This window comes from Populus trichocarpa, chromosome 9 (genome assembly GCF_000002775.5).
Source record: "Populus trichocarpa isolate Nisqually-1 chromosome 9, P.trichocarpa_v4.1, whole genome shotgun sequence".
Taxonomy (NCBI): Eukaryota; Viridiplantae; Streptophyta; class Magnoliopsida; order Malpighiales; family Salicaceae; genus Populus; species Populus trichocarpa.
The window spans coordinates 7,389,959-7,504,290 of record NC_037293.2 but is presented as its reverse complement, the minus strand read 5'-3'; the positions used below and the strand labels follow the sequence as shown (position 1 = coordinate 7,504,290).

General features: G+C 34.5%; 19 protein-coding genes, 1 long non-coding RNA gene, 1 other non-coding gene and 1 pseudogene across 39 annotated transcripts in view; 10 read left to right on the top strand and 12 right to left on the bottom strand.

Moving 5' to 3' along the window:
• Nucleotides 1–9,569: 9,569 nt before the first annotated feature.
• On the top strand, nucleotides 9,570–13,674 carry LOC7478781 (shewanella-like protein phosphatase 1). The gene is made up of 10 exons (XM_002313184.4): nucleotides 9,570–9,895; nucleotides 10,589–10,689; nucleotides 10,849–10,962; nucleotides 11,256–11,468; nucleotides 11,608–11,743; nucleotides 11,875–12,050; nucleotides 12,387–12,475; nucleotides 12,577–12,646; nucleotides 12,839–12,948; nucleotides 13,243–13,674. Exons 1-9 carry the CDS (start codon nucleotides 9,694–9,696, stop codon nucleotides 12,923–12,925), a joined length of 1,188 nt encoding a protein of 395 aa, XP_002313220.3. The 5' UTR covers nucleotides 9,570–9,693; the 3' UTR covers nucleotides 12,926–12,948; nucleotides 13,243–13,674.
• An 844-nt stretch (nucleotides 13,675–14,518) lies between these two features.
• On the top strand, nucleotides 14,519–17,904 carry LOC7478782 (uncharacterized). Its single transcript, XM_002313185.4, has 10 exons — nucleotides 14,519–14,912; nucleotides 15,131–15,216; nucleotides 15,322–15,388; nucleotides 15,782–15,924; nucleotides 16,560–16,608; nucleotides 16,710–16,847; nucleotides 16,947–17,027; nucleotides 17,106–17,282; nucleotides 17,360–17,446; nucleotides 17,565–17,904. Exons 1-10 carry the CDS (start codon nucleotides 14,622–14,624, stop codon nucleotides 17,625–17,627), a joined length of 1,182 nt encoding a protein of 393 aa, XP_002313221.4. The 5' UTR covers nucleotides 14,519–14,621; the 3' UTR covers nucleotides 17,628–17,904.
• A 1,180-nt stretch (nucleotides 17,905–19,084) lies between these two features.
• Nucleotides 19,085–20,005, bottom strand: LOC7478783 (uncharacterized). The gene is made up of 2 exons (XM_002313928.4): nucleotides 19,882–20,005; nucleotides 19,085–19,779 (listed from the first exon to the last, which is right to left on the bottom strand). Exons 1-2 carry the CDS (start codon nucleotides 19,919–19,921, stop codon nucleotides 19,256–19,258), a joined length of 564 nt encoding a protein of 187 aa, XP_002313964.1. The 5' UTR covers nucleotides 19,922–20,005; the 3' UTR covers nucleotides 19,085–19,255.
• A 34-nt stretch (nucleotides 20,006–20,039) lies between these two features.
• Nucleotides 20,040–20,110, bottom strand: TRNAG-GCC (transfer RNA glycine (anticodon GCC)). Its single transcript has one exon. It is a non-coding gene; the product is annotated as a tRNA-Gly (tRNA).
• Nucleotides 20,111–20,284: 174 nt separating this feature from the next.
• LOC112328696 (probable protein phosphatase 2C 26) lies at nucleotides 20,285–21,160 on the top strand. 4 transcript variants are annotated; one of them, XR_002983829.2, is made up of 3 exons: nucleotides 20,285–20,578; nucleotides 20,690–20,769; nucleotides 20,969–21,160. XR_002983829.2 is itself a non-coding variant. In XM_024609070.2 (3 exons), the coding sequence occupies exons 1-3, from the start codon at nucleotides 20,306–20,308 to the stop codon at nucleotides 20,973–20,975; spliced, it is 231 nt and encodes a 76-aa protein (XP_024464838.1). In that variant the 5' UTR covers nucleotides 20,285–20,305; the 3' UTR covers nucleotides 20,976–21,160. The 4 variants fall into 4 exon arrangements, 1 of the variants encoding a protein (XP_024464838.1); XR_002983827.2 differs by having other exon boundaries at nucleotides 20,285–20,604; XM_024609070.2 differs by having other exon boundaries at nucleotides 20,285–20,449.
• Nucleotides 21,055–24,708, bottom strand: LOC7454833 (uncharacterized). Of its 4 annotated transcripts, XR_002983825.2 has the most exons (4): nucleotides 23,623–24,707; nucleotides 21,995–22,354; nucleotides 21,586–21,789; nucleotides 21,055–21,428 (listed from the first exon to the last, which is right to left on the bottom strand). XR_002983825.2 is itself a non-coding variant. In XM_002313929.4 (2 exons), exons 1-2 carry the CDS (start codon nucleotides 24,394–24,396, stop codon nucleotides 22,139–22,141), a joined length of 990 nt encoding a protein of 329 aa, XP_002313965.4. In that variant the 5' UTR covers nucleotides 24,397–24,707; the 3' UTR covers nucleotides 21,831–22,138. The 4 variants fall into 4 exon arrangements, 2 of the variants coding, with proteins under 2 accessions (XP_002313965.4, XP_024464837.2); XR_002983824.2 differs by having other exon boundaries at nucleotides 21,055–21,789; XM_002313929.4 differs by lacking the exons at nucleotides 21,055–21,428; nucleotides 21,586–21,789 and having other exon boundaries at nucleotides 21,831–22,354.
• A 3,248-nt stretch (nucleotides 24,709–27,956) lies between these two features.
• On the bottom strand, nucleotides 27,957–30,405 carry LOC7454834 (UDP-glycosyltransferase 87A1). The gene is made up of 2 exons (XM_024608225.2): nucleotides 29,580–30,405; nucleotides 27,957–29,143 (listed from the first exon to the last, which is right to left on the bottom strand). Exons 1-2 carry the CDS (start codon nucleotides 30,082–30,084, stop codon nucleotides 28,263–28,265), a joined length of 1,386 nt encoding a protein of 461 aa, XP_024463993.1. The 5' UTR covers nucleotides 30,085–30,405; the 3' UTR covers nucleotides 27,957–28,262.
• Nucleotides 30,406–33,413: 3,008 nt separating this feature from the next.
• LOC18102069 (UDP-glycosyltransferase 87A1) lies at nucleotides 33,414–35,774 on the bottom strand. The gene is made up of 2 exons (XM_024608508.2): nucleotides 35,219–35,774; nucleotides 33,414–34,407 (listed from the first exon to the last, which is right to left on the bottom strand). The coding sequence occupies exons 1-2, from the start codon at nucleotides 35,709–35,711 to the stop codon at nucleotides 33,518–33,520; spliced, it is 1,383 nt and encodes a 460-aa protein (XP_024464276.2). The 5' UTR covers nucleotides 35,712–35,774; the 3' UTR covers nucleotides 33,414–33,517.
• A 388-nt stretch (nucleotides 35,775–36,162) lies between these two features.
• LOC112328677 (UDP-glycosyltransferase 87A2-like) lies at nucleotides 36,163–38,095 on the top strand (annotated as a pseudogene).
• A 520-nt stretch (nucleotides 38,096–38,615) lies between these two features.
• LOC7478784 (UDP-glycosyltransferase 87A2) lies at nucleotides 38,616–40,615 on the top strand. The gene is made up of 2 exons (XM_002313187.4): nucleotides 38,616–39,294; nucleotides 39,488–40,615. Exons 1-2 carry the CDS (start codon nucleotides 38,634–38,636, stop codon nucleotides 40,363–40,365), a joined length of 1,539 nt encoding a protein of 512 aa, XP_002313223.2. The 5' UTR covers nucleotides 38,616–38,633; the 3' UTR covers nucleotides 40,366–40,615.
• Nucleotides 40,616–44,191: 3,576 nt separating this feature from the next.
• On the bottom strand, nucleotides 44,192–45,002 carry LOC18102068 (protein CHLOROPLAST IMPORT APPARATUS 2). The gene is made up of 2 exons (XM_024608771.2): nucleotides 44,622–45,002; nucleotides 44,192–44,332 (listed from the first exon to the last, which is right to left on the bottom strand). The coding sequence occupies exons 1-2, from the start codon at nucleotides 45,000–45,002 to the stop codon at nucleotides 44,192–44,194; spliced, it is 522 nt and encodes a 173-aa protein (XP_024464539.2).
• Nucleotides 45,003–45,750: 748 nt separating this feature from the next.
• Nucleotides 45,751–46,173, top strand: LOC7454836 (egg cell-secreted protein 1.1). Its single transcript, XM_002313188.3, has one exon. It carries the CDS (start codon nucleotides 45,751–45,753, stop codon nucleotides 46,171–46,173), a length of 423 nt encoding a protein of 140 aa, XP_002313224.3.
• A 2,917-nt stretch (nucleotides 46,174–49,090) lies between these two features.
• On the bottom strand, nucleotides 49,091–49,877 carry LOC7478786 (LOB domain-containing protein 12). Its single transcript, XM_002313932.4, has 2 exons — nucleotides 49,613–49,877; nucleotides 49,091–49,480 (listed from the first exon to the last, which is right to left on the bottom strand). Exons 1-2 carry the CDS (start codon nucleotides 49,766–49,768, stop codon nucleotides 49,145–49,147), a joined length of 492 nt encoding a protein of 163 aa, XP_002313968.2. The 5' UTR covers nucleotides 49,769–49,877; the 3' UTR covers nucleotides 49,091–49,144.
• Nucleotides 49,878–52,980: 3,103 nt separating this feature from the next.
• On the bottom strand, nucleotides 52,981–56,331 carry LOC112328639 (uncharacterized). Its single transcript, XR_008060123.1, has 5 exons — nucleotides 56,195–56,331; nucleotides 55,683–56,112; nucleotides 53,819–55,565; nucleotides 53,642–53,711; nucleotides 52,981–53,436 (listed from the first exon to the last, which is right to left on the bottom strand). It is a non-coding gene; the product is annotated as an uncharacterized LOC112328639 (long non-coding RNA).
• A 520-nt stretch (nucleotides 56,332–56,851) lies between these two features.
• LOC7454837 (protein FLX-like 1) lies at nucleotides 56,852–59,387 on the top strand. 2 transcript variants are annotated; one of them, XM_024608458.2, is made up of 4 exons: nucleotides 56,852–57,519; nucleotides 57,633–57,796; nucleotides 57,876–57,958; nucleotides 58,781–59,387. In XM_024608458.2, exons 1-4 carry the CDS (start codon nucleotides 57,338–57,340, stop codon nucleotides 58,862–58,864), a joined length of 513 nt encoding a protein of 170 aa, XP_024464226.1. In that variant the 5' UTR covers nucleotides 56,852–57,337; the 3' UTR covers nucleotides 58,865–59,387. The 2 variants fall into 2 exon arrangements, with proteins under 2 accessions (XP_024464226.1, XP_024464225.1); XM_024608457.2 differs by having other exon boundaries at nucleotides 56,854–57,519; nucleotides 59,185–59,387.
• A 1,646-nt stretch (nucleotides 59,388–61,033) lies between these two features.
• LOC18102067 (transcription initiation factor TFIID subunit 15b) lies at nucleotides 61,034–66,245 on the bottom strand. Of its 6 annotated transcripts, none has more exons than XR_002983757.2 (8): nucleotides 65,748–66,245; nucleotides 65,529–65,637; nucleotides 64,697–65,375; nucleotides 64,041–64,191; nucleotides 63,845–63,923; nucleotides 62,407–62,612; nucleotides 62,230–62,284; nucleotides 61,034–61,560 (listed from the first exon to the last, which is right to left on the bottom strand). XR_002983757.2 is itself a non-coding variant. In XM_006379065.3 (6 exons), the coding sequence occupies exons 1-6, from the start codon at nucleotides 65,950–65,952 to the stop codon at nucleotides 62,504–62,506; spliced, it is 1,332 nt and encodes a 443-aa protein (XP_006379127.1). In that variant the 5' UTR covers nucleotides 65,953–66,244; the 3' UTR covers nucleotides 61,034–62,503. The 6 variants fall into 6 exon arrangements, 1 of the variants encoding a protein (XP_006379127.1); XR_002983758.2 differs by having other exon boundaries at nucleotides 61,034–61,382; XR_008060122.1 differs by having other exon boundaries at nucleotides 62,230–62,612; nucleotides 65,748–66,244.
• Nucleotides 66,246–67,535: 1,290 nt separating this feature from the next.
• On the bottom strand, nucleotides 67,536–70,590 carry LOC7454838 (glucan endo-1,3-beta-glucosidase 9). The gene is made up of 2 exons (XM_002313934.3): nucleotides 70,138–70,590; nucleotides 67,536–69,114 (listed from the first exon to the last, which is right to left on the bottom strand). The coding sequence occupies exons 1-2, from the start codon at nucleotides 70,470–70,472 to the stop codon at nucleotides 68,007–68,009; spliced, it is 1,443 nt and encodes a 480-aa protein (XP_002313970.1). The 5' UTR covers nucleotides 70,473–70,590; the 3' UTR covers nucleotides 67,536–68,006.
• Nucleotides 70,591–75,014: 4,424 nt separating this feature from the next.
• On the top strand, nucleotides 75,015–78,893 carry LOC7454839 (mitochondrial import inner membrane translocase subunit TIM22-4). Of its 2 annotated transcripts, none has more exons than XM_024609101.2 (4): nucleotides 75,015–75,435; nucleotides 75,688–75,878; nucleotides 75,990–76,062; nucleotides 78,423–78,893. In XM_024609101.2, the coding sequence occupies exons 1-4, from the start codon at nucleotides 75,243–75,245 to the stop codon at nucleotides 78,596–78,598; spliced, it is 633 nt and encodes a 210-aa protein (XP_024464869.2). In that variant the 5' UTR covers nucleotides 75,015–75,242; the 3' UTR covers nucleotides 78,599–78,893. The 2 variants fall into 2 exon arrangements, with proteins under 2 accessions (XP_024464869.2, XP_024464870.1); XM_024609102.2 differs by having other exon boundaries at nucleotides 75,024–75,435; nucleotides 78,451–78,893.
• Nucleotides 78,894–79,700: 807 nt separating this feature from the next.
• LOC7478788 (cinnamoyl-CoA reductase 1) lies at nucleotides 79,701–83,059 on the top strand. Of its 2 annotated transcripts, none has more exons than XM_002313191.4 (6): nucleotides 79,701–79,970; nucleotides 80,069–80,241; nucleotides 80,350–80,535; nucleotides 80,649–80,811; nucleotides 81,950–82,136; nucleotides 82,587–83,059. In XM_002313191.4, the coding sequence occupies exons 1-6, from the start codon at nucleotides 79,853–79,855 to the stop codon at nucleotides 82,729–82,731; spliced, it is 972 nt and encodes a 323-aa protein (XP_002313227.1). In that variant the 5' UTR covers nucleotides 79,701–79,852; the 3' UTR covers nucleotides 82,732–83,059. The 2 variants fall into 2 exon arrangements, with proteins under 2 accessions (XP_002313227.1, XP_024464868.1); XM_024609100.2 differs by having other exon boundaries at nucleotides 82,449–83,059.
• A 2,525-nt stretch (nucleotides 83,060–85,584) lies between these two features.
• On the top strand, nucleotides 85,585–88,341 carry LOC7478789 (gamma-interferon-responsive lysosomal thiol protein). The gene is made up of 5 exons (XM_002313192.4): nucleotides 85,585–86,079; nucleotides 86,212–86,277; nucleotides 86,409–86,549; nucleotides 87,639–87,731; nucleotides 87,967–88,341. The coding sequence occupies exons 1-5, from the start codon at nucleotides 85,807–85,809 to the stop codon at nucleotides 88,159–88,161; spliced, it is 768 nt and encodes a 255-aa protein (XP_002313228.1). The 5' UTR covers nucleotides 85,585–85,806; the 3' UTR covers nucleotides 88,162–88,341.
• Nucleotides 88,342–95,922: 7,581 nt separating this feature from the next.
• Nucleotides 95,923–97,282, bottom strand: LOC7474992 (protein LIGHT-DEPENDENT SHORT HYPOCOTYLS 5). Its single transcript, XM_002313935.4, has one exon. The coding sequence runs from the start codon at nucleotides 96,731–96,733 to the stop codon at nucleotides 96,062–96,064; it is 672 nt and encodes a 223-aa protein (XP_002313971.1). The 5' UTR covers nucleotides 96,734–97,282; the 3' UTR covers nucleotides 95,923–96,061.
• A 14,078-nt stretch (nucleotides 97,283–111,360) lies between these two features.
• Nucleotides 111,361–114,332, bottom strand: part of LOC7454840 (uncharacterized) — an 11,080-nt gene continuing 8,108 nt past the window's right edge. For all 5 annotated transcript variants that reach the window (XM_024608737.2, XM_024608740.2, XM_024608741.2 and 2 more), the window contains exons 18-22: nucleotides 114,172–114,211; nucleotides 113,497–113,774; nucleotides 112,525–112,702; nucleotides 112,205–112,422; nucleotides 111,361–111,854 (exon numbers count right to left, since the gene is read on the bottom strand). In XM_024608737.2, the coding sequence (XP_024464505.2) occupies nucleotides 111,558–111,854; nucleotides 112,205–112,422; nucleotides 112,525–112,702; nucleotides 113,497–113,774; nucleotides 114,172–114,211 (1,011 nt within the window). In that variant the 3' untranslated portion in view covers nucleotides 111,361–111,557. The remainder of the gene's footprint in view (nucleotides 111,855–112,204; nucleotides 112,423–112,524; nucleotides 112,703–113,496; nucleotides 113,775–114,171; nucleotides 114,212–114,332) is intronic.

Below are 114,332 nucleotides of genomic sequence, written 5' to 3'. Positions count from 1 at the left end.
CACGATCAAATTAATGTTTTTATGCACGGAAGCATTAAAGAAATTAACAGACTTACAAGTTTTTACTTGATTTTTAAATTTTAAATAATTGAAAAACTTATTAAAAAATATTAAAGATAAAATACTTGATTATAAAAAATTGAAAAATTCAGACACTAGGTTACATGTACAACAAAAACAACTATATATAAAAACATAAACACCATTGAAATAAATGATATGACAAGAACATCTTTATTATCTAGTATATTTCGATGATTAATTTGTCATTAAATCATTTTTAGAAATAAAAAATAATTATTTTTTTTCTTTTTCCCTTTTTAATATATATTTTTTATTTTTAGCTACGTGTTTTTTTTTTACCTCCTCTTACCTTTTTCCCCTTGTTCGTAGAAAAAAATCTAATAGATCTCAGGCTTTTATATGTTCATGATAAAAAAATATATACATGATATAGTCATGATAAAAAAAATACATCGTAGCTGAATAATACTCACGTACGTAATTTGCTATTTCAAGACAACAAAGTCCAACAAAAATTAACTTCCCAGATGAAAGTCTTGGGTTATTACTTAACTTTCAGACCATTCCCCTTCTTCTTTTCACAAATGATTTATTTTCATGTTTTAACTTCGTAAAATGGCTTAAGCACGAGATAGCCTAGGTGTATTTTACAGGAAAAGTCAAAATTAATATAATAATATATGTTATTAAAAAATTTATTTATTTAAATTAAAAATATTAAATAAAAAAAAAATTTAAAATGTTTTGCAGGAGCCCGAGCCCTGCTTGACACCCCCTAGCTCCACCCTGGCCACCCAAAAAACATCGATCCTCTATTTTTAAATCACTCTTTCTTAGCAAAGAGTCACTCTAGTTGGTACACTGGATTAATATCATGAGATCGGATTCATCTAGCATTAAGTGGAAGGGTGCCAGGCCCTTGTTCGAGTATTTTTTTTAACGAAAGACAATTAAAGATTACTTAAAGTATCGTATAAATGGATGATTAAAGTTTCATGTAAAGATTGGATTGAATACCCTTTGAGAGATCAGACAATATTAATTCACGAGCTGACCTAGCTAGCTGAACTTCAAGATGAAAAGTACACTAGGGGGAAACAGGAAAAAACACAAGTGAAAGGGCAGTCCCTTGAAATTCTGTATTCATTGAGGAGCAAAGAATAATACAAGGGTGGAAGAACTGAAAATCTGCCTTGGGCCCTGGTCATTCTATACCCTACTTTCTCTGGCTCTCGAGGGTGCAGCACCCCTCGGCACTTGGTTCAGCTTTTCGACAGGGGGTTTTTCTTGGAGACCCCATCTCTCCTATTTCTTTTCTTCATTCATCAGTACATAGTCTCCACAGACTCAGCTATGCCTGCTACTCTCTCGAAAATCGTGACCCCTTGATGATCTGCATTTCATTAATTTTATTCTGGGAAACCCACATTTAATCGTAAGGACATTAATGCCTTGATAGAATCTGACCAGCCCCTCTCCATCCTCTGCCGAAAAGGTGATAGCAATCTTTGATCCTTTTTGGCCTATTAGGGCATTTTTTAACTAGTTTCTCATGACTTGTCTCTAGCTAACTAGGTTTAGAAATCGTAAAAAATCATGAAAACCTTGTATGTGTTTGTCCTTTTGTTTTTGTTGGCTTGGTAAAATCCTTTCCTTCCTGGCCAATATGGTCGAAACCAAAGGTTAGCAAGTCAACAAAAGGTAAGAAAATTAATAAATGCGTTACAGAACAAATACCGCAAAAACATAACTATATTAAAACTATTGATTAAATATTAAATGACTATTTTTATATATGTACTACTGGCTATTCTTTTTTCTCTTCTTTCACAGGTCATATAAATCAAAGCGTATTGGAATACTGAGTTTAATATCTTTCATGTCACGAAATTAATTTAATTACCGCAACAAAAATCTCTTGCGTGGTGTAGAAGCAAATTATTTCCAAGCAAATGCTATTACGTGATCGATTCTATGACCATTAATTAATATATTGGAAAATATTCAAACCTTCTTGCATGTGGTGGTCAATATAATTAATTAGGGTTTTAGGGTACCATTCCACCACTCTCTTTTTTTTTTTCCTTTCTATTTCCTGTGTGGACAAGCTAAGTGCAACTTAGTCCTTGTAATTTATCAATATTAATTAATTAATTTTTAATAATTGAAACAATTAAGTATTTCATTGATGGATTTGGATTATTTCAATTTATTGGTTTTTCCTTTCTAAATATCTTCTTTTCTAATCAAATTTGCTTTGCTTTTCTTTAGTTTTTTTTTCCAAAAAAAAACATGAAATCAACAAAATGATTAAATTATACAGATCTAAAAATAGAGAAATTAAATATTTAGTTTCTAAAAACTCGAGATCTGATTAATTAGTTTTGTCACTGTGAGCTCGAATCTTTAGCCTTCTTTAGCATTTGATGCGGTGATCAATTTAGTTATTGCTGTAATAATTGATAAATCTTGTTGTTCCCTTCCCCATTAATACTAATACCTAACCATGGATGTATATCAATTTTTGGTAAAAATAAAAATAAAAACCTTCTTCATATGAAGGTCTCTTCCAATTCCAAAAAACAAGTTCATTACAAAAATAACAAAGAAAGAAAAAACTCTAAACGCTACACAATTTCTTGACTAGAATTTCGGTCATATTTAATAATGCATTTTGAACTATATTTCAAAGTAGTTTTTAAAGTATATACAGATTGCAAGGATATTAAAATGATTCTTCGATGTTTTCATGATATTACTGAACACGGTACTCCGATGGCAAATAAACAATCAAAGCCCCTTGACCATGTTTGATTTGGAGTTGTATAGCCTAAACTATTAGCTATGATCCGAGTGTTGGCGTGCAAATAACTCGCAGCTCATAGGGCGAGAGGGAATGACAAAAGTTTGATGATGGACTTGAGCTAGAGTTGAAAGCAATTCTCAAAGTATGTATAGTTCGAAAAAGTAATAAAACGATCATTTTTAATGTTTTCACAATATTACTAAACGCAATGCTTTACTTGTAAATAAACAATCAAAGTCCCTTGACATTGTTTGGTATGGTGTTATATAAGCCAAAACCATTAGCTATGGTCCGAATTTTGGCACCACCAGAAAAACCAGGGTATGCAAATAACTCGTAGCTCATAGGGCGAGAGGGAATGGCAAAAGTTTGACTTAACAATTCGACAACAAATCTAAGAGATAAATCTGGGAAAACTAATCTATAACAATAGGCTGAACGATTCTACTACGTACTAGTTGAGGAGGAGAATGGCCCAAAGCAACTTCTGTAGCCAAATGAGCGAACATGATCAGTTTCTAGCCAGATAAAAAAAGTGTATAGTTTAATATATATATATGTGGATGTGTATAGGTCACGTCAACATACTCGAAAACTCAGGATAGGGCCGCCTCAATGCCACTTGGGTCTCACAGGTTTCTTCTTCAACTATGCCCCCCCTCCCCCTGTTCTTTTCCAGCCTTACCTAGAATAATGGTATAATCCTTGATAAAATCTCCCACCATGAACTTGGCCCTTTCATTTAATTAACTGAATAATATGAACTTTATCGAAGAGTTTCGGGAATCACAATTGATTATATGCCAGGTTTGTTTTGCAAATTTGACAGACATTTACTCATCAATTCTTGTATATAATCTGTATATCAAAGCTAAACAACTCCTAATTAATTAGATTTTATATAGTCGTTTACATTCAGATTGCCAGAACTTACAAGAATTGAGAATTTCTCTCTCACAAATTCTTCTTAAATTTAAAATCAAGATCAAGGGTGCACCCTAGATTGCATAGGATGGTGTAATAAATATATATTTTTTCTAACAGCAATATAGCATACATTTTCATCCTTGAATGACTGGCCTGAAACCCCCACCCTAATGGCAGTTTGGCTGATGTGCCATCCTTGCAGCAGCCTGCAAACTCTGTGCGCTACGTCAGCCCCTACATCCATCTGAAAACTGCATTGACATCAATATCTGGACACTACAAAGTGTGTATTAAACTATTAATTGATTAAAACTATATATTTCTTGCACTTTATTTTTCAAGAAAAGGCATATTGATGCAATTGGATTATGCAAAGCCTTACAATTGACAAAGTAGAACACATTTTTTAGATGAAAAAGCTGTAAAGATCTGAATGGACAAATAAGATCAGCGGCAGTGCCAAGCTTAAAAAAACAAAGCTAAAACTTGTATCCAATCTTGATTCCGTACTGCCTGCCCAAGATAAAATTATAGATTGGTCATGGTGTGATTATATCCTTTTGAAGATATGTAATAGCGAGGAGGAATTAGGTGGGGAGGCAAATCCCAAGAGATAGAATTAAGAAAGGATATAAAATCATTAAATCTAGAGAAAGTGGGTGGGAATTTCACAAAGGTCAAAGTGAATGTGTGTGGGGGCATTGGTCAAATCACGAATCTCCGTATGAAAAATAAAATATACTCTATGAATTAGAGAAGAATAAGACTTCTCTGTTAAGGGGTCCACAACCCGACAATCTCTTCATATTTGCTCTCCCACTTGTCCTAATCTTAGCAATACACCTAACGTCAGAACCGGATCAGGCTTCCCCTGGCCCCTATGACTCCCTTCCTTTTCTTAATTTTTTTTTTAATTGTGGATACCCAAATCAATTTACATGATTAATTTTGAAATCTTGAAATTAACAAATAAGATGATTTTCTACTCGTTTTAAGTTTTACAGCACTAAAATTAATAATCTTACGGAGCAAACTTAGCATCCAGAAACACCGCTCAGGCTTCTATTTTTTAATTTTTTTATTAATATGAATGTTTGTGTTAGTTTATATTTACTTCAAATAATTTTATAGGTCCTGAAATTAATGACCATATAATCTTTTAGTGGTTATTATATTAGCAATTATAGGGTTCGAACCTGACATCATAGAAAAAACAAATTTTTTAATTCTAAATTCTTATAACTAAACCATTTATTTTTTAATTTTAATTTGATGGGTGGTTGACAGCATGCTATATCTTCGCTTCCATAATACTCCATTCTCCTTTTTAATAATCACCTAGTACTCTTACCACCTGTAAACCTTTTTATCAAAATAATTTCGTTGAGGTTTCAGTTAATAAAATAACTCAAAACGAAATTCGCAGAACCCAATTAATCTATCCTTGCAAGAAATTTTCGATTTGAGTAATGAGTATATATTTCTACAAATTGCCAAGAAAGAGAAGAACCCATTCAGTTTTAGATTGAATACGAACACAAATTCCTACAAATTCTTAGAAACCGAAACGAGACCAATTTACCTGGAGATATTAATTGGTTAATTTTCGCTTTAGTTTCTTTTTCTTTGGATTTAACTAAGTTATGTATTCTGTTAACAGTATATACAATTATAAGGTTTTTACTCGTAATGCAAGATATCGGGCTTCCTTACAAGAAAATGAACTTGAAATGTTTTGAGGTATATATAAACCAAAAAGAAGTGAATAGATCCGAGAAAAATTGCTTTGCCACCTTCATCAAAATATCACCTATATTATGTAGCCATGGAACTTTTCCCCAAGGACCTGACATAAGATACCTGACATAATGCATACATCAAATTGAGAACGATAGAACATAGCCAGTTATGGCATCTACGTTCTCTCATGTGTGGAGGTGCAGCATACGTTTATAAGATCGATCCAAAAAGGGAGATCTCTTTAAAGTCACATGCTTCCTCCACCAGAAACTCCATTCCAAGTTCGGCGACAAAGATGAATAGCGATGTACATTTCTTGCCATGTTTGTGTATAGATTTGACGGGGTGGCTAATGTACCCACGATACACTTGTATTATCAGATACGAGTTCCATCTTCCTCTACTTGACTTTCATAGCTTGGACATACAAGGAAAAACTCTCCACTCGGATGGTGCATGATCAATCCGGATACGATAAGAAGGCCTTGGTTGTTATTTTTTTAGCGTTTTTAAATGTTTGATATTTTTTAATTAAAAATATATTAAAATAATATACTGTAATGAAAAAACAAATGCTCACTTAATTAACCAGGGATATCTGCCAAGAACACAGCTAGTCTGATTTCTAATTAGATCAGCATAACCTATCCCTTATTAACGACGAAGTCAAATTATACAAGTATCGAATGCTTGTAAGTCTCTGAGACATGCATGGGACATCCCACAAGTTGGGCTAGGAGCTACAATTATGAAGTGAACAGTGCTTATGATGCAGGTGTTATTTTCAATACTGATATAAAACCAGATATGGCAAGAGAACTGACTCATTCGCTTCTTACTCGATGCAAGTTTGTCATAGCTTAATTATGACTACATAAAAAAATCTTGACAAAGCTGTTTTTTTTCCTTTAATTCTCTTCTTTGTAGTTATAGCCTGTGAGGGAGTATGGTCGATATTGTGTTTTAAGGTATTTTTTATTTATAAATATATTAAAATAATATTTTTTATATTTTTTAAAAATTATTTTTGATATTAAAATATAAAATAAATAAATTTTAAAAAAAATCAAACTTTTTCAAAATTCCATTTTAACCATACTCTCAAACACATCTATTATCTTTTCTTCTCTTTTATTAGCAAACACTTTGCAGCACCTGCCATACAACTTTTTTTAGCCTTGTTTCTCATTGCATCTTTGTTGGCTTATATATTGGAGCGTTTCTAACACAATAATATCTAAAACAGTTTTTTTAAAAATATTTTTTAAAATTTTTTATATTTGTTTTTTATTATAAAAGACAGTCAACAAAAATATTTTTCAGTCAAAAAAAAATTTTATTTGGTTTTCAGGAAAGTGTTTTTTTTTATATTTTGGACGGAAAACACTTTCCAGAAGTTGTGAAAGTTTTTGAAATGTCATGTTATGTGTTGATAATATCAAATTTAGTCCTCGAACTTTTGATTACTATATATTTTGTTTTGATTTTTTTTTTCAATTTCATCCCTTAGAATTTGATTTTATTTGATTTTCATATCAACTTTGGTCCTTATTTTTATTATTGTTATTTGCTTTTATCTTATCATTTTCTTAATTGAAATATTTTATCTATCGGATTTGGTTCTTATTCTTTTCATTATTACTTATTTTATTTGAAATAATTTATGAAATTATATATTTTTTTTAATTTTATGATCTTTCAACTTTTTTATCTATTAGATTTGATCTCTATTATTTTAATTGTTATTTTTTTATTTGAGATAATTTATGAAATTAGATTTTATTTTCAATTTCATTCTCATTCAACTTTAATTTATAAGATCTGTTCCTCATTAATTTAATAAACTTGAAAAAATATTAACAAGTTATTTTCCAGCTTATTTTCTATGACATAGCCAAACACTGAAAATTAATTTTCAACTTATTTTCCATAATATTAATAAATATTAAAAAATAATTTATTTTTTTAGGAATTTATTTTTAAAAAAATTAATTTTAAAAAAAGCTATTTTTCACCTAACAAATATGGTGTTAAAATGGAACTTGTTTTCCAACCACTTCATTTTCCGTATTCAAGATTTTTCATTCTATATCAGTACCGTGAAGATCCATCCCATTGTTAAAGGTTTTGCATATAATACTACTGATTTTATGTTTTCATCAACGTTGTACATAATTTAGATTCAACCATGCATCCTCTCCGCTACCCTTTCTAGCTGGTAAGTTCCGAGCTTTGTGTGTAAATGGTAGTTGTGAATAATGACACGAAGCTATAGATGGTACGTTATCCACATATATTTCCACACACAAGATCATGTGAAAGAGCCAAACATGTTCCGAGAAAACACCGCAGGAGTGCTTTTCTTTTTATCCATTGACATTGGATATTTTTGGTCGTTTCAGCTGGGACATATTTGGCCCAGGGATTGTTCAGTGGATGTGCATGCCCACTTGCCCACCTTTGTTATATTTTCTGGTCAGATCCTGTAACTTCTATTGGAGAGGAAGAAAAAAAATCAAACGAACTCCGATGAAGAGTGGAAAGAGAAGTTCGAAAGCAGGTTTTTGAGACCCTACAATTAGGTATGCTGGATGTTTGATTTGATAGAACCATCATTTCAACGGTATCCTGTCCTAATTCGGGCTTCTCACATTATGCTGTTTGAATCGAATTTCTCATCCCTCTATATTTTTTATTTTATTTTATATTAATATGGTTTTGGTGTTAATTTATATTTTAATTAATTCTACTGGCTCTGAAGTTAATAATCATATAAATCTCTAGTAGCTCTGAGGTTTGTGAGACTCGATATTTTTAAAAATCAAATCTAAAACCTGACCAGTTGAGCTACGCCCCTTAAAATTACTTATTTTTTTATGTTACTAAACGAGAGATTTTTTTTTGCAAAAAGGAAAAAAAAATGAACAAATTAATTCTCCACATTTTCTCTTCTACCAAATAGAGAACACTCACACAATCAAATGGATTAAAAAAAAAAACTTCGGGTTTCTTCTCTTCATTGTTTTTTATAGAATCTGGTTGGGTTTGCACCAATTAGCCATGAGAGAAAACTCGTCTCGACTTTGGGCGATGGGCCATTGGCTCGGTCTGGGCCTGAATTTCTGAATGTGTACTTTAATTTCATATGAGTTTCTGCTAGCTGACATCTAACTCTTTCGTGGATGCATGGGCCTATAATCAGGGGCAAATTAATTAGCAAAGTTGGGCTGGGCTTGATCGAATCTGGTCTAATGACGAAAATTGCCCAGTAACGAACAGAACGCTTAAAGTTGAAAAAATGGCTCCAAGTGCTGTGGTGATTTTCATCCATGTTCACGGGATTGTTAGTTTAGGACCATATTCTGCAACACTGTGCCCATGCCTCATCATCCATTTTGAATATAAAATATTTTTTATTTAAAAATATATTAAAATAATATATATTTTTTATATTTTATTTTTAATATAAATATATCAAAATAATAAAAAAATATAAGAAAATTAATTTTAAATTTAAATAAATTTAAATTTTTTCAAAAACATAATTAAACTACAATATTAAACAAGGATTTATTTTTACACCCAAGATGGACAGGTTGCAGTTTGGACACCTTTCACTGTCTAACAATTTGCATGATATGAATTAATCTCGCTCTCAATCTCAACTGATAATCGTCAAACTTCTGCTTGATTTTATTTTTATTTTTTTAGAGGATAAACTTTGTGTCTTTTCATATTTAACTAAGAAGTTAAAATTGATATGTGGATCCTCACAGTGAATTTCACAGAATTTATTAAATTTATAAATGACCACGAGTAAAAAACAAATTATGCAGATATAAATGGCCACCGAAAGGAGCTGAGAAAAATGAAACGAGAGTTTACGCTAACAAAAATAAAAATGGAAAAACAAAGAAACGATGCCGTTTACAATTGGACATCCCATGCCCAACTGTCTCGAACTCTCGTTTAACGATAACAAAAACAAACCAAGAGATTTTAACAGGCCACCATTCGAAAGAATCTCCATCCACAAAGTCTCTAAAAAGAAAGAAGATATAAAGTAAATACGTGGCTGAGAGGCAAGGAATTTCGCCCTTTACTGAAAATCGAAACCAACAAAAATAAGAAGCCTCTATATTCGTAACTTGCGTTAAACTATAGAAATGAAGAGTGAATAAGAGGGAAAAAAACCAATGGCTTCATCATGTCTGAATTCTTTAATTCTACCACCTTGTTCACTTCCTCGTAGAGTAACAGAGACTTGTGCTTCTTTATCTTCTTCTTATCCCGCGTTAAATCCTACTAGCAGCAGCACAGGAGGAGCCTTGAAGCCTATAGTTATCAATGGAGACCCTCCTACTTTTGTCTCTGCTCCTGGTCGCCGTATTGTAGCTGGTAATTTACTTGTCATCATCTCCCTTTTTGGTTTTGGTGTTTTTGTTTTACTCTGTCTGAGCTTGGTTCTTAGTAGTATCGATACAGTATTGTCATTTTCTGGTATTGGTGAGTTCTTTATATACTTCAGCTTCATGACTTAACGAACTTGAATTGTTGGAAGGCAGTCTTAATGTTGCAATGCAAAATTTGAATCATGTAACAGAAACTAGGTTAGTCCTGATTATTTTTGTTGAACGCACCCAAATTAGTAAGTTTGACTAAATTTTCAGAGAACTGAAACGCATATTTGTATCCATTCTGCATGTTGATATACACTAGTATGAGTGCTGGTAATTTTCATTTATTAACTCAAAGGATAATATACAGATTCTTGATGGTTACTGGAGGATGTATGCTTAACTTAATTGGGGTTTCCCCACTATGGCATTCAAGGTGCCATTTTGCTCGGCTGTGATGTCTTTTGTCATTGAGTCCTATTTTGGAAGGAGATTTGTGAAATGTTTTTGTTAGTTTTGTACAAGTCAAAATTGATTTTTTTTCATTTTTCAAAGCGATAAAAGATATCTTTGTGAAGATTTCATGTGGAGATTGAAGAGAAACAATATAATCTCTATCAATTTATTGTGTTGGCTTTTATGCATGCCATTCATTTACTTTTTCTTCACTGTCTACTTTGACTTGTATTCATAGTTGGAGATGTTCATGGAGATCTTGACCAAGCAAGATGTGCGCTTGAGATCGCTGGCGTACTGAGTTCTGATGGTCAAGATTTATGGACTGGTGGAGAAACCGTATGTCTCTTATTCGTCTAATATGCAGAAAACTTTGAACTACTATTGGTCTACAATTTATGGATTGTAATCTTATATGATATCATTAAGATAACACTATCCTCTTCAAGCTTCTATATTTGTTGTCTAATGTTTTCAAATCCTTATTTGGAAATGTAGGTATTGATTCAGCTTGGAGATGTACTTGATCGAGGTGAAGAAGAGATAGCAATACTGTCCTTACTACGCTCATTGGATATTCAGGCAAAAGCTCAAGGTGGAGCTGTTTTTCAGGTTTGTAGTACTAAAGATGGAAAGAGCTCTGTCATTGAGGCAACATCAACATCATGCTACAGCGACATTTTAAATATTGCACAACAGTATATGAATTAAGGCTTATTGAAGTTCCTTTAGGATTCCTACCTCTTATGTCTCAAGCGTATAATCTTCTGTCATCCTGCAAACTTTTCAGTAATTTGAGTTCAATATATTCATTTTAAAAGATTTCTTGTGAAACTCCAAGATATTATTCTCCTGTAAAAATTTTCTTGATTTATGTTTTAACTATATTATTGTTTTGATAATAGGTCAATGGGAATCATGAGACTATGAATGTGGAGGGAGATTTTAGATATGTTGACTCGGGGGCATTTGATGAATGTTCAGATTTCCTGGCCTACTTGGAAGACCACCAGTACAACTGGGAAAATGCTTTTCTTGGCTGGATTGGAGAGTCTAAAAGGCGGAGAGAAGATCGAAAATTGTCTCAGAATCACTGGGGTCCTTGGAATCTGGTGAAGGTACAAAAATCCTGTCCTTTCAGTTATCAACTGCAGTGAACCTATCTGCTCTCCTTCTGTTCCTCCACAGAAACTCTCTGTCTTTGCCTTTACCTGCATATGGCGCATTTACTGATATCACCTTAAAATATTAGGGCAGAGGCAAAAGGGGGTAATTGCCAGATCAATCTTGTTGAGACCAGGTGGTCCGTTAGCATGTGAATTGGCGCGGCATGCAGTTGTGCTCAAGATCAATGACTGGGTATTCTGTCATGGTGGCCTCCTTCCTCAACATGGTAAGAAATAAAAATAGCAGCATCTCTTCTTGGAAGATTTGGTTGTCATGCTGTTTATGCTTGCTAAGAGATGTGAGATTTTTATCTTTTCTTGTTTGAAATGCCTGATAAGAGTATTGGTACTTCTGCAGTTGCATATGGCGTTGAAAGGATGAACTATGAAGTATCTCACTGGATGAGAGGTTTAAGTGAGGATGATACTAGTCCTAATTTCCCGTTTATAGCCACAAAGGGTTTTGATTCTGTTGTTTGGAACCGCTTATACTCAAGAGACATGCTAGGTTTGGAGGGCTATCAGATTAACCGGGTATGTATCCTTTGATGGTGTGTATTTCTATCTCTTTCTTGTGAGGGAATCAGGCAGTTAAAAATAATATGAAATGAAACGAACTTGTTGCCACTGAAAACTACAACCACTGTTTATCAGAGCATGCATTTGTCTGCCAACTTGATTTGCTTTAGGTTGGATTACTTCGTCTTTGAAGCAAGAAGAAATCATCCTCTTTCAAAATGAGATTTTCTGATGTCGTGTTTTTTTTCCCATTGATTTTTACTCAATTATTGGAGTGAAGCTTGAACTGTGCAATCTTAATACTGTAGTAACTTCTCAGGCTTTTGGAACTAAAAACTGTTTGCTCATCAGATACAATCCGTTCTTGAAGAGACGCTGCAATTGCTTGGAGCTAAGGCAATGGTGGTAGGGCATACTCCTCAAACTACAGGCGTAAATTGGTACTCATCTATACTGTCTTTAGCTAGGTTCCGATTTGCATCATAATATGGCAGCTATTTTTTCCTGGTCGTAGTTCTGAAATTCTGTGTGTTTCTTGCAGTAAATACAACTGTAGCATATGGTGCATCGATGTTGGAATGTCCAGTGGAGTTCTAAATTCAAGACCAGAGGTAATTTGAATTTGGAGTGCCACAATTCTGCTGCATAGAACACGTGAAAACAGAAAAAAGGAAAATTAATTTGCTTCAAAAGATCTTGCACCCAAGTTGAGGAGCCCCTGTAAAGCACTTCTTTGTCATCTAAGCAAACAACGAACCACTTAAAAGGTGATGGATTTTTATTCCTTCACTTCCATTCTTCAGGTGCTTGAAATAGTAGAGAACAAAGCAAGAGTAATAAGGAGCAAAAGGGACAGATTTAGTGAACTTCAGGCTGTTGATTATACATAAAGAGAAGCAAATGAATTGACCAGGTATTGTTCTGAATCAAATTTTCTTGTTTGTTGCTTTATTTCATGCCCCACGTAAAGTAAAATGCTCTGCAAGGACACAGTTCGGCTTTGCAGATTCTGCGTTGGATGGATATAACCATCTGCCGCAATGCTTTTTTGCTTGTAATGTATTTGCTTCTGAAAAGCTGCATTATTTATTATATGCCGTGCAGTGCTGGGCAAGGCCTATACGAAAAAAAACATGAAAATTAGGGTATATCACTTTCAAAATGATGGGGGATTTAAGGGTTCTATTTCTGTTTTATATGTTTGCAGGAATACACCTACCTTGACTTTTTTTGTGGCGGATTCTCTTCCCATTGGTTAAATTGTTTTGTAATTAAAAGAAATAGTTCAACATCAAATCAGCAAAGGAGAAGTGGAAATTCAGACAAAAAGTCCAAAGTAATTACGCGCATAAACGAGAGGATATACGGGGAACCAGCCTTCATATTGTTGTCTACTGAAGTTGGTAAATATTAGTTGTAATAAGATCAGAAGCTGGCTAGTGATGGCCACATAAAAATTGATCTATATCGAGCAAGAATAAGAGCACTAGCAGGCCCTGGAGAACATATCAAGGCAAGACAGACCTGGTCGCCGAGATAATGTCTGGCCTCCCCGTTATTTTCCCTATGGCTCATATTTGTGTCAACAAACGCCATGGTATATGCAATTTATCCACTATATTACTTTTCTTTTTTGGCATTTTGGGTTTGTCGCTGCATTATTCCTCGAGTAAGAAAAACTAAATCAGCTAGTTCTTTATCACCGCATAAATCTAGCAAAATACCGAATGAAGAAAACAAGAGCTTCAAAATTGGAATTCAACTCCTGTTAGCAAAACGAAGCAAAATATTTTGTGTTAAATGATCCATGAACTTGAGGGTACTCAAATTCGATAAGTATCATATCAAGGACTTCAAGTAGGTCATGATATTATTATTTTAGAGGGTAAATTAATTACACGGACCCTCTCAGACTCTCAGTCTCAGTCTCAGAATCGCAAATTACAGATGCTGTTAAGAGGGTTTTTTGTTGGAATTTAGCCAAAATCCTCCTGAGATTTCCTACTCTCGATGAGAAAAGCCTCATTTTAGATGTTCGATAGTTCCGTCAGAATTTTTTTAAAAGTCATTCCTGAGAATTTTATTATTTATTTTATTTTTTGACATGGCCTGGTTCTGATGTTCGAGACCTCTCCAGGTGAAGAGAAGCATTCTCCTTCCTTCTTCCTTGGAACTCTCTCTCAAGTCTCATCGACTCCTCGTTCTCTAGTTTTTCTTAAACGACAATAACAAAGTGAAGTTATGTGCCCTAAAATAAAATGAAGAACACAATATAATGCGAGTGTTTGTTTTTGTGTTGATATTACTATATTTTTTTTAAAAAATATTTTTTTTATTTTAGATAATTTTTTTGTATTTTGAATTGTTTTAATATAAAAATTTCAAAAATAAATTTTAAAAAATAAAATAAAATATTATTTTAATAATTGTTTTTAAAAAAACTAATATCATATTACCAAACAGTATTGGTTGGCTGCTCACTCTGGCTTTGAAGCCATCTCCAACGTCTCTCTTTGTAAACTCCGCTACTAATACCCACACCATTTCACATTATAAAAAACCCAAACAAACAAACACTAAATTCACATGCCAGTATCCTTCACTACCACCACCAACCTCCCTCTTATCCTACGCACACTTCCTTCTTCAACCATGGCTTCTTCTTCTCTCGCTATCCCTTCCGTTTCTCTCAAAACCCTCTCTTTCACTTCCTCTGATGCTTTTAACAAAGGAATTCGAGGATTTGCTCTTAAAAATGGGAACCCATCAATGGTTTTCATGAGCTTGTCAGTTGGATCACAAACTCAAACTGTTGTTGTTGATGATACTTTGTTTCTCGATTATAAGCCTACCTCAGCCTTTTTGTTTCCTGGTCAGGTCAGTCTTTTATTGATTTCTTTTACCTTTCTAATTTTACCTGCATTGGTTAATTCCTAATGTAGGAAATCGTTAGATAAGGCTTGATTGATTTTTGTTTAATTGGGACTGGAATTAAAGATTAAGAGCTAAATTGTTAGTTTGTTGATTAATTAATTAATTGCTACTCCTAAGTCCTAACTAGAGTGGTGTGTTGTTGTTTGTTCTAAGTAATTCAGGGTGCACAAGCTGTTGGGATGGGAAAGGAGGCTCATAGTGTGTCAGCTGCTTCCGAGTTGTACAAAAAAGCCAACGATATATTGGGGTAAGCATTCAAAAAAATTATTCCTTTTTTTTCTCTTTCAGTCAGCTTTAGAAATTCGGCCTGGAATCTATATTCATTGTCTTCGTAAGCATTTGTTGGATGCAGGTATGATCTTCTTGAACTCTGCATCGGTGGTCCAAAAGAGAAGCTGGATTCGACTGTTATAAGCCAGGTACTCCCTCTTTCTGCTATGCAATGTTTACTGCTTTACCTTGGGCTTAATTGTCCTGGCAATAATCAACAGTCATTTATGCCATAAGGAGACAAGCTCACCCGATGCAACATGTATGGTTGTGAAGAGACTCTACTTTGGTGAAAAGATGTCAACATTTTCTTTTAAATTACTAGGTCCCATGTGATAGATTTACTACACCAATCGGCTTGATCGGTTAATCTTATTTTTGAAACTAGGATAAACACTATGTCACGGATCTACACCCTTTTATCTAAATAGCTGCATTAATTTCTGGTGATGTTGATGCTTAGCTGTCATGCACGCGGTGTTATTATCGGTTAAGATTTATAAATGGTGATTAATGGTGAGCATCTGTAACTATCAATGCAGCCTGCTATTTATGTCACAAGTCTAGCTGCAGTTGAGGTGCTCCGAGCTCGTGATGGAGGCCAGCAGATAATTGACTCTGTTGATGTCACATGTGGTCTCAGCTTGGGAGAATATACTGCGCTCGCATTTGCTGGAGCCTTCAGGTGAGCATTTAACTCAAGAAAACAACTGTTGTATTTGCAAACTAAAGCAACTTCATCTAACAATAACTCTAACTGAGTTGAAACAATATTGTGTTGATGTGTTTGCACAAATTGATTTATGAGCTTGCTACCTCCTCCTTCGTATTCATATTTTAATTTATCCTGCATTGAGCCAAGCACTTTTAGATTACAATGCTTATCAATATGATGCTTCTGTTAAAATCCTGTTGTGTCGTACATTTGGATGAGCTCTGCCCAATAGTTGATCTGACTTGCAAATTAGAAGGACCCAGTTATATTCAAACTTAAGTGATGACTACCTCATTTAGGTGAGCTCTGCCCAACATTTAATGTGACATGCAAACTAGATTAATCCAGCAATATTCAAATCTGATCGATGATTGTCACTGCTGGGTGGTTATCTGGTCATTGCTTATGCTGTGTTCTGTGTATCAGATCGGGGCAGATAGAACATCTTCGTATTCATGTTTTAGTTTGTGCACCATTTACTGTTTTCAGAATAAAAGTTTTAATCGCTTACAGATAGTATATGCCTATATGATTCCTGCCTTTTTATATGTCATTGTGTTTATGTATTCACATGTCCTGTTTCTTTGGATTCCATCTTATTATAGCTTCGAAGATGGACTGAAGCTGGTCAAACTAAGGGGTGAAGCCATGCAGGTAATCATAGCTGGCTAAGAGATGGCTATAGTATATGTACCTCGTACTGAGTGTTTCATGACATGTTTTAGTAATAACATTTTCTATGAAACTGCCTACAGGAAGCTGCCGATGCTGCTAAAGGTGCGATGGTCAGTGTTATAGGACTGGACTCTGACAAAGTTCAACAGTTGTGTGATGCAGCCAATCAAGAAGTTGATGAAGCTGATAGAGTTCAGATTGCAAATTACCTATGTCCTGTAAGGTTCCTTTAAATCAGATTCTTTTAGTATCAGTGCCATACTTGGTGTATTTATTAACTTAATGTATGGACTTTGGTATCGAATGCATTTTGGTAGGGTAATTATGCGGTATCTGGAGGTGTGAAGGGAGTAGAAGCAGTAGAAGCCAAAGCAAAGTCATTCAAAGCTCGAATGACGGTAATTTTGTTTCATCATCGTCGTCATCGTCATCATCATCTTTTCACTGTTAATAACCATGATTCCGACTTTTCTCAGGTTCGTTTGGCAGTTGCCGGTGCTTTTCATACAAGTTTCATGGAACCAGCTGTCTCAAGATTGGAAGCTGCATTGGCAGCCACTGAAATCAGACAACCAAGAATACCAGTTATATCCAATGTTGATGCACAACCACATGCAGATCCTGCAACAATTAAGAAGATCTTGGCACGCCAAGTAAACTACTCGTAACTTGCTTCTCCATGATAAAGCAGAGGGAACAATAATTTGATCCTATAAATTCAAACTTGCAGGTGACTTCTCCTGTTCAATGGGAAACAACAGTGAAGACTCTCTTAACCAAAGGGCTGAAGAAGAGTTATGAATTGGGACCTGGAAAGGTACAAATTTATCCCCATCTCATAAATTACAGAACCAGAGTCATGTAGTGGTAACTCATTCTAATCTACACTCTTGAAAATTCCCATCTTACCTAGTTTATTAAAATCATTTTACCAGGTTATTGCTGGCATTTTCAAGAGAATGGACAAGAAAGCTGAAATAGAGAATATCAGTGCATGAGAAGGAAGCTAGAAGCATGCCTCAAGTGGTTCCTGATCAACATAATAGCTGGAGCACAACGTGCACAGGACCTTCATTCCAGTGTATGGTAGTTCAAAATTTCTAGGACCATGATTTGCAACTTCAGTTTTGATTTGAGATTAATTTGTCTCGATGCGCACTAGAAACTATATATTCAGTTTGTCGACTGCGTCAAATAATTATAATGTACGGATTTTCTTTGTACGTGGAGTAGCATTAAAATAACAGTTTAAAGGGAAGAAGGGGTTAAGGCAAAGTGACTAATTATCACCTTATCTCTTTGTGATCTGTATGGAGAGGTTCTATCCAAGCCTGCTTAATAATGTTGCTGGCGTGCCTTGCCACCCTAAATGCAAGAAAATTCTTCTCTCACCCTTTTGTTTTGCGGATGATTTAATGGTTTTTACTAATGGGCTGTGAAATCTGGGGAATTTGCCTGTGAGATATTTAGGTGCCACCCTTATTAGAAAGAAGCTATGATGATTGTAAGCCCCTTATCAGTAAACTTCCTGTCCTAACTCCGCGTTGGGCATCAAAAGGTCTCTTGCTTGAAAATTCAGTTGGTTTCCTCCAAGATACTTAGTATGCAAAACTATTGGTTCCCGTTTTTGTCATCTCATCCAAAGTCATCAGAGGTAGAGCAGAGATGCTATGCATTTCTAAGGGTAAAGAAGGTTTTCGGCTGCAGGGGCAAGTCTCATGGAAAAGTGTTACTCTTCCAAAGCAAGGTGGTGGATTAGGTCGAAAGAAGTGTTGCTCTGTCACTCTTCCTAAGCAGAAGGTGGATTGGCCTCTTTCTAGATCGGATGTATGGTGTGACTTTTTTGTGGTGTTAGCCTGTGATTTTACCGTGAAATCTTTATGTGATCACATCAGGGAGAAGCAAGTGAGAGTTGACTTTCTACCATAAAAGAAAAAGAAAAGGAAAGTAAGAGTAGAGTGGTATTAGGTGGCATGGGGTAGTTTGCACATACCAAGGCATAGCTTCATTGTGCTGTCAGCTATTTTGAATAGGCTCACCATCAAAACAGGCGGGTTAGAACGGGATGGAGCATTAAAAAAAGTCTTGTTTTTCTCTTGCGCTGCTGTCAGAGAGGTATGGAGCAAGGATAAATATTTTACAGGCGTGTTGGAGATAGAGATATTGAGCAGGAGTGTGCAAAGAGGAATCTGCAGAGGAGGTTTTGCAGATATCATCGCAAGGTGGACTTGGTGCTCCTATAATTATGTAATTTGGTGGGAAGGAAATAGGGATCCATGAGGCAAAAAGTTGAACAATCAATGCAATGGGGAAGAATTACCGCAGAATGCTAAAAAGAGCACTGAATTTCTAGAATTGCATGCAAAATGGAATTTCTGAACTAGTTTCAGTTTTGCTTCTTGTTGAAACGGGGAAATCCCATTCCCATTCCCATCCCCATCCCCATTTAGTTCAATTGGATTTAAAAACAGTTGACTGATGGATTCAACTACAAATGTTCATAGATTCTTCACATCACACTCCATTAAAAATTTAAAAGAGCTTTAGATACGAGTAAGAAAGGACGCAAGGAATAGTCTTCATAAAGAAGAAATAAAAAGAAAGCAAAATCCCGAAAGCAAGACATCTAATTTTGAAAGGAAGGTTGATTTCCAGCACCAGGTGGTTGCCTCAATCTCCTAAGCTCATCAATCCACTGCTCTCCACCAACCCCACCCGCCCAGTCAGGAACAAAACTACCCAACGACACACCACGCATTGCCTCCATAACACGTGTCGCATTCTCTGGCGTCAACGGCGCATTCCTTCTACTCTCGTCCTCTCTAAACGCCCTCAAGATCGCCGTCTCAGATTCCTCTCCTACTCTCTCTTCTTCTAATTCCTCTTCATCGCCATCTTCGCTGCTGCTGCTCTTTCCCTCGACATCTTCGTTTAGGTTAAGAGTCGAGATTCCATCCTCTGCTTGACGCGCACAGTGGCCGTTGTCAAGGTGGTGCTGGTGGTAATCAGAAAAGTGGGGATTGTTATGGTGTTCTTCATCTGAGTTTGATTGATCGGAGTGGGAGTCATCGTAATCAACGGCTGAGATTGGCTGGTAGTATTCGGGCGTGTCATCGGGATTCGTTTCGGTATCGCTTTCCGAATTGTTGTCTACAAAACAGATAAAAAGAAAAGAAAAGTAAATTGGAGATTATAAACCAAGAATAAGGAAAGAAAAGGAATGTGAATGTGAATGTGATTGACTGATTTTACCTTGAAGGAGATCGGGTGGCGAAAAGGGAGTGGCGTTCATCGTTGGAGATGGAGATAGAGAAAGAAAATTTTAGAAAAGCAAGGCCAAGATTGATTGATTTATTTAAAAAATAAAAAGAAAAGTGTCAAAAATACAGAAAGTTAAAAATAAAAATGCTTGCACCAGCCGGGAATCGAACCCGGGTCTGTACCGTGGCAGGGTACTATTCTACCACTAGACCACTGGTGCTTGTTGATCTAAGAGTTCAAGATAAACTACATTATTAATGAATACAATCTAACTTTTGGTTGCCTGGAAGAGAGTGCTTTGTTTGTTTTAACTTTTAACTAGAACCACACGCATTTGATTTGAGCTCACTCTGCAAGAAGGGTGGGTTGTGGATAGTTACTTGAGGGAGGGAGGGAGGGTGGGTCGAAGCGGGAAATGGGGATGGTTCCCATAGGAAGGGCTTCGATTTCTCGGTCTCTCCCAATCCATGTTCCAAATATATCACTATCAAATCCGAATTCAATTCCTAAGAAAAACGAGTTGTTGTGCAGCTTCATCCGAAACCAAAACAATTCGGCGGTGAGCTGTTTTTCCCAGTTTCTTCCTTCTCACTAATTTATCGAAAATTGCAAAAAGAAAAACGCAATAGTAATGTAGGCAGTTAAGCCTGAACGGGAGCTCTCAAAATTAGCTCCTTCAAAGAGCCTGGTAAGTGTTACCTGCACCTTAAAAAGGTAAGCCAATTGCTTGTTCATCTTTATGCTTTTGGTTGGATGTTAATAACGTTTATTTGAACTTTGAAATTTGGTCTTTTGATAGGTCGAGAGAGGTGGGGATGATGCATTCCTTGTTCACGACTACAATGGGGGAGTTGTTGCTGTTGCTGACGGTGTCTCTGGGTATGAAACCGTACATAAGTATATTACTATTCCTTTTTATCACGCATTTTTATCACCCTAAAATTCTTGGCATGAAGCTCACTACTAAAACTTCTTATATTACTGATACAAAGACGAGTTTTGTTTCCTCAACACCACCAGTGAGTTTCTTTGTTTGGCTGGTGGAAAACTTGATGATATTACTGTGATTGTTGGTCAGGTTGTGAGCTCACAACATATATTCTTCCCTTGGCTGAGGATCAAACTGGTGAAACTCGTAGAGAACAGGAAAAAACACTCGAATCATAGTCACGAAGTTCTTATTTATTCTTGGCTTCTAGGTTGTCTTGTAAAGTTTGAGGATCTTGTAATGACGCCAAGGAAATTGAAAGTGTCCACATTTGAATATAAATTGACGCTACCATGGAAGCGAAATTACATAAAAGATCACCTCCTCCTCCTGCGCCTACCAAAGCCCCTTTTTTCCTTTTCTCCCATCAAGTAGTTAGAAACTTAGCATTACCCTGTCCTTTCACCAATGATAGCCGTGTCAGGTGAGTATACCATCGGAATGTGCTAAATGGGCAATCGCTTCTGCTGTCATCTACAGGCCCCCCGTAAAGGTTGATTCAACATGAATGCAGTGACAGTACTCCCAGTATGCTGTAGGGGTGCAAAAGCTGCGGTTTACGAATTATAAGGCCGCAGAAGCATGCGTCCATATGTGGAAGGAAAAAAAAAAAAGCAAATCCAAATAGAAAAATGATAGTCTTGGTTAAAAATAAACCATCTCCTAATGATGCCATTGAAATTGACCGAGACGAAGGAAAGTTTTACCCGGATACCATTCTTGTAGATCCAATACTGTCATCTGCTCCTGGCATAACCAGACTCGTGGTATCATTATGTCAACCTATGATATCTTAATATTCGCCAGACGCCATAAAAGAGACCCCCAAAAATAAAACCGAGTAAAAAAAAATAAGCTCCAAAATCATCAATGGAATCACCACGATCAGAAAACTGAGTGGAAATCAATAGCTGCAAAAAGAGAGATAGCAATGGTAACTAACTCTTGAGTATCCAGATAAACGATAAATTTTTTTTTTGTTGAAATAAAAGAATCTTGCATCATTATGAAACTGAAAATTTTAAGGAAAAAATGCAGGGACAACAGGATTATTAAATGAGCAGCTAAGTATTCAGCAGTAAATTCTATATGACCAATCAATTTGACTCGTAATACCAATTAAATAGACAGCAACTGGGCCTGAAAAAATGGTACACGTGCTTGCTTGTGATCTCTCGTGGGAAGCTAGCATCTCATTACTTGTACACATTATTGTGATGCATCAGCAGAATAGCGAATACCCTTTCGCTCCTTGGTTATTCAAGTGACATTGTCACTGTTACTATTATCATTGAGTTCCTGAAAGAAAGATTTTGAGGCCTCGTATGTAGACCAGGAGATTGCTGCGGCTGGTGCATGGAAGAGCATCCTTGGGATCCAACCTCTTATGAGGCCTCTGTAACCATCCTTTTTAACTATTGTTTTAATCACATCTCCAATTGAACCACTTTTAAATCTGTCGCACCCACAAACACCCTGCATATCCAATCAGTGTTCATTGTTATCGTTAAGAGAAATTTAACACCTGTAATAGATTATACACAAATTAACACATCCTATAGTCTTTATGTGACAATGACAGAAAGTGAACCTGAGAACTAATTTATCATGTAGAGTGTTTGATTTTACTTTTAAAAAGTGCTTTAGAATTTTGTTTTTGCTTTAATTTTTTTTTAATGGTTTTGGATCATTTTGATGGCATTATTTTGATGCATTTCCAATCAAAAATCACTTTAAAAAACAATCACGGCCACAATCTCAATCTCAAACATTACCTCACTCCATCTCCCCTCCTATGCAAGGGTTTGCACCACAGGACAGGACACCAATAGGTTACATGATACATCTAGTAGCCTTAGAAGATTCTTACAAGCTATGCCTCTTGAAATACAAAATGGAGTGGACCAATGAAATTGTTCAAGAGCTTCAACACAAATTTATCATCAATACACTTACTAGGCATCACAAAACACACAACAGAAAGACATACAAAAATTGACTAGTGTCCAAGTTAGCTCAGGAGTCGAATTATGTGGTACTTGCATAAGTAGGTGATTACTGCTGGCTAGGCTAGATGGTCAAGTCATTAGTATTTGCGAGGCTCTATGGAAGTCAATTACAGAGAATAGCAGGTGTTTGGATGAAGAATATCCTAATTTATAAATTGGACATGAGCCCAGTGTTTGCTGCTCCATTGATAGATTGATGTCCCCGCACTCTATTGACTTTCCAGCGATGTTCTTTACATCATTAGTGGAAGAGGCATAACAAGTTCCTTAACAAACAAACAGACATGCAGAGGTGTGATATCAGTAACATGAGAATACCAATTTAACATTCGGTATTCAACTCTTGTAAAATTCATTTCGATTGAGACTGATAAGGAATAGTCAGATGTGGAAGATTAAACGAAACCCATAACAGTATAAACAATGAGAGATGACAAATTGCTTCCCTTACAGCCATAATACTTGTAAAGCACCTAATATACGGTTTGCAAACTGCTAAAAAATTACATCGGGCTCGGTCAGAAAATGAACTGTTGTTATGGCGTGCCACAACTTTAGAAGATGTTCGGACTATGGCAGCATAAAAAAACCAATAGGATGATATAGATATTAGATATGAAGCCGGAATAGTGCGATTAAACAGGTAGGCATCCTCTTTCTCTATTTGCCTCATATTTTCTTAAAATTGGCAAAATAGTTCACTGTGAATTAAAAACAGAGCAAGAAGAACAATACCTGACACTGCAACTGAGTTTTAACAACATCGAGTGGTGTGGTAATAGCAGCCGCCAATGCTCCAGCTGCAGCACCAGCAGTAGCATGAAGAACCCAGTTCTCATCATTAGCACTCTCAGGAGAAATCTCCATCAAGCCCTTCTTCGCAGCCTCATATGTTGCAAAATAAACCGCAGTAAATGGAGCATTCATCAAAACAGTCGTCCTATACGAAGCATAAAACGCACCAAACCCCTCTTCTCTCACCACCCTCTTAACACAATCCCGAACACCCTTATAAACACTATCACTCCCCAATTGCAATCTCTGCTTTACCATATCCATTGGTGTAAAAACCGCATCGCTAGCAACCGTTGCACAAACACCAGAAATGGCGTGAGCAATTGAACTATTTGGGTTGTCTCGCGACAAATGTTTCTTGCAGACTTCATAAACTGAAAAATGGACAGCGTGGGCAGGACCAGCGCCAAGAGCCATGGCGGCAATGCCACGGTAAAGGGAAGAAGGGCCTCCGGATTCGAGAAGGGAATTGAGGACGTGGGTTACACTAACAGATTTAATGGGGCAAGACCCGATTGCTTGCATATGGGTCTTGACTGTGTCAACAGGGAACATGGCCATGTGTTCTACAAGACCGGCTATTGAACCGGAAATCATGTATTGCCAAAAATGGAGACCGTCGTAAGAGGTTGCGGAGGAGATTTTCTCCGAATGGAAATCGGGGCGGAAATCGGTGGGGTTTTGGAATTTGGTGGTGGTGGCATCGGTGGCCATGGTGAAGAATATTTTGTCGTTTTGTTGAGAGAATTGGTGGAGTGAAGAATTGAGAGAGTTTGACTATTCTTGTTCTGAGATAGATTTTGGTGTTGGGTGATAAGGGTTACTTACAGCCATACATACAACACTTACACCTGTTGAAGTTTAGCAGAAAGAAAGGGATAAATGGAGAAGGAGAAGGAGAAGGAGAAGGAGAGGAGAAGGTGGTACTTGATGGTTTTGGAAGTTTGACAATTGAACCAGTTAGGGTTTCCAAGATTTTGGGTCTCTCATTTCTTTACAAAAATATGTGTCATGTAAGATTTGACTTGGTTGCGGTAAGCACGAGGGTTTAGGTGTCCGAATGTCAATACAAGCTAGTCCCTAAATTCTTAACTAATTTTAATTTAGACCTCTAAACAATATTGTTTTTGGTTATTTGACACACACATTACAAATTACACGTTCGAGACCACATTGCAAGATTATACCATACAAGCAGAATAAACTAGGACAATTGTTGACCAGAAGGTGCACCATGTTTTTTTTTGGTATAACTAGATATGTTTAATGATGCTTCTATTTGTTATATTTTTCAAGGTTTTCTTATATTATTTAACATTTAACAAAACACTAATAAAGATATTGCTTTTAATGCCCCTCCTAGAAAAAACATTATTAATTCCAACAATGCTTTGTTTTTTTTAAATCTTTGTTTTTTTTTAAAAAAAAAAATTTATTTGATTTTTATGGGTTATTCTAATCTCATGACCCGGGTCATGAGTTTGAAGGTATAACTTGGTTGATTCAATTTTTTTTTCTTTGTTTAATTATCATTTTTTTTCAATCTTATCCTTAAATATTTTATTGTTTGAGAATTATGTTTCATGATATTTTTTGATTTACTTTCTACAAGATTATCATAGTCTCGTGATCCAAGTTATGAGTTTGGTGGGTTAACTCGGGTCATATTTTTTAGTTCATTTTGAGAATTGATTTCTTAAAAAAAAATCATACTTCAATATTGGATTGATTGAGAAATATGCTTCATTATTTGTTTCGGCTTATTTTCTATGAAATTATTGTGGTCTTATGATCTGGGTCATGAATTTGGTAAGTTATCTCAAGTTATTTGTTTACTTTTTTTTAATTGATTTGTTTTTCTCAATTTTATCTTTTAATATTGGATTGATTGGAATTTGACTTTCACAATTTTTTATGATTTTTTATGGGGTTATATCGGTCTCATGACTCAGGTCGTGAGTTTTATATGTTAACCTAGATTAACTCGGGTCCTTTTTTTTATTTCATTATTCGATATTTAGTTGATTGAGAGTTAGGCTTTACAATCCATTTTGATTTGCTTTTTGTTGGGGTTATCATGGTCTTAAGATCAGGGTTGTAAATTTGACAAATTAACCTCGAGTTGATCTAATATGTTGTCATCTTGATATTTTTAAAAATTTATCTTAATTTTTTTAAATTATATTTTGTATTAGTTTTTCTAGGTTGTCTTTGAACTTTCTAAGTCGATTAGATCATATCTAGTCAATCCCAAATATTTTTTTTGTTTGCTGGAAAAAAACATTAGTAATGCTTGAATATTTTTTTTATGTTAAAAAAATTAATCCAACCAATAACATATTGTGGGATATTGATATGGTACTTTTCTATTAAATTTTGTTGTGATCATTGTATTTAAACTATTAAATTAAAAATAAACTAATAAACATACATAATTTTAATATATATTAAAAATGGTGCCTACTTAACTATTAATTTTTTTTCTTTAATCAAATCTAGATCATCAAATTTAAAATGTACATACCATAGTCACTTACGAGAGGCAAGAAAATCATCAACAATAATTACTTTGAAAGCACACATCTAGCCAAAGCATTTAATCATAGTGTTTTTATTTTGCTCTCACCGAGGCTACGGATATAGACAGTTTCTTAGCTAAATTCTTTTACTAGATGCTAAAAATTCATCACATGCATAACAAGGTGATAAAGTCGGATCATCGGTGTGATGGTGCGCGCGGATAGAATGGCAGAGCAAACTCTAAATTGAACGGTTTTGAGATTAATAAAAAAAAAAACTATAATTTTAAAGGTGTATAAATTATTTGGCTATGATATATTAACTAAACTTATATTGCTTTAGGTTTGGTTGATTATCAAACCGAAATATTTTATATATTGCTTTAGGTTTGGTTGATTATCAAACCGAAATATTTTATGTTTGACATGTTCATCAGACTTATTTTATGTTTGTTAGACTCATATTATTTTGAGTTTAACTGATTATCAAATGACAATCAATCTTGGATCTGATATATTCACCAAACCTATATTACTTTGGGTTTGGTTGATTGTCAAACCTAAATGTTTTAGGTTTGTCATATTCACCTTATCTATATTGCTTTAGATATAGCTGGTTATCAAACTCAAGTATTTTGAGTTATGCCAGACTCATATCATTTAAAAAAATTTAGGTGAAAATTATCGTATCCACATATTAATAAGTAAAATAATTTTTTTGAAAAAAGTCTTAATCTCTCCAGCATCACTCTTTTTCTTTTTTAGCTTAACCATCAAAAGTCCAAGGAGAGTTTTGGCGGGCTATCTAGCAATGTTTTAATCAAGCAAATGAGCAATGCATTTTATTTTCTTATTGTTTAGTATTAGTTACTGTGAATTGTGAAAGATGCGATGTACTCCACATTCATTTGAAATATAAAGATGCAATGTGTGTTGGAGCCTTGATGATAATTCAATTTTTATCATGTTCAAAAGGGAACATGAAGAGTCATGTCCTATTGTGATATCACTAGCTTGTGTTTTCTCCTTGTATCAAAAATATTGTAACTTAAGGGATTAATTTGTACTTTAAATCCTTTTCGTGTAATTGGCACCAAAGTTTCAACAACCTTGCATTTGTTTTTTAATTGAAAAATGCATTGAAAGTGCAGGAAATGATTTGGACTATTCTCTCCGTTCTTGTTGTATGAGAACGCCTCTGAAGGCTGCAGAAGCACGCGAGCTCTTGTTTGTATGTTGCACTACCCATTCATCTTCCTAAGATTTCTGGGTTACAAGCATTGGGCTGCAAGCCAATCCATAGTCTAGAAATCTTTCTGAAGCATGGAAGCTCTTTGAGTGATGTTTTTGTCGGTAAATCCAAAGTTTTGGTGTTTGATAGTCAATTTGAGGGCCTTGATAGCTCTACCTTCTTCAATTAGAATCCTTCGAAAGATATGGTTGAAAAGGAGGCCGATTTGTAAAAGAATTGTTCTCTTTTCAACCCTCAAAAGTTACAGCCTTTCCTAAAAATCAACTAGTTATTTTTACAATTGAAAAGTGTTTCATAAAAAAATGGATTTTTTTTTTACTTCAATTTTTTTTTTTTAAATCAACTAGCAGAGCAATGTCACCTTCGGCACAAATTGGCAGCATTTCAGCCTTACATGAGACAAACGCACATATCTGTCCAAAGACCACCGAACTGCCACCACAATTGGCGAGTCCGTGGCCTTTTCAACGTTCTTTCTTTTTGAAACAACATGCTTGTCGGTGTCCATTGCAATAAAAGTACTAAAAATATGACCTCAAAATGATCAGATAAAATTTCTACAGTTAATTCTGGCAAGTTGAAACGATAACCATAGGAGAAGTGGCTGAAAATAGAAATTACCAGGAGAACGGATCTCAAGATCCATTTGGTCCCAAATAATACAGGGATAAGAAGTTGACTTGCATCAACCAGTAAGCGAACAAAATCCATGCTCACACAGGTTTTGATAACTTCATTGCATTACTTGTTTGTGATTTTATTTATTAGATTTGTCGCCAAGATGTCCAAGAACAATGGATATGACTTGGTCATTCTGATATGTCCCGGATGAAGGCATTAATGTCAATCTCAGAAGTTCCACCTTCAGCAATTGCATGTTCACATACTTGTTGAAGCTCTCTTGATCTTCTCCTCATTTCTTTGACTTCAGCTCTTTCTAAATCCATAAATTTCTGCACAAGCCCTGCAATTTCCTCTCTTGCCACCAAAGTTTTGGCTACCACCTCTTTCTTCATTCTCCAACCTATCTTCCAATCCTCCACAATTACCTTACTATGAGTCAGTTGGTCAGCAACTATAGGGAAGGTAAGAAAAGGCACACCAGCAAAAATACCTTCTTTAACAGAATTCCACCCGCAATGTGTCCAAAACCCCCCCACAGAAGAATGGCACAACACTTTCAACTGGTCACACCATGTTTCTACCAACCCCATATCACCACAAACCTGTCTCAACCTAGAAGTTTTATCGCGTGCCACCCACAAGAATCGGACACCACTATCACACAAACCAGCTGCAATCTCATCCATTTGTGCACTTGAAACTGCAACATGGCTTCCCAAAGACACATACAGAACTGAACTTTCAGGTTGGCAATCTAGCCATTGTAGAATGTTGAGTTCATTGTTATTGCTACTTGAAAAAGAATTGTCTCTAAGTTTCAAGTCAGGTATGGCAGGACCAATGGTATAAACGGGAATTGAAATTTTATATTTTAAAGCCTTTATAACTTGAGATTCAAGCTCATAAATTGACGGAAATAAGAGGTACCGTGCTTTAGGAATCCACGAAATAAGGTCCAAGATTCGGTGAAGTGTATATTGGTTGCTTGCAAATATGAAGGATGGGAGATCCAGTAGACGTAATGGAGAAACTCCGGGGATGTAATCCACTATTTCATTACCCTTTTCTGTACCCAAATAGAGAAGTAGGCATACAGCAAGCAAGTTATCAGTATTTTGCATTTCTTCTGGACTTGTAGAATCATTGAACAAAAAAGAATTTATAAACTCTTAGCCATTATGTAATGCTCTGTATCAATTGAAGCTTTTCTATTCATTCACTACATGTATCATTTGTGGCTAATGTAACCGACAGATTTAGACAAAGAGTCCATTATATATACAGCAAATTTGACATGCTAAAGCAGTACATTTATTATCTCTACAATAAAAATAATTCACATGCTAACATAAGATAAATCCATTTACAATTACTAGGCAACGAGGATCTCAGAAATTTTGCTAAGATATTATATGTATTATAATGGCAGTGGAATAATTCTTGCTGAAACTAAATTATAACCCTTCTCTGAAAAGAGGAAAGAAAGCTGGAATTGACCTTACCTGACAAGTCCACGGGGAAGTGTCCATGTTGTGCAAGAAGATCAAGATGATAAAACACAGAAAACACTGTCGAAGACATAGGAAAAAATGAAGCCACCGGAATATTCCTTCGATTCCCGACACCAATCGCCCAAAACAGGAAAGCATCGGTCACTATAAGAGTAGGCCTCAAAGGCTGATGAAAACTATCAAGAAGCTCCTCAAATGGAGTCTCCATCTTAGTGAAGACAGCTTCAATGAACCCAATTGGATCAGCGTTGCGGACCAGCTCTGATGGAATAACGTTGGGTATGGAACCAAATTGGAGGTTACTGGGGCTGCTGTTAGAACTGGAGCTAATGAAGCCAAGCCATTCTTCAGTGACTACAAAGGTTATCAGAGTGTCTGGTTTTTTTGATGCAAGTATGTTGCAGAAGTTCATCAAGGGGTTTACGTGGCCTCGACCTGGATAAGGTATGGCCACTACGTGGCAGCTATAGGTTGGTTTAACGGTAACAGCATCCATGTCTGAAACAAGGCAAGGATCCTTGGCTGTGAATTTTCAAGCTTGTAGAAGAAAGGAGTAGGTTATTTGGGAAGCGTAGATGACGACAATGCCCCCTCTTAAGAGATGGTGGAGTGGACACAGGGATATTTCCAACGTCATTGAGTCTGAGTCATCCGAAGAAAAGTCTCAGTCGCTTTTAGTGGAAAAGGGTAAAATTGATGCCTTTCCATAGAAAACAGAACGATTATAGCCAGCCATCCATCATATGCATCACTGTGTAAAGATTACCCAACATTTTCTTTGAAAGATCAATTTAACTCTCAATGGAACATGAAGAAGAGGACCAAATTAGATTTCAAAAAGAAAAAGAAATACTACATATATTTACTGTCTCAACTCTCTATGGACTCTATTTGTGCGTGGAAATCGAAGTACAGTGTCAATGTCTCAAGTCATGTTTAAACGAGCCAATCTAGTTCAATAGGGTAAGCACAAGCATGCAATAAACTGACATTGCTACGCTCCCTAACAGATTCATTCATGAACTTCTTTCTCATTCTTCGTGTTCTCCCTTTATTACGCATTTGAGTAATCTTGCAAGTTGCAACCAAATTCGTAGTTAGAGTGGACATTTAGTTTTAGACAACAAGGAACAAAGCCAAGAAGTTTAGCCACAAGGAAGCAGCAAGAATATTTTGTTCAACTTAATATGGCTGTGGCATGATATGCCTTTGATGAAGGCTTCAATGTTAGATTCGAAGTTCCTTCTTGTGCAATTGCGTGCTGACATGTCCTGAAGCTCTCTTGCTTTTCTCCTCATCTCTTTCCCTTTATTGCTTTTCAAATCATGAATTCCTGCTATTTCATGTTTTCTAACCAAGCTTTCTGCTCCTGATTTTTCCTGCATCTTGTAACCAATCTTCCTTCCAATCTTAATTTTGAATTGAAGCTATCGGGAATGTAAGAAAACGAACACCTGAATAAATGCCCTCTTGAACAGAATTCCATCCACAAAGTGACAAAAATTCTCCTACAGAAGAATAGCACAACACCCTTAATTGGTCACACCAGGGAGGGCACTTTTAGTCCCAAGTTACCTCAAATTACTTTCAATTCAGAAGTTTCGCTACGTGCCACCCACAAGAACCGAACACCACTTAACGGAAATCAACTGTGAATTCATCCGTTTGAGTACTGGAAACTGAAAGAATGCTCCATAAAGAGAAGTATAAAACGGTTTTACTAGTTTGGCTGTAACAGAGAACGGAAACTTTTTCCTTAAAATGTCAATGGTTCGGGGTTCAAGTTCATAGATTGTACGGAATAATAGATGTTGTGCTTGATGCACCAATGAGAAAGCTCCAATAGCTCTGTCCAGAAAGTATTGGCTCCAGGAGAAGAAGATAGCTTCTTCAGATTCATCATAGACAAAATACTGATATAGTGATTTAGTAGTTTAGATATTAAACATACACAATCCTGGTATTCATCCATGAAAAATATTTGGCAAAGATAATATAACATTTGCTCTCTTCAACTGTTTAAGATACAGTAAACCATTATCTTTTGATTTTCCATAAGTAAAGACAAGAATTAAGTTCCAGACAACACACATTTGATACAGCATTATAAGCATTTTGACCAACCTTTTTCCTAAACCAGATTTACCGTCTCACTGTGATATTATCAGAGTACGTAAAACAACCAAGATGAAAGCATTCTATTGCTCAGAAATGATAAATAAAGCTAAAACGTAAATAAGATGATCTAACTGGAATTGGTCATTCAGCTGTATAGACCAAGAAGCCCCTTTCTATATTCTAACTTGCATGTAACAGCACAATTGAGAAATTTCAAGCAGTTCGTTCTGAATTCTGCATTTGAATCTTCCGTTTATATGTTTTTCCACGTGCTTTGTAGTACATACCCTGCACATTGGTGATTCTGATGTATTTGTGAAAATGATGATAAGTAACAGGCTCAAATAGATTTTGCTTGCTGCATTTTGCTTCGTTAAGATAATTACCCAAGCAAATTTAATTCAAATGACTTGTAAATGAATTTCCAGTTAACATTTATTCCAGAAAACAAATGGCACATGCTTCAAGTATTCATTCATAGTTTTATACCAAGAAAAAAGTATTCATTCACAGTTGAAAGAACCTAAGAATTAACATGACAAATGACCAATGCTGATTTCCCTGATGAAGGATTTGATGTTGGTTTCAGATGATCCATCTTTGGAGATTGCTTGTTGGCAGTGGCGGAGCCAGAATTTTTTTGATGAGGGGGCAAATTACTAATAAATACTATGACTTTTTAATATAATTTTTTTTTAACTTGATTGAGTTACATGATTTAAAGTTTTGAATAACTATTTATTCTCAAGGGATTTACACTTGAAATAATTGTATAGTGACGTGTTAATTTAATCAATGAACCTACTTATTTTTTTTATTATCATTAGTGTCTACATAATAATTAACACAACTACATAATAATAAAGTCAGTTGAGTTACACAATAATTCTAAATCTTTCTTATGATATTCATAGCAAAATATACATCAATTCATCAAAACTCATTTCAATTCATATCTATATGTATATAATAAGTATGTTGATTAAATTATACTTAATCATTTTTAGACATTTAAATTATTTCTAGACACACACAAAAAATTTGTACGAACTCACTAAGTTAAATATGTGAAACAAGTTTTAATATTATCCTATACTTTCAAATAAGAGAAAATACCGAGAGAGAAAAGGTGTAACTTATAGGATTTAAACTCATCCCCTCTCCTAACTCCAAGCATTTCGATAACAATTAATTACAAATAAATTTGTGATATAAAATGACAATTAATATATGTACATTGTAAATTAAGAGACCTCAATTAAATAATTAATCCATAATTATAGAACTAAGAGACCTTAGTTAAATAATTTCAATAATCTACCATGTCAATACAAGAGATGTCAAGAATAGTGGTTTTGCATGAACATTAATTTATTCATTTATAATAAGAAAAAAAACATTTAATTGATTAAATTAGTAAATTCAAACATTTATTTTGAACATATTTGAACACATTCATATTAAAACCCCTAAATTATCATAAACCCTAATATTTTTAATAACTAATTATAAAAAAATAAAACTAAAATTAGATAATGAAATAAATAGAAAAGATAAAAAAAATGTATTTAAAGTATAAAGCAAAAGAAATTACTTAGTTCTCTGAACTTTAAAAGAAATTTGCATAAGAGAGAGGAAGACAATAATTCAAAAGGAAAAATGACTCTCTATTAATTAGTGAAAAAAACAAAAAAAAAAAGGAAAAAGTTTAAGTAAATAAACTGAAAATATATATTATATTATAATATAAGTAAACAGCAACTTTCCACTTTCCGTGTATCAAATCCTCCCCAAATTATTATATTAATATCCTAATATAGAAAATACTTTAAAAAAAAATGAAGGGGCAATTGTCCCCTTTTGCACCCACGTGGCTCCGCCACTGCTTGTTGGCATATCTCCTGAAATCCTTTCACTCTCCTCCTCATCTCTTTTCCTTCATTGCTATCCAAATCCATAAAATCCCGCACAAGTCCTCCAATTTCCTCCCTTCTCACAAGATTTTCAACCCTATACTCTTTCTCCACTCTCCAGCCAACCTTCCAGTCCTCCACGATTAACTTGCTGTTTGGGCGTTGATCTGCAGAAATTAGGTAAGTGAGGAAAGGAACACCTGCAAAAACACCTTCTCGAACAGAATTCCACCCACAATGCGTCCAAAATCCTCCTACAGATGGATGGCACAACACCCTCAGCTGGTCACACCAGGGCACTACTAATCCCTTATCACCGCAAACCTCTTTCAACCTAGAAGTTTCTCCACGAGCCACCCATAAGTATCGAACACCACTATCATGCAAACCGCCAGCAATTTCATCCATTTGGGCACTGGAAAATGAAAGAAAGCTCCCCATGGAAATGTACAGAACGGATTTACTAGGTTGGTCATCTAACCATCTCAAGTAGTCAATGTCACCATGTGCAGTAATCGTATGAGATCCATCTTCAAGTTTCGAGTACGGTATTGAAGGACCAACAGTATAGACAGGAAAGGAGAATCCTGCTTTTATAGCATCAATGGCCTGGGGTTCGAGCTCATAGATGGAAGGGAATAAAAGATATTGTGCTTTAGGCACCCATGAGAATACCTCCACAATCCGACCCAACATGTATGGGTTGCTCCCATTAATGAAGGAAGGGAAATCCACCAGACTTGTTGAAGAAACTCCTGGAATGTAGTCCGCACGTTCATACCCTCTCTCTAAACCTCGCACACAAAGGAAACAAAACATGAAGCAAATCCCATTAAATCTCTGCATCTGGATCCATAACTAATTAGAGCAATGCACAATCTTTCAGCAATGCAAATATGATCGTAGACTCATCTTTCATTCTCTATATTTCTTTTTGCTGGTATTTTTACTTGTTCCAATACTGTGGATTAAAAGAAATGCTAATGCCATTCAATCATATAGTTTGGAAACCTGCCCGGTACAATAGTCAATCAGGTTACTGGGCCATTGGTTCAATCAATGAGTCATGACAAATCAAACCTTATTATCACTTGAGAAAAAAAATTAAATATATAAAATGTTTTGAAAGAACAATAGTATTAAAAACTACAGATATACAAAGACACAGCTAAAAGAGCAACAATATTACAGACTGAAATTGTTAAAACAACATGAGTGATTTTAAATTTCCATGTCTTCAGTAGATTACCAGAGTGTTGACCTCCATGAAGCTTAAGCTTTGAACTAGTTGAATATTTCAAATCATGGCATATCTTTTGAGAGTTCTAATTCCATGAAAATTAGGCGAAGATCTTCGATAGTAGTTCAAACGTAATGTCCTAAACACATTTGATCATAGTTTGACTTATAAAATAGTAATGATGGATGATGCCAAATATTCAATCTGCCTGCTGAAGACCTATATGAAATTCTTTTAGAAAAAGAAAAAAAATAGTGAAATATGAAGATAGATCCATTATAGGACTCTTAGTTCTATCATTTTTCCATGTTCATATTCAGAGAAAACTACACGAGATGGGATTGTGAAGCTGTTCTCACCTAACAAATCCACTAGGAATTGTCCATTTTCCCTGAGAAGATCCAAATAATGAAACATTAAAAACACATTAACAGACATAGGCCAAAATGAGGCCACTGGAATATTCTTCCGATTCCCGACCCTGACAGCCCAGAGCAGATATGTATCAGCTATTATGACAGCCGGCGGCTGCACAAGATGATCCAAAAATCGCTCAAACGGAGCTTCCATGTTTGTCATGAGCGCTTCAAAGAACTCTAGCATGTTGCTAGCGCGAACTAGCTCAGACGGGACAACATTGGGAATAGTGCTGAAGCTTATTTGATCAGGCTTAGGATCAGAACCGATGAAACTTAGCCACTCTTCAGTGACTACAAAAGTAACACGGATGTCATCTTTTCTTCTAACAAGTGACTTGCATAGTTCCATCATGGGATTGATTTGGCCTCGACCTGGATAGGGCATCGCCACCACGTGACACCCGGCGGCTGCTTCCCTGTAAATGTATCCCATCTCTGATGAAAAGGGATGGTCAATTTGGTGGACGCTTGACAGTAGGGTTTGAGCCCATTATATTCACAATTCACAAAGAGGGGCATACGGAACTGTTCTCCATGAAATGAATAAAATAATTAGACTAATAAAAAAAAAACGACCAATTGTTTCGTAGTTGACCATTTTTTTTGTTGATGTTGCTTTCTAAACTAGTTTGATGAATTCTAGGATAGAAAGACAAGCAACTCAGCAGTAGCTCTCCTAGCTTAAAGAATCTTCCTCCTGCCAAGGTTCTATGACCTTTAACTTCTTGCAATTTGTTTTGAAGGTAGTATAGTCTTCTATCGAATGGTTTCGAAACAATGGTGGGTTGATTGTTTTCCCTTTCCTTTCTTCCAATTTGTTTTTGGTCAAGCAATTGAGATCGAGGAGATAAAAATAGAACAAAGGTTGCCATGCATTGAAGTAAATGGTCCATCGTCTCTTGCAGTATGCAGGAGGTTGCCAGGTGGATCGATGCTTTCGGTACAAGAAGTCTAATGTTTAGCTCTATAGATTTGAGAACAGTCCTTTACTTATGCGGTAGGTGTTTAAGTTAATCAAGTTATATAAGTTTAATTTTTAATTTTTATTTATATTTAAAATTTAAATTACATAATTTCAAGTTAGTTTATCTTTGAATTTGAATTTCAATTTAAATTATATTTATTGAATTAATATTTTTAATTATATATATATATATGAACTGTATAATTTCAAAACAATATGTTAAAATCCTCTAAAATTAAAATATATCATTCTAATTGAAAAAACAAAACATTACCTGAAATGGAATTGATAACTTCACAACCTTGTTTGGAGTGTTGAGTTGCAGTATGTAGCTTCTATACACACATGACATGATGCATTGTTTGGCATCGATCCTAACTATGTCAGGACAACTTAGGCTGCCAAGGCTGATTGTAAGAGGAAAAATTCATAAGGAAATAGCAACCGGGGAATACAAATATTATTTAGCTAGAAGTTATAAACAATATATGGAATTATGTGATTTGCGCGCGCGACTGATTCTTGTTATTATGGTTTCTTATGCTGAGCTGAATAACATTGCTGGAGAAAGCAAATAAAGGTCATAATATTCACAATATTCATCAATGAAAATTCACTTCATTTGCATCTTTTTGTGTTTTTCAGAACGTGGAGAAGAACGTGTGGACTACATTCCTGGAATTCCTCCAACACGTTGAGTAGATTTTCCTACAGTATTCTATGGTGTTAGAGAATAATATAAATCATATCCTGGGACCTCACCTAATAACTTAAGTTATTGGGTTGAGATGGTTCTTTGACATGGTATCAGAGCCTTGATGACCAATTAAGTGGTCTCGAGTTCGAATCTCACCATCCCCATTTATTTGATAAAAATTAAGCACAAGGTAATGTGGGTCTGTACAAGTTTTAAGCCCAAAGAGTTTTCACTTGAGGGGGTGTGTTAGAGAATAATATAAATCATATCCTGGGACCTCATCTAACAACTTAAGTTATTGGGTTGAGAGTGTTCTTTGACACATGGAACTGGTCGACAAACCTTGCCCCGAGCTTTAGAGCCCGTTTCACTGGCGTCGAAAGCTGATCAGTATCTTCTTTTCACTTCTGTCTATGAGCTTGCAGCCCAAGTCATTGACGCTTTAAAGTTGGAAGTTACCTTTCCCTGTCCACCCTGCTGGCCCTCCTATAGGACCTATGCCTTCTTTCGAACCCGAAGACTACACTTCAGTTATTAGCAGTAATCACGATATCCCTGGCTACATTGATTGGCTAAATTCCCAACCTAAAGGTTCTGTGCTGTATGTTTCAATGGGAAGTTTCCTTTCAGTTTCAAGTTCCCAATTGAATGAAATTGTTGCCGGGGTTCATAATAGCGGCGTTCGGTTCCTGGGGGTGTCACGAGGGGAAACAACTCTTTTTAAAGATGACTGTGGTGATATGGGGCAAGTAGTGCCACGGTGTGACCAATTGAGGGTGTTGCGCCATCCTGCTATTGGTGGTTTTTGGACACATTGTGGGTGGAATTCCACTCAAGAAGCTGTTTTTGCTGGAGTTCCAGTGCTACTTCTCCTATATTTTGGGATCAAATTCCAGACAGAAAAATAATTGTGGAAGACTGGGAGATAGGGTGGAGAGTGAAGAGAGAGCTTGGAAGTGAAAATTTGGTGACACGAGAAGAAATTGCAAAGCTTGTGAAAAGTTTTATGGATGCAGAGAACAGTGAGGTGAAAGAAATAAGGAAGAGAGCTAAAGAACTTCAAGAGACTTGCAGTGCAGCAATTGCAAAGGGTGGATCATCTGACACCAACCTTGATTCTTTCATCAGGGACATTTCACAAGGCCAGGCCAAGTGAGCAGATTGATTATGAATTAAGTAGTGTTATTGAATAATGATTGCTAACTGATTTAGGGTCTGCGACGATGCTTTTTCGGAAATGATTGTGAATTTGGAACTCTTCTTTACGAAATCTGCATTATAATATCGAAGTCTTTAAGCAGAATACGTTGATTAGACATTTAGGCTCTGTGGATACCAATTTAGCCCCCATCATTTGCAAAATCGCAGAAGGACAAAGGCAATATAATCACGATTTACGTTAATTCCGTGACCACTTGTATTTACGTAATCCAAATCTCTTCGCTCTCGGTATATAAATCCAGAGCATAAATAAATATGTATGTTGGTGAGATGTTAGTTTCTTGGTGCATAAATCCAACAAGACAAGGACAAGAACATGCAACAACTTTGCTGTAGTAACGCGATAGCTTCGTTAAAAGACATCTGCGAGTGGTTCGTGTATTTTTATTTGAATAGAGCATAGATCCAAAGGCTGGGAGCATTAACATGTCACGCTTCCTGAATTATGCGGGCAACACACAGATAAAACAGAAATGTCAAAATCAAATCAAGTGGTGATATTGTCATCTTCTAAATCTCTTTTAACTGCACATCATGTGCGAGTCCTTGTCTTGCTAGCCTTTGATTGCTTCCGTTCTACTACAAATTATGGACAGAGAACACCTTCCGTTCAAATCATTCTAGATATACAGATGGACTCTAACATGGACGCCGTTGACCAGCGATCAACAACCAACTGCCATGTGTTAGCAGTGCCCTATCCTGGCAGAGGCCATGTCAACCCCATGATGAATCTCTGCAAGTTACTATCTTCAAAGAAACATGATATTCTCTTCACTTTTGTTGTTACTGAAGAGTGGCTTGGATTCATTGGCTCTGATACTAAACCCAGCAACATTAGATTTGCCTCGATACCAAATGTCATCCCTTCTGAACTAGTCCGAGGAGCTGATTTTCCTGGATTCTATGAGGCTGTGATGACAAAGATGGAAGGTCCATTTGAACGGCTACTTGATCAGCTTGACCCGCCAGTGACTACTATCATAGCCGATGCTGAGTTACTATGGGCAATCACCATTGCAAACAAGAGAAATATTCCAGTGGCCACTCTTTGCACTTTGTCAGCAACCGTATTTTCAATATTGTATCATTTTGCTCACATAAAAGACCTGCAAAAGCTAGCCAATTTGTTAGGTACTGTTAGTGTGATTTCTTAACATAAATTGCTTCTCTCTTGTCTCTTCCCATGCTGATTTTTCCCTCATCGGACTAAAATGAAGGACATCTATATATTCTTGCTTGCATTCAAAATTGATATTTTATTCCTTTTGAGACTTGACGAATAGAAATCACTGATGGAAATTGGTGTATGTTTGCCTATATTTAGATGATGGAGAAGAGATTGTGGACAGCATTCAAGGAATTTCTTCAAAGCATGTATTAGACCTTCGAACAATCTTCAATGGAGGCGAGGTACGAGTTATGCAGCTTACTTTGGAAAGCATTTCATGGGTGCCAAGAGCACAATATCTTCTAATCAACTCCGTCTACGAGCTTGAATCCCAAGCCCTCGACGCACTAAAAGCAAAAGTACATTTACCAATCTATCCAGTTGGTCCTTCCATACCTTACTTTGAACTTAAGGACAACTATTGTGTCACCGCAGGTTCTGATAGCACCAACTATTTCCAATGGCTGGATTCCCAACCTACAGGCTCTGTTTTGTATGTATCATTAGGAAGTTTCTTTTCAATTTCCAGCAAGCAAATGGATGAAATTGCTTCTGGGTTGAGAAATAGTGGTGTTAGATATTTGTGGGTGGCTCGTGGAGAAGCTTTACGGCTAAAAGAGAGTTGTGGTGAAAAGGGGATAGTGGTCCCATGGTGTGACCAGTTGCAGGTCTTGTGTCATTCTTCTGTAGGGGGATTTTGGACACATTGTGGGTGGAATTCGAGTCTTGAAGCTGTTTTTGCAGGGATTCCAATGCTTTCTCTCCCTTTATTTTTCGATCAGGTTCCCAATAGTAAGCAGATTGTTGAAAACTGGAGAATTGGGTGGCAAATGAAGAAAGATGAGGGGACTAAAATTTTGGTTAAAGGAGAGGAAATTGCAGCGCTTGTGCAAAGGTTTATGGATACGGAGAACAGTGAGGGGAAGGATATGAGAAGAAGAGCGAAAATGCTTCAGCAACTGTGCGGGCAAGCAATAGCAAAAGACGGATCTTCTGATAAAAACCTTGATGCTTTTATCAGAGATATTTCATAAAATTCCTGATGCTTGCAACTTGTAGATATTTCAGAAGCCTGTTTAAGCAGCTTAATGTAATTGAAGTCTACTAGATTTCATGATTTGAAGCTTGTATCAATTGGCTTTTCATGGAGTTCACAAGTATCTGAAACATTATTCATTTAGATGTAAACTGCAAATCCATCAGAGAGCTGTCGACCGTTTTGACAATTTCTTTGACTGGGCAGGTGATCATTCTTAGATTGAATAGCATCAGCATTTCTTTCTTTCTTTCTTTGGTATAGATCAGCATTTCTTTTAATCAACAGGATTGGAGCAAGTAAAATCCTAGCAAAAAGAAATAGAAAGAATGGAAGATGAATCTAAGATCATATTTGCATTCCTGAAAGATGATACGTTGTTATATTTTATGGATCCAGATGCAGAAATTTAATGGGATTCGCTTTATGCTATGCTTCCTTCGTGTGAGGTTTAGAGAGCGGACATGAACGTGTGGACTGCATTCCAGGAGTTCCTTCCTTCATTACTGGGAGCAACCAATACATATTGAGTCAGACAGTGGCGATTTTCTCATTGAGCAACCCATGCATCATTTTCCAGTGCCCAAATGGATGAAATTGCTGGCGGTTTGCATGCTAATGGTGTTCGATACTTGTGGGTTGCTCGAGGAGACACTTCTAGGTTGAAAGAGGTTTGTTGGTGAAAGCCCATTTCGATATTGCGGACTCTGTTATCATCCATGTCTTTTAATTAGGGCCCAGAGAAAGTTCACGCCCACACCAATGACAATGGCCTGTCACAGTCCCCTTTCTTTTGGCATCGCAGGACCACTCATGTTGAAAGAGACCAAACAAAACAGTAGGATTAGAAATTAAAGTGATTACGGTTTTTAAAAAAATATATATTAAAATAATATTTTTTATTTTTTTTAAATTTATTTTTAATATAGTACATCAAAATAAAATCTAAAAATAAAAAAAATATTAAATAAAAATACAAATTTTAAATTTAAAAAAAACGTAGTTTTACTTTTAACCGTGTTACATACTTTACCTTAAATAAAAAAAAGTTCCTGCAAAATATCAGTAATCTGGAGATATCAACAGCTAATTTCTTTTCCTTTTTTAAAAAGAAATCTGAAAATATTAATAGTTTTGTATTTATTTTTTGGTTTTAATAATCAAAGTATTCTCCGACCGATAGTAAACCGTTTATATTTATGATATATTTTAAACCGTGAATGATATAAATTAATTGATATGTGAACGAAAATAATTAACATTAACACCGTGCAAACTAGACCTCGATAGCACATTAACGCCAAATTGCTGGGAAAACAGAAAAAATTTAATTGGGCGTAACTATATTTCTGTTTAGATCTAGCTAGGTTCAGATTTTTTTTAATTTTTTTCCTATCCTAATTAATTCACAACCATTCCTTACGAGAGGGGGGGTATTACACTACAAGGTCGATGTTGATATACCAAATGCTAATGTTCAAACAATGAGTATAACAAACAAAACGATGCCGTGTCAACAAAAAAAAAATTGAATGGTGCAAGATAGAGTAATTTTATGGTGTTCATGGGTAATTTTAATTATTGAACTTGAATCGAGTCTTGAAAATAGAAAAAAATATATATGTTTGGAGTTTTAAATCTTATATGATTTATTTTTAAACAATACATGTGAAATGTGAATGTAAACTAAAAAAATATATATGAAATTTAGTATATTTATTTTGTATAAAAAAATTAAGAAACAATTAATATAAATGTATACTAAGACTTTGTTCAGCTTAGCATAAAAAAGTTAAGAACCAATGTTTTCGAGTCAACTCGATTGTTTTTTTTTTTTTGTCAAGTACCAAGGCTTTGTTTGACTGGTTACTTTTCTGTTGAGGAATTTTTGCTCTAATGAGTTGTTTGACAAACATATTCTTAGATCTATTTTGACATTATCTTTTGAATAAAAATGATTTTTTGCCGAACAAACCCCAATTAAATTCAAAACATTTTAAAAAAATTCAAGGACCAATTTAAAAAAATCTTATGGTTCCTTCACATGTTTTTTAAGCAATTTAATATCGAGGTTATGGACTTATATAATAAAATGCTAACCTAATATTAAAATACCTGCTTTTCATCAAAATGTCAAAATTTTCCAAAAATTCTAAAAATTCTCTCATTTCAAAAATATACAAAAAATAAAAATAAAAAGTAATGATTTAGCATTTTTTTTATATACACAAAAATTCAAAAAAAAATTTTGCAAGCATTTTTTAAACTTAATAACCAATTTATTAAATCCACGAGAATTTAACCAATATTTAAAGACTTTAATTTTATTTTTTTTTAGAATTAATGGTGAACATTTCAATATAAATATTGTATCTACAAGTAGACTGATATTTAAATACCAAGAATTTATTAGAAAATTCTCATAATATTTTCATATATTCACTGATTTAATTGGGAGTATTTTTACCGTTATATATGAGTTGTGAAAAACTCTTTTGCCTTATAAAGCAGGTGAACTATGTTAGGGTACTTATATGATTTTTTTCTCGCAAGAGTTTAGTTAAAATATTAGATTTATTCATTAGCATTAATCTTTATTTAAAGTCATGGACAAACTATTGGTTAAGAACTCATCAATATCTTAAAGCTATATAAAGATTATATAATTCAGCTTATCTCAAATAAAATATATTAAATAAAATACATTAAAAGTATTAATACATTTTCTAATTGTAACTAATCTCTTACCCTAAGTTTTCATATAAGATTAGTTCACTTGAATCTTCTATTGACCTGAACTATATAACTAAATAGCGAGTCTTAGATCCTCAGATCCCACTACACCGCATGTGCACGTGCAACAAATAAAATATCACTATAAATAAAATATTATTGATTACCCTGACCACTATAAAATTTTCAATGCAAGATTTCCTGAGCTGAAATGCATCGTGGCACTCCAGAAAACAACAAAAGACATTAATAAATAGGTCCCATAAAAGTTGGAAAAGCCAAAGCCCTAAAATAAGAAATTTAAAATAATTAGTAATGAAAACGAACAGAGAGAAGGACCGCCGGAAGCATTTGGCATTATTGAACAGTTACTTTTTATAATTTTTATTTATAAATATATTAAAATAATATTTTTTTACTTTTAAAATTTATTTTTAATATTAATACATCAATACAATTAAAAAATATAAAAAAAAATCAAAATGTTTTAAACGGAGGCCAGGCGCGAAATAGACAGGCACATAGTTTGATTGGTGGATAATTAGATATTATAAAAATCAATCACTAAATGCCAGATGCAGTCCATACTATGGTATGAACAGTAGCTCAATCATAGATTATGGGATTTACAAGAGAAATGCCCAGAAACTCTAGATAAAATTACTTGATAGATTTTTAATTTTTTTTATTAACATGGTGTCGTACCAGTTTTTTTTAGAAAACTCTCTTCACAAATCGACCCTGCAACCAAAAAATATATAGCACAAGCTATAATCCAAACTAGAATAAAATATGTGAAAAATAATCAAATCGGCAATCGGGTCTATCTAGAAATTCTTCAAGATATCTTCTTTTCTTCTTGAAGAAGAGATCAAACCTTGAGTCTGGAACTTTTATCAGCATTGAGTTTGCGAACTTATATCTTTTTTTTTTAATTTAATATAGATGTTCGGACCAGCTTGCATGTACCTCGACTAATTTTACGGGTCCTAAAATTAATGATTATATAAGCCTCTAGTAGTTATCATATAAATAATTATAAAGTTCAAATTGAGATGATAGAAAAAATAAATTTTTTAATCTTAAAATTTTTATAGACCACCTAGATGGTTACTTGATACTGGATATCTTATCTTCTTAGAGAACAGTCTAGTCTGGCGCTTCTCTTTGTATCTAAGCACACTCGCTTCCCTTCTTGTCCTATCTTCTTCCATCACCGGCACCTCTCCCTTCTGAATATTATTTTCCACGTTAATTTTACAGCTAAATCACACACCAGTCAAATTAACATATGCTAATTAAGTACCGAAAAGAAGAAGAAAATCAACTTTGAATGCTCATCTGAGAAAATGAAAGCTAAACTCGAAACATAAAATGCAGTCCCTAAGCTTAAAATCATAGCACTTGAATTAATATATACATGTGTAGATGATAGGTTTTCTATTTTCAAGATCCAATTCAGCAAGAAAAGGGAGAGTGAAATGACAAAGGTGAAGAAAAGTAAGTTTGTTGAGTACTAACATAATAGCAAGTGCTTTCCATGGAAAGAGAGTAATCATCGGCCAAAAGTGACCCACGATCAGACCATGCATCCAAGACCTCTTGATAATTCAAGTTCAAGTTCAAAGACACTCTCTTCTCATCTCCATCCCAAAATCCAAGACTCTCTTCCTTTATAACCTTACCAGTACTATAATGGCTGTCTTCAAACTCAAAGAAACTGCTTCTGCTATCATCAAACCTAAACATTTCTGATCCTTCTTCATCTTCAACAGTTGGATACTCCTCTGAGTCCATAAAATCCCAACCAACTAGACCATACATGTTATCACTTGACAACCTTTCATCATCTTCAATTCCCAAAATCCCTTCCAATTTCATCCATAACATCAATATCTCCATTAATTGGCATATGCTTCTTTTTTGTTTTAATCCATAACATTAATATAGTGATTGATACATATGTATCTTAGAATTATCTGAGTTTTTTAATGAATCAAAAAATTAAAAAAAAAAATAAAACTTCGATGTTTTGATTAAAAAAAAAAGACAGAAATTTAAAAATGAACTTTTTATTTAAATAAAAATTAGTTTCTGATTTAGTATATTATGACTTTTGATATTTTTATTAAAATAAAAAAAATATTTACAAAAATCATATGAAATGAATATCTATTTGTCATGTATAATACTTTTCAAAAATACTTTTTAATTCAAAATATATTAAAATAATTTTTTTAGATTTTTATTTTATTTTTAATATGGACATATTAAAATAATTAAAAATATTTTAAAAATATTAATTTAATATTTTTAAGTGGAAAAAAAAACAGATTGAACGTATTATCAAGGACATGATTGGTTTGTTTGACGTACTACCTTCTCCGTCTTAGATACTAAGGTAATTGATGTCTTTAATGATGGCCGGGTCCTGCAATAATTTGATTTAGTTGTTATAAATTTGCAACTTGATGGGTGATTGCCTTGCCTAACTATTGGTTTTTTTTTTTTCATTAGCTCCGCCTCCACGTTCTCTCAGCCTTTTGGCCTTCAATGAGTAAATATTGTAACGTTCAAATCAATACCCACATATTGTATGCTATCCCTATATAAACACCCAGCCATGATCAATCTCCACACCACTTTCGAAATGGCTTTTAATCTCATGCTCTTTCTCTTGGTTGCTTTCTCTGCATGCTGCAGCAGCTTGGACTGCAACAAGGCCACAGCCACGGCCACGGCCCGACCATTAGCCTCAGCCTCGAACCTTACGGTTCGCTTGAAATTAGATGAAGAGTCATCAAGTTGCTGGGACTCTTTGATTCAGCTCCAAGCATGCACTGGGGAGATCATTCTTTTTTTCCTCAACGGAGAGACTCAACTAGGCCATAGCTGTTGCCAGGCTCTGCATACAATTGGTGAACATTGCTGGACTAACATGATTGATACACTCGGGTTTACCACTGAAGAGGGCCAAATACTTGAAGGCTACTGCGATAAAGCTACCGATTCCAAAGATCCATATGCACCATCTGTAACTAATGTTGTTCCAAAGCAACCTTTGCTTCCTTGATTAGTTGTGACTGGCTAGCTGTTGATAATAGCTAGCAGCAGCAATAATAATATAATAATAATAACGAATAAAAAAAACGAATAATTACACTCTTTACAATATTCGTAATAGAAATGTTGGTTCCTTATAAGTAAAGCTCTACTTTTATATTTAGTGCTATGTTTCATCTCCATTGAGTTTTTTTTTTTTTTACAAATTCCTAATAATACGTACATTTTACAATGATTTTGGTTATATGTCAAGTGATAAATTTGCTAGTTTAAGAGCCCATTTATTTTTACATTTTAAAAGTTTTTTTTTTTAAAATAAATTTTCAATGCATTTCCAAGCAATATATATATATACACACTTTAAAAAACAATATTAATTTGTTACCATAATAATTTCTCATTTCTTAACATTTATACATTGTTTATTTTTTTATAGACAATTTACAAAAAAAATGAGGCTAAAACTGAATCAAGGAATTCATGAAAACGAGCCATTAGAAAAATGAGATCCAATATTAAGATCACTATCCAGTAACGGAAGTTTTTCCTTGCTATTATTTATTACTTTTCTTACCATGATATAACTACCGTAATAGAATTGATATCATTTACGATTTAATTTATTTCTTAGGCATCGACATTTTTTAATGATTAATGGATTTTTAAATCGACATCAATATATATATTCTTGCAAAGAGAAAGGTACTAAATCCTGAAATTCAAATCTCATCACTGTCAAATATACTTTAAAATTCCATAAATTAAGCTAAATTAGATAAGGAAAATAGATTTAAAAAATTAAAAAAGAAATGATGATAGAGAGAGATTCAAGGAAAAGAATTACCTGAAATAACAAAAGGAAAAATAGAGAATTGTGAAAGGAAAACTTTAAGTGTAAGGTTTATTTTTGTAAAGGAAAGAAATTTTTTTTCCAGAGTTAAGAAAAGAAAGACATTTTATTTTCTTAAAAGACTTATTTTATCTTATTTTATTTTTCCTGAAAACACTTTTCATTAATTGATTTTCTCAAAGTGGTTCCCACAAAATTATGTTATAAGAAACAAACGAGTCCTGAGTTAGAGTTCAATGCTAGATGGACTCTGACTGAATTTCAGCTGGGCAACAAGCCCAAGATCGGCCTAGAACGGACAAGAAGATGCCAGCCCAGGGTTGGATGCAGGCACGCCTAGACTGGACATGTATATCCACTCCAACCCAACCCAAGGTATAAAAAAATGTTTAGAAGAGCAGCTAGGGAAAAAAATAAAAAATAAAAAGTAAAAAGTACCCCCAATGAGACGAAATAGCAACAATGATGCCCACCGAAAAACTGAACCTGTCCCCGACATGCCTCCTAAAAGAGTGGCCAAGTCATTTTGGTAATTAGCTGACGATTCCTGTCTATCATTGAACTACAATCTCAATCGTCGGTCCTCTCCTCCATTTGCGAAGAGATAGTCTTTCAGATTTGAGGTTCAGTGTAATAATTTATTTTAAATGGAAATGTACGATCCACCTTTCTCTTCAACTAATAATAATAATAATAATAATAATATCGACGTCATGATCCACTGTCCTATGAGGGTTGCCATTTTGCGCCTTCGCAGATGAATTCTAACTATATATATCCTAGGGATTCCATTTTATTTTTATTTTTTATTCATTAGAGGGTTTTAGCTGGGTGCGTTAACAAAATTATTTGTCCTTATTTCTTGTTTATTTTCATATTGTCAGGGTTTGGTTGTAAGAAGGAGTGATCTTTTACGATTAAAAAAAAAATAGAAGGATCTTTCCATTCCGAGGATCCGTCTCCAACCAACCCCTGACTCAATGTCACCGAGCTAACTCGAAAGAATACCCGGCTGACGACTATGAAATAAGAAAAAAAGAATTAGTCAAACGAGCCTTTGTTTAGATTATTTTTCCCACAACGCACGCAGACATGATTTAGCAATCCAACTAACCCCGATGACCATATAAATCGCTGCAAAAACCAGGGCAAATGCTACGTCCTAAAAGCTTATTTCAAGCAACGCCCTTATGAAAAATTCAATATGGGAAAGGTCATTTTCACAAAAGGAAAATTGAAAAGCATTTTCCAACGAGGGACATGTTAAATTAACCGCTTCTATATTTGACTTTAAGAAATCCTGCACATAAAATACTCGTACCCTATTTGAAGCTAGCTAGCTCTAAACCTTCGCTTAGATATATACGTACAAACGCAGGGGAAAAGTTGCTGCGCAGTTAGAATAATATTTAAAACTGTGATTTTCTTCTTTCAAACTTTAAAACTAATACTAAAATGGGGTTTTCAAGATTCTTCTCACAAGAACAGTGCACTTCTGAATTGCTTTGTAGCCCCCATATCACGTGATAAGATTGAAACAAAGGATGTACGTTATTATTTAGAGATTGGAACAACACAACCATAATTATATGCATGTTATTAAGATGCCAGGATGTGTTAACGTGTTCTGTTAATTATTAAGCCAGCGGTCTGTCATGAGCTAGCAAGCTACCTAGAAATGATGGTTAATTTAGCATTTCAATTTTATAATCATGTGTGTTGAAAGAGAACTACCAAATTAAGGGGACAACAGGCCCCGTAATAAGTAACGTCTTAATGAAGAAAAGAGAATTAATGTAAACCCGACTGTGTTTATATCTCACATGCGGTAGTACTGTATATTGGCCTGTTAACGATCGACGTTGACCCCTGAACTCAATATCCTACATGAAGTTTGTTTTTGTCTCATCTATTCCAAGAACTAAAATTATTAGTCTCTCTCTTTCACATGGACACGCACGTGCATACTGCTTAATTACACGCAATCATGGATTTGGTTTCCATGAGAAACACAGAGCTAGAACAAGCAAGCTAGCTAGGTCAATATTGAACTCAAAATTGATTAGAGAGAACCAGCTTGAACAAAAAGGGTACTAGTTATTCATTAAAAAAAACAATTTTCAAGTACAACTCAAGTCCAGAGAGACTCTCTCTTAAGAGGGTCTTGGATTACATTGCTAGAAGAGGCAAAGTTAAAATATTGAGGAATGTTATTGAAGTTATTACTACTGGCTAAAAGAAGTGCCTTCTCATCTTGATCTAGCTGGGTTGGTAAGGTAGGCTCTTGTTGCATCTGGATGCAATTCATCTCTGCTTGAGTAGCTGCAAGTTGTATTTGCAACTGTGATACTTGATTTTGTAAGTAAGATATTGCACCAACACATCCATAGACTGGGTCTCGCACTCTTGCATTTGCTTCATAAACTAAACTGCTCACAGCATCTACTCTCTGATGAAATGGAATCTCCTGCAAGATTACAATAACCTCATCATTTAAAGGATCATCATTAATATTAAAAACTGCGCAAACAACGTGCTTTGCTGTTTTCATACACGCATAGTATAGATCACACACACAAATTAAGGAGAGAGGGGGAACCTGCAACATTTTGCTAACATTACTAGCACCGAAGACCTTGTGAACAATGGCAAACTTATGGGGATCGTCAGAAGGAAAGTAAGGGGCGAAGATGCAGTCTTTGGCGCACCGGCGCCTTAGCAGTTTGCAGGATGCACATGGTGAAGAACCCCCCATGTTTTTGTCTTAAAATAACTCAAAGAAAATTCTCTTTTGATGCAGATAGGTAGAGAGAAAGATATAAAGAAATCCAAAAGGAAGCTCAATGTGGAACAAAATGAGATTAGAATGTGTATTTATAATAGTTGAGGGATGTGCTAGCCTAGTGTGTAGAATGGATGCACATGCATGTTCAAGTTAAAATAAAGAGATTATCATTATAATTAAACAAATAATAAAGTACATGGAAAGAAGCAGCTATGATTCCCAATTGTGGAGGAAAGCACCGTGGAAACAATCGCATGCACATAGATTTACAGATTAAGGCTTTTGGTATGAAAATCAAATGGACGAGGTTGACCACCGCCGAGGCGCGTGATGGGCTGGCAATGCATTGGTGTACTAGTACTCTTGTCCACGTTCTTGTTTGACTATTTGTTTCTATGTTCTGATTGCATGTATGTATACTCATGTGAGCATGTTAAATAAAATTAATGTATAGTATGATGATTGTATTATTATACTATTAGGTTTCGAATGTCTAAGCCTATGTTACATTTTAAAAAAAATACATGTAGTAAATAAAAGTCTAAACCTCGTAGAGAGTGTGAGAGTCGTTAATTGTGAGGCCGATTTAGGGTTTTCCAATATGGTGAGAACGATAAGAAACCTACCTAGCTAGCTAACCCGAATCAAGACATCAAAAGAAATAGGCTAGACATGAATGTTTGTTGGCGACATTAAATAAATCACATGGAAATTTCATTCTAATTCCTCTCTTCCTTTATCTGAATTAACGTTAGATGTCTGCCATTCACTATACTATTGTCTTAAAAAAAAAAATTGGATCCTCTTTTCGTTATTTTCTGTTATTTTTTTACAAATTAATAAAATTAAACAAGGCAAAGAATAGCATAATATATATATATACACACACACACACACAGCTCTACCAAACCCAAAGTCCAATCTTTGTGATCAAACAACAAGGAAACATATATAGCATACTGCACTTCATTGGATTTTTTTTCTTTCAATTTAATGTCTTATATTGAACTAGAATTAAAATTAGATTCTTTTTTAAACGATCTCAACTATATATATATATATATATATATCCTGAACTCGGGAAAATAAAAAAGAAAAAAGAAAAAGAAAACTTCATTAACCGTTAAGCCAACTTCTTAAATTTTTTCTTTCAATTATAACAAGTATTTCAACAAAAGGCGGTTATTATAATTTGTGATTAATGACAAGCCCACTATTTGAGGAGGGATGAGAAGTACTCGATCAATGGAGCTTTTTAATGAGTTGCCCTCCAAGTTTTTCTTCAGCAAGCAAAATTCCTGCAACAATTCAGTCAATCTCGATTCAAGAAACATCCATGCATAACTATGTTTTTTTCTTGTAAAAAAAATAAAACTATGTGGGAGTTAAATTAATATAACTCAATTGATTTAATGAGTCCAAAAACAATCTAAACAACTATTAAAAATATAGTTTGACTAAAAAAAATCAAGACGATATATATTTTTTTATTTTAGAAAAACATCATATTGAATCGACTCGGGTTATGGAACGATGATAACCTCATATAAAATAAATTAAAATTCAATTCTCAATAAATTTATTATTAAATGATAAAATTAAAAAAAATCAATTTAAAAAAAGGACATGATAAAAAGTACATAAGTTTACTTGGTTAACTCACAAAACTTGTGACCCGGGTTGTGAAGTGATAACTTTATAGAAAATAAACCATAATATATGATAAAGTCTATTTCATAATTAACTAAATGTTGAAGATATTGAATGATGAAACTGAAAAAAATATCAATTAAAAAAATAGCAAAAAAAAAAAACTCGAGTCCACCAGATAATTATCCCGTCAAATTTATAACATGGATCATAAGATTGAAATAACTATAAAAAATTCAAATCACAATAAACTATAAAATTCAATATTCAATAAAATAAAGTGTTGAAATTATATAAAAAAAAAATTATTCACGTAACGAAATAGATGGAATGAAATTGGAACATCACATCTAGAATTTGGCTGAAAAATCTGAAATTAATCAAGATTTAGAACAAGATGAAAATTGTTATATATAGATTGTTTTGATTTTAAAAATAACACAAAAAAATATCGGTCATTACAATGTCAGTGATGTGCATCATCAAGCACATAAAAAATTACAGATGCCATTGTTGTTATTTTTTATAAGTTGCTACTCTTGTTTTCTTAATTGTAAATGACATAGTTTGAATGCTTTACAAACATTGCATTCCTCATCGAGGAATGTAATTGAACAATGTCTGGTTATGGTTCCACCGTAAAAACTAAGATCTCGTTTGACAACAGTTGCACTATTCTAAACCATCGAATCATTGAAAGACTGTCTCTTCAAGTAAGCAGACATCAATTGAAGTCTTAATCCTCTCCTCATCTTATCTCCATGAAATAATTTATACGATGATAACGATAACCCACCAAGTAATTAATGTGAACCATTAAATGAGATCCGACATTAAGCTAAGGTCTAACTTCTGAGGGATTAAAAAAATCCCAATTCCAGAGAGATTTATTAAACGGAAAACACAAGAGGTGTGAAACCCGAGGACCAATTCCTTTTCTCTTGCATTTAATGCTTACCACATGATTCCAAGCTTCGAATCTTCTGTTCCGAGCAGAATAGCTCTCCTTCCCTAATTATTATTATTATAAAGAAGATACTCAAACACGAGATATATTAGAAAGAGAGATTTTACTATCAATTAAGCTATATATATGCGCACTCTCCTTCTCTAGTTGTCCTGGCGTATCTATATTTTCTTTTTTTCTCGTGTATGTGTCATTTAATGAAGTGCATGTGTGTTATTTTAAACCCGTATCTCAGCCAATATATTACTATGGGGCCACCTGTTGAAATTTCTTTTATTGGCACTACATCACAAAGCGCGTATTTTCAAGTTCACACCTCCAAGTTTCAAACCCCTAAGCTCTAGAACGAAGAAAAGGAATCATAGTTTGACGGTGAGAACCTTTGTATTCTTTGTTTTACTGTGGTTTTTTTTAAACACATGAATAAAATAGAGGAAAAACAGACATCTTTCGCCCTCTTGAAGAAAAATAAAACATGCGAGGTCCAACGCAAGCATTTAATGTGCTTGGTGATATGGAAGATTCGATTCTTGAAATTTGCATATAGTTTACTTTCAAATCTAAAGGGGTGAAGATTAGAGGGTATTATTTGACAAAAGCGAACATCGCAAGTGAGGGGCTCATGGCTACAGAGACTTGAAATTCAGTTGCCTGAACAGAGTCCATGTTGGATTTCCAAGGTGACCAATTCTATTCAAAATGCAAGGTCTGCATTATCAGTTCGGTGGAAATCAAGAAAAACATTAGGCCTGAAGCAAGAGGAAAGCACGTGAGCATGCACACGAACATGGGCCGTGTTAATTTGTTGCTGCAGAGCTACGTTTTGTCCTCATAATAAACTCCTTTATGGTTTAATACTTCAAAAATTGAAGAGGTCATCTTCAATCTAGAGTTTGAAATATATATTTTAAGGTGACAAGCACTTCACATACCATGGCTCATGAATGAATCTCTTTGTTAGTGATATTGGCTGACCAGACTCGAGAGGCACCAGAAGAGAAGCCTTTCCTGACAGCATACACTACAAACTGGAATTGGAGAATGAATAAGTAGAAAGATAATTCATTTTTCTTCCAGGGCGTGCCAAAGAAAACTAGTTAATGACTGATGAAAGCTCATTTTCATTATTGCCTTGATTTTCTATTGCAAAATACAATAGTAATGTACTGACGGGCACATAAATGCTCTAGCCATGCTAATTGTTTTTATTGGTTTGCATATACGACCTTGATATGGCTAATCCAAGACAAACCAGCAGAGCATGTCATCCAGACCAATCTCTTCCCTTCTTGTCCCCTGATCAGACCAAGTACACTAGCATCAGCCTCTACAGTTAAGTAAATACTCCCAAACACATCGTATCATATGAAAAGATCCAAAATGATCAGATAATTAGAGCATACACTGATGTTCTTTTGATTGAATGGAGTAGAAAAGCATCTCTGTCTTCAGAATCGTTACAATTTAAGGGGAAAGAGCTTGTAGTTAACAACGAGAAGTGACTTGATACAACTTTGCAGTCATACAAACAAATTCCGTGAGGACAGGTAAATTTGGCAACAAAGTTATAATTCAACATTCTGCTGCAAACTGTGGCGTTTACGCAATACATGTGCATTCCGCTTCTTGATTCCATTTCTAAACGGAGTGCTAGCAGCACTCTTCGTTTCTCTATGAAATGAAGAGCATATTTTGCTCTTCTCAGCTATTTTCCTTTTCAATTACTCAGCCGCTTGTGCCTGGACTGGAATGACCGAACAGAATTTGTAACCATCAAACGAAAAGGAATGTTTAAAAGAGTTTGACATGAATCTTATTTACCAACCCTTAATCACTTGGAGAAATGAGAACCACATAAATATCCACAAAATAGTTGCACTAAATCCAAAGTAGTTATTCCTGAGGTCCAACATTAACGAGTTCATTGCCAAAGATTTATAGATTAAAGCTAATGTCATATGAATAAAAGTGATGTCTAACCTCATGTAGAATCTGAGATGATAGCTGCATGAAAATAAAAGAACATATATTATATATCCCAAAATCTCTGTGTGAAACCTCGAGTGGTAATTGCTAATGTAAATCACTTAAAAATTTATAATCCATCCAAATGGGCCACGGTCGTGAATTCTGTTAAATTGAGAATAAGAGGCGCAAAATTAGCAGAGCATACTACACCGTAAATGGCCAAACTGCTCTATTTAAATTTGATCACTAGTCTCCTTGCTTTTTGGAATTAAAACACACAAAGAAATGCTGCATGCCCTGCTTATTATCTATGTTGAAGCTATCTCGAAGCTTATGTTAATTACCCTGAGTTCGCCATGACATGAAACTCCACAAAAGCTCGTAAACAAGGATACAGTTATATTTAAATTATCCACTGCCAGGAAAAGAAACGTAAAGAGTTGTTCTGGACACTCCTATAAAAAGCTATGAAATCCATACACAAACATCTTGGAATAACTCCTGAGTCATGCTAAAACTCTGGCATGGTACATAATATCAAAAAATTTCACCAATATGTGCATCGAAAACTGGCACAACATAATGGCAGTCTTTTTCACATGAATTAGCTTTTGAAGTGAGAACTTGTAATCTCATCATCAGTGCCAGCATAAATTTTACCATTCCATTGCATCCACGATCTCTACAAGCTTAATTTCATTTCGCTGCAGTTTATGAATTTCGAACACCAAATTCGACAAGCCCAGTAGGCTTTCTTCCTTGCAGCAACGATTAAAGTATCCTGCAGTACACTTCAAACTGTGCTCTCTTGTTTGCACTTCTATCTTTATCAGCAGAACGTGGCATGTAGAATGTATAATATTCGCTTCCAAAATCAACATAAAACTAAGAGATCAAAGCTGTGTGTGCGTGTGTGTGTGTGTAACACAGCACAAGCTATCATTGAAGTACGCATTTCATAAGCCTGATTGATTATCATAGCTGATCAGATGCTATGCATCCATGTAAAAAGATTAAAAACAAGAGAATAGAAACATACCAGAACCTGAAGCTGCAGACTTTCACGTCACGGTTCTTGAACCTCTTTATCTCTTCAATAATCTGAGCATTTTCGAAGAACTCACCTGTTTTCGTATCTGCAATGTCATTCTTTTCAAAACATGCTAGGGACTTTTCACACGACTATACAAGCGAAAAACAATCAAAGTGAAGGCTCGGGTTAATACGAAAATTAATCTAGACAATATTATTATATCAGAAAATAGATAAATTATTCACTCAGCAATAAGGAAACTTAACCTGTATAGCAATAGAATAGAAGCCGTTATCAAGTCAATGGCGATCAAAATTTAGCCATTCCAGATACGAAACTAGTAGCGATTTTTCACCGGTAGACTTAACATCACGCAAAAGCAATGCCTCTTATTTCAGCGACAAACAACTCTGCACACATAATTCATGTAGAGATTGCTAGTAATTTAATTAATTGACGGATAAAATTTGACAAGGAGTTTGTGGCTGCCTCAATATCGCCTGTGAGAGCGAAAGCGCCAACACATAATTGGAGAGTGAAAAGCTTCTGTTTGACAATTTTATCTTGATTTGGTGGATGATAGAGAAAGATTCGGATCTCATGGACTGTTTCAAATCCGATCGTGTTTCGATCATCGATTTCAAGTCTTTAAAGACCAGAACTGATTCGAGAATTCGCAGCGTTTCGTCTTTGAATCTGCAAAAGAAATAAAAGATTGAGTGACCTTTTTTTAATTGAGAGATGACGATTGAAGGGTTGTGAGGGTGAAAATTGGAACCATCAGTTTGTGATTTGACAGCGGAAGAGGGAAACGGTGAGGACTGAGGAGTTTGTGTGAGTCCTGGCATTTCCCAAGGGCGGGAGGTTGTGACTCTGGGCTTGGGTTTTTGTTTAAAGATTATTTGTAGGTTTGGATATGTCCAGATGTGAATTACTGCAACATTTTTTTCTTATGTTTTTTTTTTTTAATGGTGTTAACAATAACTGAAAAATAATTTTTTATAATTCTAATGAATTTTAAATGAAAAAAAAAATGAATTAGACTTATTATTTGGAAATGAGTTAATGAACAAATTTACCGATGATTTCTTAAATTAGTTAAAATGTGTTTGTCAAAGTGATGAAAGTTTTTTTTATAAAAGTATTTTTTATTTTTTTTTATATTAATATTTCAAAATTATTAAAAGATTCTAAAAATATATTAATTTTATATTTTTTTAAATAAAAAATAATTTAAAAAACACTTTAAAAAATATATATTCATAAAACAATCACATCCAATAATTTTTTAAAATTTAAACCGATCTACAAAGTTTAAAAATAATATATTGATTTGTTTTTACCTTTAAAAAATTTTGTGCAAAAAAACCTCAATGGAAAAACGGACGGATAAACTCATCTGTACTAAAAAATACACAATAATTCTCTTAAATCTATTATTAGACAGGTTTGAGCGAGGCTCCCCCGCCCCGACTTGGCTGGAAATTTTCCTACTGGTGGCAACCAACAGCCCCTTGGCGCTCAGCCCTTAAACCATTCAAATCGCTCCTCAACTCCATCTCACACTCCCAAAAAAAATGGCAGGACGCAACCATCTCCAACTCCGCGAAATCCCTTTATCCCGAGTCGCCCCCCTTCCTCGCTCAACCACCGACCCACGCCACCTCCGCACCCGACCTCACCACACCTCCTCGAAGACCGAATATCAACCCAACACCGTGAGATCCAATCCCTACTTTTAGACAACCAACGACACGCTGCCACACACGTTGCATTAAAACAAGAAGTCTCTCTGTCACAACAAGACCTTCGTCACTTGTCAACACTTGCTGCTGATGTTAAAGCCGAGAGAGATAATCAAATCCGTGAATTCTATCAAAGATCGTTGAAATTGGACGCCGAGTTACGGTCTATTGATGCTATGAGTGCCGAACTTGTTCGGGTAAGAACGGATGTACAGAAACTTACTGTGCAACGGCAGGATATGACTGCACAATTGAAGGAGATGAATAGTGAAATTGTTAAGGCTAAAACGGAAACGCAGCAGGTGGGTGTTATTAAAGAGGAGATTGAAACTGTACAGCAAGAGATTCAAAGAGGAAGGTAAGACAAAAAAAGGGGGGGGGGTTATATTTGAGGGATTAAGTTGATTGATTGATGGATTAGAATTTTAAAAAATAAAAATAAAAATGTGATGTTAATTGTCGTGTGATTAGGTCTGCTATTGAATATGAGAAGAAAACACGGGCATTTAATCTTGAGCAAGAAAAGGTGTTGGAGAAAAATAGGATTCTTTTGGTTCGAGAAATTGAGAAACTTCGCACTGAGTTGGCCAATTCAGAGAAAAGAGCAAGGGCGGCAGCCGCGGCAGGGAACCCAAGTAACTTACTATAAATGTAACATGTTCTTAAAGTTTTTTTAAATAATAGAGCTTGACATTATGAATTGTGTGTGCTCAGGTCCTGGATACGGTAGAAACTATGGCAGCGCTGAAGTGAGATATGGAGGAAGTTCATATCCTGATCCTATTGGCCTGCAGCAGGTGTGTGCTCACTATTCTTTTGCCTTTTTAATTTTTTAAACTTTAGTGTGCCATTTCTGACACATGCATTTGAAAATAGGATCAATAAAAATATCTTAGTTTGAAATATATCGATGCATATCAGCTGGTGCCTGCATACGTTTGCTGAATCCTTATTGTTGTGAAACACAATGAAAACTCGTGAATGATAACATAAAGTTGCATAGGTTATCAAAGTCACAAAATTCGCCATAAAATATTTGAATTCTTCATCGCTTCCTATTAAACAAAAAATCATAGCTCAAGAGGTAGGGAGTGGGGACATAGAGATCCCAAGTTCAAACCTTGGTGCTCTTCAGAAATATGACTAGTAACTTATAGTTGAAAAGCTATTTCAAATGGTGTCAATTGTGCACGATGTAGTCATGGAAATGCATTGCCGCTCAGTACCATCTACTTAACCTAAGCAAATGCCAAGTGATCTATGTAGAGACTATAATGTAGATACATCTGAACTGTATTTGTTTAATGCAGATATGTTAAAGTTTTACTTATGAGCTTCATCTTTCAAGACATTTTGATTTGATATGAATCAAAACTAATACTGTATGTATTGCACTTGAGCTCATTACTGGTGAACCTCAAAATTTGAGAGAGATACTCCTCTATGCATAAAAACATACAAGTCAATTTCGTAATGAGCACTTCGCAATGGAAACAAAGCTCGCACTGAAGTGTCTGCTTGTGTTTGAATTGCATGTTTGAACCTCATACAATGTGATTTCTGACCTCCCAAGAAAAGACGGGCACTCGAATAGCTTCTAAGATGCCTTAACGTTTCAGGTTCAGATTGGTGGTAGTGATTCTGTTCCTACATTTTCATCTGGAGCAATGTCTAATGGCCACCATGACACTGCACATAGATGAGTTTCTTTCACCATGACAGCCAAAATCTTAAAATCTTGATATTGTTTCCTGTGGGGACGTTACAATTCTTTAGGAAATTTTTTGCTTTCACGGGTACAGATGTTGTGCCTTCCAAAAATTTGCCTTGATTTATGGCTTTTTTAGCCGGATCCCTTCGTGGTATTTTTTCTATCTGGGGAATGCCTCGTCATGCCAAGAATGATAGGTTAATAGGGTCGCTTCACCTGGCCACTGGAAACTGTTTTAATTTTATTTTTTTTATCAGTTTGTTCCCTCACCAGCATTTTACATGTAACTGCTGTGAATCACTTTGTAAACAGGTGAAGAAAAGTAGCTCTGTGAAGCGATACATGTACAGAAACTATTTGGACAAGCATTGTAGCTCTTTTCTGTATCAACGAAGAAAAAAGGGAACAAGGAATCTTAGCTGATTCATTTCCTTTGTTTATTTCCTTGAACTTGCTTGAAAGTTGTAGCTGACGATGGGCTGTCAATAGTGAAGTGATTCTTAATTTTGTGTTAACAGCTTGCCGTTTTCTTCCCTTGTTCTTCGAAGTACATGTTACGAAGGCAATGGCCAGTGGCCCAAGCTGGATATACGCCCCCGAATTTAGAGAGAGTAAGTAAATACGAAGACTAGAAATGAACTATGGTGCTGTGAATAATTTTTTTTATTGTATTGTTTGAATTAAAATGAGTAGAAAGCACACAAACTTGTCATAATATGTTAATGGCCAACTTTAAAAAAAATAGCACTACAAGTAATATCTAAAATGTCTTGTTAATTTGTCTCTCAGAAAAATGTCTTTAGTAGTTTAATATAATTTTTGAACTTGTATTTATTTCAATTTAAATACAAAAGTTAACCTATCTATATAGTTCATATCATGACTTAAAACAAGAAAAACTAACCATTACCATCAATAAAAAATATTCGTAATTATATATCTGGTTATGATAGAAATAAATACTAATTTGCTTTAAATAAGAAATACCATTTGTATTCGTGGATAATTTGAAAACATTGAATAATAACACTTAAATATTGTAATAGATATCAAGCTCTTGTGACACTTATGTAACTTAAAAAACAATTTAAAATTAGTTCTTTTCCAAAAAAATAATTCTTCAATCTTTTTTATATATAAAAAAAATCCCTTTGTCTTTTGCCATATAATGATTTTTTCACGATTAATTTGTTATTCTTTATTTATTTGGAGACAACACTATCCAATAGTTTTAGACGTCGGTTGTTTGATAGAAGACAAATTCCTCTAGAAAGTGAATTCCAAAATTATTGTTTGTTGCAAGAATAGATTACTTTTCAGTTGTATCATGAAAAATAAATTAAAATCAAAATCTATTTGCTAATGTTTTAGTCATGTTACAGAGAATAAATTGAAAATAAATTTTTGGGCTATTAACTTTCATAAAAATATTACTTTCAAGTATTTTCTCATTTTTTAAATGAACTTCTTTTTTTGTATCCAGTCTTTATAATAAAAATTGTATGATTTAATATATTTTTATTAATTTTATTTCATTCAATTTAGAAATAATCATAAAAAAGTTGTATTGTGAACTTAAAAAATCTTTATATTAGATTTATTATAAAAATTAAATTTATGAAACTAACTAAATATAAAAAAAAAATCATTACTCAAAAAATTATATTGTTTATGTTTTTTCTTCATTTGAAAAATAGTGAAGAACTTGCAATGAAAAATTATTAAACTCTAAAATACACTTTTAGAACTCAAAAATTAATTTTCCACTTTTATAGATGAAAAGATATTTCATTTTAAATTAAAACAACATATACACTAATTTATTAAATTAATATAATTATTACATGGGAAAATATATATTGATATATCCTTCTGTACATGTTAGTAATCTCTTATTTACTAATAATTTTTTATATTTTAAAATGTTTTATCAATACATCAATGTTAATTTTATATATATATTCAACTTTTGTTTTTTTTTTTTTTTTCAAAATGCAACCAAACAGGAAAGTCACAACAGTACCTTTTAGAAAAACACTTCTCGGCAAACATACGAGAAATGAAACCAGTAAATAGCAAATCAAGTATATTGGCATTGGTCGTTAGATTTTACGTATCGTTTTGAACCTCACGAGCCATTAAACTACGATATGCAAATTCATTTCACAGAAGCAACAAATCAACCCGCCCAAGATCATAAAACAGGAAATGGAACGTTAATTTACATAAATAACAAGTCAAATTGTCAGTCAAAATGAATGAACCCTAGACCAATCGATCGACTTCCAATTTAAAAAAATGTCAAATACCGCCGACCAACCCGCTAAACCTTTACTTTCTAAAACCCCGAAATGGCAGAAGACTAGTGTCAGGAACAGCAAAAATATCCGGCTGTTGGAGGTCGCATGAGAACAATAAAGAAGCAGTCATTTTTGTCTCTGACGAACCGCGTGACAATCGTCGCAATAAAAGGCACCAGCAGCGCCACACACCAAAAAAAAGGAGTTTCTCTGCAGAATTTGAGCAGCTTCAATGTTACTGCAGGTTAACAGCTTGGATGCCGAGAAACTAGAGATGTTGATGGCATATGGGCAGGAGAGCACCGGTGGACCCAAGAGACCCCAGCCATCATTCGATGATCGCTCGTGTTATGGCAACATTATCAGAAATGCATCTAACCAAGCAATCCTAATCATTTTATAGCAATTACTATAACCAACTAAAAAAAATTCATAGATTATAGACCTTTCAGATCATGAAATCAACATGTACATGGTTTGTGTCAGGTAAAATTGTGATATTATAGACGGCTATTAGACATCCCTATGAAATACTCACAAACATCATATGGAAAAACAAGGCGGATCCCAAACAGTAATGCAGGTAATTTCAACATATACATGAGCATATTCTTTCATGCAGACCAAGATTTGGGTGATAAAATAGGGAAAATATCTCATAAAAATCTAGGTTCACTCTCCAGATAACAAAAACACATAAATACAAACGGGATTCTTCTTCATTGACCGACTGCCCTGCCCAGATCTAGAACATTGCCTAAATTCCACTTGTATGTAAAATATAAACTACCAACATTAAACCGGAGCACAAAAATAAAATAAAAAAACTTACAAAACAGATTGTTGTGGAATTTCTATCTCCCAATCAGTATAACAAACCAAAGCTAGAAGGGCCCGGTCAACTTTTTTTAAACTTTATTTGACATATTACCTAGGAAAGGAATGCATACACCAAATACAAGTTCCCATGCCTCATTCAAAAGGTATTTCTACAATGCAGCACATTGCGCATCCTAAAACAAGGATAAAGCGTGATTTTGTAAGAGGCACAACTCACCTGAAAATATCAACCTACCTTAGCAGCAAGCAATTTGGAGTTTATCCACTTGCCTCTATAAAAACATCCACACAATTAAATCAATCCCGTGCCTAATGCAGAAACCCCTCCTGGTAGCAACAGATGAACAAGGAAAGGAGAAAAAGGGGTACTGCTCGGTGCAAGTGAACAACCTACCTCTTAGTCTCCAGTTCAAGAACAACCCCAGGAAATGGAATATAATTAAAACCCTCAGATCATAATTCTTAGTACATAAACAGCTCAGAGATGAAACTCAGTAAGGACGTGATCGGTTTCCACCATGTTGATGCCTGTCTGGGCCAGAATTTCCAGCATCTCGGTAGTTACGTCGATCTCCACCACCATAGCCACCTCTACCACCGCTGTTGCACAGTCAATCAGTAAAAACAGTAAAAAAAAAATGCAGCCTCTACATAACCACCACTGCATCTAGATTACATTTAACGAAATGGGATGTCAAAATTAAACATTTGTTTTCCACAAAAGTACTTCCAGGACAGGGGGGAAGAACTCTTGAATAGCTAAAGTAGATACAAATTCAATAAAAGAAAAGTCTAATAAAACAACTTCCAAAAAGACAGGCTTTCAAACTCTCAACCTATTTGAGAATAAACTCCTGACTGATATGACATATTTGCAGGCCAGAAATCATAATAAAAGCACGGTGACTATTTGATTTCAAATTTAATCCTATTTCTGCCAAATAAGGGAAGCGCCAAAGAAGTCAATACAAAAATACATTATGCATCTAAATAAAGCATTCAGATTATTTGGTCATCCATCTTTGTTGCATGGTAACCAATCACGCCCCAGGGTTATTAAAACCCAAAACACAAGTTTAAATGTGATGAAGATAGAAGCAAGCCAATCCAACTCCTCAATGATATTTGATACAATAAACAACACTTCAAGCTAATAACGCTGGGGCGTGAGATTTAAAAGTATCGGATACTAGGCTCCCTCCCATCCCCCAAGGTCAACTTTTGAAAATTTCCAACATCAAAGTTTCAAAGAGTTATAGCTGAGATCACAGAAATGAAACTGTAAAAGATAATAGGGAAGTAACCACTGAACTGGTTACATATAACTTTTAAAGGTCAAGTGCCAGTCTCACTCCCATTATTTCAGCTTTTTTTAGTTTAATGCTCCCATTCAAAAAGCTGAATAAGGGATCATCACTGAGATTCAACCAGGGAAAGAAAGGAGCAAACTTCTAAAAGTAAGCAAATATGTCACAGAAAATAGTTATATAAGCTCCCACCAAGGCCCATTAAAATAGGATAGCTTGGTAGATTGCACCTAGATTGCTATTGCTAATTTTAGTTAAGGGTTAAGCAAGCACAATATAAACAGGAAACTCCAACAAGGCAATAAACCTCCCTATCCATAAGTGTTAAGCAAGTTGAGCATTAGCTGACCCTGGGAATGAAAGAAACCCCGTAAGAATTAAAAATGCACATGAAAAATTAAAAATACCACCACCCACAATCAGAAATAAAGTACCCAAACAGGAACACGCTTCAGAACCTCCAAAACACAGCTGAAATAAACTTTTGCTAGTCAAAAGAAAGGAGGGCATCGTTAGTGGAAATACCCGTGGTCATGTGCAGGTTGCCTCGGGGCTGACTTCTCTGCCATTGCAACATTGATTTTATAGCCCCTCATGTCATAATCTGGAAAACCAACACAGTTATGAAGTAAAAATCAAAATCTGTTCACGATGCTTAGTTAACTTATTTAAGAAAAAAAGTACTGGATAGGAAATGGAGAAACAGTAGCATGGTCAATACTGTTGTAAAAACCGCCAGCAGAGTGAGCAGCAGATGGGTCTTCATAAGCCAAACATGCATCGCCTTTGTTGTTTCCCTTCTCATCTGTGTATATCTTTATATTCCAGGGCCATTGATCTTTATAGCCCCGCTTCTGCTTAATCCTTCCAACCTAAAAAGACAGTTTTCACATTATTTCAGTGCATCTCCAAAATTTGTTCTTGAAAATTGTATCAAGGGAATGAGCTTCAAGGATTCCTCATAGGTACAAGGGATGGAATTTTATATAGTGAAGTTTGGTACATGCTATGACCATAGCACATGAATACTAGGAGCTAAATTCCCCTCACAAAAGAGAAGCCACTACATAAGCAACGCTAAATTGAAATTCTTTCCCACAAACAAGGGCATTGATAAAAAAAATTCATGCATTTGGGAAATAAAAAACAGAAAACACTCTTTGAAAGATAAAACTCCCATAAATTTATACTGTAATTTGATAAAGAAGGAACAATAACTAACCAAATCACAAAATTTGTTACTGCAATTTACAGTAACAACAAGCAATTATGTAGCAGATTACAAAATCAACAATTTCTGTCAAACAACAAGCAACTTCAGCGCAATTACCAAATTCAAAATTCATTTATATATAACAAGAAAAGATCTGGAATTACTTGTCCAATTCCAGCAAAAAGCTCTCTCAGTTCTTCAATCGTCACATCAGGTGGCAAATTAGATATGTATATTCTTGAGTTGTCGCAAGTATCATCACAATTATCATCACACTGCTTAATTTTAGCCGGGGCATCATCAGGAGCAGCCCCATAACCACTACCTCCAGGATATCGTGAACCACCACCACGACCACCAGGCTGACCACCTCGTCCACCACTCCTCACCTCACCCGTAGCATCACCACCATAACCACTAGCAGGGCCACCATAAGACGGAGGGTACGATGTGGGTCCACCAGTATAGCTTGTTGGTGGAGGAACTGCTTCCATTCCATAATTAGCATTTGCACTGTACGAGTTAGGAGCAGGTGGATAATTACCTCCACCACCACCATAAGAAGGAAGAGATGGTGGTGGCGCCTGATTATATCCACTATCACCTCTTCCTTGATTACCACCATAAGATCCACCTCTATTGCCACCTCCTCTGCTTCCATCATTAGAATTGCTACTTCTATTACCGTCATAACTACCACCACCTCTCCCCCCTCGATTACCACCATATCCTCCACCACTTCCTCCTCTGTTACCACCACCACGATCATTTTGGCCAGCAGAAGGAGAAGGAGTACCGCATTTATTACACTCGGATCTTCTTGCAAAGTTCAAATTCCCACAGCTACATACACATATACACCAGTTTCCATTACAAAAACTCACACATACTATAAGTCTATAACACAACAATTGTATAACCCAATCCTAATAAATCTTCAATTACAAATTATAAAAAAAGCGTTAAGACCTAACTAAATCACAGAACAGAGATTACCTTGGATCAGGGCAAGGCCAGTCACCGTCCCTGCCGCTTCCACCTCGGCCACCACCTCTTCCGCCGCCGCCTCCTCTGCCTCCACGATCTCCTCCCTGGTATCCATCTCCTACAGATCAGACCCAATAACAGTTAAATACTCAAAATCACAAACACAGATCTCAAAACCCTAACAGTTACCAATTCAAGCTAGTAAAAACAAATTAATTAACTAATTACCTCGACTTTGCGAATTACCACCATATCCCCCACCTCTGCCGCCAACGCTCCCACCGCCACCTCTACCACCATATCCACCGCGGCCACCTCCGCCATAGCCTCCATATCCACCTGCGCCAGCTCCGGGGCCGCCTCCACCGTATCCGCCACCACCGCCGTAAGATGGAGGACCAGAATCGCCTTCTTGACCATACATACCAGACATTATCTAGTTTCTGTTTAGCTTTTCTTTTCTTTTCTAATTTTTTCGGTTCTTGCTTTGTTTTCTCACCGAAAAGTGGTGTAGACAGACAAAGAGATTAGGGTAATGATATTATCTGTTGTGTTTTTGCGACTGTAACTTGATTGTATAGGGTCAGAATATTTGATAGGCAGATATTTTCCACCTCTTCGTACTATGGAATTACCTTATTTGCATTGTAACCCTAAGACAACTAGATCTACCAATTTAGTACCCAATGTTTTAACTCTCCACCAACTTTCTAAAGTGAAACGTCGGATTATATTAGACGCAGGGTTGTTTATTGCATCAAATATTAATAAAAATGAATGGAAATAATCAGTTTAATATTTAATACTTGACATCCAATTGAAACAGTTTTAGTTTAGGAATTTTATTGAGAAATAGTGGATATGCTGGGGACTAATTTAACGTTTTCCTTTTTTATTCACCGCCTGGAAGGTGTACAAGTGGCAACTGCTGGTTCGAGTGGTTTAATTTAATTTAACTGGTTCAAAAAAGTTACCGCGTTTATTTAAGTTTAAAATGTTTTTTTTATAAATATATTAAAATAATATATTTTTAAAATTTATACATTAAATTGTTTAGAAGAATAATTTAAAATAAAAAAAAATTGACAAGAGCGCAGCCTAATCACACTTAAAATCTTGAGCTCGGGATGTAGTTTGACCTGATTAAATATATTTAATCAATCAAATAAAATTTAGTTTAAAAAATTATTTATTTTTACATTTTTAAAATATTTTTAAAATAATTAAATTTATTTTAATTTATTTTTGCTTTAAATTATATTTTTTTTGTATGTTTTTCAAATTATTTTGATATACTATTATTAAAAATAATTGTTTTTTAAAAAAAATAATGTATTTTCAAGAAAAAAAACATCTTAAAAAGTAATTGATACTAAAATCTGATATTCCCCTTAAATTTAAATATTTTAAAGTTTTATATTTTATTTTATTCATCATGGTAATCTCAAAATTCATGTACTAGGAGAAATCAGTTTGAATATATATATATATATATATTAACTACGAGTTATAAATCTAGTAACAGTATAAAATCTTAAAATGTATCCAACAAAAGCAGTTTTAACCGTATTTTAATCCTAACTTGAAACTGCATTTCTGAATCTTGCCAGGTGTGCGTACAAGAGAAGGATTACCCAATGACAAATCTACAAGACTTTTTTGACAATGTTAGATTTTTTTCACCAAAGTAGAATTATTACTTTTTGATAATGAGAGATTTGCATGCCCAGTAATTCCAGATATGAAGTACCAGTTCCCGAATGCCTGCGATTGCGAAGTTCTTTATTTTATTTTATTGTTTCGAAAATATATTTTTACATTAATTTGCATGTCAATTAATATTTTAAAAATGCATCTCTCACGCCAACTTCAACTTGATATATCTAAAAAAATAAGTTCTTTAAATGCTAACACCAAAGCGTGAATTAAAAATAAATAAAAATAAGCAAATCTCTTTAATTTTGAAGGATTATAATATTAGAATGATGCCTAGATGTATGATTATTAGACATAGAATAAAATAAATGAAATATGAAATGATAATGAACTTTAATAACCTCACCAATCACCATTTCCTAGGAACAATCTCAAAAAAAAATTCAGGCTTTTTAATTTTGCCTTGGGTTCCACCACTGGTAAAGGCTTAAAAGCAAATTGCAGATATCAGCTTCTTTTTTTTTGCCCACAAGGAAAATCCAACCTGAACCTCTACCTTCGGGCAATCCACACCTTCCCCACTCGCTAGACATTTCCGAATGCAATCAACTAGTGGTATTTATTGGGATGCTGTGAATGAAAAACTTTTTCATTTCAACAAGAAACAACCGCAAAATCTTGACAGGAACAACCGATGTCATTTTCCGACTACTGTGCTCTAACAGTGTAAAGATTCTTGCAGTGCACATCAAACCTCCTACAACAACTATCATGCACTGCATAAACCTGAGGCAAATCAAAAGGGTGCAACAAATCTCAGATATCCCTCCGTCACAAGAAATCGTGTAATATCGTGTTTATGGTTAGCAAGATCATCCATTGGAGGAGACAGGTCCCATACAGAGACTCCGAATGTGAAGTGCGAAGTTCAACAGGAAACCTACAGTTACCTACTGATGGATCAACTGTTGTAATCAAACCCAAACCCCCAAAATCACAACTATCTGCCCTTTGATCATGCACCTGGTAATAGTTATTGAAGGCATATGAAATATTTGCGGGCCAGCTGATATTGAAACAGGATCCACCAGGAGAAAGTGCGCTGCAATCAGCAGTTGAACATGCATCCAAGGCGCTTGCAGTTGCATTAGACAGGTCCTTGTTATTGTTAACAACACACCACTTGGAAGAAAGATATTCAACATACTGTGCGTTTACTAGATTCTTGGAACCCTGGCCAAGATCAACATTGTATTTGGCTTGACCATCGAAGGTGAAAACTCCCCAATGTCTCTCAAAATTTCCATTAACTATGCTTCTCTGGTCCTCGTCTAGCAAGCTAAATATGTATGTCTCTATAGGTGGATTCCGAGGCCTAAGAGGGGTACCTGATTTGCTATGAAGGTGATCCATTAGACCTTTCATGAATGTCTCAGCAGCGGATGGGGTGGCATTGGCTGCTCCATCCGTAGGCCAACCAATCTTTGCAACAACAACATCCATTTCAGGAAACCCAGCTGTTGATAACGCAGAAACCAGGGTATCGTAGCCTAGGTCAAAGCTGTTTTTGTATGTTCTATGGCCATCATTACGAGAGTGCTTGGTTTCTTTGAAGAGACTAAAGTCAAGAGAAATGTTCTTGTTTCGGTGGGAAATGATAAATGGGGAGATGGTAGCAAAAAATGGTGAGTGGTGCTTAGTGAGAAACGTTAGGAGTTCAGTCATGGTTTTATTGAGGTCAGGCCTGAAGTGTCCTTTGGAGGGCAAGCTGGATTCTGATTGAAAGGTATCATAACTACATGGAACCACAACCTTGACCTGGTTTGCCAAGCTCACTCTGGCCAAAGCTGTCTGGATGTTCATGGCTGCCCCAATAACAAAGGGATGGTACTGCTCACCGTAACTTTGTTGGAATGGCTCATCTCCAACAGCAACATACCTGCAAAATAGTTTGATTAGAAGCACAATGAAATGAAGCAACACTGATGTCTAATGCAGCTTTTGATAAGGATATTTTAGTAGAGAAGGTAAGCTACATATTTCCATGGTGCTTTAAAAAGGCTGGTACACAATTAAGTCTCTCAAAACAACTACTTGCACCACCAAGAAAACCAGCAAAACAGAGATAGAGATTTTTTGAGGCATTTTCAATCATACTACTATGAAGCTGGGTATTATTTTTCTGCATTTAATCACACACGGGTCATGACAGGTACTAAAAAACCAGGTCCTATGCAAATTTGCATTCAAAATCAACAAATATTTTCATATTTTTACATTAGTTTTGCAAAGGTAATTTGAAATGTAGATCTGTTGCTTAATCTTAAACCAAGAAAAGCAGCAACAATTATTTATGTGTGATGCAAGTGTGCATTACAAGAGGAGTAGATGCACCCAAAAGGATAAACGAGCTGGAACAAGATCATTCAAGCTATCAGATTCTTCGGTAAAACCCCAGATTATACTTTGACAAAGAGCAACATTTTCTAAAGCACCAACAATTCAGTGAACATTCTCTATTTACTGTACTCAACATCAACAAGGACGATCGCAGAACACAACAAGCTGGACAGCCCTAAAACAACACTTGGCTAACTCTATTGAGCCTCGATTTCAAAGTAGTCCAGTTCACCTAAATTCAATACTTCTCCACCGTTTTCATTTCTGCGCCGAACTTTGAGTGAAGTATTGCAAAATCCAATTTACACATTCCACTCAATCGACAAATCCAAACCTATACATATTTTCCGCCACAAATCCCAACATAAATAACAGACCTTAAGTGTGAAAGATAAAATCTAAATAAACAGGCAAGCCACAAATATGATACAAATGGCCACGTACGCATTTCCATTACCAAACACGATACTTGAAAACTAAAACCAGCCCAGAAACTCAAGACCGTTAACTAATCAAACCAAGAAACTAAACAGCAACCAAAACAACTTGTAAAGAAACATACTCAATTCGAACTCCACTGTTACCACTAGAAACATAGCGGGTAACATTATCATGAACCCAGCTTTCAGCAACTTTCTTGGAAGAATTCAAGCTTTTAAGCATGGAATTGGGAATGCCAACAGTTACACCAATGTTAGACCCAGAAAGAGCTTGTAACACAAGTGGGTCAGCATCAAATAACTTGACTTTGGTAATTTTGTTAGACTTCAAGAGCTCCACCACTTTGTCTGGTGGTAGTGGATGCGAAGAGGTAGTGCCCCAGTTCACACCAATGGCTTGAACAGTGATGTTACTGGCGGTTAAGAAGAGGAGAAAGAGAGAGAGATTGAGAAGCATCCTGGTTTGGTATGGGTGGGAGTGGAATGTGGCGTCAGGGAGGGGTTAAAAGAAGGGTTTGTGGGGTTTGAAGCAGTTGATGGTTCCAACTGTGAACGCATAAAAGAGTTTGGTCGGGATTTTTGTTTGTTCAAATTGTATGACCATTGCAGACTACAGTGCAGAGTTGTCATTTTAGCAAATTGTTTGATTTTTTTTTTTTGTTTGGAAAAAAAAATTGACCAATTAATCGAGTTTATAACTACCTCTTTATTTTTATTTTTTTTAATGTCTTTTTAATTAATCACGTTAATTAATTAGTATTTATTACATTCGATGTTTTCTTAAGAATAGATTCATCACTGTGTCTACATCAATTAACTCATATTTATTGTATTTGAAAAGGATAATAAGTTAATCAACTTAATTACATTGATTAAGATTTATAATCAATCAAACCCGTAAATATTTATTGAAAAAATGTTTTATTAGGGTAAACTAGTAATTTCGATTAATTTTTGAATGCCACTCTCTCCCTCCTTGAATTTTCAAATTCATGACAGGAAAAAAAAAAAACACTGCTGTTCTATCTTTTTGTTGGACCAGTTGCTTTGATTGATGGGGACTCTTCCCTCTAAACATTCTGGGATTGAACTTCGTACATCTATTATTATAATTATAATTATAATTGTGTGTGTGTGTGTATATATTGTTTTTTTCACTTCTTGAAAAGGGAGGTAATGCTGTTTTTTTTTCTCAAATTGGTTGTGAACTTAATAAGTGGAATCATCCATGCAGATTAAAAAAAAAATGGAATTGTCTATGAGATGATGATTCCATAATGTTTGAAAATGTGGTGGAAATCGTGTTCTTTAAAAATTTAATTTTTTTTATTAAAAATTAATTTTTTTGTGTGTTTTAAATCGTTTTGATATGATGATTTTAAAAATAATTTTAAAAAAATAAAAATATATATTATTTTGATATATTTCAATATAAAAAATACTTTAAATAACAACCACAATTATACTAGACTTGAAAAGTATTAAAATATTGATAAACCTTCCTGTATACAGTTACAAACTACGTTGATCACTTAAAAGGATTGTATTTAAATCATTTCCCCGAAAAGCAACTCAAACGATCAACAACTGCACGATGAAGTGAGTGCCATGCAGGAGTGAGAGTAGCACGAACAGGGATTTGTGTCCTTGTTTTTTTTTTAAGTTTAGATTTGTAATTTATATTTTTTTGATTTTTTATCTATATCATTAAGGATCTATTTCACATTGCTCTCTAATTGTATTTTTAAAAGTTTTTGAGTTTTTAAAATTTTAAAATATTATTTTTTAATGTTTTTTTATCATTTTAATATGTTATATATTAAAAATAAATTTTTAAAATAAAAAAATATATTATTTTAATATACTTTCAAATAAAAAATATTTTTAAAAACAATATATATCACACGCTCAAACAGGACTAAGGAATAAGCTATTCAGCAGTTTATGGCATGGTAGTCTTATTGGATCCCATGAATCCCATGATTTTTTTTCCCTGATTAATCATTTATTTGTTGCTAGTTTGAAACCAAAACATGAATCGAATTTGATTTACAATAATATAATTGATAACTTATTATTTTTATGTATTGAATAGAATATTAAATCATGTAATTAAATTCAACTATATTGTTTTGAATATTTATAAAAATAAATTGAATTAACAATGTTGACTATTTTTCTTTTAATTTAAATATTGTTTTTGTTACATAAATCATTTTTTTTATTAGAGTGACCTTTATATTTATTTAAAATAGCATAAAATATAAGTATTTTAAAGAAAATATAAACAGGCCTATCTTTATATAAATTATTTATTAAATATCTATTTTAAAAGGTTGGAAAATATATATTTGTTAACAAAATAGATCAAAATCTTTTTACTAGAATATTGAGAAAACGAAATAAAAATATTGAGTTTTTCTGGGACCAAATTTAAGTAAAATAGATAGCAAAACAACACAAATCACACTAGAAAATAGATAGTTAAATGAGTAACATGAGTCTAGCAATGTTAATACTTTTACTAGTAAAAAATGAATGCCCAACATCCTTCTATGAAACAATTGGATTTATAACAAATTAGAAAGGGTGAACGTTATTTCCAGTCATTCTATTGTTATTCTCGCTTTATAATTTTAAGACGTGACAAAACCAGTATTCTTCAGATTTTTTTACATTTGTATTTAAATTTCATGGTACCGTAAACATCATAGATATCTATTACGGTTTTTATAACTTCTTTCTCTTGCCTGCATAGTTTTGAAACCCGGCCCGAGCCGATGGATCGAGCTGAAATTCAGGGCTAGAACCGAATTGGGTTGATGAAAAAATATGAAAAGTCATGACCCGGTCAACCCGGTGGGTTGACCTGGCAAAACCTGGTCAAAAACACGCTTGCAACCCGTTGATTTTTATTATTTTTTTTACTAAAACGACGCCATTTTGAATTTTTTAAAAAATAAGGATTGACCTGGCCGACCCGGTCAAAACCCGGAACCCGGGCCTTGTGAATTTTATTTTTTTTAATATGCTAAAAAAATAGACTAAGAGCTTGTGAAATTTTTTAGATTTAGTTTGTTTTTTAATTTAAAAATGGTTAAAGAGTGTTTTAAAGTTAAAACAGATTTATTGAGGTTTCTGATATTTTTCATGTATTTTTAAATAAACGCACGTTAAAAACTATATTTTTTTAATAAAAAAACTCATACCCTGTTTTTTTAGGTGATCGTAAAACATACAAGTGGAGGGCTTGTTCTCCTATTTAAAAATATTCACTCGCCCGTTTATTATCAAAACAAAGAAAAGGAAATAAAACTAGGCGCACAAGCCTACATATTCTTGCTTTTAGGCTAGAAGCATGGGATAACCTTCGAGACACCTTGCCTATTTTCTTTTGAGAAATTCTTGGCCCGTCATCTTTTATTTTTTTCTCTTCCAGATAATACTTTTTTTTATTTTAAAGATCTTCGAATAAAATTATTAAGATGATATTTACAAAAGTACCTGGCTATGCTATAATTTTGAAACAAGATTAAATTTTTATTGTAATATTAGTAATTATTGTATGAATAACTATATAGGACCATGACATGTGGATTTTTTAAAAACAAATTCAGGATTATTCAGTTAGAATAAAATAAATATTTTTCTATTTTTTATTAATTTTTATATATTCTTCTCAAATTAGTTATTCTTTTGTTTTTTTTCATCAAATAGCTTAAAATATCAAAGCATGATTTCTTTTTATTTTTTATGTTAAAACTATGATAAACTTTTATTTTAAAAACCATGCTTGTGATTTAAAAAAAATATGTTTTCATTAAAAAATTACACGAATAAAAAAGAAATTTTGACAAGTTTTTTTTTCTTGAGAATATAAATAGTTTGAATTGTTACGAGTGCTTATTTAAATTGCAGTAAAAATAAATAAAAATAATTTTCAAACATAATCTTGCAATGTATATAAAAAAAAACTAATAAGATACCATACAAATTGATACAAGTAAAATTTTAATTTAATGCAATGAAAAAAAATCTTCATCTGACTCAGAGAAATTAAGAATAAGGATCGATGACTAAAAATCTGTTTATTTTTATATTTTAAAAGTATTAAAAAAAATAATTTTTTTTTAAAAATTATTTTTCATGTGATTTTAAATAGTTTTGAAGTTAAAATATTAAAAAAATTAAAAATAAACAAAATATTTTCAAATAAAAATAAATATTAAAGAAAAGACATATCGCTAGTATGAAAGATTGACGTCAATATTTTTTTTTTTTTTGGATTCGAGGAAACCCCACTTTCTGGAAAGCGCATTTTGTGGGCTCAGGTGAACGAGTAAAACCCCGGCTGTCCCATGCTTTTACAAGAGATACACGTACTGACTCGAACTCAATATCTGCTGTACGGATCTCAAATCTTTTACCATCACGCTACGTACCTTTATATCAACATGCATACAGGGCAGGTGCCATATAATATAACAATGCATGTCAAACCAATACAAGCCGTTATAAACTCAAGCAGAATAAAATCCAGAGGGACAAGCTAACAAAATATTGATGCTAACAAAATATTGATGTGCATGCGATGCATAGTTGCTTCAAGCTGATCGCAGTTCATGAAATATCTTGTTCATTAATTAGAGCATCATACAGATAAACATAAAGGGTAGTTTAATTGATTAAATTTTAAATTTATTTTTTAATAATTACAATTTTGAATTTATTTAAAATTATTTAAAATTTATATTATTGTTAACTTCAATACTAATAAAATTAATCAAGTACAAATTAATACACCAACATTAACCTAAAAAAAAATCTTGCCACGAGGAGGAGAAGGTCGCTAAATAGAGTGATCCACTCTGGGCCATGGGTTTAAATATTTGTCTGATCAAATGGGGTTGAGGCCCAGTATCAAGGGCCTCACAGTTTAGCTTCTTTTACCACGAAAGAGAGCAAACTTTTGGCATGGAACAAGAACACTCCAATCTAAAGTCATTCTGCTAACGTACAAGCCACTTCTTGCAGCCCACGATTAAACCTCGTGACTGGCCTCTTTTCGTCTTCTTCAAAACCCCAGCTGAACCCCAACACCGTTCATGCAATGGCGGCTAAAACCCCTGATCCATCTTAACCTCCACGCCATATAAATTTAGTAATTATTCCCTAGCCTTTAAATTTGTTCGGCTTTGGTGGGTTCTTGTTTGTATGCTTTTTATCAATGGCTAGCAATGATAATCCAGGAAGTGAATCTAATATTAATGGTGGTGATGCTGCTGCTTCTTCTTCGACCTCGAAAGTTGGAGAAACACCCACTCAGATTCAGCCTTTTAGAATGCCTACAATAGAAGAGGTTCGTGCCCAGGAAGTTTGGAATAACTGTGCTGTTCGCAGTGTGGCTAGTGGAGTCATGGGTGAGGATTGGTTGATTAATTTACCTTCCCTTTTGGTTTTCAACTCATTGCAATTTTTTTTTTAACGTGCTTTCAATAATAAGCTCTTATGTTGTTATAGGGGTAATAGGTGGATTGAATTTTCAATAACTCTAGCCTCTAAGAGTGAGAAATTTTAAATTTCTGGGGTGGGTTTATGATTGGTTTTGGGAGGGTTTTGGTTTGAAGTAAAATGATCGATGCGTTCTGTGAAATGGAAATTTTTGTTCGTAGGAGGTGGGTTGGGGTTGTTCATGGGACTGTTTCTTGGTGCCTTGGATAATCCTATTATGCAAGATGAGATGACAGGAAGGCAGCAATTTATTTATACTGCAAAGCAAATGGGGCGGAGGAGTTGGAATTCTTGTAAAGCGTTTGCAATTATGGGCTTGGTTTTCTCAGCTGCCGAGTGTGTTGCTGAGAAGGTAATATACCAAGGAGAATGCACTAATAAAAACCGTGATTTTTATGTATCTTCGAAGTTTCAAAATTTCTTTATAGCCGATAGGAGCTTAATTTGGGTTGGTTGTTCGTAGGCACGAGCAAAACATGACACCACAAATACTGTAGTTGCTGGGTGTGTCACTGGAGGTGCCATGTCAGCAAAAGGTATGTTTTTTTTGGCCCATGTTCAATACTTTTCTTGTTAATTGCTTTCAGTTTGAGATTAAGTAGCCAAGGTATGGATTTCATTTACACCACTCAGCACTCACTTGTCTTAGAGCTTCTAAATCTGTCAATTCATGGTTCCTGATACCATCCAATCAAATTCACTTCCCCCGCACAGCTTCATAAAAGATGTTCGTTGAATCCCCTTAGTGCTAATTTTTTGAATCCACGTGCTTTATCATACCTTGCAATTTTTGTATGCACGAGGACTCAAATATTGGATGTTTCATCAAGCATAAAGTTAAATTTCTGATGTTATGACCCCATGGTATTTGCTCTGTGTTTTGCATAGTCTCGTGGTCCGAACGATAAAATTACATGTCAGATTAAATTTTGATGAAATTAACCTGCATGGTTTGGGCATGGTATGCAAGTAGTCTATTTTACTTAAGAATTTCTGAGTATATTTTCCGATAGTATCTTGTTAGTGGAACTAAATGACATCTGTGGTGAACTTGCATGTACTTCCGAAGCAATTTCAAAGGAACAGAGAAACTTTATTTATTAGGAAACCAAAGGGAAAAACTTAGGAAAATGTGGAGAATTGTATATGAATGCAACGAGAGTGGTGAAATATTTTAGGCATTTTGACTGTTCACTTTGTTTGTTGAGGTGGAAAGGGAAGGGAGTGGATAGGTTTAGACTGTTGGCGGAAGAGGTGCTCATCTTGTTTGGTAGGATAGTTGTATACTCAAGAAAGGAATGGAAGAATTCATCCCTTCAGTTCTTTCAATCCTTCCAAATTGGAAAATACGGAAGAAGAGGCATGAATGGCATGAAAGTTTTCTGATTTTACCTCATCTGAATCCTTTATTTTTTACCTCCTTCCCACATTTAAACAACTAGAATGATGGATAGTTTCCACCCGCAACCTTTCCACTTTCTTCTTTATGCACTTTATCATCCTTATATTCCATCCTCTTGAATGACCAGTGTTAATATGGTGATGCAAGGACATAACCTCACCGTTCTTTTTTTCTGTAACGTGGCATCACTTTTGGCTGTTCCTGTTAGGAACTTTGCTCTTTTTTATTAATTGATTTCACACTCCTGTTAAACTGCTACTTTCCTGTAGTTTCAGTTAATTACCCATACAAACTCGGGATAGTTTTGGTATTTCAAAACCTGTAAGAGTGTGAATAAACCTAGCGGTTATCCAATTTTAATTTTCTCTTTAACTATTGTCATCATCATTTTGGTTTATTTTGAGTCCTGTTCATTAATCAACTTGATCTCAGCAGTATGACCTGTATCCTGATTGCAGGGGTGAATATACCCTATAGAGAAGCGGGACAATTGCCCCCTTTATTTTTTTGAACTTTCCCTTTGGTCCTTATATTTTTTAATCTTTTCACACAAGTCCAAATAAAAATGATCAATTGTCCCCCATAATTTTTTTTCTTGTTAATGAAAAAAATTACCCCCCTTAACAATTATTTAGGGCTTTGCAACTGCCTGAGTATCTTTAAGGAACATATTTTAGGTTCAGATTTACAGGTTAGAACCTTTCAAATCATTTAGCTTTTTCATTCTCTTCAAATATTTTATGATATCTAGTGCCAATTCCTTTTGGTATTTTCTAGATGGATTTGGATTTTCAACACAGGAAGGCTTATCCATTTTGGCATGGATGATGAAGGGATGGATTTCCAACTATGCCATCCGTAAATAATGTTATGGCATGGATGATTAAGGGTTGGAAGTTTTCCGCCCATAAATTTAGAGTTCTGTTAGCATCGATGACGACGTGTGGTCATGTTGAACTGTGCTTCGTGGAATTATCTATCTGGCCCCGACCATTGTTTATCTATGTCTCAGTCTACTGCTGCACTTCAAATTTGATGTTTATTAGAGCTTTTTGTCAGTGTGGTTGTGGGTGCTTTTCAAATAACTTTTCGTGTCAAAATACATGTCAATGATGTTTTTTCATTTTTTAAAAATTATTTTTGACATCAGCACATCAAAACGATCCAAAACGACAAATCATATTAAATTTTAGCAAAAAAAAAAATTTTCAAATTTTTTGGGAATGCAGGTAGAACCGCGTTCCCAAACGCTACCCGAGGCATCAGCCTTTTATTTAGGGAAAAACTCAAGTTTGATTTTTCAAGCTGCTAATTTTGCAACCATCTCTAAAATGCTATGGCAATGGCTGTTGGCTTTAACTTATCCACTTCTACTCTTAACATCAATACTTCAATATGCAATCTCTTTCTTGCGTATTTTTGGTTGGATTATCATCATTCATTATCTTACCTGTCTGCAGTTTGTTTTGCTCTCACTCTGCTTCCCCTTTCCAGGTTATCTTACACTCCTGTCTTTTTTTAGGTGGTCCGAAAGCAGCATGCTTTGGTTGTGCTGGGTTTGCTGCATTCTCAGTTTTGATAGAAAAATTCCTAGACAGACATACTTGAGTGGACAAGTACCCGGATCCAGTTTTGCAGGCTGGCTTTGGATTAGAGACCTGGCAGCCTAGCAGCTAGCGGCTGGCAGAGAAATTATATCTTTTTTCTACACTTTCATTTTTTATTCGAATTAAATTTCTGCCCTCAACGAAGTCTTGTACGATTTCGTTTTCGATTTTCTGCCCCCTCATTAACTGATACATCACCCTGAGAATATCCGGTGTGGATTGTATTACAACGAGGGTTGCTAGCGGCAGCCGCTAGCAACACTCTGTGCATCTGCCACGGTTCTCAAGATGTGACAAAAACTTCCAGGCTGCTGGTTACCCAAATTTCTAACCAAAAAATACAACTTTATTAGCAGTATACAGTCAAGTTGCAGATCAGGAAAAAATGAGAAAAGATTCAAAATTAAGAAAGCAACATAAAGTAACCGGAGTCACCAATTAACAAAAATCGATCCCAGCTTAAAGCTGCTTGTAAAAAATCATCAGAAACGGCAAGGATCAACTCTAAGATTTTTGTTATTGTATAAAGGGCATTCAATCTCAAACTTAAACTGTTTCCTTAATTCAAGTAAAATATATTCTAAAAGAAAACAAAGAATTCTCCGAAAGGATACATTGAATTCAAACATCCGAGGTACAGATCTCTTATGGCGAATAAAAAAAATAAAAAAATTGAAGAAAATATATACAACGAATTCAAAATTAATCTTTGTATGACCTTCAAGAAACACAAGAAAAATCAACTGTTTTCTCTAATTTCAAGGTTTAAAATTTTGTTATGAGCAAGGATTATAATAGATTGACTTAAAAAAGAAGAAGAAGGGTAACAGTATAACAGGGACAAAAAGACTGTTTCCTAAATTCGATCTAAAACTGTCTAATATACCGCCGCTATCTTCAACCAAAAATACATTTTCGTATCTGTATTTGATGTACTGGATGCTGAACAAACACAAACGGACGGACAGAGAGAACTAGCACGAAACAGAGAGAAATTCATGGTTCAAATCAAAATATCTTAATAAAAAATAAAATAATTTTTTTTTAAAAGTATAATTTATAATAAATATAATTTTAAAGGTTATAATTAAATTTATAAATAAAATAAAAGCCGAAGGAATGAGAAAAAAAATCAAATTAAATAATGTTTTGTGAGAAGAGTTATTATAAAAGAGTGTTTTTTTTAAATGTTAATTGTTAATGTTAATATTAGTGGTAATTGTTAATAATCCACTATCCTTTATAAAAAAGCACATAGCTAGATACTGAAGTCTGTGAAACAAGAACACGAAGGAGAGAAAGAAAAAAGAAGAAATCATGTCGAAGAAAGGAGAAGTGGTTTGTGTTACTGGTGGAAGCGGTTGTATTGGCTCTTGGCTTGTCCGTCTCCTTCTCGACCGTGGGTATACCGTTCACGCCACCGCAAAAAATCTCAGTAAGTTAAAAAAACGACTTGTAGTCCGTCCAATATTGTTAGCAGTGGTCGTCCTATTGTGTTTTGCTAATTCTCTTTCCTCTGATTTTGAATTGAAGAGGATGAAAAGGAGACGAAGCATCTAGAATCACTTGAAGGAGCAGACACGCGTCTCCGTCTTTACCAAATTGATCTCCTCGATTATGACTCCATTGTCGCCGCAATCAACGGCTGTGCTGGCGTCTTTCACCTGGCCTCTCCGTGCATCGTTGATGAAGTCCATGATCCTCAGGTACTAGAGTTGTAGTGATAACTTGTCGCCTTTTTGCCTTTGATTGATTTTTTATTTGTTTAGTTACACAAAATTTCTGTGCATTTCCTTCTTTATTTTTCCTGAAAGAATGAGCTTTTGGATCCGGCAATTAAAGGAACAATAAATGTACTAACGGCGGCAAAGGAGAACGGCGTCAGGCGCGTCGTGGTAACGTCTTCGATTTCTTCTATTACGCCCAGTCCTAACTGGCCTGCAGACGTCATCAAGAATGAGGATTGCTGGACGGACGTTGAGTACTGCAAGCAAAATGGAGTGAGTACCGAGTAGTGTCTTGTTCTTTTAATTTATTTCCTAATAAATATTACTTTGTTGACTTTTGTGGATTATAATGTGGTTGATTTTGTTTGTTTTGTTGTGGTGATTAGTTCTGGTATCCATTGTCAAAAACACTAGCCGAGAAAGCTGCGTGGGAGTTTTCAAAGGAGAAGGGGTTGGATGTGGTGGTGGTGAATCCGGGTACAGTTATGGGTCCGGTTATTTCACCGGTGCTGAATGCTAGCATGGTGATGCTTGTGCGCCTTTTCCAAGGTTATGTTGTTCACCAACTCAATCTATGATTACTTGTTAACTGCATTGTCATTCTGGGAAATGTGTATGTTCGTCAACTAATGTTGAAGATTCATATAGTGTTAGGGCTGTGTACCTTTATGTTTCTTTGAATGTACATTATTTTTGCAATTCAAACCAGTTAATCTGAGACATCTGACTGAGGTTTGAGGTGGAAGTAGAGTTTGAAAGCATGTGGCTTATTGTGGATGTCTGGTTTAAGATATGGGGTAATTTGAGTAACAGCAGGAAATGGGGAAAGTGAACAGAAAGAAAGTTATAGGGACGAAGGATAAGGTGTGGAAAAGATTGAAGTTCTTTTCTCTTTATCTTGGTTGGTAGAGCCGAGGGTAGAAATAGAGGAAGCGAGTAGGAAGGGTAAAAAATAATAATTAAATCATGCTTTCCTCCCCGTGTCCACATGTTCTGGGAGTGAAAGGACTTTATGGTTGTTAAATGGAAGCTAAATTTTCCTTTTTTTAGCTACTATTTGTGAACAAGGGAAGTAGTGTTCACTTGGTTCAATTTCCTTCCAGTCCTTCATCTTCCCTCCCACTTCCCACCTACCCAACAAGTTGTCAATGTTTAGCTTCCTTGCCATAATTGAGTTGGCACTTGGACACTCTAAGCAGTCAGATCATAGAAGTAGCCTATCCATAGTTTGTAGAACAGCAGAATTAGTCATGAACTAGAATCCAACATCACTTTTATTTCTTTTGCACTAATAGGCTTATAGCTTATAGCTTCAACAGCACAATTAGATTTCCTTCTAATGCACCTCTTTCTCCTGCCGGATAGTAGCTGTGTCAAGAAAAAGTTTTTGAGGAAAATGCATAGAAAATTGCAAGAACCAGGAACAAAGATTAAACTTTTTGTTAGTTTTGATTGTCTGTTCATGTGCATACCCTTCTTTCAATAAGCTAACATTCCATTATACTATTGCAGACATGCAAACATGTTTATGGAAGTATCTTGCTAATAAGCCTCTAACTCAATCATTTTGACTCTTGGATTCGATTTCCTTTACTTCATTAGCAAACTGGTACTAATTTAACAACTTTGCTATTATGATTTCTTGAATAAGGAAAGCACTAACAATGACATTTTGTCCTTATTGCAGGCTGCACTGAGACATACCAGAACTTCTTTATGGGATCTGTCCATTTTAAAGATGTAGCCTTGGCACATATTATAGTGTATGAGAACCCATCAGCAACTGGCAGGCACCTGTGTGTTGAAGCTATATCTCATTATGGTGACTTTGTGGCCAAGGTTGCTGAGCTATATCCTGAATATAAGATTCCTAGGTAAAGAATTTAAGTTTGTTTTTGAGTGTGTACTGTGTGGTGAATATTTGACCCGACCTATGTACATTTTTTATGCCTACGAATTTGATTGTCTGTTGTCTGTTGTCTGCAAAACACTATTGAAACCATGTACTATATTCTGAAATCTACTTTCCTCTTCAAAATGCTCTACTACATAATTTATCTAAACTTTGCCCATGGATGTACATGTGCGAGGAGCATTAAAGCTATCGAAGTCTTGATTGTCGTTCAAAGTGTCTCGGTAGTTGGGAGCATTAAATTTAACTAGTCTTGCTCTTTATTCTCATACAGAGTTGTGCTTGCTGTTGCGTTGTGGATCAAACTTCCGTCCATTGCCACCCCTGCTTCATTGAGATCTTAAAACTTCTTTCTGGCTGTTTGATGGTGTGAATCATTACTGCTTGATCCTTAATGTGCCTATTGGTGCAGGTTGCCGAAGGATACCCAACCTGGGTTGTTGAGGGCAAAGAATGGAGCCAAGAAGCTGATGGACTTGGGTTTAGAATTTATTCCCATGGAGCAAATTATCAAGGATGCAGTTGAAAGTTTAAAGAGCGAAGGATTCATTTCTTAAGAAAAAGCTTCAGGGATCAATATATGGGGTAGAACTGATTAGTGTGTTTGTGCAGGAACAATCACAGCTTGCATATGGAGGTTACCTGTAATGTTGGCAGGTCTCAGTGTTACCGTTTTGCTATGTGGACAGTTTGAACAGGTTTATGAATTCGAAGAAAAAAAAAAACCCTGGTTTTGCTTTGCTTCGTCTTAAATTCTTGGTAATTAGCATGAATGGGATCGATTCAACAAAATCATTGCAGTTTATGAAGTCTTTAATTGCAAGCTTGTAACAACTAGTTTTCTGATAGTTATCTCCTGTTTATGATATGCAATCATTTAAAATATGTGCTATCGGTGTCCTGTAACAGTCTTCAGTAAGGGGGAATTTTGTTTGTTCATGCTTTGATGATTTGATCATAAGAGATTATAGTCCATCTTCTGAGGTGAGGTAAGACTCCTTTAGTGGTGTTAAGAGCGTGGGAGAGGTGGTGCTCGGCAAGTGCAAGATCGAAGGAGCGGGTAAAACGTAAATGTTGCACGCAAACCCATCAACATTTCTACATTTTTTAAGTATGAGGGCTAGAACCTGAAGGAGCTCATATCTTTCTTTGGGAATGAACCTGTTTTTTTTTTTAAATAAAATAAAATAAATTTGGGTTACAGGTAGCCTGTGTAAAGCCATTTTCAAAAGGCAGTGGGCAGTGTTTGGCATTGCAGGAGGAAAAGTATTTTTTTAAAAAATTAATTTTTTTAATTTTAAATTAATATGTTTTTAATATTTTTAGATATTTTGATGTGTTGTTGTTAAAAATAATTTTAATATAATAAAAAAATATAATTTTAATATATTTTAAAATAAAAAATACTTTAAAAAACAATCACTATTGAATATCTAAACATCCTATTAATATCTAAACCCGGAAACCCAAAATCAGTACTACTGGAAGGAAAAAAATTATTAGAATTTTATTTTCTAACACTTGAAAATTTTTTAAAAAAAAACAGAAGAAGAAAGGGGGTACTGAATTCCTTGTTTTCCTGGATACATTTCCTTGTGGATGGAAATAATGGATTTACTCTCTTGCCCTTAAAAAAAAGCACAAGGTTGATGATTGAGAGTAGAATTTTGTTTGCAATACAAGCTTTTTAGTATTTTTAAATTCATCAAGGGCAAGGCAATTGTTTAACTTTTAAATTGCATAGTAAAATATCATAAACACCCTTAACATTCATATATTGTTGGATGCCATTTAGGGTAAAATTATATTTTTAATTAACAGATGCACGGTAAAATAATATATTTGCTCTTGTAAACAAATAAAAAACTAGTTACTAAAGAGGGGTGTTTGGGTTTTATTCTTTTTATTTGTACAGTAAAAATACCTCCTTGCTTTCGGGGTTTAAATTTTGATACCTTGATTTTGAGGGCATTTTTGCCATTGCCCTGTTGGTTTTTTCATTGTTGGGCTCACGTCAGCCAACCTGTTGTATTTAGATGATGCATGCAGTTGATTCCAGTAATTAAAAACATCGTTACAAAGTGTTTTTAGATTCATTCTGGCGTCTTCTCCATGTAACGGTGGCGCATGCATAAAACAACCCTCCGGTTTGGCTCCAACAACTATTTTTTTTATTTCTCCTCTCTCCCTCAATTTTTGCGCTATACCCTACAGTTTTCCAGACCAACCCCTCAAGTTCTTTTTATTTTTTATTTAGTCCCTGACTCTGGTTAATATCTGTTTCATTTAAAATAATTTATGCAAACCAAAATTTGTTTCAATTTCATTCTTGTTTTATTTTTTATGTCATATTTTGATCCTCATTCTTTTAATTTATATTTATATCATCTAAGATAATTTTTATAATTTATTATTTTTTTGCAATTTCACCCTTATTATTTTTTTCATATCAGATTTTATTCTCATTTTTTTGAATGTTTTTTTTTTTTGCTTTGCAAATTTTTTTGTTTAATTTTTTTACTCAATTTCATCCTTCAACGGTAAATTAGTTTGGATTTAAAATTTTTGATTAAGCCCGTGTTTGAGATTTCACGAGTTGCAATTTGGAAAATTAACCTAATCTAAAGAGGTTTGTCAAGGGTTGCTTTGTTTTTTTTTTTTCAATTTTTAAACTAATGTTTTTTCAATTTTTTCTTTTGATATTTATTTAATTGGAAATTGAATTTTGTTTTTTTATATGCTTTCTATGCCTTTTGTTTTTTTTATTTGCTTGAGTTATCTCAAGGTTTTTTTTATTTATTGTTCTTTGTTAAATTTATTTTTCCAAAATAAATTTTATTCTTGAATTAATTGAAATTGATTGGTTGAATATAAATTAAATACTCATTTCAATGTGTTTTGTTTAGTTTACTTTTTTAAGGCGTTGCTCTACCGATCCATGTGATTTCTTTCGATGTAGTTGTGCATCTTGTTGCAGTGAAGTTTTAACCGTCTCAACAAATTCTTTTGATTGTGGGCGATGTTAACAGTAGAATGACTTTGAGTTTCAATGATTTTTTTTTTATTCTCTTTATATTTATGATATCGATAACTCATTTTTCTAGTTAATTATTGTCAAAATAATTTTAGGATTCATTTCTATCATTACCTTCAATTTAAATCAAGCTATTAAATTAACTGATTTTACTGAATATAATCAAGCACGGGCAATGGTTTTTTTTTTTTAAATACTATTGTTGCCTGAGTTTTTCTTATGTTAAAAAAAATAAAATTGAATTAGATGGCGGCATAGCGTGGGTTACAGCGTAGTTGAAAACTAAGAGCACATGAAATCAAGGCAGTGGATGATTCTAATAAATCAAAAATTTGTCGTAGTTTTTTTGCCTGGAACAACATAAATGGACCGTTTTGACTGTGCTGGCAGCGTATTGTGTGGTGGCAGAGTCAGCTGACATTAACCTGTAAAATCCATCATTTTTGTTTCCTTGAAAAATCGTCTTAGAATATACTCTATCTGCTCCAAGTTATCCTCATCTTCACTTTCAAATAACGTCGTAACCACCTAATCTCTCTTCCTCTTCTTCAAATTAAAGCAAACAATAATTAATTAAAAAAATCATAAACTTTCAGTGATGGCTTCTCGTCTAACAACCACCGCCCTCTCTTTCCTCACTTACCTCTCGATTCTCTTCTCCTTCTCTTCATCTACAACAATTCTCCCTTCAAATTCTGATAAAGTTTCCCTGGCACTATACTATGAATCTCTCTGTCCATACAGTGCCAATTTCATAGTGAATTACCTTGACAAGCTCGTTGAAGATGACGATCTTCTCTCCATCGTTGATCTCTACCTCTCTCCTTGGGGCAATGCCAAAATCAGAGGAAATGACACCTTTGTTTGCCAGGTTCTTTATAAAAAAATGACCCTTTCGAGCTTTTATTTCATTGACAATTATCCAACTGAAAAGGTCAAATATTTTTTTGGGTAAGGAATTGCTAGGCTGCTAAATTTTGTTTATGTGATGTTTAAATTGCAGCATGGTCCATATGAATGTTTATTGAATACAGTGGAAGCTTGTGCAATTCATGCTTGGCCTAAATTGGTTAGACTTCTTGATTTCTTCAAGTGTGATTTGATTTGGTTTAGAATAAGTTTTGTGTGGTAAGTAAGGTACCCAGTATTGGTATTTGTGTGTTTTGGTTCTGTCTTAAAATTGTGATGTTTATGATGCAGGAAGACCATTTTCCTTTTGTTTACTGTGTTGAGAAATTGGTTTATGAGAGAAAGTACCCAGAATGGGAGTCATGCTTCGAAGAATTGGGTTTGGATCCAAAGCGTGTTTCCGAGTGCTATACTGGTGGATATGGCAATGAGGTTAGTTTACTGTTAGATTTATTATGCTTTTGAATGAATCAATTCAAGTTGTGTGAGGCAATTTTGTGTCACCGTGCTCTCTATGAACTAACAAATTAAGTTACCAAGAATAGATCTTCATATGTGGTGATTCCTCCTAATTTACAGTAATCAACAGTTGCTTTTTTAAGTTGTTCATTGAAATGTATGGACCTCGTATCTGGTTGATTAAGATGATTTGGTCTATTGCATATTAGCTGGAGTTTTATGTAGACGCACAATGAAGTTAAGGCTTTGATTTCATGATTGTTGATGTTAGGAAGCTCCAATAAATTTCGACAGTGATTTGTTACAGATTTTGATGACGATCTGAGCTTAGTCAGGGAAAATTGTCCTTTTCAATTTCCTGGGGCACAAGTAGGGAAACGCCTTTGATTGAAGCAAATGCATTAAGAAATTAGCTATAATCTTATGATACTTGCTACTGTGGTTTTATTTGCTGGATTGACTTTAAGGGGGTAAGAAAATAGTTTTGTTTTCTTTACCCTGCTATGAAGATGCTGCCTGGTTGGTTATAGGCAAAATACTAAACTCTGAAGCTTGGAAGAGAGAAGTTTGAATCATGCAGATGAAAACTTGTGCTCGTTAGATATCTGAAGAACCAGCATACTGTTTAAAAGAGGGATAGTTCGGGCAGGCAATACATGGACAGTGAGGTGAAATTGAAATGGAATAAATATATTGAAATCCCTGTAACGATTTTAATTGCTTTAGACCTCTGTTTAATGCCTTGCGACAGTGAGGAAAGCCTGAAGCAATGCTTGAATCAAATGGTTCTAAGAGAAAAGCCCATGCAACTAGAAACCTTAGCTCTGATTCTGAAATTTCAATGTACGGTGATCATGTCATCTTCAGCATTTCTACCACTTGTGGCCTGGTTACCTGTATTTCATAAATGGTCATTGTCTTATACCGCATAAAGATAACTCAATGTTCTGCTGACTTCCTAATGTTTCCTTCTCTCTTTTGTCGTCATGTTATTTATTTGATGGTCCAAAAATTGTTTTCGGCACATAACTTATTGTATCTATATTTGGCACTTCTATGCAGCTTGAATTAGAGTATGCTGCTGAAACAAATGCCCTTCAGCCTCCACATAAATATGTGCCATGGGTGGTGGTGGATGGACAGCCAATTTATGAGGTTTGTTCTTTTAACTACAACCATGAGAAATTTGTGTTGTTTGTCGACTACAAAATTTGTTCACCAAAACTTTCTGCATCCCGGTTGCAATTTTGCTATTTGTGATAATTGTTCTTCACTCATGAACCATTGATGATTGATCATAGGTTATTGATTTCTCTCTACTTTTTATTTTTTTTAGTTTTAGAGGATTACTTGATGGAATTTAGAAATTACTCTGTTGTGATTTTTTTAGGACTACGAGGACTTCATAAATTACATCTGCAAGGCCTACAAAGGCACTGCCACACCCAAAGCTTGCAGCAACCAATCTCGCCATTCCATCCCAAGGGCAAAAGCAAAATCAATCCCTCCAGTTTGCTACAGAGATACGATTGTATCAACATTATTGGAATCAGTAAGATCAGCAACATCATTGTGGATGCAGTAGATGAAGATCCGGGCTGCTTATGCATCTTGATTTTATTTACTTTCCGAGTTTGATTCCCTTGTTGTTGGCATTGTAGTAATGATGTCAAATTAGCAGTACTCAGGCGCATGTCTAAAGCTGTTTCCCCCCCTTTTCTCGACTGAGCATTATCTATCTATAGTCATCTACTACTTGATAACATTGTGCTGTGATTGTGGGATTGGGATATGGTTAGATGATAAGCTGCCGGTATATATTATCAATTGAGCTACAGGTATGTGTCTCGACGAATAATTGTAGCCTGTATTATGATGTTGCTTGATAACAGACGGTCCAGTGGTTGGTTGCATGGATCTAATATGAACCTATATAGAGATGAAGGCACTTGAGCGGAGCAGTGGATAGCCGATGCTAAGAATTGGAGTTCTGATAGCTCAGTTGAGCCTATGTTTACAAGATCACCTGTACGACTTACACATCAGGTGGAGGCGTGCCCATCGGAGCGGAACAATCCAGTAGTTCAGATTTTGTCATCACGATTCTATTCTCCACTAGCAAGACTTGAAAGCAGTAGCTGTTACACGCCTTTTGACATGGTCTTATATGCTGTAGCGCTTTCTGTCTCACCGACGTCGGGAATTTTTTGTTTGAGCTTGATTCTGGTTAAAGCAACCATCCACTGAACCCTCTCATCTCACCCAGAATATTTACACAGATTCATGGGAGTCGTGTTTAAACGTCGGCGAGGTTAATACTTCTTAAATTTTAAATAAAATCTTTGGCAGACCTCTCTCCCCCGTCGATATGTCCGAGTGATTAAGGAGACGGACTCGATATCTGTTGGGCTTTTCCTGCGCTGGTTCAAATCCTTCTGTCGGCGGCTTTTGCTTTCGTATTCGTGGAATGCTCTTATTCTTTGATGGGCTGATTGGTTCAAGCAATTGCCCTCCATTTCCAGCCCAAATTACCAGATCAAGGTTTGGACTTAAATATGCTGAGCCTACTACCAAGACCGTCCTGGCCTCTTTCTTTCTTTTTTTCTAAAAAAAATTCAATTTTCCTCTTATGCTCCTTGGATGTCCATCCTCTTCCTCTGTTCAGGTGGATATGTTTTCTTTCGAGAAAAACAATTGAAGGGACTCTTAAAGACTGGTGACTGATTACTATATTCTTTCTTATCTATATTCTTTTTTAATGATAAAAAATTTCAAATCAGTTTTCATATACTAAGATGAGTTAAATTCACAATTGATTTCAACCTCAATAAATTAAACTGTACAGGTGACGGAAGAATGTCAAGATATCTATTTTTCTGTAGAAAAAACTAAACAATTATATGAGCAGATTTAACGAATAATTATACTTGGATTATAAGACAACATACAAATGTGTATATTTTAGATTAGATTTCGAATCATGTTTAACAGTGCACATATTATATTTATTATTCATATAATAAAGTGAATTTACCAAAAAAAAACTATCTCAAAAAAAAGTATCTATCATATTTCATGTTAAATCATCATCTTTATATGCTTTATATGCTAAGGATATACACATGGCTCGAAATTGAGATTATAAGAAAAATAAATTATCTAATTTCATCTAATTTCAACCTCTTATCACTAACCATTTCCTAGATGTTTCAAATTATTGTTCATCAAAAGTATTGTTCATCAAAACCATGAATATGCGCTATCGATTAGGTGATATCATGATAATCTTGTGATCACAAACAATATAACTCATGATTTTTGAAAATGGCGAATGACCAAATAATAATAACGGTGGAGCCACTTTAACAAACGCTCAGGGGTCTCTGTCCAGTAAATTTGTCCGTTAGCACACAAAAGTCAGACATCCCAAGCCAATATTAATACTAGGATTCTCATGTCCTCCCGTCGTCCCATGCATCTTCACATCTGTATCCTACTCTCTCTGGTCTCGAACAGGGTTACAGCAAGGCAAAACAAAAGGCAATTTCAAAGGAAGGAGAATGATAGATGGGTGTGGGTTCATGTTCTTTAGGATTAGGGGTTGCAGTGCAAAAGTGAGAGGAGAAGAAGGGCCATCACGCACCGTTTGTCAGTAAATTTTACGATCCAGATATCATGTCGGCGACCAAAACTACAGTTTGTCAAACTATGCAGGACCCACCATGCTGTGACATTTCAAAAAAAAAAAAAAACACACCATACAGTGACACTACTCTTCTCCTCTGGCCCTGTTTTTGGTTTTACCAAAAACCCACTGCCCCTCCAATTCCGGGTGCCACCGACTGTTTCTTCCTCTCTAGCTAGCGGAAAACCCTAGTTTATTTCCGGATTTAAAGAGTTCACGGTAAAAAAATAAAAAAATCAAAAGGGTTACATTGCTCGGAGCTTGTACAAATGCTGGTCTTTCATTGGAGATTTTTACTGAACAGAACTAGAACTACCTCGTGGACAACTCGCCAGTCCTAATTAGTCCTTTCCTTTTCTTTTTTTTTATCGTACAAAAATTACATGTGATCTACTAATGTAAGAGCTTGTTTATCGAGATTCTCAGCAAGAATTTAACATTTTTATTGTCAAGAAATATATATTAACTGATATCTTTTAATTTGGTCGAGGGGTACTGCTCAATTATGCCAGATATGTAACCCAGAAATACGTAAACCTGTTCATATTGGATAAATTTCGAACCCAAAAGCATGTAACCCTGCTCACCAGCAGACACGGAAATATTTATTTATAGCTAAAGATTAAGAAATCAACAAGCTTGTATCCTACATCTAAATTAATCACATATATAAACACACAAGCCCATACTTTAATTACATAATTGCGCTTCAATGCTAGTATATATTTTCTTTCTTCCTCAGAAGTCATGTTGTCCTCTCTTATCTGCTAATTAAATTTAAGAACATTAATTGGATCACTCAAATACAATCATTTATAAACCATCTAATAATTAAGTTTATATTCTATATCACGGCTCAATGTTTAGTCGTCATAGGATAGTTTTAACATATATTTTTAATCATTACGTCAATTTTTGATGTCGTTTTCTAGCACTAACGCTTAGTATATACACGCGCACAAACCCTTATTAAGTAATAAAAAAACATGCTTGTAGGTTATAATTCCAGCAAGTAAATGGGCATCAAGCAATTAAGCGACAACCCCCACTAAGAAAATGGAATGAGAGGGCAACAAGGCCAATGAAAGCAAAGCGTGAGGCAAATTCTCTGTGGATACGATGCGAGATCACGTTATCTTGCTTAACGCCGTGTATCTTACAACATTATCTTGACAGCCGTCATCCTTCAACACGCACCAATTATATATTTCTTCTTCATCAATTCATTTATTTATTTAATACGGAAAACAAGCAGAAGAAATTAAACGACGCTGTCTTTGTTTTTGTTTTCAAAAGTAAACAACGTTCTTGTCTGTTTGATTATCCTGTTGCTTGCTAGGCGTATTATAATGGTGGTCTGTGATCTGTGGTTTTTCATTTTCTACGCTTAGATTAGACGTACATTTTTTTAATTAATTAATTAATTAAATACAAGTAGTTGCACTGTGCATAAGTTCAGAGATTAGATATATTAAATGAAATATGAGGTAATAAGTTAAAGGAGTGAGAGTGTACGTAATACCATATGTTTAATTTAACTTCTAGAACGAGACGTCACCAATTATTGTGACAATAGCCAATCTTATTTTATTCTATAGTAGTTGTTTTAGAGGTGCGGTGTGCTAAGTGCTAACAACACCCGCAAGAAGTACCAAACTATTATATATATATATATATATATATATATATATATATATATATATAATAGCATTTCTAGAGCTTTTTTATAATTTTGCTATTTAAAATAATTACACACTTGTGAGGACGTTCACACTGTGTTTATGATATAAAAAATTGCATTATAGAATTTTGAATTTTTTTCAATTTTTTGTTTTTTGTTTTGAAAATGATGGAGTACTGTAGACCAGTTTGGAATAAAAGGGGACGGTATGGCATTACGTCTTCCTACCAGGAAAAAGACAAGAAAGGAAAACACCAGCATAGATAAATTGATTTGCAAGCAAATTCTAAGGTGACACGGGGACCGATCATTCAGCTGTCTTAAGCACTGTTTGGCACAGTAATTTGGAAGCCTGTGCTCTCGGTAGCCAAACTAAAAACCTGCACTGATTCCGCCTAGAATTTGTTAGGCAGATAAATGATACGTGTCTTTTGTTTAAGAGAAAAGGGCAGCAGCTAGTGAGGCCCATTTTAATTGTCTTGAAGCACGACCACGAGTCAAGATCATTCCTAAATAACCTTGACCACTCTCTCCAATCCAAGTGCTGCTGCTGCATCTCCTAATCACGTGCCCTAATTGGAAAATAATGAATAAAACTTCACAACTCGAGCTGGCTGCAAAATTGCCGAGGGAATTGATAGTCTCACCAAAGCTGAAACTTATTTAGAAATTTCAATTCAGCATCCACAGCGATTCCTCATGCACATGCCCTTCAAGCTGCATGCCATTGGGGGGGGGGTGGGGGAGAAATAGAGCTGCTCATAGCCATACAATATTTTAGATGCATTGCTCTCTCATGGTAAATTCTCAAGCGCACGAAACATTTATTGATGGTAACTCACATGTAGCTTTTTGTGCACCTACTCATCTTCTTTTTTTGACCATTCAACCACACACATTAATTGGTCAGTCCGTGACATGTATAATAAATACAGGAGATCAAAGGGAAATTCCTTACTTAGATAAGAAAAGAAAAACAATCTGTCTACTAAATTATTCTTAACGTGAAAAATTGAAACGCTAGATTTTTGGGTAAATTTAGATGCATCTTGAATAATCTTCACGAGTCCTGAAATTAACGATTAGACAAGCTTTCAATAACCATTAATATTAACAATCACCTAACTCAAATCTAAAATTATAGAGAAAATAAGTTCTTTAATATCAAGCTATTATCAATGATCACCAACAACATCATTAAATTGAAACGCTACTTGCAAGAGCACGTAGGCGCTACAATGAGCCACCAGCAGTTAGAAATTGCTTATTCCCTTTTCTAGGATCGTTCAACCACCCATTCCCGAACAAATTCCCCGGGTGCATCAATGGGCACACCACTCAATCGATTTCCCTCAGCTATACTGCAGTAATATCCCATCACGTCATTGCACTATATTTGGGGACTGGACAAGCTTTTAACTGGAAAGGAAATTGTAGATGTTGTCTTTAAACACAGACCCTGAGACTGTATCACGGAAACTGCTAAAAAAGCAATCCCATTTTCACCTGACGACTGACCACATTTATGGGATGATGATCATCTGCCATGTTAGGAGGGCATGAAGGAAGGTTTCGACCCTTTGGAAAATGGGCTCGGAAGAACCACTCGCATGACCTAAATGTTAGAGCAACCACTGATGTTGGCCGTAAATTCATGGTGCTTCGCCTCCGGGGTGACTGCTTTGTCCGTTTATTTTTGGGCCTATAAACACAGGGCATGTGGTGCCTCTTTTGCTTTTCCAATATAAAAGTAATAATATATTCCTCACATAATCCACACGTCAATAATTACACCGGCTGTGGTGTGAGACAAGACTAGTCGCTACAAGGTGTGGTTTAGCAGATACCCCCAACCAATCCCACACCTCCCCTACTCATCTATCACTCTTTCTTAAATGAAGTACCTTCGGCCTAAACGACAACCATGAATGCTAACGTAACGACAAAGAAACTAAAATTTGATCAGTATCTCTGTGGGCAGGCCTCCCTCTCTCCGTTTTCAATTTTTTTCACTTTTTTCTTCTTCGCATCTTGGTCCTTCTTGTACATAACTTGCCCATCAGGCCAGAACCCACATCCGTACGAAACCTTGTAATTAGATCCAAAGATGACCGTATAGAGTGATTAGCGTCAGTCAGTTTCGTTGCATTTTAAAGAACATAACATTTTCTACGCAAGGAGAACAGCATTAATGAGTTAAACTTTCTTTGAACTTCGTCCCCGGAAATCCACTTTAGCTATGGAATATACACGGGTGTCACCTATCCATCTATTTATTTTGCTTATTTTTCCTGACAGGAATAATGGATCAAACCTAGAAGAAGAAGCAGCAGCGATCTCTCAAAAGTAAATTAGAAGGGACGAATCTATCATTTTTTATTTCCTTTTGACTTCTTCAGGACTTTGATATGGTTAAAGTTACAGCTCAAACGAAGGAAAAAATAAAGCACAGTAATCAAAATGATTTGATTCTACAAAACGACAGAAAGAGAGGCGAGGAAAGTTGCTGCTATATGAAAAATGATCGGGAATAATATTTTAAGATTGAAAAGAAAAAGAAAACCAGGACAGGAAGAATAGTACAGGAAAAAAAACACCCAAGTTATTTAAGAATTTGAGATCATCACCAAGTGTTGCATCATTTTAATTGGATATGGGTCTGAATTGACATATAGAAATGGTATTTGTATGGGAGTGACTGGTGGGTCTGTGCTAATAATTAACAAAATATATAGAATACCATATGCTATATAGTAAGATATGCATCAATGATATATCAATAGAATGGAAACTAAAGGTTGGCTACTGGTCATTTTCACACTTGGGTGGTGGTTAGCAAAATAAAATAAGAGCAGCAATCACAAGGATTATTTTATTCCATTTCATTGATGCTTGTACACCCTATTATCTCTGTTTTTTTTTTCTATATTTGTTGTTATCGCAGGGAAGAGATGTTGTTTTCATAGGGATCAGAGAGAAGGATCAAAATGAATACTATCCTGAATCTCATAACCCAAGATCTTAAAAATCAATTGAGAAAAAATAAAAATAAAAGAAGAACAAATCTAAGATCAAGATGGATAGTTAGATGGTGTAGTATAAAGGTAGCACCAGAAACTGTAAGTACAAAATGTGTAAATCAGTGATGCACGTGTGTGTATTTGCCCATGGTGGGGAGCCCAGACGATCAAGAAAAGCCGGGACCATGAAGCCACATTAGTTGCTAGGGAATTAAGATTTGGTAAAAATTAATGTTGCCCTTCTTGCCAACATGCCTGCAGCCTCCCAAAATTCGAGTAGTTTGAACTTTGATGCTAGCTAGAAACCAATCACAAGAAAACAGTGCTAGGAAAGAAAACAAAGAAAGAAGAGAGGATCGAAGAATTAAAACTACTAATTAATAACCTATAGAAATCAGTGCAGTCATCATATTGTTCAGATGATATAATGGTCAATCTTATCAACAACTGTGCTGTGATATTTAGTACGCAGAGGGAGGGAGGCGAGATAATAATGATCTTAATAAGCAAACAAGATTCTATGGAATTCTTTCTCGCAGTAAATTCTTTACATATAGTGGAGTTTTAATAGGTCAAAACAAGAAAGAACCTGAAACAGAAACAGAATATGGCAGTAGTAATTAAGGCGTCTAGGTCAGTTTCCTAGATTGCATAATATAAGAGTAGATGATCCAAGAGAGTTAAACTAGGTTTAGTTCAAGAAAAACAAGGGTCTTAGGCCTCCTCTTCATTCTTGCTGAACTCTACTTTTTCTTTAATAATAATAATAATAAGGCCAAGAAAAAGAATAAACACAGTCACGCTAAAGATTTATACTTCTCAACTACCCCATCTTCCTATGTTCTAGCAAATTTTCAAATAATTGAATTATTGATCAGTCTCTGAGTAATAATATCACGGGTACTACAAAGAAGAGATAGACTACTATAGTTACCATTGAAGAAGAAGAAGCTGGGGATATGATTTTTTTAAAACTAGATTTCTAGTTAAATTTTGTTCAATGGTTCGATCGGATTATAAAGTGAATCGACAGAGATCACATATATCTCTTAATAATCACAATTAAGACAGGAGATTAAAATTAACAAAAATTTAAACACTATACGGTTGTTGTAGCAGCAGCAGCTGCTGCAGCAGCACTACTATCAGCATCACCACTCCCCCCTCCGCCACCACTAGTAGAGCCACCACCAGCTGCCTCCACCGACACATTCACCGTAGCAACAGCAACATTAGACCTTTTTCGCTTCTTCTTCTCGTAGGGAATCCCTCTAGCTTTAGCTTGACCTTCTCGAACTTCCCTCAAGTAAATCCTGACAGCTCTAGCCCCAAAAGGGTTCGATTCTGGCCGTCCACCGTTTTCTTCATAAGCAGCTCTAAGCCGTCCGATTAGCGCATCAAGACTACCCCAGGCCTGCTTAAGTGGACAAGAGCAAGGTGCTGGCGGGTTCGGGTGCCCAAAATAAGGACAGCCCGTTATGTGGACTTTGGTCTTACCAAATTGATCCAAGTATTTCAAGAACTCGATCACATGTGCACCACTGCAACGAGCTAGAGTTAATGGTGGCTTGTGGTTCTTTAAGTACTGTAAGAAAGTGTTCCAGTCTCTCCTCTTCTGCGACTCGTATCTACTTGGTGGTGCTGGCGGTGATGATCCCTCTGGTTGCTGTTGTTGTGGCAGTGATGCTGATGCTGAAGATGATCCCGCTGATGGACCCGGTTCTCCACTATTCGGGTCGGGCGCAGAAGCTACTCCAGATGTTGAGTCCATGAGAGTGATGATTGGGGGTGATTAATTTTTGCCAATTTTTTGACCAAGTAACCTTGAAAGCTTTTCGGACTAATAAGAGTGCAGTAGTGATATCAGCACAAGTAGCTGTTACGTTTCTTGTGATAGAAAAGAAAGATGGCGCCGCTGAGCTCTGGTTTTTGTATGAGTTTGTGAAGATCTTTTCAGGGGAAAGAGATCGTGTGATGAGTTTCTTTATTGGTGAGAAGGAGAGGGTTTTCAGGAAGAAGAAAGACGAGAGAGAGAGAGAGAGAGTGTTTGTTTAGTTGATGGGACGTGAAAAGAGATGAATGAATGAATAGGACTCTTCTTACTTCCTGAGAGAGAGAGAGAGAAAAACATAAGCAAGAGCAAGAGAAAAAAAAAACAAAAAAAAAAACGAGATAGGCAGAGAGGGTTATGGTGGTCGTCAAGATGATTTTATTCACATGGTGGCCCCTGGTGGACAAGACAATGTTTACTATTCACCACGGCGGCCCCTCCCTCCACTCTCCTTTCTTTCTTCCCCCCTCTATTCCAAATTTCCAATTCTTATATACAAATTACTGTGTTATATAGAAAAAACATTCACGTGCTTATCAGGTGCGTCCAACAGCAAAGTGAGGGGGTCTAAACTAAGAGCAGAGCGCGTGGTGGCCACGGGTGCAGTAAGGTGAGTTGATTTGGTGGTCGAAAGGTAGTGGTGGATTAATGGGGGTCTTCTTAAGGTCAAACAAAAATTTGGTGATGGTGGAGTGAACACTACTACTGCATAGGATTCTGTATACTGTTTTGTTTTCTCTGCCTAAAAATGGAAATTTTTGCTTTGATTTGATATCCACAACTTCTTCTCTACACATCTACTACTCCTTAATAATTAATTAGCCTCTGCCAATCAAGTCAATGGGGTCGCTACTCACTGATTCTGATAAAACTGCTTTTTAAATGTTAATTACCCTCCCAAAACACTGCTTCTGCCTCCTCTTTCTCGCCTGCACGGTTGCGTCCCTGCACATTTCAATGGCTATGGCAAATTGTGTTTTTTCCAGGTGATTGCTCTTGTTAAACACTCTTAATATACAGTGCTATTTATTTAAATATATTCTTATTATTGTGCTTGTGTATTTTAGAGAGAGAAGCGGTGATTTTATTAATATTAAACTGATATAAAACCAATTACTCTCTTTGTCTTTATTGTAAGAAAATTGAACAACAAAACTCTTCACAACGTTAGTAAATCATACATGGCCTTCCGAGCAAAACCAAGTCCTTTCACCGAAGGTAAATAGACTCTCCTAGTTAGAGATTCCTTTAAAAAAAAAGTCACTAGCTAGCTCGTACAAGCGTTCTTTTGCTGCATGGATCAATAGAAGAACAAGTCGCCCTATCAGATCCCATTTATAAAAGTTTTTAACCGTTCAGCATTGTCAATGAATGTCAATTGCTTTACATAACAAAATAAAATCTCAAAACTTTTATTTAAAGGATTTAATCTCTTGAATCTAATCCATATACCCACGAATCAGATTCAAAAAAAAAAAAAAAACAAGCCATGATGGCATAAAATAAAAAAATAGAAAATCTTGTTCATATAAAAAAAATAAAAATAAATCAATAAAAAAAGGTTCTCACGACTAAAAATAGGAAGAATCATAGTATTTAATTATTTAAAAACGGTCTGGCTAGCAGATATACTTGTTAAGAGCCATTTAATAATCCAAATCAATCATCTCTTTTCTTTATAGTCCTGGAATTTATTGTGAACACTTAAAAACACCATCATATAAAAAAAAACACTTGCTTAATATCTATAATTAATATATTTATCATTTATTTGATCTTATTCTCTCTCCTTTTTTTATCATAATCCAGCAATAGATTAATTATAATAAATGCATTTAGATGATGTTTAATGCGTGTCTTAAGGGATTTTGTTATTTAAGTATTGAAGAATTCATGCATCAGTTTCAATACTATATATTATGATTGATCTTTGAAAATAATATAATCAACAACATTCACTAACTTTTGATGAGATTTTTTTATAAATGTTGCACTTTCTTAAATTGCCCATATATATATATATATATATTGGCAATTATAAATGCATCATAAAATATATTTACAATACATTTTTTTGATGGAATATCGAGAAAATGCTATTTAAAATAAATGTTGTTGTTCCAGCAATAGTTGTTAAACTATGTTTTTGAGCTATAGAAATGCTCAATTTAACTAATCATCTTAAACATTCTTTAAATTTACTCAAGATCAACTCTCTTTCTTTCTTTTATTGGTGGATTAAAGAAAGAGTGAATAGAAAAAGGGAGTGAGGGTTAAAAATATTTTAGATGGATTCACAAAGACATATATGATCAAGCATAAGCCAAACTTTTGAATGGTTGTGTTGATAATCTTTATTCTTTTTCTTATTAATCAACTAAATTGTGTAAGAGTTTATGATTAGTTTCGTACGTTACCCTTTTATACATGAGAAATTGTTTAAATAAATTTTGAATGCATATTTATGAGAAATTCGACAAAATATCCGAACACATGAAACATTCAAATAAAATTTTTTGAATTTGAAAGTTTTAAATAAGAACAATGAAAAGTTAAAAATAATAAGACACTCTACTCGACCAAAATCATTTACAAGTTATTTGAAATCAACTCTTTATTACAATGGAATTCAATTATAGTGTTTGATTCGAATTCAGTTGATATATAAGTTAAGTTCTTAATAAAATTCAATTCATTTTGTTTTTTATATTAATTATTCTTATTATCTTTATCTTATTTCTTCAAAAATCTTTACAAAAAGAGATAAGAATATGAGTATTTTGGAAAAGTTGATTTTAACATTAAACTTTTCCTCTTTTATATTATAAATCAAACAAGTTGACCTCTGGTTTACTTCTTTTATTGTATTTTTAGAGATTGAATTTCATTGAGAATTCAGTTCTTGATACCCAAAAGGGTTTCAAACATTAAATTCCATTAAAACTTTTAAATTGAATTCAATTCAGAAATTTCCAAACATGCTATTAAAATGATGTGTTGTGAAGAAATTCTGACAAGCTTCTTCTTCTGCATGTTAGGATATCCTCTTTCAAGCAAGATCATCAAATCCTTTTTTTTTTAGAATTCTAAGTAAACTATGTATTTACAATAAATTTCTTTTTTTACGATCTCATGATAGCATGAAAGCCAAATTTATTGAATTTAAAGATCAAGCCTCCAACAATAATGAATAGGAAAAATCAATCAAACTATGAATACTCATTGTAACATAAATAAAAACCAATTATAAAAACTCGACAATAAAACAATGTTATGCTTGGAGAGATATCTAGATTTTAAACACAACACTAGAAAGATCATTTGAATATTGAGACATCTAAGTTGTAATTAGTGACATCTTATTAGTTACTACATAGGGTCCATTTAAAGAGACAAATACAAGAAAATAAAGAAAATAAAATTCATACTCTGCCAAAGTGATAAGAATATCTCTACCTAGAATTTTTCTCTCTTACTTTATACTTCTCTTTCTTCAAAGTGAGCTTAAAAGATTAATAACTAATAGAATGTTGCTAGTTACATCTTGAGCACCAGAAAATTTCTTATTTTTACCTCTCAAAATTTCATAAAAACACTATTGTAAGTTTGTAACCTTCAAATAAAATTCATTCATCCCACGAGAACATCTTTTAAGCGTAGTCCTATCATAATCGGCAAAACTCCTATAACCTCTCTCAATTTCATCCTCATCAAACTCCAATATATAAACAGGTTATGGTTGTTTATATAGGATTGTAAGAAAATATATGGTGCTTAGTCCATTGTGATGTATATTTATGAGCATGTTCTTCTTCGTATCACAGTTTTTGTATGCATTTTTCCCTAGCAATAGCCGATATAGTCGTTCTGTTATGTCTGTTACAGAATGCTCTACTCGATCCAACCTCTATGACAGAGTTTTTTTGTATGGTATCCTGAGTCCTAATAATGTCGTAGATGGCCTCAACTCTTGTTTCATAGGGTGGGATGATGTTGCCAACATCTTTGTCTATCAAATAGGTTAATATACTCTAATACCAATTGATGATTTGTAATGATCAAAGACCCTCAAGTACCAAAAATACCATAATTATAGAGAAACATTACAAAATTTTGAGTTTTTATTTATCAAAATATTTTTATCAAATGACCATTACAAACTATTTTAATAGAAAAACTAAAAAAATCATGTTTTAATTAGAAAAACATAACATAATACAAATAGAATCCTAATAATATTGAATATTCTAATAAATCTATCTCCTAATCAAACAAAACTAACAGATCCTAGAAGATGCTAATAATTAAATAAACATTACAATGAAAATATAATTTGTGTCTCGTGTAAAATAATAATATAAATGGAAATGTATGTGTATGGTGTATGTATAAGCTATAACCATTTGATAATATTATTCTTTTCCTTTTATATACTAGTCTAATAGTCTTAATTTCTCTTACTTGTTCCCCATATTTCTCCTTCGGCATCTTTATCTAAGGCCCAATTTGTTTGCTAGAAAGTAGTTTTCTTTTTAGAAAATGATTTTCATGAAATGTGAATTATTTTTTTATGTTTGGTAGTATCATGAAAAATAAGTTGGAAAACACTTTCTAGTGTATGACTATGTTGTGGAAAATGAGCTGAAAAATAACTTTAATATTTTATTTTTTTATCAAGTTTATTAAAAGAATAGAGACCAAATTTGACAGAAATAGAAATTTAAAGAATATAGACCAAATTTGTCAGGTAATAAAAATTAAAAGAGGATGAAATTGAAAAAAAAAATTCATAAATTATTTCAAATAAAAAAAATATGAACCATATCTTATAGATAAAAAAATTTCAACAAAGAAAATGATAAAAGAACAATAAATAACAATAAAAAAAATAAAGACTAAAGTTAATATAAAAATCAAATTCAAAAAGATAAAATTAAAAAAAATCAAAACAAAATATATATAATAAAAAAAATTAATAATTAAATTTTGATATAATTAATTAATAACAAGAGTTTTTTATTCACGAGTCTTTAAAAGTGTTTTTAAAAAGAATGATCATTATATTTTAAAAAATAACGTTTGCAATTTCAGCAACTCCTTTCTTTCCTTCTTTCTCCCTTAATAATGTTTAAAAGCTCCATTGTTCAATGATTGCAGTATTCTGTTCATGTAGATAGACAAATACCCTACCCCACGAAATCGATTAAATGGAAACATGGAATGGGGAGGGCCTGGGCGTACCATATCTGTGATGCCTTGCTTTGTCTAATATAAATATAAATATATGCCGTGGTACTGATAGACATGACCTCTTGAAATGACCAAGTGTCTTCAGAAACCGAGGATTTATTATCTCCTAATAATCTCTGCCCCATTAACATATATAGAAACCCCACCGTGCTCTATTCCTTCTAGTTCTAGCTACATGGTTTTCCTTGATAATTCTTTTTCTTCACGTTTCTCGTTTGTGGACGTCACGGTGAAGATAGCTGCTATAGGGGAAGGGGGTGCCCATGTATTTGCGTGGGGTTCTTGCCATGCGTGCTTAGCACCTACTTTCTCTGCTCTAGATGTTTTTGCTGAAAATATCCCAAGTTACTAGACCAGCAATCCGTTGTTTTCCTTCAAGTACTGGTTTTTTTTTTTTTCCTCCTTTTTTCGTGGGTTCGGACACTGATTGAGCAGGGTGGGGGTCCAAAAACATGAGAAGCAATAGCCTACGAAGCAATTACGCATAATTGGTCATAGATCTGCTGTGGACTATATGCTATGCAGCCGCTGGTCCAGACATCAGTTGTATAGCTTCAATTGCTTTGCTAGGAAAATGAAAGTCAATTGCGTTACATAAACATTACACGTATCATGGTTCTTATATGCTTCCGCGTTATGTCAGAAAAATATTACAGTATGGGTCCACATGCAGTACGTAGTTTTTTACGAGACCCGCGCCTGATATTCAAGGTAGATAAACTCTAAAGTCTAAACAGAATTACAGCCACTTCCATGCTTGAAACGAGATCTAGAGACCCAGCTAATAGATTATAAGAAGAAAAGGATTCTTGATCAGTATCTGAAACACGTGAGATATAAAACATGATATCATCGGTTATTATGAGCCAATCTTGCGGGTCGTTTATTTGCAGGACGGTATAGGATTTCAGTGAGGACGACATCGTTCTTCAAGGAAATTTAATATGCTTAATCAGGCCTAAGCCCAGCAAAGTCCAAGTCTCAAAAGGGATCGAAAGGGCCTCGTAAAACCTCCTTTTCTTTTCTTCCCTGAACGAAGAACCTAATTAAACTCAAGATAAAGGGAAAATATCATTAAAAATAATGATTACATGGGAAGAATATATCAGCGTAGGCTCCTCGTAGCTAGGTTGTCCGAGTTATGTATTTTACATAAAGGAGATAGGAATATAAATATATACAGGCAGATCCCAAAACCAAAAGGAAGAAATCTAGCATTTTCCGCATCCATTTATGTGGGCAAAAACCTTCCACAGTGCCAGATCGATCACAGCATCTAACGCATATATATAGATGAAGTCATCTCACAATATTAGTAGGAGACAATTTGACTCATGACTGTTTAGGGTCCTTAAACATGTTTCACAAGTTGAGATAATGGTCATTATAATATGATTCTGAGGTGTGATTCCATTTTCAATCAACTTGATTCAATACTTGTATAATAGGTGGGTCCGTGCATGATTCCCGTGATACGTTGCCCGGAATAAAATCGCTCATAATTTCATGCTCTCCGTGATTATATTCCAAATTTTGGTTTGATAGTGATATCTCTATGTTAGCCTTTTGTTTGTATTTTTATTTGGTTAGGATCGTCTAGCTCAGCTCGAAGGCTGGGCTGGTCTCTCTAGCTAGGGGCATGATGGTGTCACGTAGCTTTTTTTTTTTTCTTTTGACATCATAGAAATCTCCGTTAATAAAAAGATGGAGAATTCAAAAAAAAATAAAAAATTGTAAGCCCTCACGGCACCGTCAATGCTAAGGCACTATCTACAAATTATTTTAATATTTAGGCACTATTTAAAATGGTAGTGTTTTATAAAAATTATTATTTTTTGTTTAAAATTAATAATTTTTTAGTTTTTGAATATTTTGTATTGTACTGATATTAAAAATAATTTTTAAAAAATAAAAAATATATATTATTTTAATATATTTTCAAATAAAAAAAACTTCGCTGCTACCTTCTCAAACTAGCAATAAACTCCTAAATAAAATTCGTACCTAAGCTACAATAATAAAAAGAAACTAAAGAAGCAAGAACATGCATCTAAAATCACTTACCGCAGAGGATGGCAAGTTAAAACTGAGAATCGGCTACACAAACCACAACATATCACTCAAAACTCCAAGGGGTTAATTTAATTCAAGACTCCAAATCTATTTGCAATATGATGGCTGTAATGGAGCATGCCTTGACCAAAGCTCACATTCAAAATTAATAATCCAAGAAAATACATCATTAATGTTTATATATGGAAGATTAACTTAAAACTCTCGGAGTAGATCGGACTAAAAATCCCTCCAAATTACCATTTTTTTCTCATCCGTTCAGACACTCCACGTCGAAGAGGGAGTCCAAAAAATCAAAGAGACATAATTGTACAACCTCTCTTACAATAAAAAAAAATAAAATAAAAAACTACAAAATAATGCTGATCGAAGACTCCATCGTAATTAAAGGAAAGCATATTATTTTGTGGTTTATAATGAACCAGTGCGAGGTTGGACCGATTGAAACTGTAGGTTACGTTCAAAGTTCGATATTTAGTTTTAACAGGGCTAGCATGGGATGAGTAATTTTATTTTTTTAAAAAAATAAATTGTTTTGAAAAATAGTAAAATAATATAACTGTTAATCATTTTATTTTTCAAATGAAGAAAATATAATTAATATGGTATTTGATTGAAAAAATAGATACATTATTTTATAAATATCTGTAGCTCAATATAACCCAACTTTCTTTCGTTTTATTTCATTTTGTTGTGTTAAAAGCTTCAAGCTCTTTTTTTTTTTTTAATTTTTGTTTTTATCCCATTAATTAAATTATATGTCAAATATCCGAGGCTTCTATCTCTATCTTCACTGCTCCAAATGTTAAAAAGCTCCCACATTCAACACTTTCAATATGACAGACAATTTGTTAATTTGTTGTATAAACACCACCGTAAAAATGTTGCAAAGGCAAAGACAAATCGATAACTTTTGTTTTTTTGGAAAAAATTGTGAATTTTTTATTTTTCAGAAGAAAGAAAAAAGAAAAGAAAGAAGAGGGTGACAGCTTAAACATTACATGAAGAAACTGTTTATCTTTACGTTCCAGTCATGTTTTTTAAAAAAAAGAATAGTTTTTTATTTTAAATTATTTTGATTTACTAATATTAAAAATAATATTTTAAAGAATAAAAAATATATATTATTTTAATATATTTTAAAATTAAAAAAAATAAACAGCACCTCAAAGTTACTGGCCGGGATGAGAGCAGCTCTTTTAACAGTGCAAATATTTACTGCAGAGGCTGTTAGAATCTTGGTACACCATGCAAGAAGAGGGAGGTAAATATTGAATTTGTCATTTCTTTGGGGGAATCCCCTTTTCTTTATTGGCTGGTAGTGCTTTAAAAATGGTGGGGTTCAGTGGCGGTACTATATTATTATTAGCAGTGGGATTCCAAATGTCAGTGGAATTAAAGAAAGGAAAAGTTTTTTATATATATATTTATTAACGTGAGTGAGAGGGGAAGGGAAATGATGGGTTACTTGTGAATCTGATTTAAAGCCCTCACCAAAAAATTTCGAGCGACTCAACACAGCATAACTACAAAAGGGAAAACGAGGACGGGTTCTTCTTTTCTTATCTTTTTTCCTGGTCTACTGCGTTCCGTACTTGGCAGAGCCTTTCATGAGAGCTGTGCTGGACGCTGTACAATTATTAATTGGATCTTGCTTAAAAATTAAATTGACTTGCTCAAACATGGGATAAACTCAATAAAGTAAGCCTATTTACCTCCATATGTTGTCTTTAATTTTGTCGATTATTAGTTTGAGTACGAGACGCCCTGTTTCTGAGCTCGACTGACAAGAACCATCCGCGTGGTATGCCATGTTAGAGGCCTTGACGGGACAAGTGCAGATGTTTCAGAATATTGATGGATGTGGGCAGCAAAGTAGTCTACAGTCGATAATGCCGGTGCGAAAAGAGAGCACCGTTGTAAAAACGAGTTAAAGAAGTGATGTGCGGGGAAAGAAACGAAGGCAAAAGCTATGAAGTTTCAATCATTTGTATGAAAGTGCAACAAACAGTGTGAGAAATAAGATGCTTGCCACCTAATTAAAGCACCAGTTGATAATCATTTTGCCACTCATTAAAGCAAGGAATCGAACTACGTAAGGTTCAGGTCCTCCTTGAGTTGATCAGGATCTTGAAACCCTAATGGCCATAAACACAAAATCAGTTGCAAAACCTAAGGAATTTCTTTAAAAGAAACGAGGTGTACTAGCAGGAGTCAACAGGGCTTTACTGCTCACCATTTTCAGGTATGATTTATGTGCCATGTATGACCGTATCTAGAGATGTATTAGTTGGAGTAGATTTTTCTTTTTAATTAATCAAAATCATTTCCAAATTATCCAAGTTTTTTTTTTTTTTTTCCCAAAACATATAGCTTTTCAGATGTGAATTAAGATATCTATGTACGTGGATGGTTGAAAAAGAAGATGAGTTCTCTTGTTGAGAGCCGTGCGAGACAATGTACGTGAACATATACAGAGAGTTGGAATCAGTGATGATCAAAATCAGAGTACTTACTATACGCGCGTGTGTTAGCACGTGAGACTCATCATGGTCTTATTAGATGGTTGAAACATGTTAACTTCGTCAATCACGAGTAATTAATATTTTTCAATTTTAATATTGTTCATGACAAATCACCTTAGTTCACACTCCTAAAGCAATTAATTATTAACAGAGAGTAAGCATGGTGGGAAACCAATTTATCATTGTTTACTTTTTCATCCGCTCACATGGTGATTTTTTAAAATTTTTAGTTTAATTCTCCATCTTATTTTTTGCTCAATTAAGTTCTAATTAACACCCAATTGTTATTTTTTAGGAAATGGTTGGGCCGAAAAATAGGGGATCAAAGTAAAAATGATAGGTAAAATAAGTGTTAATGGTTCCATTTTATGAAAGAAATTTCACCTAGGTATTTTTTCCTTCAACTTCCCGATGAGGCAAATCTGACGGCGGGAAGAATTTAGGGTTCTTGGAGATTTCTAGTTCTTTAAGCTATTTTTTGAGTTTTTTAAGACTATAAATAGGTTTATCAAGGTTTTCAGAATGTTTTTTAAATGTTTTAAGTCAAAAACATGTTGAAATAGTTTTTAATCAGAAAAAAACCGAACCCCTGATTTTTCGGTGATCCCTAGTCATTGAATTCTGCATAAAGCAAGCAACACATTGCGGACAACGACAAATCATCCACCCCTTTAAATAGGGGGATCAAAGTGAAAATAATAGGTAAAATAAGTGCTAATGGGTTCCATTTGAAAAAAAAAATTTCACTTGGATGTTTTTTCAGTCAACTTCTCGATGAGACAGATTTGATAACGAGAAGAATTTAAGATTTTTGAAGATTTCTAGTTCAAGTTATTTTTTGAATTTTTTATGTAATAAATAGATTTATTAAAGTTAGAAACCAAACCCTTTATTTTCCGGTCATTCATGATCATTGAATTTTGCATAAAACAAACAATACACCACCTGTTATTTTTAAAAAAAAAAAAATAGTTATGGGATGAACAACGACAGATCATCCATCCCTTTAAAAAAAATAAAGACAGATCTAGGAGCGTGAACTAGACTGAAAAATAATAGCTTGTATATTATTTTCTTTACTGAAAAAAAAAAAAAAAAAAAACCACCCAGCGATGATAGAACTCGGGTACAAAAATAGTTTAAAACTACCTGTCGTTGGTGGAAAAATTCCCAGATGGCAGCCCCTCCGTTTTTTTTTTTTATTATTATTCAACCCTCCTTTTCTCTCGTTCTCTCCTCCCATAATCGCCATTTTATTTTATTTTTGAATAATTTCACAACTCGTACTGGGTGCGCATACCTATTACTCCACCCGTAAATCAATCAATTTAAAAAGAGATAGAAACAGGAGAGAAAAAAAAAACTTTATCCAAAAAAAGAAAAACTATTATTAGTGAAAGGGATGCTATGACCATCACCCTCTCTGGTTAATCAATATTTAACCCGGGGTTTACATCAGTGGTGAAAGCACTGCACAAGCTTGGATTGTCCAATTAAGATGCAAACAGATGTTAATCTATAATCAATGATTGAAGTAGGGGATAGATACAAGGTTTTTTTTTTTTTTTCCTTAGCCATTCTTGGATAGGCATCTCCTGTCAGGATGAATCGTCTGTCATCAATTCAAGTAAATACAGCTACAGCCAAGTGAAAGGTACCTCTTTTGACAGATATTGTAACCTGGAAGGACGCCATGCCTGTACCATTATCAACAGGGATCACACGATGGGAGAAAAATAGAGACTGATTAACAACCAGTAGCTAGCCATCCAAACTTCCACAGGGATGATGGTGATATCATGGAGTCTTGCGCACTGCAATCTCATCTCTTTACATTTTCTACAGTGTTTTTATTTAATTATCTTCTCTTGAGGGGAAAAAAAAAAGGCGCATCTAGCTAGTGCCTTCTTTTCATAATTTCTTATTATAGCCGAATTCAAGACAAGAAGATGTCAATCTCCCAACCCCACAAATTTATTTTTGTTGATTCTTTCACAGTGTTTTGACGAAAAATTGCGTTGCATACTAGGTGTTTTCATAGCTAGGCATGACCCACCACCATGGATTCTTTTTTAATCACTCATCACTACAGGTAGTCACAGCTAGAGCTAAGAAAATGAAACCTCTGTCGATGGAATATCCTTAGCCTTGACTCGAGTGCTAAATAAAACAATTATGAAACTAATGATAAGCGCATGTTAGCTGAGCTACTTGGCTTTTGTTAAAGGATCATTCATTAATTCGTAGTCTCTCGAATTTAAATGCGATTAAATTTCCAATCTTGTTTTCTAGGAATCAAGCCAATTATTGACAATACACGTTTTATAGAGAACAGTGGAGTGAAGATGCTGCATATGGACTCAATTTCATCGTGCGATTAAAAAAAAAAAAACAACAATAATTTGAAGTTTCTAATCTTGGGACTTGATATATATATATATATATTGAAAATTGAAAAAAAAATACTATTTCTTGATTCATCATTGGAGGCAATACGATTTTTTCTGATACTTTTGAGTTTTGGTTTCATTCAAAATATCTGAAGGTTGATTTTCTTTAATGATCGTGTACGTTTGCATGAAAATATAGAGTTAGTTTGACATTTCTTATAGAAAATGATACTTAACTTAATTTGAATTATAGTTTAGCTAGAGGTTATTTTTTATAAAAAGATTTAAAATAAAAATGGGTTAAGGTATAAATATATTTGGTAAGAACTGGCTCAAAACAAATTTTTTTTAAAATGATTTGATATAACTTTTAATTTTTCATTAAAATGAAATTTTGACTTGATGTGGTAATTAATATTTTCTTATTTAAATTAAAAACCATTTTTTATGCAAATATATTAGATATTCTTTTAATTAAAATCTAAAAACAACTTTAATCGATTTATAAAAACCATAACAAATGAAATCTAGATTTGTTAAGTGATTTAATCAATGTCTGATTAGAAACACCAATATATACTACATATTTATTAGAATTTTTAATATATTATAGTTTAGTGATTTTTTTAATATATTTTTTATTAAGAATTATTTTTATAAAAATATTTGGCTGAACACATCCTGAGCAAATAAATTCCCTTTTTATTTATTTTTAAACGGAATGTCGTTACCAAATCATCAAAGTTGCGTCTTAATTTGAAGACTCCTTTTTATCCAAGACAAAAGCGTACGACGTTACCTGGTGCATGATAATATCTGTTGAAAGCGTTGCTGATACTTGTTCTACGCGGGTTATCATTTATGGAGCACACGCTTCTTCTTCTTCTTCTTCTTCTTTTATTTATTATTATTATCTTAAATCAACCCTACAACCATTCATGTGGATGTTTCCATCATGGCTTTTCTTTTTTTCTCTTTTTATTTAATATATATATATAATCACACACACACGATAGAATATCTACTAATCCTTTAAGTTGCAATTCTATTTTTTATTTTGACAAGAACATGTTTTTTTTTATAAGAAGCTTTACTTGAATTTAAACTTATTAGGATCATGGAAACAAATCTCAATTGAAAACAAAAACATTAAACGATAATTTGCACATACTTATAAAAAAGATATATAAATTTCAAAAAATAAATGAAGATCTTACAATAAAAAAAAATAGTTATTCTATTCTCATTCATATTAATGAATAGATTATTTTTAAAATTATACATGTTATTTTAATACATAATTATTCATAAAGTAATTGATAATATCATAAAATCTTCTGAAAAACAATAGCATAATTGAATAATTCTTCAAATATTATTTTAATAAATTAATTTTAAAAGAATTTTATTCTTATTTTTTTAAATAAAAAAAAACAAAATGTTCAAAGAAATTTAACAAAAAAGGCTAGGTACATGTTTATGACTTTTTTTTTTTTCAAAAATTAGGTGACATGTTGTTCGTTTTTTTATATAAAAAAATAAAGTCTGCCTAGACTGACAACATGTCTTTAACTAGCGTAATACTGATATTTAAATTCCAGAGGCTCCACACCTGATGTTGCAAAGAATTTGAATTTTACAAGTTATTCAAGAAGAATCATGATGATCGCTACTTCGTTGTTACGAAAAAATAACAGAGTTTGTATGTTTAGGTGATTTAGTTACAGAAAAGAAATTAAATTTGATGGAAGCATGATAAATTGAAATTATGAAAGAAAAAACCGCACAGGGTCTTTTAACTAGCGAGGCTGACCAAAAAGTCCTCAAACTTGGTACAAGGGTAATCTGGTTATTACATGTACAAAGACCAAGAGAGAGATCGACATCCAGATATTATTTCTGACGTTGTCTTAAAAAAATATTGCTATGTAGAATGATGGATTGGACATCCAGTACAAGGCTTTGTTTTGTTTATTTCCGGATGGTTCTATTTTTCAAGTCCTTGATAGACTTCACAGGTATCTTGTCCGGCTAAGGTATAATTTATCGTGAGTGCGTACACTTTAGCTTTTCCTCTCTTCTCTAAAATCCTCGAAATTTCTAGAGCGGAATTGAAGAAAAAGGAGCCAATTTGGTCCCGCCTTCCACTGTATGTGAAACGATCCTTGAAGTCATGAAGCCAATCCTTTGATGAGCCTCCCAACAGGATGACATATCCGTGGATGCCATGCATCTCATAGGCCATGGCAGACCCGGTGAAGGAAATTGTGAGGATATCCCAGCCTCCATTGCAAACTCCGACAAATACATATTTATGTAAATACAAGAATTCGAAACGGAAATCACACGTGATACTCTGCTATTGCCACGGAAACTCATTTCAAGGCAATGCTTTGGTTGTCCTTGTGAATCCCTTCAAACATTAATTACAAACCCAGAAAGATCAGATATGGTCCACTGATAAAACTCAAAATAATGATGGATATTGAACCAATACAGGCAAGAATAATTATCATGTACAATATGTCAATCACACGAGGTAACAGAGAGTGCTACACGAAGATCATTTGAGGTTCCGCATATATACATTCGATATGTCTCTATTTCTCGTTGAAAACCTCTTGGATTGTGAGCTGCATAATGGTTGTTTCTCAAGCTATCACGCACTGAAAATATAATCTCCCTGACAATAGGTTCGTGACCATTTAGAAGATTACCCATGCTTAGCACTTTTCTCCATGACTGGTTAGCAGTGGGGGGGGTGAACATATTCGATACACACTGTCTCTCGCGTGCCATTACTTGATACTTGACGTCAAACTCCTAGGTGAAGACAACAGATCCATGTCATGTCAGTCCAAGTTAAAATAAAACTACCAGGTTACCGAGGTTCTCGACCCCAATCAATAAATACAAGATAGTCACTAAAGACAATTTCAGTGGTGCCAGTCTATCATGTGTAGTTATCCACTTCAAACCTATAAGACGGTCGGTATAGCTTGAGTCAATACAAAATCATTTTGAAGATGGCATTATCAATACTGCTGGATATTAAAATATCCTTTCATTTCAGTTTTAACTCATCACTTAATACAAATCCAGGGGCCAATACAATCAGATTGATGTATTGCTATTAACAGGAAACAGCTTTCATGGCATGAAAGAAGTTTTACCTTTTCATCAACTTCTAGAGAACCCGGTGACCCTGTTCCCATTCTTGGAAGATAGAAGTTGTAGTAGTCGGTGAAAATTGTTTCAGAGAGGCGTGGAGCCTGCAAGAAAGTCCGATGAAGAGAAGATGCAAGAGTAAGCAACTTCTCAATGTGTTCAAAGATAACACAGAGGCGTCTTAGGTCTTCGATGGTCTCACTGTTGCCAGATACATGATTTGCTGCCATAAAAGACAAGATTTGCCAAGTTTATTGAACTCACTTGCGAAGAAGTTTAATAATAGCATGGCAAGATAAACAAGAAAAAGGAAGAGAGGATCTACTTTGCAAAGGCTTCAATGTGGAAGCCATAGTACGGTACAGTTGCTCCATTTTTGTTGTCATCTGCTTCAAGCCTCCAAAATTAGTCTGGTTTAGTGTGTCAGCTGACACTCTGAAGGTGGTACAAACCATCTGCTCAAGCAGTTGATGAGGCCGCAATGTCTCTAAGTAATGAAGGATCTATAGAATTCAAGTAACCTTTAATTGGTCAAAACAATAAAAGGAGCTAAGAGGGAAACTATAAAGACACGGGAATACATCCTGACCAAAATATATGATATCAATCAAAACATTTATCTTTAATTTTTTTTTCCTAAAAGAACCACGAGAGGCCTATGAATTTGCAATCAGCTGTCTTATTTACTCTAAAAGGTAATGATCTTACATGTAAGTTGCCACTTCATTTACTAGCCAGTCAGGTTACTGTTTGCAATTAATAAAGCTAGTGGAGCGGATTATAGAGCTAATTAGAAAAGAATTCAAAAAATCAAAGGTAAGAATACACAGACCTGACCACAAATAGAATTTAGTCAAATTTCAAGTAACTGGCTCTGAAGCTTCAGCCAAGAACGATGTGCACCGTTTTCATGTTAGCCGTTGCCTAGTCTCAAAAGGTTTGAACACAGGCATCACAACTTCTGATTTTGTTTAGCTAAATAACACAAGCTGGGGTTTCTAGAAGCTAAGAAATCAATAGAGATTTTGGGAGTAACAGTAACAAGTTCATAGCACAATCAGAATAGTAAGACACAAAGTTAAGGATGAATGCTTGTGGCGAACTGCACTCATCCTCCAAAAAACATCTACCAGTCCTTTAATTGCATAAAGTTTAATTTCCTTCATCTTTTCCGCACAAACATGATACACACATACCAAACATAGCATACATAGCATAGCATGAAATAGAACTTAGACTTGTTGGTATTGGTTCAAGCTGAACTTAATGTGAAGATTGCAATAAGAAATAATCTGACCTTCTCTCCTTCTCGAAAGGGGTCTATTAGGGGTTTCTGCTCGTACACTGGCAAAGCAGGAGTATCGTTCCAAATCTTTCGCCATAAATTCCCTTGCTCCGACATCCGTTGTGAAAGTCGGCCATGAGGTGGCCAATCATCCTTCAAGCCCTTTGTCACTGGACTTTTAGATGCTCCACTTTCCTTATTATCATCATTCTCCCAATCTCCCGGTGAATGCCACCGAATAAAATCTTCAAAAACAGAATCTGGATTTGCTGCTTTGAATGCTGACATGTCTAGTTCAAATTTTCAAAGATTGCAATATAAAATCTTAAGAAAGTGAAAGAAAACTGTGGTTGCATTTGAAAATGCACATTTGACGACAAATAAATACTTCTAAAGAAGAATACAGACTCAATCCACACAAGGACATTTATCACATAATCGATGTGAGTGCAATATGCGATGAACAACATACGCTTATCTTCGATTATAATGTAAAGTATTGTTGTTTTCTATAATTTATTTATTTTTTATAAAAAGCATTTAGTTTGTTATTGAAGCCCTCCCCTGATTAAAAATTTTTGAAAGAATATTTTGGACATGATTACAAAAAGGCAACAATAATGAACTGGAAAACAAACTGACAATAACAAGGACTTGAAAAGGAAAAAATGGAAGCTTATTCCGTACCTGATGATAAGATATCTTTCTCCAACTGAGCAGAAAAGCTCTGGAATGAAATAGTATAAAGTTTACTCAGCTAATAAATTTATAAGTTTCTTTCACTAACACAAAATAAAATATAACACCCTCTTGATTAATAAAGATAGAAAACTTTGAAAAAACTAATT

What these genes read in the sequence shown, in the direction of transcription:
- LOC7474992 (XM_002313935.4), bottom strand. Translation starts at nt 96,733, where the DNA reads ATGGACTCAACATCTGGAGTAGCTTCTGCGCCCGACCCGAATAGTGGA.
- LOC7478789 (XM_002313192.4), top strand. Translation starts at nt 85,807, where the DNA reads ATGGCTTCTCGTCTAACAACCACCGCCCTCTCTTTCCTCACTTACCTC. An exon ending in TTCATGCTTGGCCTAAATTG is followed by an intron (nt 86,278 to 86,408) that starts GTTAGACTTCTT and finishes TTTATGATGCAG; the next exon opens with GAAGACCATTTTCCTTTTGT. An exon ending in CTGGTGGATATGGCAATGAG is followed by an intron (nt 86,550 to 87,638) that starts GTTAGTTTACTG and finishes ACTTCTATGCAG; the next exon opens with CTTGAATTAGAGTATGCTGC.
- LOC7454836 (XM_002313188.3), top strand. Translation starts at nt 45,751, where the DNA reads ATGGCTTTTAATCTCATGCTCTTTCTCTTGGTTGCTTTCTCTGCATGC.
- LOC7454834 (XM_024608225.2), bottom strand. Translation starts at nt 30,084, where the DNA reads ATGGATGCTGTTACCGTTAAACCAACCTATAGCTGCCACGTAGTGGCC. An exon ending in CTTCCCCGTGGACTTGTCAG is followed by an intron (nt 29,144 to 29,579) that starts GTAAGGTCAATT and finishes ATTTGGGTACAG; the next exon opens with AAAAGGGTAATGAAATAGTG.
- LOC112328696 (XM_024609070.2), top strand. Translation starts at nt 20,306, where the DNA reads ATGGGGATGGTTCCCATAGGAAGGGCTTCGATTTCTCGGTCTCTCCCA. An exon ending in GAAACCAAAACAATTCGGCG is followed by an intron (nt 20,450 to 20,689) that starts GTGAGCTGTTTT and finishes GTCTTTTGATAG; the next exon opens with GTCGAGAGAGGTGGGGATGA.
- LOC7478784 (XM_002313187.4), top strand. Translation starts at nt 38,634, where the DNA reads ATGTCAAAATCAAATCAAGTGGTGATATTGTCATCTTCTAAATCTCTT. An exon ending in AAAGCTAGCCAATTTGTTAG is followed by an intron (nt 39,295 to 39,487) that starts GTACTGTTAGTG and finishes GCCTATATTTAG; the next exon opens with ATGATGGAGAAGAGATTGTG.
- LOC7454839 (XM_024609101.2), top strand. Translation starts at nt 75,243, where the DNA reads ATGGCTAGCAATGATAATCCAGGAAGTGAATCTAATATTAATGGTGGT. An exon ending in TGTGGCTAGTGGAGTCATGG is followed by an intron (nt 75,436 to 75,687) that starts GTGAGGATTGGT and finishes TTTTGTTCGTAG; the next exon opens with GAGGTGGGTTGGGGTTGTTC. An exon ending in CCGAGTGTGTTGCTGAGAAG is followed by an intron (nt 75,879 to 75,989) that starts GTAATATACCAA and finishes GGTTGTTCGTAG; the next exon opens with GCACGAGCAAAACATGACAC.
- LOC7478782 (XM_002313185.4), top strand. Translation starts at nt 14,622, where the DNA reads ATGCCAGTATCCTTCACTACCACCACCAACCTCCCTCTTATCCTACGC. An exon ending in CATTCAAAGCTCGAATGACG is followed by an intron (nt 17,028 to 17,105) that starts GTAATTTTGTTT and finishes GACTTTTCTCAG; the next exon opens with GTTCGTTTGGCAGTTGCCGG. An exon ending in ATGAATTGGGACCTGGAAAG is followed by an intron (nt 17,447 to 17,564) that starts GTACAAATTTAT and finishes TCATTTTACCAG; the next exon opens with GTTATTGCTGGCATTTTCAA.
- LOC7478786 (XM_002313932.4), bottom strand. Translation starts at nt 49,768, where the DNA reads ATGGGGGGTTCTTCACCATGTGCATCCTGCAAACTGCTAAGGCGCCGG. An exon ending in ATGTTAGCAAAATGTTGCAG is followed by an intron (nt 49,481 to 49,612) that starts GTTCCCCCTCTC and finishes GTAATCTTGCAG; the next exon opens with GAGATTCCATTTCATCAGAG.
- LOC18102067 (XM_006379065.3), bottom strand. Translation starts at nt 65,952, where the DNA reads ATGTCTGGTATGTATGGTCAAGAAGGCGATTCTGGTCCTCCATCTTAC. An exon ending in TGGCCTTGCCCTGATCCAAG is followed by an intron (nt 65,376 to 65,528) that starts GTAATCTCTGTT and finishes ATGTGTATGTAG; the next exon opens with CTGTGGGAATTTGAACTTTG. An exon ending in TGCTGGCGGTTTTTACAACA is followed by an intron (nt 63,924 to 64,040) that starts GTATTGACCATG and finishes TTGGTTTTCCAG; the next exon opens with ATTATGACATGAGGGGCTAT.
- LOC7478788 (XM_002313191.4), top strand. Translation starts at nt 79,853, where the DNA reads ATGTCGAAGAAAGGAGAAGTGGTTTGTGTTACTGGTGGAAGCGGTTGT. An exon ending in CGCCACCGCAAAAAATCTCA is followed by an intron (nt 79,971 to 80,068) that starts GTAAGTTAAAAA and finishes TTTGAATTGAAG; the next exon opens with AGGATGAAAAGGAGACGAAG. An exon ending in CCTGAATATAAGATTCCTAG is followed by an intron (nt 82,137 to 82,586) that starts GTAAAGAATTTA and finishes CTATTGGTGCAG; the next exon opens with GTTGCCGAAGGATACCCAAC.
- LOC7478781 (XM_002313184.4), top strand. Translation starts at nt 9,694, where the DNA reads ATGGCTTCATCATGTCTGAATTCTTTAATTCTACCACCTTGTTCACTT. An exon ending in CAAACTACAGGCGTAAATTG is followed by an intron (nt 12,476 to 12,576) that starts GTACTCATCTAT and finishes TGTTTCTTGCAG; the next exon opens with TAAATACAACTGTAGCATAT. An exon ending in TTCTAAATTCAAGACCAGAG is followed by an intron (nt 12,647 to 12,838) that starts GTAATTTGAATT and finishes TCCATTCTTCAG; the next exon opens with GTGCTTGAAATAGTAGAGAA.
- LOC7454838 (XM_002313934.3), bottom strand. Translation starts at nt 70,472, where the DNA reads ATGCTTCTCAATCTCTCTCTCTTTCTCCTCTTCTTAACCGCCAGTAAC. An exon ending in AACAGTGGAGTTCGAATTGA is followed by an intron (nt 69,115 to 70,137) that starts GTATGTTTCTTT and finishes ACTATTTTGCAG; the next exon opens with GTATGTTGCTGTTGGAGATG.
- LOC18102069 (XM_024608508.2), bottom strand. Translation starts at nt 35,711, where the DNA reads ATGGGATACATTTACAGGGAAGCAGCCGCCGGGTGTCACGTGGTGGCG. An exon ending in ATTCCTAGTGGATTTGTTAG is followed by an intron (nt 34,408 to 35,218) that starts GTGAGAACAGCT and finishes TGCGAGGTTTAG; the next exon opens with AGAGAGGGTATGAACGTGCG.
- LOC7454837 (XM_024608457.2), top strand. Translation starts at nt 57,338, where the DNA reads ATGAGTGCCGAACTTGTTCGGGTAAGAACGGATGTACAGAAACTTACT. An exon ending in CAAGAGATTCAAAGAGGAAG is followed by an intron (nt 57,520 to 57,632) that starts GTAAGACAAAAA and finishes TCGTGTGATTAG; the next exon opens with GTCTGCTATTGAATATGAGA. An exon ending in ATCCTATTGGCCTGCAGCAG is followed by an intron (nt 57,959 to 59,184) that starts GTGTGTGCTCAC and finishes CTTTGTAAACAG; the next exon opens with GTGAAGAAAAGTAGCTCTGT.
- LOC7454833 (XM_002313929.4), bottom strand. Translation starts at nt 24,396, where the DNA reads ATGGCCACCGATGCCACCACCACCAAATTCCAAAACCCCACCGATTTC. An exon ending in AAACTCAGTTGCAGTGTCAG is followed by an intron (nt 22,355 to 23,622) that starts GTATTGTTCTTC and finishes TTGGATATGCAG; the next exon opens with GGTGTTTGTGGGTGCGACAG.
- LOC7478783 (XM_002313928.4), bottom strand. Translation starts at nt 19,921, where the DNA reads ATGAACGCCACTCCCTTTTCGCCACCCGATCTCCTTCAAG. An exon ending in GCCACCCGATCTCCTTCAAG is followed by an intron (nt 19,780 to 19,881) that starts GTAAAATCAGTC and finishes TCTGTTTTGTAG; the next exon opens with ACAACAATTCGGAAAGCGAT.
- LOC18102068 (XM_024608771.2), bottom strand. Translation starts at nt 45,002, where the DNA reads ATGGAGATATTGATGTTATGGATGAAATTGGAAGGGATTTTGGGAATT. An exon ending in TGGAAAGCACTTGCTATTAT is followed by an intron (nt 44,333 to 44,621) that starts GTTAGTACTCAA and finishes AATAATATTCAG; the next exon opens with AAGGGAGAGGTGCCGGTGAT.